This window comes from Melozone crissalis, unplaced genomic scaffold (assembly GCF_028551555.1).
Source record: "Melozone crissalis strain CALT ecotype California unplaced genomic scaffold, PUWL_Pcris_2 ptg000107l_1, whole genome shotgun sequence".
NCBI lineage: Eukaryota > Metazoa > Chordata > Aves > Passeriformes > Passerellidae > Melozone > Melozone crissalis.
In genome coordinates, this window is record NW_026535884.1 from 5,805,297 (window position 1) to 5,927,192 (window position 121,896).

At 54.9% G+C, this 121,896-nt stretch overlaps 4 protein-coding genes across 5 annotated transcripts; 2 read left to right on the top strand and 2 right to left on the bottom strand.

Annotated features, from left to right (window-relative positions):
* Positions 1-14,353: 14,353 nt before the first annotated feature.
* LOC128947566 (uncharacterized) lies at positions 14,354-15,991 on the bottom strand. Its single transcript, XM_054291867.1, has one exon. It carries the CDS (start codon positions 15,989-15,991, stop codon positions 14,354-14,356), a length of 1,638 nt encoding a protein of 545 aa, XP_054147842.1.
* A 46,179-nt stretch (positions 15,992-62,170) lies between these two features.
* On the top strand, positions 62,171-101,228 carry AGRN (agrin). 2 transcript variants are annotated; one of them, XM_054292168.1, is made up of 36 exons: positions 62,171-62,616; positions 64,657-64,704; positions 67,468-67,683; positions 68,082-68,306; positions 69,218-69,442; positions 70,208-70,414; positions 75,022-75,243; positions 76,966-77,160; positions 77,955-78,155; positions 80,362-80,507; positions 80,594-80,699; positions 81,111-81,224; positions 82,467-82,631; positions 83,049-83,192; positions 84,142-84,266; positions 84,462-84,567; positions 84,764-85,141; positions 85,393-85,527; positions 86,423-86,550; positions 87,046-87,160; positions 87,855-87,974; positions 88,337-88,660; positions 89,267-89,459; positions 90,004-90,219; positions 90,552-90,781; positions 91,144-91,278; positions 91,367-91,463; positions 91,847-92,011; positions 93,113-93,224; positions 95,186-95,197; positions 95,990-96,106; positions 96,550-96,739; positions 97,004-97,091; positions 99,607-99,831; positions 100,500-100,603; positions 101,065-101,228. In XM_054292168.1, exons 1-36 carry the CDS (start codon positions 62,448-62,450, stop codon positions 101,220-101,222), a joined length of 5,856 nt encoding a protein of 1,951 aa, XP_054148143.1. In that variant the 5' UTR covers positions 62,171-62,447; the 3' UTR covers positions 101,223-101,228. The 2 variants fall into 2 exon arrangements, with proteins under 2 accessions (XP_054148143.1, XP_054148142.1); XM_054292167.1 differs by lacking the exons at positions 62,171-62,616; positions 64,657-64,704; positions 67,468-67,683; ... (1 more) ...; positions 69,218-69,442; positions 70,208-70,414 and adding an exon at positions 72,853-73,265.
* A 3,675-nt stretch (positions 101,229-104,903) lies between these two features.
* RNF223 (ring finger protein 223) lies at positions 104,904-106,572 on the bottom strand. Its single transcript, XM_054291869.1, has 2 exons — positions 106,451-106,572; positions 104,904-105,748 (listed from the first exon to the last, which is right to left on the bottom strand). The coding sequence occupies exons 1-2, from the start codon at positions 106,503-106,505 to the stop codon at positions 104,904-104,906; spliced, it is 900 nt and encodes a 299-aa protein (XP_054147844.1). The 5' UTR covers positions 106,506-106,572.
* A 9,178-nt stretch (positions 106,573-115,750) lies between these two features.
* Positions 115,751-120,194, top strand: CUNH1orf159 (chromosome unknown C1orf159 homolog). The gene is made up of 10 exons (XM_054292169.1): positions 115,751-115,877; positions 116,262-116,352; positions 116,757-116,832; positions 117,265-117,369; positions 117,578-117,637; positions 118,136-118,270; positions 118,592-118,617; positions 118,915-118,945; positions 119,804-119,974; positions 120,150-120,194. Exons 2-9 carry the CDS (start codon positions 116,281-116,283, stop codon positions 119,881-119,883), a joined length of 585 nt encoding a protein of 194 aa, XP_054148144.1. The 5' UTR covers positions 115,751-115,877; positions 116,262-116,280; the 3' UTR covers positions 119,884-119,974; positions 120,150-120,194.
* Positions 120,195-121,896: the final 1,702 nt, after the last annotated feature.

Here is a 121,896-nt window from a genome sequence, read left to right on the forward strand (position 1 = left end):
CCCAAATGTAGCTGGGAGCGGGGCAGTGGTGGCTCCTAAGGGACACAGCAGCATGGAAAACTCACAGAAATCCTTTTATCCCTCAGGTTTCCCTGCAGAGCAGGTAAAGCCCACCCTGCTCTGCCATCCCCAGTCCCCCAGCCCCTTCCCTGCTCTGCCATCTCCAGTCCCCCAGCCCCTTCCCTGCTCTGCCATCCCCAGTCCCCCAGCCCCTTCCCTGCTCTGCCATCTCCAGTCCCCCAGCCCCTTCCCTCTGAACTCCCTCCATCCCTGTCCCCATACCTGGGCAAAAGCCACCTCTATTTGCTTTGCTTTGAGCAGATTTGTCATTTTGCCATCTGCAGGCGAGCGTGCTCCCCCACAATGGGGTTTGTTTGACTTCCCTGCTAAAAGGGTCCCTGGTTTTGGTTTTTTTGGGGTTTTTTTTGGTTTTTTTGGTTTTTTTTCCAGGCCCTGTCCAGGGCTTTCCCCGCCTCATTCCTTTCACTGGGGCTGTTGATGAGCTCGGCCTAATCAGATTAACTCAACCCAGACACAGCAGTGGCAGTTTATTCTCTTTTAAAAGGACTCCACAGCTTCCTCCAAACTTTTTGTAAACTCTTCATCTCCGGCTCAGCTCCTTTGTCAGCTCGACCCGATGGGGCCTTTGAGAGCCGGGCAGTGAGGAGCTGTTAGAATGGGTCACTAATCCAGAAGAGGGGAGAAATTCCTTTAAAGCCGCGCACTGAGGCATCGGGAGCACCCTCGGGAACAGGGATGGAGCCGGCGCATTCCATTCCAGGCCCGAAATGGAATTTTTGGGGAAACTTTTGGGGAGAGCCCAGCTTGTTTGCGCACCTGGATGCGTCCCTGGGGGCTGGGACACACTTTGGGCTCTGTCCTTTGCCCCCTCCCATCAAACAACCCTCGGGAGGAGCAAGGAGAACAAAGCAACAGCTCCAGGGGTTTGGAATTTGGGGTCTTCATTATGTTCTTCTTCTGGCAGGCACCAGGAAAAATCTGTGTGGGGCCTTCACAGAGCAGAATTCCTGATCCAATCCAGAATTCCTGATCCAATCCAGAATCCAAGCTGGGACCTTCATAGAGCAGAATTCCTGATCCAATCCAGAATTCCTGATCCAATCCAGAATTCCTGATCCAATCCAGCATCCCAACTGGGACCTTCACACACCAGAATTCCTGATCCAATGCAGAATCCCTTTTGGGACTTTCATTCCTGATCCACATCCAGAATCCCAGAATTACCAAGGCTGGAAAACCTCCCAAGGCCACGGAGTCCAAACTGGGCCCGGTTTGTCCCCACCTTGTCCCCAGCCCCAGGCAGGCGTTCCTTGGGCACCTCCAGGGATGGGGACTCCACACCTCCTTGGATGGCACATTCCGAACTCTCAGGGCCTTTCCAGGAGGAAATTCCTTCTGATGTCCAAGAGGAATTCCTCTCATCCCATCACTAGAACGAGGGTGGGGGCTCCTTGCTGGGATGTGTTTGGAGATGGATCCTGGAACAGCCTGGGGTAGTGGGACATGGAATGGGACGTGGAATGGGAAGAGCTTTAAGGTCCCTTCCAACCCAAATCATCCCATTCCCTCAGTTCCCCCTTCCTCCACAGTCATTCCTCCTTGTAAGGAAAAATCAAAATTATTAAAGTTCTTTCTCTTTGCATCATTCCACAATGGATCCAGGTGGGGCATAGCTGTCCATACAGCTCAGAACAAGACCTGAAAAGACATCTGACTGGATGCCTCTAAAGAGAGAAGAGAGTCTGATGCCTGTCTGAGCTCCCGAGTCAAAAGTTCTGTGGCCTGGGTGCCAGGCCAAGGAATGCAGAGATCACAGATGCTAACAACAATGCCAGGGTTTCTGACAGCCCCCTCAAAGGCCTAAGGTAAAAGACATGACATACCCAAACACACATAATGCACAACAGACAAATGACACGAGACACACCGGGGCTGCTCTGCCCTGCTGCACACCTCAGCACTGTGATCAAAAGTGAGACTTTGCTTTTATGGGGCCTAACGGGCCACTTCATGAACACTCCCCACCTCCAAATTGCACTTAAAACCCCCTCCCAGTAATTCCCAAACCAGCACTCTGCTTTCATCCCCTCTGTGGGTCATAGCCCTCTACTTATCTCTCAGACATCTGGGGATGCTGGTCCCTCTCAGGTGCAAAGAAAGGCCACCTCGTCAGCTGGGAAGGTCCTACTGGCACTGGGCTGGTGTCTCTGAGACAGCTGTATTAGAGAAAACCAAACATCAGTGCCTGATCTTGGCACCGCATCGGCCAAAACCCCACCACTCTGCTACTCTCTGAGCTCCCAAGAAGGCCCGGCACCTCCTAACCCTGACCCTCTGCCATGGATGCAAGGCATCTGCACCTGAAAGAAAGTTAGAACATATGTCAAACACCACCAGGATAACTCACAAGCTGCAAACACCTTATGCCAACCTAGGAATAGCATCTAGAGCCCAAGTACAGCCCACATTACTAATTTCAACTCCCCATGGTTTGTCCTATTGCAGCAGGCCATGCAGCAGGGCATAGCAGCTCCGGCACCAATGTGTGGAGACACCCGTGACACAGAACGTGACAAACAGGGGGACATGAAACACGACACGTCATGCTTGTGGTGAGGGCCTCGAGGGAAGAAGGCAAAAGGGACCCCAAAGACACACTAGGTAACACGGCACACTGGACAACATGACACAGACCAGAGCTGTTCTGCACTGCCCGCCTGAAAGCTGCCATCAAAAGAAGAGCCTCTCCCTTTAGCTGTCCTAAGAGGCCCTTGCAGAAGATTGCTTTTCCCGCTGCTATTTTTTACATCTGTCCCAACAACTCCCAACCCGCTACTCTCCCATCTCCAGGCCGTGGCCCCCGACTTATCTTTTGGATGATCGATGATGTGGATCCACGTAGCACCTGAAATGAGTCTGCCTCGGAGGGCCCCGTGATCGCCTATAAGCCTCTCGGTCAGCTGCAATAAAGAAAACCAAAACCAAAGTGTGAGTCCAGAGTTATGTGGGCCAAATCCCAGCAAGGCAGCTACTTGCCCTCTCCTGAGTGTGCCTGGCTCCTTCAGCCTCCAGCTTCATCCTGATTCTAAGGCTGTGGCCTTTATTAGGAGTGGCACCTGGGTTAGAGAAAGGCAAAGTTAAATGACATTCCTGTGAGTGCAGTGGATGACCTTGTGGGCTGTAAGACATGTGAAAACCTTGCTAGGCTTCTAAGAAGCCTTGTGTGTGGGGGTCCTGAAATAAACAAATAAACACCCTCTCTCACCCTGCTGCCTGCAAACCCCGTCCCAAGAACTCCTAACTGGATACCTGCTCACCCTCCCTCTCCTACTCACAATCCTCAACTCCCCTGAAGCCTCAATCTCAAACATCATCTTTGACACTGGGCAGATCCCTCTTGTGATATGATGAATCTGCTGAAAAAAATGTGGTGCTTGACACAGCTTGGAATTTCAGGGAGTTGCACTCCTCAATTAAAAAAAAAAACAAAACAAAAAGAACCCCCAAAACCCAAAACCAATCCCAAAAACAAACAAACAAAAAAAAGCAAACAAAAAAACCCACAAAAACAACAACAAAAAAACCCCCAAAAACACCTAAATCCCCACAAAAAAAAACAAAAAACGCAGAAACGACCAAAAAATCCAAAAAACCAACTAAAACCAACCAAAAACCCCAAATAGAACACAAAAAAAACCAACAGTTGCGCTTTACGACACCTTTTTGCGACAGTCGTGCTTTACGGCACCTTTTACGACAGTCGTGCTTTACGGCACCTTTTACGACAGTCGCGCTTTACGGCAGTATTTACGACAGTCGCGCTTTACGACACCTTTTTGCGACAGTCGTGCTTTACGGCACCTTTTACGACAGTCGCGCTTTACGGCACCTTTTACGACAGTCGCGCTTTACGGCAGTATTTACGACAGTCGCGCTTTACGGCAGTATTTACGACAGTAGTGCTTTACGGCATCTTTTACGACAGTCGCGCTTTACGGCCGGTTTTACGACAGTCGCGCTTTACGGCAGTATTTACGACAGTCGGGCTTTACGGCAGTATTTACGACAGTCGCGCTTTACGACACCTTTTACGACAGTCGCGCTTTACGGCAGTATTTACGACAGCAGTGCTTTACGGCACCCTTTACGACAGTCGCGCTTTACGGCACCGTTTACGACAGTCGCGCTTTACTGCACCTTTTACGACAGTCGCGCTTTACGGCACCTTTTACGACAGTCGCGCTTTACGGCAGTATTTACGACAGTGTTTACGACAGTCGCGCTTTACGGCACCTTTTACGACAGTAGCGCTTTACGGCACCTTTTACGACAGTAGCGCTTTACGGCGCCTTTTGCGACAGTAGCGCTTTACGGCACCTTTTACGACAGTAGCGCTTTACGGCACCTTTTACGACAGTCGCGCTTTACGGCAGTATTTACGACAGTCGCGCTTTACGGCACCTTTTACGACAGTCGCGCTTTACGGCACCCTTTACGACAGTCGTGCTTTACGGCACCCTTTACGACAGTCGCGCTTTACGGCACCGTTTACGACAGTAGCGCTTTACGGCACCTTTTACGACAGTAGTGCTTTACGGCAGCTTTTACGACAGTCGCGCTTTACGGCAGTATTTACGACAGTCGCGCTTTACGGCACCTTTTACGACAGTCGCGCTTTACGGCACCCTTTACGACAGTCGTGCTTTACGGCACCCTTTACGACAGTCGCGCTTTACGGCACCTTTTACGACAGTCGCGCTTTACGGCACCGTTTACGACAGTAGCGCTTTACGGCACCTTTTACGACAGTCGCGATTTACGGCAGTATTTACGACAGTCGCGCTTTACGGCACCGTTTACGACAGTAGCGCTTTACGGCACCTTTTACGACAGTAGTGCTTTACGGCAGCTTTTACGACAGTCGCGCTTTACGGCAGTATTTACGACAGTCGCGCTTTACGACACCTTTTTGCGACAGTCGCGATTTACGGCACCTTTTACGACAGTCGCGCTTTACGGCACCTTTTACGACAGTCGCGCTTTACGGCAGTATTTACGACAGTCGCGCTTTACGGCATCTTTTACGACAGTCGCGCTTTACGGCCTGTTTTACGACAGTCGCGCTTTACGGCAGTATTTACGACAGTCGCGCTTTACGACACCTTTTACGACAGTCGCGCTTTACGGCAGTATTTACGACAGTAGCGCTTTACGGCACCTTTTACGACAGTAGTGCTTTACGGTACCTTTTACGACAGTCGCGCTTTACGGCAGTATTTACGACAGTCGCGCTTTCCAGCACCTTTTACGACAGTCGCGCTTTACGGCAGTATTTACGACAGTAGTGCTTTACGACACCTTTTACGACAGTCGCGCTTTACGACACCTTTTACGACAGTCGCGCTTTACGGCGCCTTTTACGACAGTCGCGCTTTACGGCAGCCTTTACGACAGTCGCGCTTTACGACAGCCTTTACGACAGGTTTTTCTCGCCCATCCGGGGGTTTTTCCTGGTTTTTTTCTTGCCAGTCTTGGGGGTTTTTTTCTGAGTTTTTTACTGGTTTTTTCTTGCCCATCTTGGGGTTTTTTTTCTTGCTTATCTTGGGGGTTTTTCTTTGAGTTTTTTTCGGCTGTTTTCTTGCTTTTCTTGGGGGTTTTTTCCTTTTTTTTTTTTTCCTGTTTATTTTCCTTGGGTTTTTTCTGGTCCATCTTGGTTTTTTTCTTTTGGGGAATTTTTCTTGCCCATCTTGGTTTTTTTTTCTGTGATGTTTCTGGGTTTCTTGTTGATTTTTTCTTGCCCATCTTGGGGTTTTTTCTGTGATTTTTCTTGGTTTCTTGTTGATTTTTTCTTGTCCATCTTGGGGTTTTTTTTCTGGGTTTTTCTTGCCCATCTTGGGGTTTTTTAGTTTTTTTTTCTGGGTTTGGTCTTCCCCATCTTGAGGTTTTGTTCTCGGATGGTTCTGGGTTTTTTCTTGATTTTTTCTTGCCCATTTTGAGGTTTTTTTCTGGGTTTTTGTGGGGGGTTTTTGTTGCCCATCTTGGGGTTTTTAGGGGTCTTTTCTAGCCTATCTTGGGGTATTTTTCTGGGTTTTTTTTCCCCCCAAGATTTCCCTTCCGTGGCTGCCGTGACTCTGTGATTGGCGCCTCGGGGCAGGCTCGTTGTGGCGAGCATTTCACGGCATTGGGGCAGTTCCACCTCTTTAGAGCAGATTAACGTTCTGACTTCATCCCGCTGCCATTGTCCCCGCGCCTTTGATAAACCCTGCCCCAGCCGGAACCCGGCACAGAAAACCCCACAAAGGGCACGACAACTCCCTGAAAAATCCCCCATTGTCTTGCCGGCAAAAAGATGCTCATTTTTCATGGTATCAGCTTTATATGAAAAATTCAATGGGATGGCAAAGAGAGTTGTCTGGGCTGGGAGGGATGAACAGGACACCCAGCCTGGGCCACCTCCACGTGGTGGTGACAGCACTGTCCCCTCCCTGGCTCGGGGGCTTGGATGGGGATAATGGCACTCTTGGCTTCTCCTGGAGATTTTGCTCTCCAGGCTTGGAACCTGAATGCCCCAAATGTCCTTGGAGAAGGGAAAATGTTCATTTTTGTTCCTGTTTCTCTTCCTGAAGAAGTGAGGAGTGAAAGCTGTTGGAAAATAAAATGGGAACAAGTGAGTGAAGGGTTTGGGTTTGGATTTTGGGTTGTTCTTAAACTGAGCTTAACGTGGCTGGTGGCTCCAAGGGACGTTGTGGAGGGTGGGAGGAAGGAAAATGGGCACATCCAGAGAGAAGTGGCCAAAACCCTGGCTCAGTTTAACCCGTGAGGTCCCAAAAATCTGCCCATGGAGCAGTGACAACAACCCAGCACCCCCGCACCGTGTCCCCGGCAGGGTTGGTGATTGTAATTCCCGTGAAAATGGAATTACTCCCACTGTGGAGGGGATTTTCCAGCATGGAAAACTCAAGCAGCCCCTCTGGAGGACCCCAGGACCATTCAGCCAGCTCGAGGGGACACGGAATTCTCAATTTTCTCAATTTTCCAGGCTCTTCCCAAGTGTCCCAGCAGCTCCCTGGTCAGTCCTGGGCTGGGATGTGACCCTGGATCCACAGCCTGGTTCTTACCCCTGGGTTTGAACAACTGGAAACCTTTTGTTAAAAAAAAAATTAAAAATTAAAAATAAGAAAACAGGGAAGGAAAGGAAATTGGGGCTTGGGAAAGCCGGGATTTGTCCCTCATTATATGCTAATTGGGATTTTAACGAGGATTGCCCAGTGCCGAGCAGGTGGCCGGTGACAATCGGTGACAACGTGGCTGCGGCCGGGGAGGGAGCAGTGACATCAGGAGAGGCCGGGGATGCTCTGGGCTCCTCCCGGCCCGGCTCTGCCTGCCCGTCTGGCTCCCCATGAATAATTAATCCATTAACGAGACACCTCCGAGCTGCACACGGCAAACGGGAGCTGGGCAAAAAACGGGAGCTGGGATGGGGCCGGAGTTCGGGGGAACGTTTGGGGATTAAACACCAGAAGTGGGGTCAGAATGGATATTTGGGATGGGGATATTTGGAAGCCATGGCCATGGAGACAATCGTGGAGCTGGGAGGGAAATGCAGGAGGAGATGGGAGGGAAATGCAGCAGGAAATGGGAGGGAAATGCAGCAGGGGCTGGACTGGAAATGCAGCAGGAAATAGGAAATACAGCAGATGTATGGGAAATGCAGCAGGAAATGGGAAATGCATGAGGAACTGGAAGGGAAATGCGGAACCAGCACATGGGGAACAGAAGGAACCTCTCCTCCAGGCCCTTCCATCCCCTCCGAGCTCCCCGCAGGCTCCTCCCGGCCCAGGGCCGCCCAGCACGGAACGAATCCCGGCTCGGGCACGGAACGAATCCTGGCTCGGGCACAGAACAAATCCCGGCTCGGGCACCGAGCTCCGGCCGAGCTCCAGCACAGACCCCGGGCCCTCCCGGGATGCTCCCAGCCTCTGGAGCCGGCAGCGATCTGAGCCCCTGGAGAGGCCGCTCCGGGATGGAGAGGGCATCGGGATCTGGGAATTCCCGGCCGGAATTCGGAGCTGCGAACAGAGGCCGCAGGCTGTGTGAAATCCTCCATCCTCCCCGGCACATCAACACCCCCTCGCCGGGTCCCCGCTGCCTGGCAGGGGGAGAGAGGCTTTAATGAAAAATTTAAAGGCCGGCGTCTTAAAATAAATTCCAATCCCAGCTGAAATTTCACAGCGGCTGTTAAATGTCTCCGTCTCTCGCTCCAGGACTTGGAACAGGGGAGAGGAACAATTGCTGCCCTTGCAAGGGGGTGGAAATGGGCCGTGCTGGGCTGGGCTGGGGGACCCGGAGCCGGCTGGGCCGGAGGGCTGGGGGTGATGGATGTAATTAAAAGCCCTGGGGAGGCAGAAAGGGAGGAGGGAGAGACGGGAGAACAATAAATGGACGCCGCTTATCTGGCGGCTAGGAGCTGATCTTCCTGGACATGGAACATATGGGATTTTCAATAATGGATAAACACTTCCAGGGGGACCTGCAAATGTGGGCTTTTAACGAGCTGTGCCTGAATCGCACCCCCGAATTCACCTTTTGCCTGCTGCCCCAGCAGTGCCCAGCTCCTGGCACGGCTGCCACAGACCCCGAGGGCTCCAGAGGGAAAATGAAATTCCCCCGAGATGGATTTGGGCCAGGCCAGCAGGGCCAGCTCCCCTCCTGTGCTGGGGGGTTTCATTCCCCTGGAATTTCCAAAGCCTCCCCAGGACAGAGGCTGTGGCAGCCCAGAGCTCCGGACTGTGCCTCTTTCCAGGCGATCCCTCTGGAAAATGGATGGGATTGGGAAATGGGGTTGGGAAATGGGACTGGAAAATGGGATTATCCCCCCAGCAGGGCACGGGTTTTGCCGAGCCCAAATCGGGAGGGAATGTCCTGGAAATTGTCCTGGCAGATGTCCTGGCACGGCCCTTCCTGGGCACAGGGTGGGCACAGGGTGGGTTTGGGCACCTCCATCCCCAGCCCTGGCAGCTCTGGAGGAAAATCCACATTTTAATCATCTGGAGCAAGCAGCAGAATGGGGAGGCAGCAGTGCCCAGCTCATCTGCAGAGGGTTAAAGAAAATCCACGTTGGAGCTCAGCTTTGAGCTGGCACAAATCCCCTGGAGCCCCCACGCTCCCTTTTCATGCCCTGATCCCTCCCTGTGTGCATGTGCCTGGCATTGTTGGGCATTCGTGCCTCTCCTCCATCCCCTGGTGCCCACCAGGGCTCGCTCTGGGCTGAGTTGGGTGCTTGGGTCGGTTTTTGTGGGCTCAGCCTCATGTTTGTGGGGTCAGCCTTGTGCCTGACAGCCCCTGGGGAAGGAAAAATGAGCTGGAGTTCATCCGGGTTTTATCTGCTGGGTTTAAATCTGGAGAGCTCCTGAGCTGAGCTAGAAAAACTCTGGAGCTCATCCCATGAGGGTTTAAAGCTGGAAAGGTCCTGAGCTGGGCTTGGGGAACTCTGGAGCTGATTCCACGTGGATTTAAATTGAAGAGCTTCCAAACAGGGCTTGGGGAGCTCTGGAGCTCATCCCATGAGGGTTTAAAGCTGGAGAACTCCTGAGCTGAGCTTGGAGAACTCTGGAGTTTATTCCATGTGGATTTAAAGACAGAAAGCTCCCGAATTGAGCCTGGGGAACTGTGGAGCTCACGCCATGAGGATTTAGAGCTGGAGAGGTCCCAAACTGATATTGGGGACCCCTGGAGCTCATCCCACGAGGATTTAAACGGGAGATCTCCCAAGCAGGGCCTGGGGACCCCTGTAGCTGATCAAACCCCCCATGCCCGGCCCCTCTGTCCCCCAGGATCCCCCATCCCCACCTGGGAGCCCGGGGCCGCTTGGAGCGACCCCAAAGGTGCCCGTGGGGTTGGGGGCACCGCCCTTTGAGGCAGCCTGTGAGGGGCCATGGGCGGCCCCTGCCCATCTGTCAGCCCCGGGCACCGCGCTGGCACCGGCGCTGGGAAAGAGGCGCTGAGGAGCCTTAATCCGCTCGGCTCCGCAATAATTACAGCCCGGTGACAGAGGCACTGACTGGAAATTGATGAATGTAATTAAAATCCCAGGGGGAGAGAGCGCGGAGATGGGGAGGGAGGGAGGAGAGCGCTGAGGAGCCGGGGGAGGTGTGGGGAGGGAAACCTGGGCTGGTTTAATTAATGAAAAACAACAGAAAACCAACTTATTTTTGAGAAATTCTTTGATAAATAGGAACTCATTGTTGATAAATTCTTATATTTTATTCTCTTAAAAAATTAAAAAATCACGGCCTGAAGGACAAACAGACCCAGCAGCTCTGAGCTGATGCGGGAAGCCAGGATTGCTCCAGCCCTTCCCTCCACAGAATCTGGGGTGCACAAGGAAGGGGCTGCAAACCCATGATCCTGATCTTTGGGGTGCCTCAGGCTCCAGGGCAGCCCTGGCTGGGATCATTCCGAGCTCTCCCACAAATCCCAGAGGATCCCATGGAAATTCTGTGAGTCCTTGGCAGGGCAGAGCTCGGATTGCACTGCCCAGGCCTGGTTGTTCTCACTCTTCTTCCCTCTTTAAAATCCCCCTTTTTTACCCTTTTAAGGACCTTTCCCTTCCTGTGTAGCCCCTCTGCAGAGGTGGGGTGAGATTTTTGTGGCTTTGCTGTGGATGAGGCTGGTGATGAACAGGTTTTTCCTGGAGAGAGGCATCTCCAGGGGAAATCATCATGGAATACCCGGGAATGGGGCTGCTCTCCCGGCCCTGGAGCTGGGGTGGAATTCCGAGGGGGATAAAGGAGCTGGCACGGAGCGCTGCTGTGTCCCAAGCACCTCGTTTCAGTGCCAGGGGGGTCTGGGTTCCATAGGGAAGGAGGGAAAGGACGGGGAAGGGTTTGTGCCCTCACCTCCAGGAGAACTTTGCCGCCCCATGGATCGGGGCGGGGATCAGCTGCCCCCCGCCCCCGTGCCCCTCCAGAGGGAGATGCTGTCCCCATCCCCCGCGCTGGGGACGGACGGGAAATGCGAGGAATGCTCAGATTTGGCTCATTAGCCCGAGCTCCCGCTGGCCCCGGTTTAAAACAACCGGCAGGGGCTTCCCTTGATCGGTGATGGATGCGGGCAGGGCAGACACCGAGCCCGGGGCCGGGCGGCCTCCCCTGCCCTGGGACTGGCACCGAGGGAGCTCCGGGCATCGGGGCTGGCATTGCCGGGGCCAGCTCGGACCGTCCCGGCTGGTCCTGCTCGGGTCCCCTTTCCCTTTGCCCGGGGCTCTGGGATGGGAGGGGAGAGGCTGTGCAGAGACAGGAGCACCCGAGGGGGCAGGGAGGGCACTGGGAACTTGTTTGGGCGCCCCAAAGATTTGGGAAAGCAGTGGGATCTTTCTGAGCACCCCAAGATCAGAGAGGACACGGAGCTGGCGTTCCACGAGAGCCCCGGCGCTCGTTGTTCAGCGCCCCGGCCCTTCAGTTGGTTTCGTTGGATTCCCTGTGATGCTTTTGTTGCGGCGCGCACGGGGAGCCGCTCCGTGCTCCCCCTCTCTCAAAGCGGGGCTGCCCCGCTTTGATCTCCGAGCGCCTCCTGCCCCTGCCCGGGCGCTGCCACCGCGGCACGGCGTGCCCTGCATGCCCTGCATGCCCTGGGCATCTCCCTGCACCCCTGCATGCCCTGCATCCCCTGCATTTCTGTGGCTCTGTGCCCCCAGATATCCGGAATTTCTGCGTTTCCCTCTCCGTGCCAGCCCTTGCTGGAGCTCAGCCAGCCCTGGATGAACTCCCCCGCTCCCAGCGGGGCTGTGCGGGAGCCGCGGGAGCTCCGGAGGTGTCGCGGGGCTGCCGCGCCCTCCCTCGGTGCCCAATGTCCCCCGGGGACACGCGCGGGTGGCAGCGGCAGCGGCTGCCGGGGCGATGCGGGCCGGGGTCCGTCAGCGTCCATCGGGGAACGGCTCCGGGACCGATCTCGTTCCAGCGGGGTCGGGATCCGCCCCACAGCGGGGCTGCCGGGGCGCCGGGGCAGCGATAACGGCGCTTATCAGCTCCGGCAGCCGCTGAGGCAGCGCCGGCATCGCCCTCCGGCCCGGCCGGGGCTGCTGGGCGGGATCCGAGCCCATTCCCGCTGATCCAGCCCCCGGGAACCCCCGATTCTCCGGGAACCCCCAAATTCCCCCCAAAAACCCCGATTCCCTGGGAATTCCTCCATTCCCCATGAACCCCTCTATTCCCCTCACCGGGAACCCCCCTATTCACCCGGAACCCCCTGGAACATCTCAGTTCCCCGGGACCTCCCGATTCCCAGGGAATTTCTCCTTTCTGCCGCCCCTCCCATTCCCACGGGAGCACTGGCAGCCGGTCCAGTTGAACCCCGTTATTCCCATTGCTTTCCAATTGCTGGGAATGACCCGGGAGAGGGAGCTGGGAGGGCTCAGCGAGGCTGGGAATGCTCTGGGAGGGCTCAGGTGTCTGATTTCCCTGCAATGTTTCAATATTTACTGTCCCCACCTGGCACTGCTGGATGGGGTCAGGATGCTGCTTTCCCAGGGCCTGCAGTTCCCAAATTTCAGCTCCAGTTCCCAAATTTCAGCTCCAGTTCCCATTTAAGCTGTGACCCACGGTGCTTTGGAGCTGCAGCAGGCCTGGAAAAGGCAGAGGTTTTGGTTTTATTGCAGAGCACAAACTCGGCTCCGTTTTCTTCCTGCTCATCTTTCAACCCTCCTCAGGTTCTCCTTCCCCAGCGAGCTTTGCTGCCAGCCTCCCCTTGCAATCCATCACCATTCCCGAGTTTAGCAATGGGATGTGAGACAGATCCAGGCAGGAAAACCCCTGGAACAGAAGAACATTCTCAGTGTCTCTGCAGCTGGGGAGCAGAGAGGGTGGAAATTTCCCAGCACGAGAAAGAAAGAAAAAAACAAAAAAAGAAAGAAATTTCAAATTCCCTGCTATAAAACCCAGTGGGAAAAGCAGAAAGCAGCAGCACACAGGGTGGTGAGAGGGGCTGGGGACTCGGAGCAGCTCATTCATGCCAGGGGATCCCAGCCAGCACCTGCACATCGTTCATCTTCCTTTATTGTCCTTTTAATGCAGAGCCCGACACCCCCTTTGCGTGGAGACATTTTCCAGGCCTTGCTGAGGCTTGGGAACGCTGCTGGCCCTGTCTCCTGGCCAGACAAACAGGCCAGGAGAGGGATTTGGGGGCAGGGAGGGGATTGAAGTGTTTTCCCCATCAGAACCTCCCTTGGGTTGTGCCTTTGTGATCCAAACCCAGATTTTCTGGAATTGCACCTTGGCACTGCCCAGCCCCGAGGAACCACTGGAGTTTGGGTCTGAAAATCAGGATTTTCTCCCACTTGCAGGGTATTTTTGTCCTCACAGCCTTCACCCTGAGCTGGGAGAGGCAGTGCTGGTCCCCAGATCCCCTTCCCAGTGGGGCCCTGCTGGGATCCAGCGCCCAGCACAGGGGCAGAGCCCCATGGAGTGGAGGACTGGCTCGTCCCCGAGGCTGGGAGGGCTGGGAATGGGGATAATCTTGTCCCCAGCCCTGGGAGGGGGCAGCAGGTGTGCTGTGACACGTTTGGGGCTAATCCCTTGTCCTTATTTTCTCCTCAGCGTGGGAAAGCAAATCGCTGCTTTTAATCCCATTTTTGCAGCTCCTGCTCCAGGGGGGAGCAGCCCCAGGTGAGGAGGGGGCTCGGAGTGAACCCACAGGTGGGATTGGGGCACACAGGGGATGGTGACAACGCTGGGGACATGGGGTGACACGGCAGGGAAGGGAAGGAACAGCCCCAGGGGCTCCTCCGGGATGGGATGGGAATGGGAATGGGTTGGAAATGGATGGGAATGGATGAGAGGAATGGATAGAATGGGAATGGATGGGATTTAAGGCCCTTCCACCCCAAACCACTGCATGACTCCACGATATGGACTGTGGTGTGGATTTTCTCTCACCTGTGCGTGCCGAACCTGAATTTTAGCACCGACAGAGGCTCCTGCACCTCTCACCCCTCCCTGACCTCGATCCCAGCAGAGCCTGGATCCCCAAAATTGCCAGAACAGGGAGGGAATAAAAGGGGAGAGGAGAAAAAAGGGGAGGGGAGATAAAAGGAGAGAAGATAAAAACGGGGAGCTGCCCTTTGCCCAGCTCTGCCCTCCCGTGTCCTTGTCCCCGGTGACCCCAGAGCCTCCCCCTCCCCATCCCCGTGCCCGGGACTCCTCTCCTCCCTCCGCAGCTCCCCCCGCAGCCGCGATTTGCAGCTCCAGACGCGTCCTGCGGCCACACGCGCAGCCAGTGATCACTGTGAGTCTGCCACCAGCCTGGCTGGCTCCGGGCACGGGCGGTGCCACCGCTGTCACCCCCCCGGGGCCGGGCTGGCCCTGCCCCACCCCCGGGAGGCTCCCGGGCCGCGGGGATTGGGGAGCAGCGGGCATTGGGGAGCAGCGGGGATTGGGGAGCAGCGGGCATTGGGGAGGGAGCAGCGGGGATTGGGGAGCAGCGGGCATTGGGGAGCAGCGGGCATTGGGGAGGGAGCAGCGGGCATTGGGGAGCAGCGGGGATTGAGGAGCAGCGGGCATTGGGGAGCAGCGGGGATTGAGGAGCAGCGGGCATTGGGGAGCAGCGGGCATTGGGGAGCAGCGGGCATTGAGGAGCAGCGGGCATTGGGGAGGGAGCAGCGGGCATTGGGGAGCAGCGGGCATTGGGGAGCAGCGGGGATTGAGGAGCAGCGGGCATTGGGGAGCAGCGGGCATTGGGGAGGGAGCAGCGGGGATTGGGGAGCAGCGGGCATTGGGGAGCAGCGGGGATTGAGGAGCAGCGGGCATTGGGGAGCAGCGGGCATTGGGGAGGGAGCAGCGGGCATTGGGGAGCAGCGGGCATTGGGGAGCAGCGGGGATTGAGGAGCAGCGGGCATTGGGGAGCAGCGGGCATTGGGGAGGGAGCAGCGGGCATTGGGGAGCAGCGGGCATTGGGGAGCAGCGGGGATTGAGGAGCAGCGGGCATTGAGGAGCAGCGGGCATTGGGGAGCAGCGGGCATTGGGGAGCAGCGGGGATTGAGGAGCAGCGGGCATTGAGGAGCAGCGGGCATTGGGGAGGGAGCAGCGGGCATTGGGGAGCAGCGGGCATTGGGGAGCAGCGGGCATTGGGGAGGGAGCACATTGGGGAGCAGCGGGCATTGAGGAGCAGCGGGCATTGGGGAGCAGCGGGCATTGGGGAGCAGCGGGGATTGAGGAGCAGCGGGCATTGGGGAGCAGCGGGCATTGGGGAGCAGCGGGGATTGAGGAGCAGCGGGCATTGGGGAGCAGCGGGCATTGAGGAGCAGCGGGCATTGGGGAGGGAGCAGCGGGGATTGGGGAGCAGCGGGCATTGGGGAGGGAGCAGCGGGGATTGGGGAGCAGCGGGCATTGGGGAGCAGCGGGCATTGGGGAGCAGCGGGGATTGAGGAGCAGCGGGCATTGGGGAGGGAGCACCGGGGATTGAGGAGCAGCGGGCATTGGGGAGGGAGCAGCGGGGACTGGGGAGGGAGCAGCGGGCATTGGGGAGCAGCGGGCATTGAGGAGCAGCGGGCATTGAGGAGCAGCGGGCATTGGGGAGGGAGCAGCGGGGATTGAGGAGCAGCGGGCATTGGGGAGCAGCGGGCATTGGGGAGGGAGCAGCGGGCATTGGGGAGCAGCGGGCATTGGGGAGCAGCGGGCATTGGGGAGGGAGCAGCGGGGACTGGGGAGGGAGCAGCGGGGATTGGGGAGCAGCGGGCATTGGGGAGCAGCGGGGATTGAGGAGCAGCGGGCATTGGGGAGCAGCGGGCATTGGGGAGGGAGCAGCGGGCATTGGGGAGCAGCGGGCATTGGGGAGGGAGCAGCGGGGACTGGGGAGGGAGCAGCGGGGATTGAGGAGCAGCGGCGCTCCTGCAGCCCCACACGGGCTGGAACGTGACTGCGCAGGGTGGGTGGGATGGGAGCGGCACGACCCGGAGCCGGCGGAGCGTGGGCAGCATCCCGGGGATGATTAATGCGGGGGGAGGCGGAGAGAGCCCCAGCCCGAGGGAGGGATGGCAGAGACGGCGACAGCGACAGCGAGGACCCGCCCGCAGTCACGGCCAGAGCTCCCCCCTCGGGAGATGACAAACCGGGTTCGCCACCTGCTCCCACCTCTGCTGACTCACACATGGGGTACCTGCGCTCCCACGCCGAGATTTGCCGGGGTTTGTTTATTGGGGGACCGTAACGCACAGGAGAAAATGGAAAATCTCCTGTCGCAGCCGAGGGGGCTCTGGCTCCCGCCGGGCGGGATTCCCGGTGGGCTCATTCCCGGTGGGCTCTGCAGCCGCCCCCTCCCCAGCGCGGCTGCGTTTGGAACAGAGGAACATCGGCGGCTCCTGAGGGTCCCATCCCGGCCGGCTGAGGGGGAGCAGCGCGGGCAGGGACGGAGCTGTCCCCGAGCCATCCCCGAGCCGTCCCCGAGCCGTCCCCGAGCCGCGGCCGGGCTGCGAGTGCCCCCGCGCGGTGCCGGGACTGGGATGGAGCCGGGAAAGGGGCGGAGGTGGGAGGGATGCAAAGAAGCAAGGATGGATGGATGGATGGATGGATGGATGGATGGATGGATGGATGGAGATGGGATTTTGGAGGTGTTTTCCAGCCTTCCCTCCTCCAGGCTGTTCCAGCCAGAATTCCCAGTGGGGATCCCAGAAGCTCCTGCAGGGCAGGGGGAGCTGGGAATGCCCCATTGCCCCTTCCCTGCGGGCAAACCCAGCAGTTCCACCCAACCAGCAGGGACAGAGGGAATTCTGCAGGGAAGGGGCTGCGGTGCCTCCACCCCCGGGACTGGATTGAACCCGATCCTCATTAGCCTGAAACCCATTTCAATTCAGCCAGGCCGGGCTCCTCCTTTGTCTTTCCTTTAATTGGTCGTTCCGCTGCTAAATGGGCAGCTTGAGCACGGCCAAGGCCCTGAGAAAAGGGGTTGGGAAGTGCAGGAATAACAGAATTCCTGATAAATAAGGGGAATTAAAAGGCTCTTCCTCTTTGTGGCCACCCCTGATTCCCGGTGCTCACCCCCCATCCATTTCTCCCCCTCTGTGGGGTTTCATGGGCCCTGTCCCCATTCCTGTCCCCATTCCCAATCCCCATTCCCAATCCCAATCCTCATTCCCCATTCCCCATTCCCAATCCCCATCCCCTGCCCCTTGTCCTTCCTCTCCTCCCTTTGGCCTTTGTGCCCGCCCTGTAAATTCCTCCCTAAAAGGAGAATATTGGCAATTCTCTGTTCTTTATCTCATCCTCTGCTCCCTGGGATTTCTCTCCTTCACCCTCTCGTGTTATTTTTTAATTCAGGATTTTTAATTTAGGATTTTTCCACCTCATTTTTCCCCCCTTGTGCTCTTCACCTCCATTTTCCCTGCGCCTTTTTTTCCTCAAAAAAATCCTTTCCTGTCACCCCCTGTGTCCCTTCCAGTGACCCTTTGGAGGCCACCACGGGCCCAGCAAAACTCCTCAGTCTCAGAAGGGGAATGCGTGAAGCAACTGGGGACCCAAACATCAATTAATTAATTAATTAATTGGGCTCTCACGAACAAATTAATTGGCCGACACCAATAAATTAATTCTGCGCCCATGCATAAATTAATTGGGTGGCCATGCACGGAACAGCTGTGATGTAATTGGGCATTCATGCATTAATTAATTGGGCGCGCGTGCATGACGTCATTGGGCGCTCATGCACATGTTAATTGGGCAGCCATGCATAAATTAATTGGGCGCCCAGGTGTGATGCCAAGGTGGTCCTAAGGAGTGCGGCCTAATTAAGCAATCAGACATGAATTAATTACTGGGGCTCATCAGGTGCCATGCCTGGGCTAATTGGGCCCCCGTACATAAATTAGCGGGGGTGGAGCTTTGGAGTACAGGGGGGTGTGGGGGTGGGAAGGGCCCAAATCCCACAGGGAATGGCCCGGCTGGAGCTGCTGGAGCTGTGGTTCCCTCCCAGGAGGGGTTTGGGATACCCCAAATTCCCTTTTTGGGGTTTGGGCAGCAGGAATTCCCAAGCATTCCCTTCTCCAGGCGCGTTCCTGAGCTGTCCGTGATGGAGAGGTCAGGGCTCAGCTGCAAATTTGGGAATCTTCATTAATCAATCCATAATTCTCATTTCAGGGGTCATCCGCAGCCTCTGGAGCCTCCCCTGTTTTCAGGAATCTGAGAAAATCCCGCCCAGGCCTTCAAACCAACTCAGCGGCACTTGGGGAGGGAAAAGCTCAGTAAATTACACTTAATTAGCATTTAATTAATGCATTTGATGGCTTCCTGTGTTTCCATGCAGCGCCCTGGATCTGCCTGCAGGAGAGGCTCCAGAAATTGTGGAGGTGGAAATTGGGAACATTTCTGTGTCTTCCAGGGGGTTGGGTCCCTTTTCCACCTTTGCTATGGGCTGGGAATCCCGGGATGGTGGTGGCTGTCCCGCAAATAAATTATGAATAAAATTATGATATAATTTATAAAATAACTTATTAAAAATTCTTATAAATTTATAAAATAATTTATAAACAAAATTAATATAAAATTTATAACATAATTTATAAAAAATTATAAATACAGTTTATAAAAATTATAAATAAAATTTATAAAAGAATTTATAAATAAAAATCGGATAGAATTTATAACATAATTTATAAATAAAATTTTTATAAAATTTATTTTTAAAATATAAACAAAAAATTTAAAATAGAATTTATAAAATAATTTCTAAATAAAATTCTTGTAAAATCTATTAAATAATTTACAAATAAAATTCGTAAAAAATTTTAAAATTAAATCCTGATAGAATTTAAAAAACATTCCCGTGGGAGGTCGGCATTGCACCCCAGCCCCTCCATCCTCTCTCTCCAAACAGCTCACGACCGCCGCTCTTATTTATTTTTTTTTCCCCCCTTTTCCATATGGTGCCCAGCCCGCCTCGGGCCGGTCCCGGCTGCAGCCAGCTGGGAGCGGAGGGGGAGCAGAGGGGGAACAGAGGGGGAACGGAGGGAACAGAGCGGGAGCAGGCCCCGGGCCCGGCAGAGGCGCAGCGGGACGGGAGAGGGCTGCGGGGCCGCGAGCGTCTCCCTGGAAACCGCAGCGTGGGAGCCGCGGAGAGCGCGGGCCTGGCCCGGCCCCGGCCTCAGGCCCGGCCCCTGCCTCAGGGCCTGCCTCAGGGCCCGCCCCGGCCTCAGGCCCTGCCTCAGGGCCTGCCCCTGCCTCAGGGCCTGCCCCGGCCTCAGGCCCTGCCTCAGGCCCGGCCCCGGCCTCAGGGCCTGCCCCTGCCTCGCGCCCTGTCCCGGCCTCCTTCCCTCCCCTGCTCTGGAATTCCTCCCTCATCACCGTCCCTGCCCTGTCCCTATCCCTGCCTCCGCTGCCCTGGAATTCCTCCCTCATCCCTGTCCTGTCCCTGTCCCTGTATCCGGCTGTTTTGGAATTCCTCCCTCACCTCTGTCCCCTGTCCCTGTATCCGGCTGTTTTGGAATTCCCGCCTCGCCTCCCGCCCCAGAGCGCGGCCTTTTGTGGGTTTCTGGCTCAGCAAAGCTCGGGTTTAACTCAGCTGGAACTTGTGGGGGAGCCGAGGGGGAGAGAGGGACGGAGGTCATGGGAAGGGGAACCTCGGCAAAAGCAGAGTGGGTAAAAGGCTTTGCATCCCATTTCCTCCTCCTTGGTTCTTCCAAAAAAACCCCAACCAACCAAAAAAAAAAACCAACCAAAAAAAAACAAACACCCCACCCAACCCCTCCAAGAAGTGGGAATTCCTCTGAAGGAAGGGCATCCAGGCTTTTCCCCAGTAATGGAAGCACCCCTGGAGCTCCATGCAGCCCCATCCTTTCCCTGCTCCCTTTTTATCCTTCCCTCCTCTCTATTTTTCTCCTTTTTTTTTCTTTTTTTTCTTTTTTTTTCTTTTTTTTTCTTTTTTTTTTTCTTTTCTTTTCTTTTTTTTTTTTAGTTATTCGAGAAATTAATTTTAAAACCCGGAATCACTTCTCCCTTCTGGCGGGATTAATCCCCTCACCATTCAGAGCAGGAAACAGAGGAGGGGTTTTATTTTAATTTTCTTTTTTTTATTTTTTTAATTCCAGCTCGGAGAGCCCCCGGCTCTGAATGACCCCTGAATGAGGAGCCTCTCAATTAAAAGTTTCCCACTGACGCCGCCTCAATGCGAGCGCGCTGAGGAATTCTCCGCGCCTCAATGGCCCCGGCCCTCGGCGAGTGTTGAGGGGCCGGTGGATTTCCCACAATGTTTGTACACCTTCCTTTGTGGGGATTTTTCCCTCCGCTGAACCAGAAACCTTTAACACATCCGCTCCCGGCGTGCCGCTCGTTGGGGACAGCGGGGACAGCGGTGCCACCGCCTCGGGGTGATCGCGCCGAGCTGGGAATTCCATGGGAAAATTGAATTTTCGGGAGCGAGAGGAGCTCTGCGCCACCCCAGGGCGAACCCCTGGGTCGGGGAAGGGTTTTGGTGGCGCTTTGTGGCGCTTTGGTGGCACTTTGTCACGCTTTGGTGGCATTTCGGTGGCCCCAGGGAAAGCAGAGCCTCCCCTTCCGTTCCCGCCGCACAAAGGGGGCTCAATTCGGGGACAAAAAGCCCCCGGGACATTTCAGCACGGCCGAGGGCCCGGCTGACAGCGCTGATTGTCGCGGCCTCATTAACCATGCTAATTAGCGGGCTGCTGGGGGTGGGCCCTGCATAATTTATTCGGTTTAATCTCATTAAAGGCGGGTGAAAAGCGGGACGGGGAGTGCGGGGAGCCACGGGAGGAGCTGCTCCCGCTCCGTGGGACGCGTCCCGGTGCTCCAGGGGGGACAGGAGGGGTGGAGGAGGGAGCTGAGGATGCTCGGGGGTTATTCCCATCATAGGTGGGAAATTCAGGAGTTATTCCCATCCCAGGAGGGAAATAAAGGAGTTTTTCCCATCCTAGGAGGGGAATCCAGAGGTTATCCCCATCCTAGGAGGGAAATCATGCAGTTATTCCCATTCTGGGGGGAAAACCAGGGGTTATTCCCATCCTGGAGGGAAATACAGAGGTTATTCCCATGCTAGGGCTGAAATCCAGGGGTTATTCCCATCCTAGGAGGGAAATCATGGAGCCATTCCCATCCAGCCCAGTCTGAGGCTGCAAACCAGGGTTATAACCCCTGGATTTCCCCTCTGGGATGGGAATAACCCCTGGATTTCCCTCCTAGGATGGGAATAACCCTGGATTTCTCCTCCAGGATGGGAATAACCCTGAATTTCCCTCCTAGGACGGGAATAACCCTGAATTTCCCCCCAGACAAGCCCCTGCTCCCCACAGGCTGAGTGAGGGGTACAGGGTGTGTGCCCTGGATGAAATTTGGAGTTTAATCTGTTCCCAGAAAAATCCCAGGAAATTCAGGCACAAATCAGGGTCAGAGCAAAGCAAGGTAAGGGAGTCCTATTTAATTTTTGTTTCATCTTTTCCTTGCTCTGAGAACCTTCCCTCTATTCCGCAGGGGCATCACTCCACGAGCTCAGCACCGGCCTTGGCAGCTGGAGTGTGAAGTGGAAACGAAAAAGCTTCTCCCAAGGGCTCTGGGGAGAGAATTTCCTGCAGAAATCCCTGGAGAAAGGCAGGGAATGAAGGGCAGGAGCAGCAGCTGCTGCCTGACACCCCCGAGGTGTCTCTGCGGTGGGTGGGAGATCTCTAAGATCCATTCCAACACGAATTTCCCCATAATTTTATTATTTTCTCTATTTTTTGTGCACACTGTTTTTCACCTGCCCTCCTTTGGGGAACGTGGGAACTGAATTTTCCCATGATTTTATGATTTTCTCTATTTTTTTGGTTTTTTGGGTTTTTTTGTGCACTGCTTTACACCTGCCCTCCTGTGGGGAACGTGGGAACTGAATTTCCCCATGATTTTATGATTTTCTCTATAATTTTTTTTTTGTGCACACTGTTTTTCACCTGCCCTCCTTTGGGGAACGTGGGAACTGAATTTTCCCATGATGTTATGATTTTCTCTATATTTTTTCTTTTTTTTTTTTTTTGTGCACTGCTTTTCACCTGCCCTCCTTTGGGGAATGTGGGACCTTTGGGGAATGTGGGACCTTTCCCAGCCGGAATTTGTGCTCCCTCTCGGGGATGAGGAGCGGTCTCAGGACCGCCCAGCGCTCCCTGAATTTGCCTCCAGGGCCGTGCTGGGGGCTGGCAAAGCCACATCCTGTGGAGCAGAATTAGCAGGAAATCGGGAGCACGTTCCCGCACGCTGCTGGGCTCACCAGGCTGCTCCTTTGGGGATGATCAGCCGCCTCTCCCCTCCCTAACCCCGTGCTGATCCCGCTGTGGGCCCCACGGATGCGGGGGAATCTGGGAATCGGCTGGTTTGGAGATGGGGAAGGAGGAATCTCAGTCTGGCGTGCGGGGGCAGAGCCAGACCAGCTCCGTTCCCATCCTGAGCCAGGCTGGGATAACCGGGGGGGCTCCAGGGGGATTTTGGAACCTCTCCTGGTGCTAAAAGGAGGCTTCAAACCAGAGGGAGCCCCTTTTTCCATGGGCTGGGGGAGACAGGATGTGGGGAAGGGGTTTGAACTAAAAGAGGAGAGGTTTAGGTCGGTTTTGGGAAGGAATTCTTCCCTGGGAGGGAGGGGAGGCCTGGCACAGGAGATTCCATAGATTCCCCATCCCTGGAGGTTCAAGGAGTGTTCAAGGTCCCTTCCGACCCTTTGCCCACACACAGCTGGGTGAAGGAGTCAAACAGGAGCTGGGGATGGGAGCCAGGCACAATTCCAGGCTGGGATCCCTCCCCAGCAGCTCCTGGGGCTGTGGCCCTGCTCAGGGAGTCCAACAGAAGCCCTGGCAGAGCTCTGCAGGCCTGGGGAGCATCCATGTGGAATTCCCTGCTCCATGAGCTCTCCAGGCACTCCTGCCCTCCCTGGGGAGCATCCATGTGGAATTCCCTGCTCCATGAGCTCCGCAGATGGCTGCAGCACGTGCAGGGGGCGATTCCAAAGGCAGGGGACACAAATGGAGAGAGAAATGAATTGAATTGAATGCATGCCCGTGTTGGAAAAGCTTTAATCGGCCCTCCCTCCGCCAGGCTTTGATGCTTCCCTCGGCCTTTGGAGTTTTGAGGGATGGGGTTTGGAGCGTCCCAGGGAGGTTTTGTGGAATTGGAAATCCCGGATCCTGCTGTGGGGGGAGTTGGGAAGGATGGGGAAAACCCTGGAGTCTCCATCTCAAGGCGCTGTGGCACCCTCAGGGGTGTGCAGGTGAGACAGGGACCCACAGGGATCAATCCAACCCCTGTCAATGGCTGACATGTGGGGGAACACGGGCTGCTGCAGCTCCGGGGAACAATCCCGCTTTTTGTGGGAACACACACCCACAGCTGGAGCCAGGGGTTGCTGCAGCTCCGGGAAGGCTCCCGGGATCGGGAACAATCCCGCTTTTTGTGGGAACACACGGCTGACATCCGGGGGCCAGGGGCTGCTCCAGCTCTGGGAACAATTCCGCTTTTTGTGGGAACACACGGCTGGCAGCTGCGGGAACGGGAAACAGGAAACTTCCCGGCAACGGCGTGGCCCTGGGACATGGGAATGGCACGGGAATGTCGTGAGAATGCCACTGGGAATGCCACAGGGATGCCATTGGGAATGGCACTGAAAATGCCATGGAAATGCCATTGGGAGCACCACTGGGAATGCCACTGGGAATGCCGCGGAGCTCGGGAATTCCAAGCCCAGGGGCCCGCTGGACGGGCCGGGCTCCGTGCGGAGGATGGGGTCCCTCAGCAGGAATGGGGCGGGGGGCTCCCCGTTGGTGTCACCGCCCCGTCGGTGTCGCCTCCCGGTCCGTCCCCGCGGCTCCCCCGGGCCGCTCGTGCCCTCTGCCGGTCCCTGCCCGGATGGAGCCCCGCGGATCTGCGGCTGTGAAATCCCCGCAGCAGCCTGGGAGAGCTCGGGAGGGCAGGGATGGTCCATCCCTATCCGGGCTGGGTTGGGATGCAGGGATGCAGCAGCCTGGGAGAGCGGAGTGACAGAACCCCGGGATGGTTGGGATGGAAGGCACCTTCAATCCCACCCCATTCCCTGGGCAGGGACACCTCCCACCAGCCCGGGGTGCTCCAAGCCCCGTCCTCGGACACTCCCAGGGATGGGACATTTCTGGGCAGCCCCCTCCTGTGTCCCACCGCCCTCACAGGGCAGGATTTCCTTTCCCTGCTGTCCCCGTGCTGTCCCCACCCGCCTCTCTGCTGCTCCACAGCTTTACCCCAGTTTTCCTGCCCTTTTCCTGGAGCTGCAGCGCAGTTTCCATCCACGAGAGGCCACTTTCCTCTCGCGTTTGCTGCTGCGGCGCCAGGAAAGGCTGGAAGAGGAACCTGGCTGTTTCTCCCGGTTCCTGGGGATGTTTCTCCCAGTTCGTGGCTTTTTGGGATTTCCTGCCCAGCTCCTTCCCAACTTTTCCTCACTTCTTCTCGCCAGGAAGAGAGGAATTGGTAAGAAGCTTCTCTGGAGTTTTTCCTTGGGCCCTGCTGAGATGGGCTCTGGGGTCCCTCCCGCGATTCTGTGGATCCTGCAGGGCAGCAGAGGGAGGCTGGGCTGCTCTCACCCTCCTGGTTCCTCCTCCCCTCCTCTCCCCGTGCCAGCACCTTCCTCTCTCACCCCCAATCCCCCATTTCCCTCCGCACTGCGGGACCCATTGATTTTCCAGTCACTGGGAGCGACACCCGCTCCCATGCCGGCTGTCCCCACTTGATGGGATTTCATCCACTCAGCCCTGCTGCTGCCAGGGGCTCCAGCCAGCCCTTCCATTAAATCTCCTGTGCTGATCTCTAATTGAGCGTTCCCTGCCTGCTGCTCATCCAGCCTTGGGCGCCTTCCAGGGCTGCAGGGAGGGAAGGGAAGGGAAGGGAAGGATGGAGGTGGCACTGGCAGGAGGACCCGGCCTCAGTGGGGTGAGGAATCAGGTGGGAACTTTCCCTCTGCTGCTGCCTCTCCTGGGGGACGGATGGAGGTGTTTGCTCCTGGATGTGGCACGGGGAAATCCACCTGGATGGGATTGAAATGGAAATCCTCCTGGCTGGAGGAGGGGAGTGAAGGGGAAGGTCCTGAGGAAAACGGGATCAGGTGACAGTCCCTGATGGCACCGGACAGGTTTCCCACAAATGCTGTGGCTGCCCCTGGATGTCCCCAGGGCAGGGCAGGCTGCAGCACCCTGGGACAGGGGGAGGTGTCCCTGGAAGGCAGGGCTGGAATGGGACGATCCTGAAGCTCTTCCACAGCCCAAACCATTCCCAGATTCCATGGAAACGAGGGAGGGGTTGCTTCATGATTCCATGGAAACGAGGGAGGGGTTTCACCTGCAGAGTGCTCTGCCCACCCTGCTCTGGGGGCTCTTCCCTCAGGCCCCTCGGGCACGTCAGGCTTGGTCCCCTCTGATCCCAAACCAGCCCAGCCCTGGGATTGGGCCCATCCTGGAGCATCTCCCGGGCTCTGGCAGAACTTTGGGAGAAGGGGAAGGGGCAGAGGTGCTGCTCCCACCCCCCTGCCCAGCTCCTGCTCTGGGCTGGGGGCCTGGACCCGCCAAACTGGGACAAAACCAGTGCAGGAAGGATGAGCCCAGCTTTAGCTGGTTTCTCACTGGGGTAGAGCAGGATATCCGAGGAGGTGAGGGTTCCAGCACCAGCCAGCCTGGTTTGGCCACGTTTGCCATAAAAAGCAGAAATTTAATGAATATTTGTGCCCTGCCAGCCTTTCCCAGGCCCAGCATCCTGCAGGAGCCGCCTGCCCCTTCCCGTGGAGATTCCCGGGGCACTCCTGGTCTCCAGCAGGGCTCGATTGACTCAATTACAGAGCCAGAGGAGAGAGGGAGCTGCTCGCAGCAAATCCTGCCCGACTGGACTGGGAGCCGGCCCTGGGCAAGGCTCTGGTCCCAGGCTGAGCTTTGATTTGAGCAGCTTTCCTTCCCTTTCATCAAAGCCTCTGCATTCCACTCCTGCCTTTTCCATTTCGGGGTATTCTCCTTTGTTTGGTTCCCGTGGAGGGGATGGGATCCAAAGCTCCGCAGGGCAGGATCGTGTTCCCGATCCCAGCCCGGTTTGGGGTGGAGGGGGCTTTGAAGATCACCCCATTGCCATGGCAGGGACACCCAGCACCCCGGGGTGCTCCAGCCTGGCCGTGGGCATTCCCAGCGATGGGGCAGCCACAGCTTATCAGGAAATCTGCTCCACCCTCACCTACAGCTCCTGGAATGGGGGAAAGCAGCCATGAGCATTGTGCGGAGTGGGAGCCGGGCTGCAATCAGCTCCTGCAGCCCCAGAGCCTCCCTGCTGACCGGGTGCCACGGTGCCAGGTGCCAGGGCACTGCCAGGGTGCCCCCAGCCCCACGGGATCAGCCGTGCCACTGTCACTGCCCGAACCCCCCCTGTGCCAGGGTGCCAGGGCACTGCCAGGGTGCCCCCAGCCCCGGGGCCGGCCGTGCCACCGTCGCTGCCCGCAGGGCACACGGGCGGGGCTGCGGCCCCGCTCTCCAGCCGGGATTATGTGTCTGGACAAGCCCTCGGCAGCTGTTTGCAGCTCTTGCCTAACAAAGAGCACTTTGATGGCTCCGGGGAAGGAGCAGCAGCGGGTTTGCAGCTGAGCCAAGAGCGGAGGGGCTCAGGAACGCTCCCAAAGGGGGTGTGGGCACTCGGGGGGCACCCAGGGGCTCTGTGCCCCTGGCACTGCCCTCCCTGCCCGCCCCAAAACGCCCCCAAGCTTGGCTGGACGCTGCACCGGCCCCACTCGTGCTGCCTAAGCCAAGCCCAGCCAGCCTGGGGCTGAAAATTGGGGTTTTCCTGGTGGGCTCAGCTTGTCCCCTCTCCCCCTGCTCGTCCTTTTCTCCCCCACGGAGAGCTGCTCTGGAGTGCCTGAGTCAGAGCGGCGCTGATGGATGAGGCTGCAGCTCCCGGAGAGCACTTTGGATAATTGGGAGGCCGTGCCAGGATGCGCTGCCCTGGCGGCTCCCGGGCACTGACACAGGAGCCGGAGCCTCCTTGGCTCCCCTCCCGCTCCCTGCAGCAAACGCGCTGGCCTTGGAGGGACCCCGGTGGGTTCAGCTTAGATAAAGGCTTGGGGCAGCTCTGGGTCCTGCCAGAGCCCAGGGAGCTGCCCTTGGCTTCCCTTGTCCCCCACAGCCCAGCAAAGGAGATCTGGGGGGGGAAGGATCGGAGAATCATGGAAGGGGTTGGGTTGGAAGGGCCCTTTAAGGTCAGCCAGCCCCACTGCCCTGCGCTGAGATTTCCCCTGGATTTTCCCTTCCTCTCCTGCTGCTTCTTGTTGGGGTTCTAAAATCCAGATTCAGGGCTTTGCAGGGGATCCAAGAGGCAGATCCAGGGAAAGGAGCAGGCTGCTCTCCATCCATCCATGGATCCATGGATCCTCCTATCCATCTCTCCATGGATCCTTCTATGGATCCATCCCTCCATCCATCCATCCCTCCATCCATCTATCCATCCATCCATCCATCCATCCATCCATGGATCCTTCTATCCATCTCTCCATGGATCCTTCTATGGATCCATCCATCCATCCATCCATCATCCATCCATCCATTCCTTGGCTCTCCCTGAGGCTGTTCCCTCTTTTCCTGCCCAGCCCTGCTCCCTGCCAGGCCAGCAGGTGCCGCGCACCCCCAGCTCCCTTTTCCTGCTCCCCTGAGCTGGGCTGAGCCAGGAGTGAGGCAGGGAGTGATTCCCGGGGGTTTGGGTGTTTCAGCCTCTCTGGGGCCGCATCCCGGCGTTGTCCCGGTTCCAAACTGGGCCAAGGCGGGAGGGGAGCGCTCGGTGCCGCGGGCAGGAAGAGGTTAAACCCGCTGCCCGCTCCGCTCGGTGTGTGTGTGTGCGGAATGACGAATGCAGAGCCGAGCTCCGGGCACATTCACATCCCAGCAGCGCTGCCTCCTCTCAGCGTGGCCCCGCAGGATGAAATATTCCCCGGTCATCCCCTCTGTGTGACTCACTAACTGATTCCGGAGAGGAGAAAGCTTTTCAAACCTCACACTTTCAATGTCTTTTTTATTCTTTTCCCCCCCCACCCTTCTCTCTCTTTTATTTTTTTTTTATTTTTCTTTTGCCCACACAGCAGCTGCAGGAAGGGTTTGGGATAAAATTCCACACAAAGCCTCCATCTCCTGGAGAGCCCAGCCAATAAATCCTGCCTGGAGGATGCGATGGGCTCGGGGCAGTGTGAAAGCACGGTTTGGGTCCCTCTGTGCCCAGCCCCGGGCACTCCAGCCCTGCTGGGAGAGGCTCCAGCAGCTCCCCCGGGTTGCCAAGGGCCCTCGGAGGGACGGGGAAAATCTTGGCTCCTTCAATCCTCCAAAAACACAAGAGGGAGAAAGGGAAAAGCTGGATCCCTGCATGCTCTGAATGTTAATCTTTGCTCTTTCAGGTCGCTCTGCTTCCCAGCACCATCCGTGTTTTCCATCAGGGAAAGCCCTGGAAGCTTTGTGGGATGGGGCAGCGGCAGCCCTGGGCACCCAGGGACCCCTGGCATCCCCCCAGAGCACAGGGAACGTCACTGGAGGGAGCTGGGGCTGCCCTGGATGTGGGATTTCCCTGATTCCTGTGGGTTACAATTCACAGCAGAAGGAAATAAGTGGGGTTTGCCAGGAGGAGCTGTGGGTTCACCCCTGGAATTGTCCAAGGAGCAGCCTGGGATGGTGGGAGGTGTCCCTGGAACGCAGGGGGAGGGATGGGATCAGATTTAGGTCCCTTCCCACCCAAACCATTCCAGGATTCCCCATTTCCCCCAGACAGGGCCGGGTTCTCACTCCTGGGGATAAATCTGAGCCAAATTTGACGTTCCAGAGGTGGTGACATCCCCCAGATGTCCTTGGCACGGCGTGGCCAGCTGGGAAATCCAAACAGCTGGGGACACACTGGGACAAGGCGGGGAATCCTGGAATTTAAAGCAGGAAAGGTTTTTTGTGTTTGACTCCAGATATTCCCAATCTCTGCATCCACAGCTCCCACATCAAATCCTGGGAATTCTGGGGTGGGATGACAGGAGAGACTGGGGATGTCCAGTTCCAGCTGGACAAAATTCCCAATGCTCAGAAAATGGGCTCAGAAATTCTCTGGAATTTAGACCAGGAAAGGTTTTTGGTGTTTGATTCCAAATATTCTTCATCTCTGCATCCACAGCTCCCACACTGAATCCAGTGGGTGGGATGAGAGGAGTGATGTCCGAATCCCTGGACAGAATTCCCTTACACTGGACACAGGAATCCCTCTGGAATTCAAACCAGGAAAGGATTTTTGTGTTCCACTCCAACATTCCTCTGCCCCCCAATTCCTGCTGACATCCCGAGGCTCTCCCCCACCCCCTGATCCTGCCAGGGCTGAATTTCCCCTCGCTGGCAGTGCAGAAATGCTGCGGCTGCACTTTCCCTGCCCAGCTAATCCCATTTGTCTCCTGGCTGCTCCCAAAACGCCTTTTAAGGGTTCCCAGCAATGCAGCAGAGAAATCCATTTGCAGGCACGAGGCAGCCAGGAGGGGAATTTTGATTTCCCACTTATTAGAGGATGACAAGGTGAGGGAGCCGGGGGAAGATTGATCGCCCAGAGAAGCATTTCCACTCTCCCCAATTAATCCTGGCGTGGCTCTAATCAATCCAGGGGCGGGAGGAAGCAGGTGGGAACGCTTCCCTGCCGTGGGGGGATGGATGGAGACGCTTTCTCCTGGATGCAGCGCAGGGAAATCCACTTAGGTTGGGATTTCTGGGAGGGAAATAATGGATATCGGGGGCCAGGGCTCTGTGTTCCCCGCAGGGAGAGCAGATTGAGGCCATCAATCCACATTAGGGCGGCTCTGTGGGCAGAGAGAATTCCAGCAGGAGGAATTCCAGCAGCCCCCCGGGCCTTCCTGAGGATGGGGTTTGATGCTGGGGGATCCTTTGCCCTCAAGTTCACACTGGGTTTTCCTTCTGCTCCTCTCCCTTTTTCCCTTTTGATTGTGGTTCAAAGAACCTCTCCCTTTTTCCCTTTTGATTTTGGCTCCTTGTGGTTCACTGGGTGCTTTTGCCCCTGAGCTGGGGTTGAGTTAAACCCTAATGGATGTTCAGGACTGCTAATCCCAGCCCTAAAACACCTGCAGGGGTGTGGGGGGCTCTGATCCCCAGGATTTGGGGCTAAAATCCCAGAAATCCCAGCCCTAAAACACCTGTAGGGGTGTGGGGGGGCTCTGATCCCCAGGATTTGGGGCTAAAAATCCCAGAAATCCCAGTCTTGATCCCATTCCAGGCTGAATTCCTGCCACCCTCTCATTAGAGCTCAGAACCCGCCCTGCTTTGGGGTTTTCTCTTGGAGTCCCAGGAATTTGGGCACATTCAGCACAATTCCCTGCTTTTCTTGCCCATGGGGCAAAGACTGGATCCCAGGGGCTCCAGGAGATCAGCTGGGAATTTTTAACCCTCTTTTCACCCAGTTTTTAATCCAGTTCAAGGCTGCCGGCCGGATTTGGGGAGGAAAATGCAAAATTCTCGATTTTTTTCCTCCAGGATTTGAATTTAAACCAGGGAAGGTTTAAACTCCAGATATTCTTCATCTCTGCATCCATCCCACATCAAATCCTGGGAATTCTGAGGTGGGGTGAGAGGAGCAGCTGAGGATGTCCATTTCCATCTGGACAAAATTCCCAGTGACCTTTACACTGAACACAGGAATTCCTTGGGAATTTAGGGAGGAAAAAGCCAAATTCTTGATATTTTTTTCTCCAGGATGTGACAGCTCCCTGTGAGCTCCTTGATTTTTTTTGTGGAGGAAAGCCCAAATTTTCCTGTGAATTCCTTGATTTTTTTTGGGAAAAGCCCAAGTTTTCCTGTCCCCCAGCAGAGCGGAGGGACAGAGTGTCCCCTTTGGGGGTGAAGCTGCTGTGGGGTGAAACCCCCGAGTGTGGGGCTGCTCCCAGCCCTCAGCCCTGCTCTAATTAACAGATTTACTAATTTGGGTCTCATTATCCCGCAGCATCCCAGGGGCAGCTTGTTCCAGCTGCTCCTCAGTGACATCCAGAGGGTTTCTAACAGCACACAAAAGGAATTTGACAGTGGCAGGAAAGCACCGGCAGGGATTAAACTTGAAAGAGAAATAAGGGGGAAAAAAATCACATTAAATCATTTTAGAGGTTATGGAGATGGAGCAGGGATGGAAGCAGGGATGGAAGCTGGAAATGAGGGATGGGGACGCTGCTGTCACCTCTGGGGCTGGGTTTTCCTCACCAGGGCCTTTATTTGCTTTCCAGGCAAATATTTGGCTCCAAACCTTGAGGGGTTCCTGCCCGGACATGTGGGCAGTGCCAGGCCCTCCCTTCCCTTCTCTCTTCTCTCCTCCCCTTCCCTCCTCCGTTTATTCCCCACTCCCTCCAAAAACACCCTTGGAATTCCCACCCCAAATCAGGCAGCAGCGCGAGGAGCAAACCCTGCCCAATTCCTCATGGTTTTTCCGTGATATTTTCATTTTCCAGGGGCAGACTGAGCCACTCCCAAAGGCATTTCCAGAAGTTTTCCCGAGCCCCAGGTTCACAAGGGAGAGCTGGGACAAACCCCGGTGTTTTGTGTATTTTTGGGAGCTGCTGTTTGTTTGTTTTGGGCGCTGATTTGCCAAGGAATTCGGTTTTCCCACAGAAACATCCCAGGTTTTTTCTCCTGTTTCTCCTTTTATCAGCTTGAGGCTCAGCAATTCCCTGTGGGAACGTGCTGCTCCTGCACACTGGCCCTAAAAAAGGTGATTTTATTATTTTCCTGCCTTTTGGAAAATCCTTGTCCTTCTGAATGCCATGAAAACCCCACAAGCAGATTGAGATCCTCACATCTCACCTCCACCATAAAACCCCTCAAGGCCAAGCAATTCCACTCAAACCACACCAGATTGGGGCAAAAACATCAAAAAAAAAAGCTGTGAAATCCATTTTTCTCCTCACATCCCAGCTCTGAAAGCAGATGGAAGGGTGGGGCTAAAAGGAGACAAGTCAAACCCAGAAAATTGTCAAAATTCAGCAGAAATAATTCCTGCCCTTTTCCTCCCCTGCCAGGTTCTGGAGCAGGGAGTCCCAGCTGGTTCCTTCCACCTCAAGCTCAGCTTCTTCCTGGGATTTCCACTCCAGCAGTGCTCGAGGAATACAATAAAAATTAATTATTAAAACAGCAGGATAAAAAAAAATATCAGCTGCCAGGGCACTGAAATATTTTTAGCTGATTGTTGGAGTTTAGAACAACCACAGAAATGGAGTAATGGAGCTCCTCTGTCAGGAGTTGTGGGGCCTGGCCTTGGCTTTGAGGGATGGAGGCTTCCCAGTACCCCTCAGCCAAAATCCAGGAGTTTTGGGGACGTTTTTGGAGAGAAAGTGAGAATTTTCTTTAGGTCACTTCATCCTGGAACTTTTTTGGGGGAAGTTTTGAGTGGAAAGAGCTCTGGGATGTGAGGCCTGTGGGGCCTGGCCTTGGCTTTGAGGGATGGAGGCTTCCCAGTGCCCCTCAGCCAAAAAAAATCCAGAGTTTTAGGGGAAGTTTTGGGGTGAGAAAATTGAATTATGTGGATTTTCTTCAAGTCACTTCATCCTGGAACTTTTTGGGGAATTTTTGAGTGGAGAGAGCTCTGGGATGTGAAGTCTATGGGGCCTGGTCTTGGCTTTGAGGGATGGAGGCTTCCCAGTGCCCCTCAGTCAAAAAAAAATCCAGGGGTTTTAGGGAAGTTTTGGGGTGAGAAAATTGAATGATGTGGATTTTCTTCAGGTCACTTCATCCTGGAATTTTTTGGGGAAGTTTTGAGTGGAAAGAGCTTTGGGATGTGAGGCCTGAGGGGCTTGGCCTTGGCTTTGAGGGATGGAGGTCTCCCAGTGCCCCTCAGCCAAAATCCAGAGGTTTTGGGGAAGTTTTTTGAGAGAAAATAAGAACTTTCTTCAGGTTACTTCATCCTGCAGCTTTTTGGTGGTTTACAGCGTAGGGAAATCTGGTGGATTTGGAAATTATTTACTAAGAGGTTTCCTGCAGGCCTGAACAGGCTCTGGGCTATTTTTTTTTTGTGAGAATTATCTCCCTGAAGTCCTTTTTGATAAGGATTTTATCCCTGAGGTGATAAAACCCTGCCTGCTTTTGATCAGGCAGCCTTTCCTCAGTGCTGAGCTGGGAAATTCAGATTTTCAGGGGAGAAATGGAAGTTTTGAGTGGAAAGACAGCTGGGAGAAGCTGTGGGGTTACACTGTGGGAATGGGTTAAGATATTAAACATCCAAGGTGCTTTCCCTGCAAACCCTGCAGGATTTGGGATATTTCCAGGCAGATTTATGGGATCCCTGCTGCTCCATCCTCTTCAGGGACAAACTTTGGAACACTCAGCAAGATTAATTTATTTCTACATATTAAACAAATGAGAGAAAGGGAGGAAAAGGAATGTGGCACCCACAGGGACAAACAGCACAGAGCGCTCGGGATTTAGGGAATAAATTATTTGAGAATTTCGGGAAGGACAGGAGCACACAGGGGAGGATGCTTACGTGGTCTGAAATTTGTTCATCGCAGGAGGACAGGGGACACCTCGCTTGTCACATCCTCACTGGCAGGTGGTTAAACTTCACCCTGGGACCAGGAGCTCGCCTGGGCCACACCAGGAGATTTTTTAAGGCCATCAAGTGAAACAAGGAGATTTTTTTAGGGCCATCAAGTGAAACGAGGGGGTTTTTTAGGGCCATCAAGCGAAACGGTCTCGTAAAACGCCCCTGGGGGCCGGCTGATTTATGGAGGGCACAAACAACATCCCTCCCCCGGTGCCACTTAACTTTTCATTTTCTGTGTGCCCTAATTGCTGGGACAGGTGGGGAAATCGCCCTGCAGCCCCCGGGGAGCCGGGCCACGGGGTCAGGGGGCTTGGGACAGCCTGGGACGGGAAAGGGTGGGATGAGATCATTTTGAAGTTATTTCCCAGCCATTCCATGGCTCCACGGGCGGCTCACAGCTGGGGCACAGTGATGTCCCCCGTGCGGGTCACCCCTGGGCACAGGGATGGATCTGTGGGGTCCCAGCAAAGCAGGATCAGCCCTGCCTCAGTTTCCCTGTGGGGGAAACACGGGAGCATCTTTGGGGTGGAATTGGGGGTGGCAGGGAGGGAAATGCCGGGGTGTCACCCATCTCTGAGCATCTCGGGGGTGCAGGATGGAGCGGGGACAGCCCAGAACAGGGCTGGGGACAGCTGCCACACAGAGTGGGGGTGACAGGGAGGGACAAACCCCACTTTGGGCATCTCGGGGGTGCAGGATGGAGAGAGGACAGCCCGGAACAGGGCTGGGGACAGCTGCCACTCTCGGCGAGGGGTGGCGGGCCCGGCTGCGGTCCCTACACCTTTAAAAGTCTCCTCACGTTGCGGCGCTGATTATCCATTAACCGCGGCTCCCTTTCCTGGGGGCGGCGTTCGCACCGAGCGCTGCCAGCAGGGCGGGCGGGCGGCCGCGCTGCCTTCCTCCCTTCCTCCCTCCTCCCCTCTCCCCCCTAACCCCCGCTCCCTCCTTATCAGCAATTCAGATTGCATGCAAATCTGCGCGCTTTCTTCCAGGGCCACGGCAGCGAGCGCCGAGCGCCTTCCAGATCTCCTCCTCCTCCTCCTCCTCCTCCTCCTCCTCCTCCTCCTCCTCCTCCTGGGATTTTCCTCCTTCTCCCCTCCCCTCGCCGCCTCCCTTACCCTCCCTCCCTCCTCTTTCTTTCCTCCTTTTCACCTCCCTGGAACAAAAGTGGCCCTCTGGGCTGCGGCGCCAGCGCTGCCTGCGAGCGGGGCCGCTTTGTCTGCGGGGCCCGGGGCCCGGCGGGCGGCAGCGGCAGCGGGCGGCCATGGGTTCGCGGCTGGCACGGGCGCTGCTGGCGCTGCTGGCGCTGCTGGCACCGCTGGCGCTGCCCGCCCGGGCCGGCTGCCCCGAGCGGGAGCTGGAGCGCCGCGAGGAGGAGGCCAACGTGGTGCTGACGGGCACGGTGGAGGAGATCATGAACGTGGACCCGGTGCACCACACCTACTCGTGCAAGGTAGAACTTTCGCCCCGTGCGCGGTTCGGGCTGGGATCGGGGGTTTTTAAAGCTGTGGAGAGGTTCCGGCTGTTCTGTGTGGCCGGGGGGGTGCGGGGGGGATCTCCAGAGTTGCTTTTTATGGGCATTTCCCTCTTGGCTGTGGCGAGATGCGCAGCTGCCTCCCAACTTTCCGCGAGCCTCTGCTGTTGACTGGAGCAGCATCTCGAGTTCTGCTGCAGCCCGGGCTATTGTTTAACCACCAACCTGGCCTCGGGCTCCGGGGTTTTTATCTCCCCCCGAAGCGCAGAGAGTCCCGAGCAACCTGAAATCCCATCCGCCCGCTTGACAGAAAACGTGCCGGATGCCTTAACCCTTGCCGGGGCAGGAATCTCGCTTGCAAGGACACGCTCCTCCCTTGCCTTTCCCTCTTCTCCCCGTTCCCCTTTTCCTCCTCAAAACCTGATTTTGCTCGGTGCTGAGCGGGGCCGGGGGCGACGCTTTGGTGGCAGAGAAGAATTGGAACTTCCCCTTTGGGGAACTCTCCCTGCGGGGCTCTGGAGCATCCCCCGAGCATCCCCCAGCCCCTGCCCGCTGCCAGCGCCCCCCGACCCATCTGCAGCTCGCAGCCCCCCCGGCTCCGTCTGTTTGCGGAGTGTCTGGCACATCCTGGGTGCTCGGCCGAGCATTAATGAGCCGTGCCCGTGCTGGGGCACAGATGGATCGGATGTGGCCACCTGGGGCCGCAGCGAGGTGGCCTCGGGAGGCGGCCCAGTGGCGCTGGTGGCCAGGCAGAAACGCCAGGGTGAGAAATAAATGAATGCATTTTCTCGCAGCGAGGTGTGGGCCTGGCAGGAAAATCATCCTGCAGCAGCAGGGCAGGAGGCTGGGATGGGGGAAAGCTGGGATAAGGAAAACTGGGATAAGGAAAAGGTGGGATGGGGGAAAGCTGGGATAAGGAAAAGCCAGCACGGGAGAAGTTGGGATAAGGAAAAGGTGGGATGGGGGAGAAGTTGGGATAAGGAAAAGGTGAGATGGAGAAAAGCTGGGCTGAGAGAAGCCGCTCTGCCTTCGCAAGGTGCGATCCAGCCCCAGCTGGAGCAGCCAGCAGTGGGATGGGGCTGCCCGTGCTGCCTTTCTGGGAAGCACAATCTGAATTCCTCACACTGGGAGGGGAATCTCCTCCCTGCCTTTCCCTGAGCAGTGCCCGGGTGAGGTTTGTGCTGCCGGCTCTGGAGTTTGGGATTTTGTTCCTGCCCGTTCCTGGTCTCCAAAGAGCACAGAAGGGCCAGGACAGGCTCCTGAGAGATCACTCCAGCCTTGGAGTGGTGTGAAGGTGAAAGCAGGAAAGCTCCCATCCCATCCCGGTGTGGCAGTGCTGGGGCATTCGGGATTTTTCACAGGACAGCAGTTCCCTGTCCCCTTCCCTGCCCATCAGCCCTTCCTGTGTCGTTTTTAGTGGCACTCCGTGGTGTCTTTGCAGGGAAAAGCAGCTTTGGGCTGGGATTTGGGGTCCCAAGGAGCTGGGAGCAGATGAATCTGCTCCTGTCACTGCAGTGACTTGGGGATGTGCAGCTTTGCAGCAGCTCTTGGCTCGCTGCCCTCCTCACATCTTCCCAAGTCTTGGAACTGCGTGCATTTGCCGTGCCTGCAGTTTGTTTTGTTTATTTTGTTTTGGTTTGTTTTTAACCTAAATTCCAGCAGCAAGCTCGGGATTAAGCCTGACCCCTGGCTCCTGCTGTCCTTGCACTGCCCTCGGGGGAGCTGGGAGAAAATCCAGGATCCTGTGCTGAGGAAATTCCTGCCCCAATTCCTCCTGTCCTGCCCTCGGAGCCCCGCGCCGTTATCTCCTGTCAGCCTCTTCCTTATCTGCAGAGGAAAGGGAGCTCTCACACCCAAAATCCCGAGTTTTGCTGGAGCTCCCACACCCGAAAATCCCGAGTTTTGCTGGAGTTCCCACACCCCAAAATCCCGAGTTTTGCTGGAGTTCCCACACCCGAAAATCCCGAGTTTTGCTGGAGCTCCCACACCCGAAAATCCCGAGTTTTGTTGGAGCTCCCACACGCAAAAATCCCGAGTTTTGCTGGATCTGGGTGGTCCGGGCACGTGGGGATCCGTGAATTCCGTGCTCGGGGCATTGTTCTTCCCAAACCCTCCCAGCTGAGCGCTCCGATAGAGGCAGATAAGCCCCGGGAGGAGAAATATGAATTAATGTTAGATAAACAGCCCGAATTAGCTGCCAGCCGTGCCCGGGCTGCCAGGGGAGTGGAGGAGCAGCCTGACAGAATTCCCAAAAAGCGCTGCTGGGCCCTTTTCCCAAGGGGTTTGGCACTCCTGGGTGCAGTTTGTGACTTCTGCCCAAAGCTGCTGCTGCTGCTGGCATTGTCCCTTCCTGCCCCATGGAGTGCCTTTTTCTGGGCTGTCCCCATGGCTGGGAAGGCAGCTGCTATTTATAGGGTAAATCCAGGTTCTGTGAGTGCCCTGGGAAGTGTGGAAGAGGATGTGGATCCTGTCCGGGACAATGGAGCAAAGATTTTGGGGGGGTTTTGTGGGAATTGCTGGGGAAGGGGCAGGGAAAAGGCACAGGGAGAGAAAAAAGGGGAAGGGCTGGAAGCAGAGCTGAAACTGGCTTTTATCATCTCCCAAAATTTCATGGAAGCAGAGCTGATTCTGGCCTTTATCTCCCCAAATTCCCTGGTGACCCGTTTCGGTGCTTCCCATCCCGAGTGACAGCTCCTCCAGAGGGGACTTTGCTCCAACTTCCCACCTGGCTTTACACAGCCAATCCTGGCATTTCCCGCCGCCTTTTCCTGCCAGGAATGTTCTGTACAGGTGGTCCCCTTCCATATTACAGCACGCACCCCCCTGGCATGTTGGAAATCCCTTTTATTTTTGGGTTTTTACTTTTTCCCCCGCCTTTAAAACACCCCGCGCCTGGATAAAGTTGTGCCTCCGCGGAGCTTTAAAACCCCCTTAAACCCAGCGTTTTGTGCTCTCCCTGGGCAAACAGCGCTCCCCAGGGCAGGGTCCTCCTGCAAACACGTCCCAGCCCCATTTTCCCCGTCTCCCTTCCTTTCCTCGCTGCCGCCGGTGAGTCAGCGGTGACAAAGTCTTAATTGCGGCGCTGATGAATGGGACGATGCCCCGCAGGTGATTGCCGGGCTCCGCGCCTCGCACATCCATTCATTAGGCTGGGAGGAGGCCGCCGGACGCTGATGTTGCTGTGCCCGGCTCCGAGCGCCCCAGCACGCCAATTATCGCCAATCCCCATCTGCTGCGGAGCTGGGCGGAATTCAGCCTTTCCCCACCCAAAAACACAAAAACCCAGACCCCGAGCTGTGAAAATGCCCCGCTCGCCGGAGCCAGCCTCGGGCTGTGTTTTCTGCTGCTGGAGGAGGGGTGGGTTGGTTTCTTTTTCCCCTATTTTTCCTGCTTTGTCTGGCTGGGGTTTGCCCTGCTTTGCTGCTCACCTGCCCCGGGGCTGCGGGAGGTGCGGCTGGGGAAGGTGTCTGGGCTTGACTGCGGGGAGAGAGGCAGGAGGAGCGGCTGGGGAGGGAGCGGGGCTGGCTGGGAGCGGGGCCGGGCCCTGCGCACCTTCCCAGGGCTGGCTGAGAACGGGCTGGGCCCTGCACACCTTTCCCAGAGCCGAGAATGGGGCTGTGCCCTGCACACCTTCCCCAGAGCGGGGCTGGGCCCTGCGCACCTTCCCCAGAGCGGGGCTGGGCCCTGCACACCTTCCCAGGGCTGGCTGAGAACGGGCTGTGCCCTGCACACCTTCCCCAGAGCGGGGCTGGGCCCTGCACACCTTTCCCAGAGCCGAGAATGGGGCTGTGCCCTGCACACCTTCCCCAGAGCGGGGCTGGGCCCTGCGCACCTTCCCCAGAGCGGGGCTGGGCCCTGCACACCTTCCCAGGGCTGGCTGAGAACGGGCTGTGCCCTGCACACCTTCCCCAGAGCGGGGCTGGGCCCTGCACACCTTCCCCAGAGCGGGGCTGTGCCCTGCACACCTTCCCCAGAGCGGGGCTGGGCCCTGCACACCTTCCCAGAACCGGGCTGGGCCCTGCGCACCTTCCCCAGAGCGGGGCTGGGCCCTGCGCACCTTCCCAGGGCTGGCTGAGAACGGGCTGGGCCCTGCACACCTTCCCCAGAGCGGGGCTGTGCCCTGCACACCTTCCCCAGAGCGGGGCTGGGCCCTGCGCACCTTCCCCACGCTCACCTGGGCTGGCCCGTGGGGCTGGGGGTGCCGTGGTTCCTCTGGGGTCCCTCCTCCAGGCTCCTGCAGGGGGTCCTGGGATGGTTTTGGGGTCGGGGTAACCCACAAGGAGGAGAGTCTGACTCTTATCCATGCAAAAATCCCACCTGGGCATCCCTGGGAGCAACGGGGAAATTCCAGTGTCACAGCAGCCTCTGGGGGAAGGAAATGTCCTGCTCTTCATCCTAAACCTCTCCATCCTAAACCTCTCCATCCCAAACCTAAACCTCTTCATCCTGAACCTCTCCATCCTAAACCCAAACCTCTCCATCCTAATCCTGAACCTCACCATCCCAAACCTGAACCCCTCTCCATCCCAAACCTCTCCATCCCAGCCTCTCCTGGCACGTTCCTCCAGGTGTTCCCCCAGGTGCTGTCCCTGCTCCCAGCCAGCAGAAACCAGAGCTGTCCCTCCTGGGGGAGCTGAGCCTTTCAGGCTCCTCTCATTCCCAAATATCCGTGGAAATGCAGGTCCTGCTCCTTCCTCGCTCCGAGGGAGGATGAGTGCGAGTGGGGCTTTATTTGGGTTAAACCTCAGCAAATTTCGGGGGGATTTCTGCCCTCCCTGGTGGGATTTGGGGTTTCACCACTCCTTTCACCCTGCTGGGAGCTGGGCTTGTGCTGGGGAACCAAAGAGGAGAGAAAATCCCGTGGAGACCTCAGAGCAGCAAAACTTTGTCCCTGTTCCTTCCCATCAGCTCAGATCTGGGCTGTGCAGGGAGGGACACATCCCACGTGGGAATTTTTCCATTATAATTTATTTTTATAAAAAGACATTTTCATAAAAATATATTTTATAATAATTCTATTTTTACTAATAATTCTATTTTTATAATTACATTTTTATAATTCTGGTTTTGAAGTCTATATTTATAATTCAATTTTTTATAATAATTCTATTTTTATATAATTCTATTTTTAAATTCTATATTTATACTTCTATATTTATAATTCTATATTTATCATTCTCTTTTTAAGTTAGATTTTTATACTTCTATTTTTAAATTATATTTTTATATAATTCTGTTTTTAAATTCTATATTTAAAATTTTAAAATATATTTTAAATAGATTTAATTAAAATATATTGAAATGTATTTTAAAATATATTTTAAATTCTATATTTAAAATTCTATTTCAAAATTATATTTTTCAATTCTACTTTTATAATTCTATTTTATAATTCTATTTTTATGCTTCTATTTTTAAATTCTATATTTAAAATACTATTTTTAAATTGTATTTTTCAATTCTACTTTTATAATTCTATTTTTCCCACTCTGTATTTTCCCATATTTTTAATTTCGGAGCCTTGGGGTGGCTCAGCCCCCGGGTTACCCCCACCTTTCCTGCTGGAGCACTGGCTGAGCTCCCCATACCTGGGAGCAGCCGGGGCGTGTGCGGCTGCCGAGGAGCTGTCACAGCCCCTGCGCACCTGGGCTGCTCCTGCGGCTCAGGTATGCGGCGGGGCAGGGAGGCTGCGGGGCTGGGAGGGTAATTGGGGTAATTTATTGCTTTTTCTGGATGGCTGCGCCGCCTGGGAGGGATTTCAGACCCCCCAAGCCCGAGGTCCTGCTCCGAATATTTCACCAGCAGGAGAAAGTGTGAGGAGAGCAGGGAGAGATAAACTCCTAAACTGGGTTCCTCACCTTGATTTGTGCCCGCAGGGCACAGGCAGCGCTGAGTTTGTGCTGAATTTGTTCCTTTTCCTGCTTGGCAGGTGAGGCCGAGCAGGAGGCGCTGCCTGGTGGCCACGGGGATGTGGGAATGGCCCCAGTCCCGTCCTCCCAGCCTGCCAGGGACACTCGGGGGAGTTTGGCTCCAGCTCCGCGTGAACTTTGAGGCCTTTTTCCATCAGGCCTGAAATTCTGCAGCTCAGGCTGCAAAAAAAAAAAAGCAAACAAAAAACCCAAACAAACAAACAAACAAACCCCCCCAAAAAACCAAAAAACAAACAAAAAACCCAAAAACCAAACAAAACCAACCAAAAAAACCCCCAAAAAAACAACAAAAAAAATTTCTGAGGTTGATCAGGGATCACAGGATTTGCGTTCCCCGGGGCCCCCAGCGAGGGTTCAGCCCCTGGTTTGAACTCTGCAGCCTCAGATCCGGGAGGAATTTGGCACTGGGGAGAAATCTGTGTGTCTGAACGTTCCCTTGGATCCGAGGGGACACCTGAAGGGCCGACGGAGCACGGGCAGAAAACTGGGAATGGTTCTTTTTGCAGGGATAAAATCTGTCTGCCAGGAGCCCAGGGAGGGGGAAAACAGCTCAGGAAGGGAAAAGGGGAGCCCAGGGAAGGGAAAATGGAAAAGAGGAGTTCAAGAAGGGCAAGAGGAGCCCAGAGAGGGGGAAAACAGCTCAGGAAGGGAAAATAGGAGCCCCGAGAGGGAAAAGAGGAGTCCGGGACGGGCAAGAAGTGACCAGAGAGGGAAAAGAAGAGACCAAAGAGGGAAAAGAGGAATCCAGGGAGAGGAAATCAGAGCCCAGAGAGGGGAAAGAGGAGCCCAGAAAGGGGAGAAACAGCTCAGGAAGGGAAAAGGGGAGCCCAGGGAGGGAAAAGGGGAGCCCAGGGAGCAGAACAGGATCCCCCAAAGCCACCAGCGCGGTGACCTGTCCCCTCCCCGTGGCAGGTGCGGGTCTGGCGCTACCTGAAGGGCAAGGACATCGTCACCCACGAGATCCTGCTGGACGGGGGCAACAAGGTGGTGATCGGGGGCTTCGGGGACCCCCTGATCTGTGACAACCAGGTGGCCACGGGGGACACGCGCATCTTCTTCGTCAACCCCGCGCCGCAGGCGCTGTGGCCGGCGCACCGCAACGAGCTCATGCTCAACTCCAGCCTGATGCGCATCACCCTGCGCAACCTCGAGGAGGTGGAGCACTGCGTGGAAGGTGAGGACATTCTGGATTGGTTTTTTTGGGGTTTTTTTGAGGGTTTTTTGAGGTTTTTTTTAGGGTTTTTGGGGTTTTTTTTGAGGCTTTTTTGTGGGGTTCCCAGCCCTTGAATGGGCAGGGGTGTGTGGTTCAACTCCAGCCTGATGCACATCAACCTGTGCAACCTGGAGGAGGTGGAGCACTGTGTGGAAGGTGAGGCTGTTCTAGGGGTTTTTTTGGGTTTTTGGGGTTTGGTGGGTGTTTTTTGGTTTGTTTTTTTTTTTTTTTTTTGGTTTTTTTGTTTGTTTGGTTTTGGGGGTTTTTTTTGTGGGACTCCTAGCCCCTGAATGGGCAGGGGTGGTGGTTGAGGGGTGTCGTGCTGGTTTTTGTGTGTTTGGGGTGGTGGCATGATTTTGGGGTCGGTCGGTGATGATTTAGGATCCCTGCCCAGTCCCATCCCTGTCCCCCCCAAGCCCCAGGGTCCCTTCCCTCCCTCCCTGTGGCAGAAATGTGAAACGGCCCCGGGCTGGTGGCAGGAGCTGAGAGGCTCCGTTTGTTGAGCAAATTCCTGTGGAATTTTAATCTGGAGTGGGAGGCTGGGACATCCTGCAGCACTTCCTGCAGGATCGGCTCCCGAGGCTGCCAGGCCGTTCCTCCTGCCCGGGAGCCCTGCGCTGGTCACTCTTTGCCCATTAGCTCTGGCCTGACCAGTTTCCTCCTGCCCAGTAGCCCTGTGCTGGTCAGTCTCTGCCCAGTAGCCCTGGCCTGACCAGTTGCTCCCTGCCCAGCATCCCTGGACTGGTCACTCTTTGTCCAGTAGCCCTGGCCTGACCAGTTTCTCTTTTCCCAGTAGCCCTGACAAGTTTCTGTCTGCCCAGTAGCCCTGGACTGGCCAATCCTTTCCCAGTAACCCTGACCAGTTTCTCCCTGCCCAGGTTCCCTGGCCTGCCCAGTTTCTCTCTGTCCCGCATCCCTGTACTGGTCACTCTCTGCCCAGTAGTCCTGACCAGTCTCTGCCCAGTTTCCTCCTGCCCAGGTTCCCTGGCCTGCCCAGTTTCTCTCTGTCCAGCATCCCTGGACTGGTCACTCTCTGCCCAGTGGCTGTGACCAGTTTCTCTCTGCCCACGAGTTCTGGACTGGTCAATCTTTTCCCAGTAACCCTGACCAGTTTCTCTTTTCCCAGTAGCTCTGGACTGCCCAGCCCCTGCCCAGTCCGTGCCCAGCTCCCCCTGCCCGAGCTGTGTTCCCATGCCCTGTCCTGGCACGGCTCCTGCCCTGCCAGCCTGGAATTCCAGCAATGCCTCCCCTTGGGGCCCTGCCAGCCGCTCGGGGCGCTTCCCGGGAATCTGGGCAGTGCCAGGGCTGGCAGAAGCTCCAGGGAGCCTGGGCACTTTCCAGGGGTGACAGGGGAAAACCGGGGACCCCCACGGGCGCCTTGGTTCCAGGGAATTCGGGGAATTTCAAGGGGCGCAAAGGGAATTTTGGGGAGGTGCCGCTGCTGCCTGCTGCAGGGAATTTGGGCGCTTTCCAGGGGTGTGAGAGGATTAATAGGATTATCACTGGTGCCTCGATTCCAGGGAATTTGGGGAGTTTCCAGGGATGTGAGGGGAATATTGGGGAGCCCCACTGGTGCCTCAGTTCCAGGGAATTTGGGCATTTTCCAAGGAAGTTAGAGGATTATCAGGGGGGCACCTTTGGTACCTCCTTTCCAGGGAATTTGGGGCAGTTTCAAGGGATGCAAGAGGAATTTTGGGGAGGTGCCACTGCTGCCTGCTGCAGGGAATTTGGGCACTTTCCAGGGATGTCAGCGGAATATCAGGATTCTCAATTCCAGGGAATTTGGGCAATGTCAGAGCTCACCAAGGGGAAAAAAGAAATTATTATTATTATTATTATACATTATACTATATTGGGGTGCCTCTCCTATATGATATATAATATATAATATATAACATATAATATATAATATATTGTGGAGGCACCTGCCTGCTCAGAGCAGCTTTCCCAGCTGGTTTTTCCCACCACTCTGGGTTTGGGGCCCTGCTGCCCTGCTGGGAGAGGAGAGCAGCTGCGCTGTGGTTTTTCCAGGGCGCTGGCGCAGCCGTGCCCTCCGTGGCCATGGAATTTTTCCCAGCCCATGTCCCGGACGTGTCCCGTGGCGAGGTTTGTTTGGTGTTTTTATCTCCCGTGGCCCAGCTTTGTTCTGGAGCCGCTCAGTGGAACATCAAAGGCTGCATTTCCCACCCACTCACTCGGGAAAACACTGGGGGCTGGGCTGGATTTTAGGATCCAGAGCTGGATTTTAGGGTCCAGGGCTGTTTTTTGGGGGTCCAATGCTGTTTTTGTGGATACAGAGCTGGTTTTTTGGGTCCAGGGCTTTTTTTTTTTTGGTCCAGGGCTGTTCTTGTGGGTCCAGGACTGATTTCGTGGGTCCAAGGCTGTTTTTTGGGTCCAGATATACTTTTTTTTGGTGCAGGGCTATTTTTTTAGTCCAGAACTGCTTTAATCACATCCCAATCCTGCTGCCTTCATTTTCCTGCCTTGGACAGGCAGACCCTGACCCTGCTCTGCTTCCCCAGGATTTGCCCAGGGAAGAGAGCAGGAGCTGGAATTTCCCTGCTGCTGGAGTGGGATGGAGCCTTTTTTGGGGATGCAGCACCAGGAACCTGTCAGGCGTTCATGTCCAAATGGACACAACAGGATTCTTCCACTTGGGAGTGGTGGATAAAAACTGCTGGGAGGTTTGGGAGGGGTTTTGCTGTGCTTCACGTTGGGCATCCCTGCCAAATTCCCTTTAAACTCGGCATCCCAAAGCTTCTCCTGCCTCTGGCTGATCCTCGCTCTGTTGCTGTGGCCCATGGAAGCCCCAGTAGCCAGGCACTGAAATCCCAGCTGGAATTGTTGTTCCAATTCTCCCAGCCCTGCTCAGGCCCTGCACTTGTCCTTTCTGTGCCCAAGGGAGCCTTTTCCAGCCTTTCCTGGCAGTGCCAGGCTGCCCCCGCCGTGTCCCTGCTGTGGTTTGGGGGTTCAGGCTCTGGGATGGGCGTGGTGGGGACATTCCCAGCCCAGACCCTCCTTTTCCAAGGAGGTTTGGTCCTTCAGGCTGGGCTTTTCCAAAGGAGGAGTGGAGGGAGGGTGAGGGACATTCCTGCTGCTGCGTTCTGTGCATTATCCCTCCTCATCCTCCTCCTCAGGAGCATCCCATGGAGCCTCCCCGGGCACTGGGAGCACTGGGAGCACTGGGCTCTGGTGTTTCCATGGCCTGTGCAGTGCTGACAGCCCTGCTCCATCCCCAGGGACAGGATTTTGGCCATCCCAGGCGTGGGAACCCTTTGGAGGAGCTCTGGAATCCATCCCAGAGCAGGCCAAGAGTGGAAGGAAGGAGCAGAGGGGGCTGGAGCTGCTCCTTGGGGACCCTGGGGACCCTCTGGCCTCCACGTCTGTCCTGATAAGAGCAGGGCCCAGCTGCAGATCCAGAGTGCTGCTTTCCACACACACTCACACACACAGCCCGCGCCTTTTGCTCCATTTTCCAGCAGGGATTTTTTCCCTGGGAGCTCAGAAGGCTGACCCCGTGCCCTGGGATCTGCAGGACAGACACTTCCCAGCTGTCTGTCTGTCTGTCCGTCCGTCCGGGGGGTGGCCCTGCCAGGAAGGGGCTGGAATGTGGCCCCAGGAGCTGCGACCTGGCAATGGTGGCCTGGGGGAGCTCGGGGTGCTGAGCCAGGCTGTGGGTGGGGGAAATCACATCTCAGCTCTGGAATGGGTGGAGAATGGGTAAAACATGGATAAAAATGGATAAAAATGGATAATTGGCTCTGCTGGGTCCTTCCAGCTGCACCGTAACGAGGTCAGGCCTCAGTCCCTCACGGAGCTCCTCGTTCCCTCCAGTGGGGAAATTCAGGTTGGATGTTGGGGAAAAGTGTTTTACGGAAAGGTGATTAAAGCTTTTTACAGAAAGATGATTAAAGCTTTTTACAGAAAGGTGATGAAGTTTTTCACAGAAAGGGGACAAAGTTCTGGAATGGCTGCCCGGGGAGGTGCTGCCGTCACCATCCCTGGGTGTGTTTAACAAGGCCTGGATGTGGCACTGGGTGCCAGGGTTGAGTTGAGCTGTTGGGTCAATGGTCTTGAAGGGCTCTTCCAGCCTGGTGATTGTGAGAATTTGAGGGAATTTTGTGAATTTCGGGGTAATTTTGGGAATTCCCAGGAACCACGGAGGTGCTGGCGTCACCACTGGGTGCCAGGGTTGAGTTGAGAGTTGGACTCGATGGTGTTGAAGGGCTCTTCCAACCTGGAATTCTGTGAATTCTATGGATTTTGTGATTCTGAGAATTCTGTGGATTTTCTGGATTCTGTGAATTCTCTGATTCTGTGGATTCTGTAGATTCTGTGAGTTCTGTAAATTCTGTGATGCTGTGAATTCGTTCTGTGAGTTCTGTGAGTTCTGTGAGTTCTGTGAGTTCTGTGAGTTCTGTGAGTTCTATGAACTCTGTGATTCTGTAAATTCTGTGGATTCTGTGAGTTCTGTGCATTCTGTGTAGTCTGTGAGTTCTGTGAGTTCTATGAATTCTCTGATTCTGTGAGTTCTGTGCATTCTGTGAGTTCTGTGAATTCTGTAAATTCTGTGCACTCTGTGACTCTGTGAGCTCCTGCCGGCCGTGCTGTGTCCCTGCCCAGGGGCTGTGCCCGGGATGCTCTGGGGAGCCCCAGGTGCCTCTGGCCCTGGGGTCCCCGTGCCCCCCTCCTGGCATGGGGACATTCCTGGGCCCTGACTTCAAAGGCTGTTGCTGGATAACAGAGCCCGGCAGCCTTGGCAACCCTGGCACGGCCCTGGCACAGCTGCTGCCCCCTTGGCCTCCCTGCTGTGGGACGGGAGCGCAGGAGCCCTGCCCTGCCCCTCTGGGGTCACCCCTGCTCTGGGGCTGCAGCTTTGGGGGTGAATCTCAGCATAAGTGTGGGATTTTGGGGGGAAATTAATGATTTTTAGGGTTAATCTATGGGGCTGCAGCTTTGCAGGGGTGAATCTCTGCAAGGAATTGCAGGTTTTTTTGGGATGAATTTCTGGGGGGAAATTTAGGATTTTTGGGGCAAATCTCTCAAGGGAATTGCAGGATTTTGGGGGTGAATCTCAGGGGAAATGTAGGATTTTTGGGGGTGAATCTTTGGGGGGAATCACAGGGTTTTTTGGGTTAATGTCTGGCAGGAAATGCAGGTTTTTGGGGGTGAATCTCTGTGAGGAATTGCAAGGTTTTGGGGTGAATTTCTGGTGGGAAATTTAGGATTTTTGGGGTGAATCTATGGGGGGAATTGCAGTTTTTTAGGGGGTGAATATCTGGAGGAAGCAGCTTTTGGGGGTGAATCTCTTCCCTAAGGAGCTGCAGCTTGTTGGGGTGAATCTCTGGGGGGAAAATGCAGGATTTTTGAAGTGAATTTTTAGGGGAAAATGCAGGGCTTTTGGGGTGAATCTTTGCCCTGGGGGGCTGCAAATGTATTGGGTGACCCCTTGATCTACGACACTGTAGATTTTTGGGGTGAATCTCTTTTTGGTGCAGCTTTTTTGGGGGGGGAATTGCTGCAGGGTGGGCTGGAGCCTTTTTGGGGGGAAATCTCTTCCCTGAGGTTCTGCACCTTTTTTTGGGGAAACCTCTGCCCTAGAGGGAGGAGGGGCTGCAGCATTTTTGGGGTGAGGGTCCAGCTGTTCTCATGCCCAGGCAGGAGCAGGGCTGGGCCCTTTTCCTGAGCAGGATTTCCCCTGGTCTGATCCAGCTGTTTTCCCTGTTTTGTTTTTCTTTCCATGTGCTGCCCCGTCCCTGGTGGATTGTGGATTATTCATTAGGTAAGAACATCATTGCTCTTCTCTTTGGGATGGAAAGTGGGGCAGGAAAAGCCGCACAGGGATGGTTTGTGTGGTTCCTGAGGCTGTGAGATGGATTTCCCTGTTCCTTGGACAGGATGAAACCCTCTGTCCTCGCTACAAGGGCGTGGATATAAAACATTCCCTGGCCAAGGGAATCCCAGGGATGCTGAGGACGGAGTCCCTGTGCTGGAAAGGGAGGTGTGAGCTCCCTGGCAATTCTCTCCAGGAAAACAAACCCCACGTGGCCCTGGATTTATGGAGCCTGCTCCAAATCCTCGGGGTCACTTGGTCAAGTGGGGTGAATTGGGAGGGCTTTGCCCAGGGCTGTGACAGTTAATTAACTCCAGCTTCCCTGGGAAACCCGAGCTGCCCTGCAGCCTCTGGAGGGCTGGGAAGCAGCTGGGAGGCACAGGGTGCTCCCACAAAAGGGACTGGTGGCATTGGTGGCGTTTTAAGAGCACTGAAAGCAGCTCTGGCCTTTATTTTTTAGTGGTTTTTTTTATGCTGTATGATGGATTCCTCAGGGTGTTCCTCAGTTATTCCTGAGGTCATTCCCTAGATTATTCCTTAGTTATTCCTCCGTTATTCCTCAATTATTCCTTAGATTATTCCTTAAATTATTCCTCAGTTGTTCCTGAGGTTATTCCTCAGTTATTCCTCAGGGTCAGGGAAGAAGGGATGCACAACAGGGCTAACTGGGGATGAGGGATTTTGGGAATCCCAGCCCACAATTCCTGTGAGGAAGAGAATGAGGGGCTGCAGTCCTGGATCAGAGCAGGATCCCATCGTCCTGGGAATGCAGGGAAATGCAGGATCCATCATCCTGAGAATGCTGGGGAATGCAGGATCCTCAGTGGGCAGGAGGAGGCAGAGCTGCAGAATTGCTGCTGGGATCAGGAAGGATGGGATGAGCAGGCTGATGCTGATGGGATGCAGGATGCTGCTTTGGGGAGGGATGATGGGGAGGGATGCAGGATGCTGCTTTGGGGAGGGATGCAGGATGCTGTTTTGGGGAGGGATGCAGGATGCTGTTTTGGGGAGGGATGCAGGATGCTGCTTTGGGGAGGGATGATGGGGAGGGATGCAGGGTGCTGTTTTGGGGAGGGATGCAGGGTGCTGTTTTGGGGAGCGATGCAGGGTGCTGTTTTGGGGAGGGATGCAGGGTGCTGTTTTGGGGAGGGATGCAGGATGCTGCTTTGGGGAGGGATGCAGGATGCTGCTTTGGGGAGGGATGCAGGATGCTGCTTTGGGGAGGGATGCAGGATGCTGTTTCGAGGAGGGATGCAGGATGCTGTTTCGGGGTCTCCATGGAACAATTCTGAGGGAATTTGCTGTGGAGGTAAATCCTGGGGAGGGAGGCAGCTGCCCTACATGGGACTCTGGCAGTGGCAATTCTCCAGAGGGGAAGGGAATGAATTTTAATGGGATCTTGAAAGAGTTTAAATTTTCATGTTCCCGTCAATTATTCAGGGCGGCGGAAAAGCGGCTTTAAAGCAGCAAAGGAGAAGGAGAGGCCGGTGGGATTCCTGGAGGGAACTGGCATTTGGGGACACTGCAGGGAAATGGGGACACTGGCGAGGCTCTGCTGCTGGGGAGGGGGATTTGGGAAGCTGGGCTGCACTGCCTGGGGTGGCCAAAGGGGCTGGGTCTGTGCTGGGAGCGTGGGCTCAGAATTGCCACTGGGAGCTGATCCTGTCCAGTTTGGCATCACCGGATCTGTGCCAGCAGCAGGAGGGATTTGGGGGGTCTGTGCTGGAATGGTGGGGACAGGGATCCACCCTGGATCCATTCCCAGCTCCTGACCTGGCAAGGGAAGGGTTTTTAGGGATCCTGGAGCTGCCCATGCCCGTGGCACAGCCTTTCCTCAGCCCAGGCTGGCTCCTGTCCTCATCTGTGTGCAGGGCTGTGCCTGTCCCTGTGTCCCCATCCTGTCCCCACGTCCCCATCTGTGTGCAGGGCTGTGCCTGTCCCCATGTACCCATTCATGTGCAGGGCTATGGCTGTCCCCATGTCCCCATCCTGTCCCCATCTCTGTGCAGGGCTGTCCCCGTGTCCCCATCTGTGTGCAGGCTGTCCCCATGTCCCCACCATGTCTCCATCTGTGCGCAGGGCTGTGCCTGTCCCCATGTCCCCATCCTGTCCTCATCTGTGTGCAGGGCTGTGGCTGTCCCCATGTCCCCATCTGTGTGCAGGCTGTCCCTGTGTCCCCACCATGTCTCCATCTGTGTGCAGGGCTGTGCCTGTCCCCATGTACCCATTCATGTGCAGGGCTATGGCTGTCCCCATGTCCCCATCCTGTCCCCATCTCTGTGCAGGGCTGTCCCCGTGTCCCCATCTGTGTGCAGGCTGTCCCTGTGTCCCCACCATGTCTCCATCTGTGCGCAGGGCTGTGCCTGTCCCCATGTCCCCATCCTGTCCCCATCTCTGTGCAGGGCTGTCCCCGTGTCCCCATCTGTGTGCAGGCTGTCCCTGTGTCCCCACCATGTCTCCATCTGTGCGCAGGGCTGTGCCTGTCCCCATGTCCCCATCCTGTCCTCATCTGTGTGCAGGGCTGTGGCTGTCCCCGTGTCCCCATCTGTGTGCAGGCTGTCCCTGTGTCCCCACCATGTCTCCATCTGTGTGCAGGGCTGTGCCTGTCCCCATGTACCCATTCATGTGCAGGGCTATGGCTGTCCCCATGTCCCCATCCTGTCCCCATCTCTGTGCAGGGCTGTCCCCGTGTCCCCATCTGTGTGCAGGCTGTCCCCATGTCCCCACCATGTCTCCATCTGTGCGCAGGGCTGTGGCTGTCCCTGTGTCCCCATCCTGTCCCCACGTCCCCATCTGTGTGCAGGGCTGTGCCTGTCCCCATGTACCCATTCATGTGCAGGGCTATGGCTGTCCCCATGTCCCCACCATGTCTCCATCTGTGCGCAGGGCTGTGGCTGTCCCTGTGTCCCCATCTGTGTGCAGGCCGTCCCCGTGTCCCCACCATGTCCCCATCTGTGTGCAGGGCCGTGGCTGTCCCTGTGTCCCCATGCTGTCCCCATCTGTGCGCAGGCCGTCCCGGCAGGCTGCTGTGGCCTTGCCTCCCTGCGCGGGTGCCCCAGCCGTGCTCGGGGGCTCGGCAGCACAAGCAGGGCTTTGATTGCTGTGCCGGAGCTGCCAGCCCTGGCCGCGTGCCCAGGGAGCAGCGCCAGGCCCCAGCACAGGCGCCCTTTGTGCTGGGGACAGCGACACCCCCGAGGAGCCCCACGGCTCTGCTGCCGCCCCCTGTGCTGCCCCCGCCAAAATCAGGGGCTGCAGCTCCTGCTCTGAGCCACCAGCGCTCTGTCCCACCCGGGGCTGGGGACAGGCACGGGGTCCCAGCAAAGGGGACAACAGATGGGGACACGGGGACAAGATGGGGACACGGGGACAGGCACAGCCCTGCACACAGATGGGGACACTTCTGGTGGGGTTTGGGATTCAGGGAGCTGCTCCCTGGATTTTCCGTGATCCCCCCTCAGCAGGGCTGGGCACAGCTCAACCCCATGGAAGGGATGGAGCCAGAGCTGGGGACAGCAGGGTGGCTCTGCTCCGCTCCCTGAGGGAGGAGGGATCAAATGCAGCGCTGGTGGGGAGAGCTATGGAGAGATCCGTGCCATAGATTGGGGATTCTGGTGGTGTCATGGGGATCCGTGGGGATCCGTGCCATAGATTGGGGATTCTGGTGGTGTCATGGGGATCCGTGGGGATCCGTGCCATAGATTGGGGATTCTGGTGGTGTCATGGGGATCCGTGGGGATCCGTGCCATAGATTGGGGATTCTGGTGGTGTCATGGGGATCCGTGCCATAGATTGGGGATTCTGGTGGTGTCATGGGGATCCGTGGGGATCCGTGCCATAGACTGGGGATTCTGGTGGTGTCATGGGGATCCGTGGGGATCCGTGCCATAGATTGGGGATTCTGGTGGTGTCATGGGGATCCGTGGGGATCCGTGCCATAGATTGGGGATTCTGGTGGTGTCATGGGGATCCGTGGGGATCCGTGCCATAGATTGGGGATTCTGGTGGTGTCATGGGGATCCGTGGGGATCCGTGCCATAGATTGGGGATTCTGGTGGTGTCATGGGGATCCGTGGGGATCCATGCCATAGATTGGGAATTCTGTGGTGGTTTCATGGGGATCCGTGGGGAGCTGCTGCCGCAGCCTGGAGGAGCCCTGAGCTTTGGGAAGGAGCTCCTGGCGTGCCCCAAGCTTTCAGATGGAGCTCCTGGCATGTCCCGTGCGTGTTTTCCCCCTCTGGAAGCCAGGAGAGTGCCAGGGCCTGAGCTCTGAGCCCATTTCACGGCTCATTTGGCCCTGCTGAGGCAGGAAAGTGGGATTTAGGCCGAGTTTTTCCAGCCTAAGTGGGATTTAGGCGGAGTTTTTCCAGCCTAATCTGCCGGGATGGTCTCAGATCCCTCAGCCTGCCGCCAGCCCTGGCTGAACAAACTTTCCCCAAACGTTTGTGCAGCACAAGCTCTGCCTCGAGGGGTTGTTTTTTCCCCTTGTCCCGCTCCTTCCAAGGGTTTTGGTGGTGGTGGCAGAGAGGGGAAACCTCAAATCCTCCCGAAGCAATTACAGCTAATGAGACACTTCCGACACATCTGGTTCCAATCCTGGCAGCCTTTCGGGGACTTGCGGAGCTGGGGAAGGGAGGAAGGTGGGGCAGCGCCGGCCTCTTCCTCTCCCTCTGTCCTGATGGGGCTCTGGGGATGCTCCTGAGCTCAATCCCAGCTCTGGGGATGCTCCTTCTGTCCCATCCCAGCTCTGGGATGCTCCTGAGCTCTGGGGATGCTCCCTCTGTCCCATCCCAGCCCTGGGGATGCTCCTGAGCTCCCATTCCAGCTCTCAATCCCAAAACCTCTTCTCCCAATCCCACAATCCCGGCTCTGCCGGGAGGCAGGGTCAGAGTTTGGTGCTGATGTGCTCTAACGTGCCTAATTAGTCTGTAATTAACAAAAGCGTGCCCCAGACTTCAGAAAACTCCTCAGTTCCTTGCCGCGCTCGAGGAAAACTCTCCAAGGGATTGCAGGATGAAATTGCTGGAGCTGTTTGTGCCTCTCCTGGCTTTCCCAGCCCCTTGTGCTGGCTCTGGGCACTCCCAGGTGCCCAATCCCATCCCTGCAAGGAGCAGCTCCCCTCCTGGGATAACGGCGACAGTCAGCCCTGCCCTGCCCGCGTTTGGGTTAAACCCAATCCAGATCCTCCTTTCCAGCTGGGATCCGTGCAGGCTTTGCCCAGGCAGCGTGCCCGGCTGAGCTTTGCCCCTGTCTGGGTTAAACCCCGGCGGTGACTCAGGAGCAGCTCCAGCTCCAGGGTGGCTTGGCCAGGCCACACGTGGCTTCCCAGCAGTGCCAGTGACTCACGGGCACGGCCTGGACGGGCAGGGAAGGGCTGGGTGCCACGGGGATGGCCCAGCACCATGCTGCCCTGCCCCGCTCCCCGTGCCCGGGCTGGCTGTGATGGTGTTCACGGGGGTTTTGGACTGGGGAAGAGACGAGGATCTGACTCCGTGCTTCAGAAGTTGTTTTCATGATTTGAAATCATGTTTTCATGATTTATTATTTTATTATATATATTACTTTAAAACTATACTAAAAGAATAGAAGAAGAATAGAGAATGATAGCTAAGCTAAGAATAAGAATAGCAAAGAATGATAGTAACGCTTCTGTCTTGGACAGAGAGCCCGAGCCAGCTGGGCTGTGATTGCCCATTAATTACAAACATCCAACATGAGACCAATCCCAGATGCACCTGTTGCATCCCACAGCAGCAGATAACCATTGTTTGCATTTTGTTCCTGAGGCCTCTCAGCTTCTCAGCAGGAAAAATCCCAAGGAAAGGATTTTCCATAAAAGATGTCTGCGACAGGAAACTTCCCCCTGACCTTGGCACGGAGCCTCCCTCCCTCCTTTCGGGTTTGGATTTATTTAACCTGGGCCAAAACAAACTTCTCTGCCTCTCCTCGATGCTCACAGCTGCCCCACGGAGCTGCAGCTCCAGCAACGGGAAAATCAGAAATCCGGGGGAGTTTTGGAGGGGTTGGAAGGAGAGGCAGGCTGGGCTCAATGGCACTTTTGTTCTGGAAATCAGAGGGGATGTGGGAGCCCTGCTGGGCTGGGGAGGGTCTGGATGGGAATTGTGTGGGAAGGGGCTGGGATGTCTGTCTGGAGCTGTGGCTGAGCACAGGAATTGTCTGGAGTCATCCTTGGCTTGTGGCTCCGTGGGGTCAAGTGTCCAGTGTGGCTGTGGGGTCTCCAAAGGGACAGGGAGCTGCAGGATGGACAGGAATTGTGTGGGAAGGGGCCGCAGTGTCCATCTGGAGCTCTGAGTGGATTTGGCTGAGCACAGGAATTGTCTGGAGTCATCCAGGAGTCATTCTGGCTTGTGGCTCCATGGGGTCAAGTGTCCAGTCTGGCTCGTGGTCAAGTGTCCGGTGTGGCTGTGGGGTCTCTGAAGGACAGGGGGCCGTGGAGAGGGCAGGCATTGTGTGGGATGGGGCTGCAGTGTCCATCTGGAGCTCTGGGTCGATGTGGCTGAGCACAGGAATGGTCTGGTGTCCCCATGGTGACCCTCGGCTCATGGTCAATGTCCAGCGTGGCCGAGGGCACCCAAGGCCCTTTTAACCCTTGTGGGACCACGTTCCCCACCCTGCAGCAGCCCCAGCAGCTCTCCCAGAGCCCCCTGACCCTTTTCCCCGTTTCCCCCTCTCTCCACGTGCTCTGAGGGCAGGTTTGGGGTTTGTCCCTCCCGTCCCCTCCCGATGCTCAGAGCTGCTGTTCCCATTCCCTGGGGGGATTCTGGGGGCTCCTGGCCTGGCAGCTCCATCATTTCCCTGCCCTGATTTCCCTGGATCCTGGTAAGGAACATTCCCAGTTGTCCACACCGGGAGGTGGCACTGTCACTTTGTCACCAGCCCCGAGCCCTGCGGCCACCACAGCCCAGGGAGGGGAGACATGGCTGGGGAAGGTTGGGAATGCCCAGGAATAATGGGGCCGTGTGCCTGGGCACGTGTCACCTGTCCCGTGTCATTGGCCCGTGTCACCTGTCCCGTGTCACCTGTCCCGGGCACATCCGGGCTGCCCTCAGGGGTGTGGTGGCGGGAGTGCCAGGGGACACCAGGGAGTGCCAGGGGTGGTGACAACAGCTCCTGTGCCAGGCACAGCTCCGGGAGCGTGGCCCTGATGTGGCACCGGGCGCTGTGCCACTGTCCCCAGGGTGACAGTCAGAGCTAACACCCCCCAGCAAACAGCAATGTCCCCAAAACCACAGCAGCCAGCCCTGCTGTGTCCCCCTGGTGTCCCCTGGGGCAGTTCCCTGTCAGGGTTAATGTCCCCAGAATCCCCAGAGCAGCCAGCCCTGCTGTCCCCTCCTTGTCCCCTGGTGTCCCCTGGGGCAGTTCCTCCCTGGCAGGTGGCAGAGGGGGCTTGGGGAGGAGCAAAGCTTGGGGGCTGCTCCTGATTTTCCTGCTTCTAACCTGATTTCTTCTCTCCTTTTTCTCCTCCTCTGCTTTCTAAAGAACATAGGAAGCTTCTGGCCGGTAAGTGGTGGGGCTAAAAAATAAAAACCCAAAATTGCCATTTTGTCCATCCACCATCAGCCTGGCTGGCCTCGTCCCTGTCATCCTCATCCCTCGGGACGTGCTGGAGCAATGGGAGCTCCTCACCTCGTGCTTGCCTCATCTTCCTCTCCATCCTCACTTAGTGATTCCCTCATCTTCCTCTCCATCCTCACCTAGTGATTCCCTCATCTTCCTCTCCATCCTCAGCCTCTCACCTCCACCAGTGGCCTGGGAGGGCGGGCACTGGGGCAAACTGGGAGCACTGGGCGAGGTTGGGGCATTGCTGAGATCCAGGGAATTCCTGTCCTGCTCCTGGCTGAGCTGGGGAGCTCCAGGTGTGCAGGAATTCCTTGGGAAATTTCAGGGGAGAGAGGCGGGGATGGGTTTAAGGTGGAGGAGAGATGTATTTTATTTATTCTATAGAAAAAATAGAATAAATTTTAACAGTGAGGGTGGTAAACGCTGGCACTGGTGCCCAGAGGAGCTGGCACATCCCTGGAAGTGCCCAGGGCCAGGTTGGACAAGGTTTGGTTGCCAGAGGAGCTGAGGAGAAGGGATTGAACCAGGAGTGCCCCAGATTTGGGGCTGGAGCTGCCCCTCTTCCCTTCTCTGCTCACCCCAGGACTTTTGGGACCATTTTTTGGAGTGGTGTGGGACAAAGCTGTGCCAGCTCTGCCCTCGGGTGCCAGAGGAGCTGAGGAGAAGGGATTGAACCAGGAGTGCCCCAAATTTGGGGTTGGAGCTGCTCCTCCTCCCTTCTCTGCTCACCCCAGGAATTTGGGCTCACTGCCAGCCCAAAGCAGCTTTTTGGGGTGGGACGGGGCTGTGCCAGCCCAGCTGCCCCTCGTTCCAGAGGAGCTGAGGGGGTTGCAGCAGCCCCAGCTGTGGAGGGAGCTGATAGAGCCGGATTTCCTCGCTGATCCTGGGGGGAGTGATGTGCTGGGAATGAGCCCCGCTGCCCGGGGGGACGCGGGACACCGAGCCCGGGGACACCGAGCCCGGGGAGGAGCACAGGGACGTTTCCCGAGCCCACAGCATCCTCTGCTGGCTGCTGCTTCCCGATCCCCGCGGGTCCCGGGAATCCCGGGTGCTTCCCGTGCCATTCCCGTGCCATTCCCGGTGCCAGCGGTGCCACCGCGGTGGGAGCAGGGCAGCAGCCGGGGCTGGCTGTCCCAAGCTGGGGCTGGCTGCTCATGGCTCTCCCGAGCCGCTGGAAAAGGGGCTGGAGTGCTGGGGATGCCGTGCTGTGCCCCGTGCAGCCCCTCCGGGTGCGGTGGGCAAGGGCTGGAAGGGTCCCCTGTGTCCCCTGCGTGTCCCCCCGGATGTCCCCTCCTCTGTGCGGGTCTCTGGAGCTGCTCCGGGCTCTGCCCCGCTCCTTCTGGAGCTCCTGGCGGCAGGAAAGGCTCGGTAAGGGCAGGACAGGCTCGCTAAGGGCGGCAGGTGGCGGTGCGAGCCCGCCGAGCAGCGCGGCTTCCCCTGCGGGCGGCGCCGGGCTGCGCTCTCCGAGCATCGCGGGGGGACGGGGGACAGCACCGGGGGTGTCACGGTCACTGCCCTGTCCTGTCCTGGCTGCTTCTGGGGACAGGGGACAGCACCGGGGGATTGTCCCCATCCCCACCCCACTGTGTTTCTGTCCTGGCTGCTGTTCTGGAGAGGGGACAGCATCGGGGGAGTGTCACGGTCACTGTTGTGCTCTCTCCTGGCTGCGGTGGCGCACTGTTGGATCTGCTTGGATGAAGTTCTTCAGTGGGGGAAAAATCCTTTTTCAGAGGCAGCGCTCACCCGGCACTCCGGGTGTGGCAGCGTTTATTTGGAACGCGTTTTGGGCATGTTTCATGGGGGAAATCCCATTTTTCTGAAGAGGCAGCGCTTATCCAGCCCTCCAGGAGTGGCAGCGTTTATTGGGAATGTTTCCTGGGAATGGTGTGAATTACAATCCCCCCCCTCCCCGCACACGCCAGCCCCGCTCCCTCCTCTCCCGCCGAGAGCCTCTGAAAGCTCTTTATTCCTTTAAAAGCTCTTTATTCCTTTAAAAGCTCTTTATTCCTTTAAAAGCTCTCTATTTCCAGGCGCTGCTCAGCGGGGAGTCAAGCTGGGTCCTGCCAAGTGTTAAATGAAATAATTAAAATCCCCGCTTTCCCCCCCTTTCCCCGCTCCTCTCTCCGGTAATTAGCCGGGAAAAGCTGCGGGCGGGGATGGGCACAGGGAGAAGGAGCGAGCGCCTTTCGCAGGCTCCCTCCTCCTCCTCCTCCTCCTCCTCCTGCCTCGGGGAGGAAGCACGGAGCGCTCGGCAGGCCCTGGGCGCTGCCAGATAAATCCCAATTAGCTCCCTGCCAAACAGGATTAGCGGGAAGGCAGCCAGGTGGGGAATCAGCCCGGCAACAGCAGGAGCCGCGCCTCGGAGGGCGTGACTGACAGCTGTCAATCATCCCCCCGAGCAGCAGATCGGGGTTTTGGGAGCTGGGAGAAGCGGGAGGGAATTTAAGCTCAAGCTCAGGCTGCTGCTCCCATGGAGCAGCATATATATTCTATATATAATATATATAGTCTCTCTATATATTCTATATATAATAGACTATATATATTCTATTATATATAGAATATACATATATGATATATAGTATTTTATATTATATATATCAATTATATCATAGATATTTATAGATAATATATACATTATAGATATATATTACTACATATATAATATTATAGATATATAATAATATATATCTATAATATTCTATATATTATATAGAATATATAATATTCTATATATTCTATTATATATTCTATATATAATAGAATATATATTATGTATATTCCTGACAGCTTAGGAATATATAGAATATATATTCTATTATATATATAGATAAATATAGAATCTATATAGAATCTATATATCTGTATTTCAGGAATTTTGGGATAACCCCTCCCTGCTGTCCCCAGCCCCCCCATCACCCTCCTGTCACCCTCTGGCCTGGCTGTGACACCTGGATTGGCTCTCCCAGCTGCCCCTTCTGGAGCCAAAGGTGACTTTTACGCCTTTTTTTTTTTTTTTTTTTTTTTCTTTTATGGCCTTTTTTTGCTTCTATGCCTATTTTGACTTTTATGGCCATTTTGGCTTTTATGGCCATTTTGGCTTTTTTTTCTTTTTTGCCTTTTTTCTCTCTTTATTTTTTTACTTTCTGGCCTTTTTTGCTCGGCCATCTCTTGCTGGGTTCTCCTTCCTGGCCGAGGGGACAGGCCAGGAGCACACCTGGCTGGGTGTCCCTGGCTGGCCGAGGGGGCAGGTGACACTGTCCCATCCCTGCTGTCAGTGTCACCAGAGAGGTGGCAGCTCTGGGGACAGGGACATTGATGGGGACCCAAAGTGACCCCACTGGGGTCCGAGCAGGGCAAAGGGACCCCGAGAGTGTCAGATCCCATCCCAAATCCCACAGGGGCACAGTGTTTGGGTTTCCCAGGAGGATGAGGAGCCAGCGTGTCCCTGCTGGGGCTGGGGACACAAAAGCTGCCCCTCAAAGTGGCCCCGCAGGGGACAGGGAGGGACGTGGCTGATTTGCATGTGAAAGCAGCGCAGGGAGGAGGCAAAGCTCGGTTCCCTGTGGGAATTGTTCACAGCCAGGGCTGGGCCCTACCCTGGATTGCTGGGCTGGCTCTGGAGCCCTGCCCTGGGGCTGTGGAGGGGACAGGGAGGGGACAGAGTGGTGACAGCAGGGCAGGAATTGGGCACCTGTGGCACAGGAAGGGTGGAGGGGCTGGGACGGGAAGGATGGAAGGGAAAACACGGGAAGGATGCAGGAACAGCAGAAGGATGCAGGAGCTGGGATGGGAAGGACTGGGGAGCTGGGACAGCAATGATGGATGAACTGGGATGGGAAGGATGCAGGAACAGCAGAAGGGTGTAGGAAGAGCAGAAGAATGGGGGAGCTGGGATGGGAAGGATGCAGGAATGGGAAAAGGATGCAGGAGAAGGCACTGAAGGATGCAGGAGCAGCAGAAGGATGCAGGGAGCGAGGCAGGTTTAAAGAGGAGCAATCTCTGGGATGTGACTTCGTTTTTTTCCCCCTTTTTTCTCTGATTTTTTTCTTGGATTTGCACCTCAGGATGCTCCCAGCCCTCGGAGAGGAGCAGGGGGGTTTGTGGAGGTGGCTGGGGGTCAATTTGTGCCCATCCCACAGGGAGCTCCTGCAGGGGTGCCCTGCCCTGCTGGGGACCACCCAGTGTCCCCACGTGTCCTTGTGGGAGGGGAGGATTCTTTAATCTCTGTGTCCCTCAGGCTGCAGGTGCATTGCCAAGGTGAGGAGGGAAGGATTCTTGGGAGGGCTGGGAGCAGAACCTGCCCCTGGCAAGGATTTTGTCCCGAGTTGTTGCTTTTGGGAGGAGCGGGGAGCAGGAATCCAGTGGGGGAGCTGGAATCCAGTGGGGAGCAGGAATCCAGTGGGGAGCAGGAATCCAGTGGGGAGCAGGAATTGTGAGCAGCCCCCAGAGCTGCCCCGATGGAGCCACAGCCCCCAGACCCGCAGAGGGAGAGGGGGAGGGAATGTTTGTGTTCTGCCATCCTGGCAGAGCCTCCACCCGAGGCAGGGCAGGGCGAGCTCCTGGGTTTGTGTTGGGGCAGCAGCAATCCCTGCCCATTGTTGGACCTTCACCTTCCTCTGGCTTCCACCCAGCCCTGCTGGTGGCACCGTCCCCATCCCAGAGGGATGCAGGAACAGCCCGCAGGGATGGAGCAGTTCCATCCCTGCTCCTTTTTCCCGGCTGGTTTCGGGGAGCCTGTGCCGGTAACACCCTAAAAACAATAACCGGGTTTTCTCCTGCTGCTCTTTCAGGCTGGTTTCGGGGAGCCTGTGCCGGTAACACCCTAAAAACAATAACCGGGTTTTCTCCTGCTGCTCTTTCAGGCTGGTTTCGGGGAGCCTGTGCCGGTAACACCCTAAAAACAATAACCGGGTTTTCTCCTGCTGCTCTGCCGTGCCCGGGGGTCTCTCGGGGGGCGATGCCGGCAGAGCTGCGAGCAGCCGGGGGGGCTGAGCCCCCTCTCGCCCATCGCACCCCTCCGTGCTGATCCCGAGGGTCCTGGGGAGGTTCCCCCGCCCCTCTCTCGCCGTGCCCGGGTGGGGAGCGGCTCCCGCGCGACCCCCGCCGCCCCCGCCCTTTGTGCGCGCCGCGCCCCTGCGCCCCCGCGCCCCTTTGTTGGCTCGCCGGGGTCGGGCCGAGGGGCGGGCGGAGGGAGGGAGAGGAGGGTGGGGAGGGAAGGAGGGAGGGATGCGGGGCGGGGGCAGCTCCGGGCTCGCTCCGCGCTGCCGCTCCCTTGTCTGATGCTGCGCGGCCCCTTCCCCGCGCGGGGGGCGCACGGAGACCACCGGGAATAGGATCCACCTCCCACCCATCCATCCCACCCACCCACCCATCCATCCTCCCACCCATCCATCCCTCCCTCGCAGCCGCTCCATGCCGCCGAGCCGCGCTCCGCCCGGGAGGCACCGGCATGTCCGAGCGGCGCCAGCCGGGCACTGAGCCGAGCCGAACCGAGCCGGGCCCCCGCCCGCCGGGCCGAGCCTCGGCTGGGTCCTGCAGAGCCGGGCTGGCCTGGGGAGGCAGCGGGGATGGAGCTGAGAGGAGCCTCGGAGGGAGAGAGGGAGCGTCTGCCTCGGGCTGAGCGCGGCGCGGCTGAGCCGCAGCCCTGAATGCTCGGGCTGAGCCCGAATCCTTGGGCTGAGCCCGGAATCCTCGGGCTGCTCCCAGAATCCTTGGGCTGATCCTGAATCCTTGGGCTGCTCCCGGAATCCTTGGACTGATCCTGGAATTTTGAGATTCTCCCGGAATCCTTGGGCTGTTCCTGCAATCCTTGGGCTGCTCCTGGAATTTTGGGCTTCTCTGAGAATCCTTGTGCTGCTCCTGGAATCCCTGGGCTGCTCCCGAATCTTGGCTGCTCCTGGAATTTTGGATTTTCTCTGGGAATCCTTTGGGCTGCTCCTGGAAATTTGGCCACTCCCAGAATTTTGGGGTTCTCCCAGAATTTTGGCTGCTCCCGGCTGTGGGGACCTGCAGAGGGTCAGAGGCTGCCGGACGTGTCCTGGAGGAGCCGCTGGACAGCGGAGGGAGCTCCGTGTGCCCCGAGTGAGACTGGCGAGGATCTGAGAGGTGATCCTGGGGGATCCCAGAGATTATCCTGAAGGATCTGAGAGGATATCCCAGAGAATCTAAGAGGTGATCCTGGAGGACCTGAGAGGACATCGTGGAGGATCTCAGCAGTTATCCTTGAGGAGCCTAGAAGATATCCCAGAGGATCTCAGCAGTTATCCCAGAAGATATAGCAGAGGATCTCAGAGGTTATCCTGGAGGATCCCAAAAGAAATCCCAGAGGATCTGAGAGGTTATCCTGGAGGATCTCAGCCATTATCCCAGAGAACAGCAATATTCCCAAGCCTGGGAGCGCTCCTGAACTGGCACTGTCCCTGTCCCAGCTCTGCTCCCGCTGTGACATTCCCACCGTTCTCAGCCCGGCGCGTCCTTTTCCTGCTGGGCTCAGCCACGGATTTGGTGCCCTCTGCACCAGGATTTTGATTTCCTTTCTGAGCATTTTGGTTTGCTTTCCAGGCATTTTGGTTTGCTTTCTGGGTATTTTGGTTTCCTTTCTGAGCATTTTGGTTTGCTCTCTGCAAGCACCCATGGATTGACACCTCGAGGGCTGGCTGAGTGTCCCTGTGCCGCCGGAGCTGTCCCCAAGCTGTCCCCAAGGCCACGCCTCTGCCATGGCACCGCCAGGCACAGAGTCCTGAAGGTGCCCCCACCCTGCTGCCAGCCGAGATGGGAACCTCTGGGAAAACCTAAACTGCCAAAAGCACGTGGGGCAAGGACAGGGATCCCCGAGAGCCTGGGGGTGCCCAGCATGACAGCGTGCCAGTACCCCATGGCGCCAGGGGCCCTGGAGCGGGACCGGCTCTACCAGCACAAGGTGTCCCTGGTGGTGAGGTATTTCATGATCCCCTGCAACATCTGCCTCATCCTGCTGGCCACCTCCACGCTGGGATTCGCCGTGCTGCTCTTCCTCAATAACTGTACGTGTCCCTGAGCGGGCAGGATGGCCACCAGGGCCACCAGATGGGCTCCTCCCGGAGCTCCCGGCTGCCCTGGGGACAGTCCCGGCATTGGGGCTGCCCTGGGGACAGTCCCGGCATTGGGGCTGCCCTGGGGACAATTGCGGCATTGGGGCTGCCCTGGGTTCAATCCTGGCATTGGGGCTGCCCTGGGGACAATTCCAGCATTGGGGCTGCCCTGGGTTCAATCCTGGCATTGGGGCTGCCCTGGGGACAATTCCAGCATTGGGGCTGCCCTGGGGACAGTCCCGGCATTGGGGCTGCCCTGGGGACAGTCCTGGCATTGGGGCTGCCCTGGGGACAATTCCAGCATTGGGGCTGCCCTGGGGACAGTCCCGGCATTGGGGCTGCCCTGGGGACAATCCCGGCATTGGGGCTGCCCTGGGGACAATTCCAGCATTGGGGCTGCCCTGGGGACAGTCCCGGCATTGGGGCTGCCCTGGGGACAGTCCCGGCATTGGGGCTGCCCTGGGGACAGTCCTGGCATTGGGGCTGCCCTGGGGACAATTCCAGCATTGGGGCTGCCCTGGGGACAGTCCCGGCATTGGGGCTGCCCTGGGGACAATCCCGGCATTGGGGCTGCCCTGGGGACAGTCCTGGCATTGGGGCTGCCCTGGGGACAGTCCTGGCATTGGGGCTGCCCTGGGGACAATTCCAGCATTGGGGCTGCCCTGGGGACAGTCCCGGCATTGGGGCTGCCCTGGGGACAATTCCAGCATTGGGGCTGCCCTGGGGACAATTCCAGCATTGGGGCTGCCCTGGGGACAGTCCCGGCATTGGGGCTGCCTTGGGGACAATCCCGGATTGCAGCTCCCTGTCCCACTTTTCCCTGGCAGGGAAGAGGGAGCAGAGCTGTGAGGGCGGCTCTGCGTGGGCCAGGACAGCTCCCACCTGCTGCTGCTGCTGCTGCTGCTCCTGGCAGCTCCATCCCTAATCCGGGTGGGGAGCTGGGGATGGGGGGTTTCGGAAGGGCTGGTGATGATCCAGGGGATGTGAGGATTTGGGAAGGGCTGCTGCAGGTGATGATTTGGGGGATGTGAGGGTTTGGGAAGGGCTGGAAATGATTGGGAGATGTGAGGATCTGGAAGGGCTGGTGCAAATGATGATATGGGGGATGTGAGAATTTGGGAAGGGCTAGAGATGACTTGGGGGGATGTGAGGATTTGGAAAGGCTGGTGCAAGTGATGATTGTGGGATGTGAGGATTTGGAAAGGGCAGGAGATGATCCAGGGCAGGATTTGAGAAGGTCTGGTGATGATCAAGGAGATCTGAGGATTTGGAAGGGCTGGTGCAGGTGATGGTTGTGGGATGTGAGGATTTGGGAAGGGCAGGTGATGACTGGGGGAATGTGAAGATTTGGGAAGGGCAGGTGCAGGTGAGGATCCAGGGGGATCTGAGAATTTGGGAAGGGCTGGAGATGATGGGAGATGTGAGGATCTGGAAGGGCTGGTGTAAATGATGACTGTGGGATGTGAGGATCTGGAAGGGCAGGAGATGATGCAGGGGGCCGCAGCATTCCTGCTCTGGGCTGAGCTGCTGGCTGCGTGCCCGGGTGTGTGTGTGGGGTGATCCACAGCAGGATTGGCCCCAGAGCCCCCAGGAGATGGGGCAGGACAGGCTGGGGCAGGTCCAGCCCTGCCAGGACCGGGGGCTGCTCCCAGGGATGCTCCCCTGGTACCTGGGGCTGCCCCAAACTGGCTTTGGGGGATCCTGGGACCTCCTGGGAGCCAAACCTGCTCAAGGAGGGCTAAACACCGTCCCAAAAATGGCTGGGGGCAGGGTTGTGCCTGAGGAACCCATGACAGCTCCATCAGTACCTGGGGCTATCCCAAACCGGGTTTGGGTGATCCTGCCTCCCCTTCCTGCTGTTCCCTCCTGCCTGCAGGAGCTCCTGGGAGCCAAATCTCCTCATGGAGGGGTGAAACTCCATCCCAAAAAGGGCTGGGGCAGGGTTGTGCCCGAGGAACCCGTGACAGCTCCCTGGTTTTTGTTTCCTTGCAGACAAACCCAACAGTTACTTCACGCAGACGCCGCCGCCGCCACGGGATGGTGAGTGCAGAGTGTCCCCAGTGTCCCCAAAGCCCTGGGGCTGAGTGTCCCCAAAGTCCTGGGGCTGAGTGCAGAGTGTCCCCAAACCTCTCAGTGCCCCCATTTTCCAGGGATTTTTTTGGGATGCAGGATTTGTGTGAGGAAGGAAAGCAGGTGCCTCTCAGTGCTGCCTTTTCCCAGGGGTTTTCCTGGGAATTCAGGATTTTGGTGAGCAGGGAATGCAGGAGCCCCTCAGGGCTCCCTTTTCCCAGATATTTTCCTGGCTGGAAGCAGGGAAGGGCTGCAAAAGGTGAATTTCTGCAGCCTTGCATTTTTTCCCACCTTTCCTCTGGTTTCACAGAGAACTTTGGGTTTGGTTTTTTGTTTGTTTTTTTTTTTCTTTGTGAGGCTCTTATCAGCTTCAGGAGCTGCTGGATGCAGGGCAGGCAAGCCCAGGCTGAGATAAAACCATCACAGGAGCTTTGTTCCCTTTTTAAAACCAGGCTTAAACCCCCTGCCTTTGCTGGCAGCTCTTCCCCCACCTCCACGTGCACAGATAAGAGCCCAGCAAACAGAAAACAGCAGCCAATTAATAACCTGCTTGTTGCTTTTTTTTTTTATTATTTTTTTTTCCCCTCATTTTTGCCTCCCCTGCTGGGGGTGGGGGAGAAAAGGATGTGAGATAAAATGTGATTAATCTATAATTGGCCCGGGGAAAGGCATCTCGAGCGAAAAATAAACCCCCACGTGGGTGGAACTCCTTGCTCAGGGCTCCAAAACATGAACAGCCCGGCCCAGGCAGATGCCAGACCTCCAGAAGATCCCACACGAGATGGAGAAGGGCCCGTTCTGGGGGGTGCCGGGGTGTAGGAGGGGTTTGGGGGTCAGGGGACACAGGGAGGGTTTGGGTTTGTGCTGGTTGTGTGCCTGGGGTGGGCTTGGTGTGGTTTGGGACGGGGTTTGGGCTGGGAGAATGCTGGGATTTGGATGAGGTTGGCTCAGGAGCTGGGGGATCAAGGGTTGGATGGACCTGGGGGTTTGGGGAGGTCCCTTCCCTTCCCAAAGCTGGGCAGGGTCATTGTCCAGCCTAACAAAGCCAGGGCTCAGGTTTGGGGTGCAGGAAAGGGGCTTCTCCTGGCTCCCCACTCCGGGTGATGCGATGAATATTTGAATATCGATGGGGCAGGGCTGAATATTTGAATATTGATTGGGTGGGGCTGAATATTTGAATATTGATGAGCAGGACTGGGCTGGGGCACAGGAGCACCAGCCCAGCTGCTCTCCATGGCAACGGGCGCCTCACCCAGCCCAAATTAATTAATACTCACCCCAAATTAATTAATTAATGCCCAGAATTCTCACCCCAAATTAATGCCCTTCCCAAATTAATTAATGCCCAGCCCTTCCATTCCCACTGCCCCTTTTGGGCACAAGGGTTTTTTTGCCAATATAAGGTTTTTCTTGAGCACAGTAAATTTAACAGATTAACCAGGTTAAAACAACATATTCCATTATGTGAGTAAACTGCAAACTAAATAATTTAAACCATTCATTCAGATGAATGGGAATAATCCCATTTTCCAATTAAGAATTAATTCTGTGTCTCAGGGCATGGCCATGGCCAAGCCAGCCCCAGCTCCATTCCCACACCCCATTCCCTTCCCTTGGGATGAACCCCACAATTCCCATCCCCTGGAATTCTTACACCTCATCTGCATTTAAAAAAACCCCAAAGGGAGGGAAAGAGCAGCTCTGGGAAGTGCAGGAGAGACTCAGACTCTTCAGAAAATGATGAATCCCTTTAGATACCACTGGGAGAGGAGGAGAATCCTTTTCCTTTTGATTTCCCGGGATTTATGGGATTTATCTCGTGCTGGGGCAGGAGAGGAGGAGAATCCTTTTCCTTTTGATTTCCTGGGATTTATCTCTGGGTTTGCAGCTCCAGAATCTCCAGGCAGTCAAAGGCAGACGCCTGGGAATTGAAGTGTAAATGAGGAGTTTGATTTTAGGATTCCTCCTTTCCCTTTTATGTAGGTCAGGCTCTGGTTCTGACGTCTGGGGGGCACTGGGGTACCCTGGGAGGGGGTACTGGGGAAACTGGGGGGCACTGGTGCAGGGAACACCTCCAGGAATGGATGGAGCTGTTGCAGAATGAGCTGTTTGTCAGAGATGAGCCATTTGTTGGGTGCAGGGAAGACTTGGGACTCTCAATATGAGATCAGCAAGCTCTGTTTATTGAAGAGAGCATCAGACGCTTATACAGCAAGTAATAAGCTCATGAATATTCTGTAATTTACACTGTCCATTGGCCACACTAAAACATCAGCTCTTCCCCATTCCTTAAGAGTTACATCTCTCTTTTCTCATGTCTCTAGTCTCTCAACCACAGCACTTTGTTATGGTAACACAGCTATGCTCAAGGACAGTGTCCTTGCAGGTGCAAGACTTGGAATTAGCCACGGCCTTGAACTTTTCCCATTCTTACCTACTCTCCCAACATGGAGCTGTCCCAGGGAAGGGGGAAATTGGATTTTAGGGAAAGGTTTGGGGTCCCCTGTGTGTGTGTGTCCCTGTGCCCCCTGGATGTCCCCATGCCCATTGGGATGTCCCTGTGCCCTCAGGATGCCGGGGGATGCTCTGCGGGTTCGGGGCCGTGTGCGAGCGCAGCCCCTCGGAGCCGGGCCAGGCCTCGTGCGTGTGCAGGAAGGGTCCCTGTGCTCTGTGTGTGTGTCCCTGTGCCCATGGGATGTCCCCATGCCCATGTGTGTGTCCCTGTGCCCTCAGGATGCCGGGGGATGCTCTGCGGGTTCGGGGCCGTGTGCGAGCGCAGCCCCTCGGAGCCAGGCCAGGCCTCGTGCGTGTGCAGGAAGGGTCCCTGTGCCCCCGTGGTGGCCCCGGTGTGCGGCTCCGACCACTCCACCTACAGCAACGAGTGCGAGCTGGACAGGGCCCAGTGCAACCAGCAGAGGAGGATCAAGGTGGTCAGCAAGGGACCCTGCGGTGAGTGAGGGACCCTGGCTGTCCCCAGGGCGGGCAGGGACACCTCGGGGTGTGGCTGGAGGGGTCGCACAGGGCTGGGGGCATCAGAGCTGCTTTGGGGGTCAGCAGAGTGTGGTAAGGAGAGGAAATGGTGGGGAAATGATGGAGAAATCATGGCCACAGGCTGGGCCAGGGACACCAAAGGCCGGGAAGGGAAGCTGAGGAATCCCCAGCTCTGCTTTGTGGGCCAGCAAACTGTGATCAGGAGGAAAAGTGATGGAAAATTATCCATTGCTGCTGGATTGGGGCATTTAGAGGGATGGATTTGGGGGATATTGGGATATATTGGGGTTATTCCGTGAGAGGAGCAGGACATCCCATGCCATGCCCTCACCCGTGTCCCCTCCCTTGTCCCCCAGGCTCCAAGGACCCCTGTGCCGAGGTGACGTGCAGCTTTGGCAGCACGTGTGTCCCCTCCCCTGACGGCCAGGGCGCCAAGTGCGTGTGCCCCTCGTCGTGCAGCGGCGTCCCCGAGAGCCCTGTGTGCGGCAGCGACGGCCGCGACTACCGCAGCCAGTGCCACCTCAACAAGCACGCCTGCGACAAGCAGGAGAACGTCTTCAAGAAGTTCGATGGCCCCTGTGGTGAGCAGGGGTTCCAATGTCTCGGGGAGGAGGGGGTTAAAAAATGTGCCCACCTGGGGTGAGGGTGTGGGGGGAAGGAGAGGTGGGAGAGGAGAGGAGGAGGAGGGTGGAGGGTCAGGGGGTAGGAAAGGGGTGGTTTGAGCAGGGAAAGGGCAGAAAAGAGGTGGTTTGGGCAGGAACAGAGGTGGTTTGGGCAGGAAAAGGTCAGTTTGGACAAGAGAAGGTCACTGTGGGCAGTAAAAAGTCGCTCTGGACAGTGAAAGGTCACTTTGGACAGGAGAAGGTCACTGTGGGCAGTGAAAGGTCGCTTTGGTGACAGCTGCTGAGCCGAGAGCCAGGCAGTGCCTCCTTCCCTCGGGTGTTTGTGCTCCAGCCCCGCTGACTCCAGCACCGGGGTCAGCTCCTCCTGCTGCTGCCCTGGCCCTGCTTCGGGCAGGGAAATGCTGCTGCTGCTGCTGCCCAGCTTCCCAAAGAGATCCTGGAGCCGGAGCATTCCAAACTGCTCCTGGAATAAAAACATCCTGGAATTGGAGCATCCCAAACAGCTCCTGGAACTAAAATATCCTGGAATTAGAGCATCCTGAACAACTTCTGGAATTAGAGCATCCTGGAGTTGCAGCATCCCAAAAGCAGCTCAGGATGGGGGAAAAGTCGGAGTTTATCCCAGTGCTGTTCCCTTTGGAAATGGGCTCAGTAAGGACTGAGTCCTTAGCAGCACAAAGGAAGATTCTGGGGGCTCTTGGGGCCATGTAGGGAAGGAGCAGAGCCTGGGAAGCTCCAGTTTGGGCAGGGAGTGACTCCCTGGGGCACAAGGAAGATTTGGGGGTTCTTGGGGAAGGAGCAGAGCCTGGGAAGCCGCGGTTTGGGCAGGGTTTGGGCAGGGAGTGACCCCCGCCTCCCGCCCGTGCCAGACCCGTGCCAGGCCGTGCCGAGCGAGCCGGGCCGCGTGTGCCGGGTGAACCCGCGGACGCGTCGGGCGGAGCTGCTGCCCCGGCCCGAGGGCTGTCCCCCGGGCAGGGACCCCGTGTGCGGCGACGACGGCGTCACCTACGAGAGCGAGTGCGCCATGGCCCGCTCGGGCGCCATCCGCGGCATGGACATCCAGAAGGTGCGCTCGGGGCAGTGCCAGCCGCAGGGTGAGTGCCCGCCCTCCTCATCCTCCTCCTCCTCTTCCCAAAGAGACTGTCTAGAACAGAGGCTAGAGGCTCTATTCCTTTTAAAATAGTAGTAGTTCTTTGCTAAATGTATTAATATGTTCTTTTTAATATATTCTTTAATTTATCAATATAAAAATATATATTGATATAGATTATATTATTAGGCTATTATTAGATTAAATTAGGTACTTCATATAATATAGAATATTGAATATAGAAAAATACAATTGTATTATAATATATAAATATAAGAATATATAAATGCACATTATACAATACATTAATTATATAATATAATATATGAAATAAATATATAGAAATATATATAGAAATAATAGTATTAAAAATATAGAAATAAAAGATATATGGTACATTATATATTATATTATGCATTATATAGATACACATAATAAATATACTATATATATTACATATATTTAATATAATGCATAATTGTATAATGTATAATTATTATGCAGTTACATATATTATGTATAATTAGTATAATTTATCATAACACACTATATATTAATCTAAAAGCCTAAACTTAAGGCTTTTATATTAATATAAGAAAAACATAAAAAAAGTTTAAACTTGAAGCATCAGTACAGAACCTTCAATACTTTTAAGAAACAATACTTAAGCATCAGTATGGAACCTGAAAAATATATTAAAAAAATCAGTAGTGAACCTGAAAAATATTTTTAAAACCCCCACTAACTCCCCCCATGCCCTGTCGCGCAGACCAGTGCCCGGAGCCGTGCCGGCTGGGCGCGGTGTGCCTGAACCGGCGCGGGGCCGCGCGCTGCTCCTGCGAGCGCATCGCCTGCGACGGCGCCTTCCGGCCCCTGTGCGCCCGCGACGGCCGCACCTACGGCAGCGACTGCCAGCGGCGCCGCGCCGAGTGCCTGCAGCAGCAGCACATCCCCACGCGCCACAGCGGGCCCTGCGGTGAGCACCGGGCACGGCGGCTGGGGGGAACGGGGCGCGTGGGCACCAAGCTGGCCCCCGGGGGTGGTGTCCTGCAGGGATGGTGGGCCCCAAGTTGTCCCCCAGAGGTAATGTCACGTAGGAGTGGTGGGCCCCCAGTTGTCTTGCAGGGATGGTGGTCCCCAAGTTGTCCCACAGGGATCGTGGGCCCCAAGTTGTCCACTAGGGGTGATGTCATGTGGGGATGATGGTCCCCAGATTGTCCTGTGGGGGTGGTGGGCCCCATGTTGTCCCATAGGGATGGTGGTCTCCAAGTTGTCCTGTAGGGTGTCAGACCCCAAATTGTCCAATGGGGATGCTGTTCCCTCCTGTCCTATAGGGATGCTGGTCCCCAAATCATCCCGCAGGAATTCTGGTTCCCCCCGTCCCACAGGGATGCTGTCCCATGGGGATGCTGCTCCCCCTCTCCTGTGGGAATGCTGATCCCCCCCACCCCTGCCCCTCCAGCCCTCTCCAGGCAGGGTGGCACGCTCAGGGCTGCGGTGGGTGCCCACTGAGCGGTCCCTGGGCTCAGCCTGGCCCGTCCCTGGCCCGTGTTTCTGTCCTCCCAGCAGCCCTGCTGTGTGCACGTCTCCTGTCTCTGTGTGCTGTGTGACACTGGGGACACCCGTCCGTGTCTGAGCCACGTGTCTGTGACCTCCTGCTGGTTTCTGTTCTCCTCAACCCATGCCATCCATTGCTCCTCCCGGGGTAGTGCCAGTCTCAACTCCATCCATGCTCTCCCTTCCATGCCTGCCTGCCTCTCTCCACCAGGAGCTCTTCCCTCTGTGCCCTCTGTGCCCTCTGTGCCGCTCTCACCGTGTCTTTGTCTCGTCTCTAGGAGAAGCTCCCCGTGGACCTTTCTCAGCAGGATGGGATAGGATGGGATCCTTAGGAGTGTCCAGGTGTGAGGTTCTCCCCCAGGAAGTGCAGGAGGTTGAAGCAGCCCCTGCACTCATTGGATGAGTTACAGGTTGTTCATTCCGGCTCAGTTTGGGTTTCTCCCACCTCTGGAACTGCGTCCTGTTCTTTTAAGCTGATGTTTGATCAGGTATCAGCTGGGCTGAGCCTCCTGAAGTGCTTGGCAATCAGGATCCCACGCTGGGGATGTGTTTTGTTGGCTTTGTGCTCCTGCTGGAGGATTTCGAGGCTGCCAGACCCAGCTGCTGGAAAAGAATTTGTCAGGCTCCCAAAATCCCACTCAGAATAATCACAGCTGTTATTTTTAAGCCTCCATTTCTCTGTGTTCCTGGTGGGGGAATGGCTGGGAGTCAATCCCCCAGTATTTCCCTGTGGGAAGGGCTGTGATCCCATCAGGGGGGATTTTTTGCAGCCCTGGCTAGAGGGTTGTATTCTAGAGGCTAGAATATTAATATGTTAATATTAACATCTAGAACATTAATATGGTCCTTTTAATAGATTATTTAATATATCAATATTAAAAGATATATTAATATAGATTATATTATTATAAATTATGCATTTTATACAATGCATAATATATATAGAAAAATATAATTGTATTCTAATATATAAATATAAGAATATATAAATACATGTTATACAAGATATTAATTATATTATATTATGTATTATATGAATCAAATATATAGAATCTGGAAAATATAAAAAAAAAATTCCACTGAAGCCTCCCCCTCCCCTGTGCCTCCTTGAGAGGCTGAAAATTCCCAAATTTCTGGGATGAGCAGGGAATTCACGCTGCTCTGAGCATCAGCCACGCATCATTTCCACCGTGTTCCATGGAAAAGGGCCAGGAGCAGCAGGGTGAGCTCCTGGTGCACCTGCCATTCCTCCCTCTCCTTGATTTCAGCTCCCCTCCCTGCTGCCCAGCGCACATCTGCTTCCAGGAGCTGCATCCTGGTGGGGCAGGAGCAGAAAATGGGGGAATGGATCAAACCCGGGGCTCTGTCTGCCGTGCTGGGGCTGCAGAGCGCCCGTGACAGCCCCAGGCAGCCCTGGAGCCCAGCCCCAGGAGGTGTGAGCGGATTTTTTTAGCCCTGTCAGCTCTGGAAAGGAACAGGAGAAGCTCAGAGCTCAGGGCTGGGGAGCTGTGGGAATGCAGAGCTGGGAAGGGCTTGGCAGAGCTTTAACCCCTCTTTAACAAGCACCTGCCTGACAAACCCTGAGCTCTCCCGCCTTTTCCAGCAGCCAGGCCAGGGAGGCAAAGCCAAACAAAACCATCCAAGCCATTAAAAGGGAGGAAAGTGATTGGGAGAACAATTGGAAAACACATCACACAGGAATTTCTATTTTGTAGCTAGCTGTTTAGAGCTCGCTTGTTTGTTTGTTTTCAGCTCAGGTCTTCATTCAAAAACAGGTTTTGCAATTTCAGTTGGTAAAATAATAATTCTTGATAAGCATTCACCATGAAATGTATTGGTTTGAATCCCTCTGGGTGCTGCAGCTGAGAAGGAAGGGATGGGGTGAGGCTGACGTGGCCAGGAGTGAAGGGAAGAAGGAAGGAAGGTGTCTGTAGTTGCATCTGTCTTTTCCTCTCTCTGCTGTCCTCTCTTTCTCTCTCTCTCTTTCCCCTTTTGTCTGTCTTGTGTTTTACAGTGTTGCCTGTGTGGAGGAAGGAATTCTGTCCTGGCACCACCCTCCTGCTCCCTGCCCGGACACCTCAGCTGGGAGCTGCCCCTGCTCCGTGGCCCCCTCACTGCTCCCACCTGGCTCTAGCTGGGCCTGAGAGCCCCCAGGATGGAGAGCTTGCCCTGGGCTCTGTCCCACCCCTGGCCCCAAACCCTGCTGCAGTGGAAATTGCTCTTGCCCGGTGCCCGCTGTGCCCTCCAGGCAAAGGAGAGTGGGAGCAGAGGTGGGTGCTGGGAGCCCCCCACTCCTCAGCCAGCCCCCCCAGGGCTGCTGCATCACCCTGGATGCTCCTGGTTGATTTTCCCTCTCCTTCTGCTCCCAACTGACCCCCATGGCTTCCCCAGATCCTCCTGCCTGGAGCTGTGCCTGCCCAGGGCCGCCCCAGCTGTGCCGCCCCAGCTGTGCCGCCCCAGCTGTGCTGTGTGTCCCGCTTGTCCCCTGTCCCAGCCCAGGGCTCCCTCCCAGCTCCCTCTGCCAGGCTCACAGGAGCTGGTTCTGCTCGGAATTGGCTCCTCCCTGGGAATGTTCCCTGTGGAATTGGCGACTCTGTATGGGGGACATGGTTAGGGGACAAAAAAGGGACACAAACGTGGAACAGCAGCCCAGGGAGTAACTCCTGGTGCTTGGGAAGAGCTCAGAGCTGCAGGGAAGTTGGGGACAGAGCTGGAGCCGTGTCCTTGTGCCTGAATTTGGGCACAGAGCTGTGTCCATGCCTGAGCTGGGGACAGAGCTGTGTCCTTGTGCCTGAGCTGAATTTGGGCACAGAGCTGTGTCCATGCCTGAGCTGGGGACAGAGCTGTGTCCCTGTGCCTGAGCTGAATTTGGGCACAGAGCTGTGTCCTTGTGCCTGAGCTGAATTTGGGCACAGAGCTGTGTCCCTGTGCCTGAGCTGAATTTGGGCACAGAGCTGTGTCCTTGTGCCTGAGCTGAATTTGGGCACAGAGCTGTGTCCCTGTGCCTGAGCTGTCCCCTGTCCCTGTTCCTTTGCAGACCCTGGCCCTAGGCTGGGTTAGGTGGGCAGATCCTGCTCCAGGCCCTTCCTGCCTGGCACGGGGTGCCGCAGAGGTGCCACCGCCGTGCTGGTGCAGGGGAGGTGCCCAGGGCATGCAGAGGGACCTTGCCCAGCTCTCTGCCTGCTGCCAGGGCTGTGCTGTGTCTGCTGTCGCTCCATCTCCTCCAGGCTGTGTTGTCTGTCCCCACCTGTGTCCTTGTCCTGTGTCCTTGTCACTGTCCAGCCCAGGTGAACCCCGTGGTGTCCTTTCCTTGTCCCAGAGGGTCACAGGGCAGTGCTGGCTCTGTCCCCAGCAGCACGGCCACCCCTTCCTCAGCTCTGGGTGCTGGGGGGATTCCTGGCTGGGAGCTGGGGTGAGCCCCTGGGCTGTCCCTGCCTGCAGGGAGCGGGACACGGCCTCTGCTGGCACTTTGCCACCACTGGGGAGGTGGCACTGCTGGGCTGGGGCTGTGCGTCCAGGGGGAATCTGGGCTGGGGGAAGGACACGGGATGTGCCCATCCTGCCCCACAGCAGCTCCCAGGGAGGAGGAGGGAAGAGGATGGGGTGAGGGATGAGCAGCAGGGTGGAACCAGGGGTGTCCTCCCCAGCCAGCTCCTCTTTGCTGGGAGCAGTGGGATCCCAGGGATGGGAGCTTTTCAGGGGGCAGTGTGATCCCAGGGAAGGGAGCTGATTTGCAGTGGATCCCAGCAGTGAGCCGTCCCTGTGGGAGCTCTCTGGAAGGTTCTGCCAGTGCTGTTTCTCGCATTTCTGGCCAGGGGACGCAGTGCCCATCCTGTCCCTGTCCCCGTGCCCATCCCTCACCTGTGCCAGGCACGGGGGCCGTGCTGAGCCGGGCATGGCAGGGTGACAGGAGGGCGCAGAGCCCAGCAGCCCTGCACACCCGCCACGGCTCGGGGCGGGCAGGTGCCCCATGGGGCACTGTGACATCCCGCCCCGTGCCAGCCGTGCCATCCCTGTCCCCTGCAGACCTGGGTGCTCCCAGCCCCTGCCTGAGCGTGGAGTGCTCCTTCGGGGCCACGTGCGTGGTGAAGAACCAGGAGGCCGTGTGCGAGTGCCAGCAGCAGTGCCAGGGCCGCTACGACCCCGTGTGCGGCACCGACCAGCGTAGCTACGGCAGCGCCTGCGAGCTGCAGGCCATGGCCTGCCTGCTGCAGAGGGACATCGGCGTCAGGCACAAGGGGCCCTGCGGTGAGACACGGCCGGGTGGGACTGGGGTGGGTGTGTCATCAAAGGGGACATCAGGGTCAGGGACAAGGGGCCCTGCGGTGAGACACGGCCAGGTGGGACTGGGGTGGGTGTGTCATCAAAGGGGACATCAGGGTCAGGGACAAGGGGCCCTGCGGTGAGACACGGCCGGGTGGGATTGGGGGGACATTGGTGTCAGGGACAAGGGGCCTTGTGGTGAAATTTGGGCTGGGATTGTGGTGATGGTGGTGGTGGCTGTGTCCTCAGAAGGGACATTGAAGCGAAGGACAAGGGGCTCTGATGTGAGATTTGGGCTGGGATTGTGCTGGTGGTGGTGGTGGTGGCTGTGTCCTCAAAGGGACATCAGCATCAAGGACAAGGAGCCCTGTGGTGAGATTTGGGCTGGGATTGTTGTGGTGGTGTTGTTGTTGTTATTGTTGGCCTGTGTGTGTCGTCAAGAGGAACACCAGGGTGAAGGACAAAGGATGTGATGAGATTTGGGTAGGGAGATTATTTTGTGGTGGTTAAAAGAAAAACCTCCAGGGCGGGATAAAACCCTCCAGGCCAGGATGAAAATATCCAGGCTGGGATGAAAATGACCAGGCCAAGATGAAAACCTCCTGGTTGTGATAAAAACCTTCAGGCCAGAATAAAAACCTCTAGACCAGGATAAAAAACACCAGTCCAGGATAAAAACCAGAACAAAAACCTCCAGGCCAGGATAAAAACCACCAGGCTAGGACAAAAACCAGGACAAAAAGCGCCAGTCCAGGATAAAAACCAGAATAAAAACCTCCAGACCAGAATAAAAGCCTCCAGGCCAACAGCAGGAGCTGAGCAGGGGGCTGGTGCCTCCTCCTCCCCCATGCCAAGGCAGCAGCTGCTGTGTGCAGGAGCAAAGCAGGAAAAGCACCTTGGAGCCAAATTCCTGGTGAAATGACTGGCAGGGAGGGAGGGAGGTGTTGGGAGGGGAGGATGAATCAGTGAATCCCCAGGAGTCAGGGGATGTGCTTGCTGCTGTCTCCTGCAAGGAGGGAGAGCTGCTCAGAGAGGGTTTTTCTTTTTGATACAAAATCAAGGGTTTTTGTGCCCCCAGTAAAAAACCAAATGTGAACCTTAATGTGAAGCTCAGAACTACACACGAAAGCAGCACGGAATCTGAAAATTAGAAAAGCTGAAACCTGAGGCATCTGTGCAGAATCTGAAAAATAGAAAAGCCAAAACCTGAGGCGTCATTTCCCTGCTTTAGAAGCTTGACAAGGCCTTTACCTTGTTGAGTCTCTATTCTAAAAATTTCCTAGAAATAGGAAAAATATAATAATTTTATATAAATAATAATATATAAAAACACAATATTTCCTAATACTAGCTAATGATAGGTATTTAATAACAGATAAGTGGGGAGGTTGCCAGAGAATCTGTGCCTGCCTCATCCCTGGGAGCATCTGGGCTGAAGAGCAGAAGCTGTCCCTCAAAAATGAACTTTAACTCCAAAACAGACAATTTATATAAAAATATATACAAATAGAATAGTATTTCCTAACAATACCTAATAATAGGTATTTAGTAACAGATTGTGGGGAGGTTGCCAGAGAACCTATTGCGGCCTTATCCCTGGGAGCATCTGGGTTGAATCACACTCAAAACGAGCTTTACCTCCGCCCCACAATGACCAGCCCGGCCTCCGGAGCCGCTCTAACTGTGTTTCTGCCCTGCCGTGCCCAGAGCCCTGCGGGAAGTGCCAGTTCGGTGCCATCTGCGAGGCGGAGACGGGGCGCTGCGTGTGCCCCACCGAGTGCGTGCCCTCGGCGCAGCCCGTGTGCGGCACCGACGGCAACACCTACGGCAGCGAGTGCGAGCTGCACGTCAGGGCCTGCACCCAGCAGAAGGACATCCTGGTGGCTGCCCAGGGCCCCTGCAGTGAGTGTCACCACGGCCCCTTTGTCCCCCTCTTTGTCCCCCTCTTTGTCCCCCGTGTCACCGATGCTCGGCCCTGCGCGGATTTGGTCGCTCTCACGCCCTGCCTGGGTGGTTTTGCCTTTTACCTGGGGGATAATTTGATATTTCCAGGCTCTCCAGCAGCTTTGGTTTGGTTTCCCCCCATCACTGGAAGTGCCCCCCATGTTATTTGTCTGAGCCAAGCAGAGAAATTGGATTAATGTCCGTGGGGCCAGGGTAGGAATTAGGATAAAAATGTGTTAACAGCCAGCAGCAGAAGTGAGAGCAGAGCTGTGTTTGATCCCCTCCCTCCGCTCCATCCCCTGGGGTCAATTCCTCTTTGTTCCTGCTTTCCTCCCCACTCCCCAGCCCGGGGAGCTGTCTGGGCTAATTTCTTAATGAATTAAAAGCCCTGCTCAGCTCCTTCGTTATCACAAAAGCTGCGATGATGATTTCAGCCTCGCACAAACCTGTCCTCAGCTGGGCTGAGATTCCCCAACAATTCGGGGGAGGACGGCTGAGGGTGGCAGAGTAAATGATGAAATGGGATTTATTTCCCTCCAGAAAGAGCTGCTGGGAATCCAAAATACTTGGGGTGGGCACCCAGTTTGCAGGGTGCCTAATTTAATATTTCCTATTAAATCAGGAATAACAAATTAAATTAATAATGAATTAACAACAAGCTAATAACGATAATGGTGCCAGCTCTGCGCCAACGCCCCGGCGGCCGCGGGAGCCGCTCGGGGTGCCTGAGGGTGTCCCTCCCTGTGCCCCAGAGTCGTGTGGCAGCTCGGTGTGCTCCTTCGGCAGCCGCTGCGTGGCCGGGCAGTGCCTGTGCCCGCGCTGCCAGCGCCAGCCCCCGGCGCCCGTCTGCGGCACCGACGGCGTCACCTACGGCAGCCCCTGCCAGCTGCAGGAGGCCTCGTGCCAGCTGCAGAGGAGCATCGAGGTGGCCAGGATGGGACCCTGCGAGGACGGTACGTTGGTGCTGGTTCTGCAGGGGTGGGGCAAAGGGAGGGAGGAGGGAGGGGAGCTTCACCTGCTGTGCCCTGAGACCCCAAACCCCTTAGAGCATGTCCCTCTATGCCCTGAGACCCCAAACCCCTTAGAGCATGTCCCTCTGTGCCCTGAGACCCCAAACCCCTTAGAGCATGTCCCTCTATGCCCTGAGACCCCAAACCCCTTAGAGCATGTCCCTCTGTGCCCTGAGACCCCAAACCCCTTAGAGCATGTCCCTCTATGCCCTGAGACCCCAAACCCCTTAGAGCATGTCCCTCTATGCCCTGAGACCCCAAACCCCTTAGAGCATGTCCCTCTGTGCCCTGTGAGACCCCAAACCCCTTAGAGCATGTCCCTCTGTGCCCTGAGACCCCAAACCCCTTAGAGCATGTCCCTCTGTGCCCTGAGACCCCAAACCCCTTAGAGCATGTCCCTCTGTGCCCTGAGACCCCAAACCCCTTAGAGCATGTTCCTCTATGCCCTGAGACCCCAAACCCCTTAGAGCATGTCCCTCTGTGCCCTGTGAGACCCCAAACCCCTTAGAGCATGTCCCTCTGTGCCCTGAGACCCCAAACCCCTTAGAGCATGTCCCTCTGTGCCCTGTGAGACCCCAAACCCCTTAGAGCAGCAGGTCCTGTGCCAGCCATGCTTCCCTCACTGCCCAAAGGACCCCCAGCACCCCCAGTCCTGTTCCAGCCCCCTTCTAATTCCAACCCCCATTCCAAAATCCCAGTTTTTTCCAATTCCAGCCAAACTACAGGGAGGAGTCTTTTCCCTATTTCCCACCTAAATTTCCCAGTTTTCAGTTGGAATCCATTCCCCCTTGTCCTCTCTCTGCATCCCATGTAAATTTTCCCTCTTTTTTCCCCATATCCCACCTAAATTTCCTGGTTTTCAGTTTGAAGCCAATCTCCCCTGCCCTGTCTCTGCATCCCATGTAAATTTTCCCCCTTTTTTCCCTATTTCCTCCCCAAACCTTAGGGTTTTCAGTGGAAATCCATTCCCCCTTGTCCTGTCTCTGCATCCTGTGTAAATTCTCCCTCTCCAGTGCCATCCCTGGGCCCTGGCAGGAGTTTGGTCCTGGATGATTTTTAAGCTCCCTTCCGTCCCATCCCACGGCTCTGTTGCCTCAGCAGAGCTCCAGGGAAGGTTTTGGGGTCGGCTCGGTGAGCCTAAAAATAAAAACGCGCCGAGTTTTCCCACTCGGGGGAAGCTGTGGGCTCTGCTGGCACAGGAGGGAGCCGAGGGTGCCGGGCACACATGGGGAGGACGTCAGAGCAGGGCACAGGGAGAACACAGAGCAGGGTGTTAGATCACAGCCCTGCTCGGGGGATTTCAGGTTGCTGTCCCTCCTCAGGCAGAGCCTGAATAATTCTGTGTGTAATGCCAAAGCCCAGCCTTTGATCACGCCAGAAAAAGGGCCAGGTTCCCCTTCCCCCATCCCTTTTCCCCTTCCAGCAGCCTTTGAAATCAGCCACATCTCTGCCGCTGCTGCTGCTGCTGCTGCTCATCCTGCAGAGCTCCAGGGGCTTCGGTCCTCTCCCACCCCAAATCCCAGCCCCAAATCCCAGCCCCAAATCCCAGCCCTTCCCCAGCTCCACGTCACCCACAATCTCCCTGTGCACACTTTGGGGTGTTTATTTGGGATTTAGGTTTCTGAATCACTGGGATTTAGGTACCTGTTTAGCTGGGATTTTGGTTTCTGTTTATTTGGGATTTTGGGTCCTGCGCAATTGGGATTTAGTTTCCTGTATAACTGGGATTTTGGTTCCTGTCTATTTGGTGTTTTAGTTCCCGTTTATCTGGGATTTTGGGTCCTGCACAGTTGGGATTTAGGTTCCTGGATCAAGGCATGGAGTAGAACAAAAGAAATAATTACTTTTGTAGAGTGTTTTAGCAAGAGGAAGAACCTCTTCCTCCAACTCACGTTTTTCTCTGTAAAATTTTTGTTACTTTACCTTTTATTAAACCTTTTCCTATTTCCAACACCACCTCCAATAATTCTACACCATCCCAAGCAGCAGAACTGTCTCCAGTGTAACAAATTCACCTTAAATCTCAATAAACCAAGCTCAGGGATTAACCCTTCCTTCCCTCCCTGTTCCCAGAGTGTGGCTGAGGGGATGGCAGTGACTGTGAGCAGGATCCAAGCTCAGGGATTAACCCTTCCCTCCCTGTTCCCAGAGTGTGGCTCGGGGGGCTCGGGCTCGGGGGATGGCAGTGACTGCGAGCAGGAGCGCTGCCGCCACTTTGGGGGCTGGTGGGACGAGGACGCCGAGGACGAGCCCTGCGTCTGTGACTTCACCTGCGCGGCCGTGCCCCGCAGCCCGGTGAGCCCTGCCCTCCTGTCCCCTCCCCGGCTGGCACAGCCCTGCCAGGGCTGCCCTGAGCTGTGCCCTGGCCCTGCTGCTGGCAGGTGTGTGGCTCTGACGGCGTCACCTACGCAAACGAGTGCGAGCTGAAGAAGACGCGGTGTGAGAAGCGCCAGGAGCTCTTTGTCAGCAGCCAGGGAGCCTGCCGGGGTGAGTCCCCTCCTGCTCCTGGGTGTGTCCCCTGGGGAGGCCATCCCCCCTCTGGGTGTGTCCCTGGGCGTGTCCCTTTTTGTGTCCCTTGAGAGAAGCCATGCTTACCTGGCTGGGTGTGTCCCCGGGTGTGTCCCTGGGTGTGTCCCCTAAAGGAAGCCATGCCCTCCCTGCTGGGTGTGTCCCCTGAGGCCAGCCACCCCTCCCTGCTGGCTCTGTCCCCAGCTCTGTCCCCACCTGTGTCCCTGCTGTCCTTTCCCTGTGCATAAGCAGGAATTGCTGTCAGGGGCCACCCCCTGTCCCTGTCCCGGCCTCCCCTGCAGTTCCCAGCGCCTCCAGGAGCATTTATGGGAACGCTGCCACATCCCGGGTGCTGAGGTGACCCTTGTGTCCCTGTCCCCTCCCCTGCAGCCCTGGCCACCACCCCGCCACCCCTGCTGGTCGTGCACTGCAGCCAGAGCGTCTACGGCTGCTGCCCCGACAACGTCACCCTGGCGCTGGGCGTGGGAGCTGCTGGATGTCCCAGTGAGTGCCACCCCCGGGGACCCTCGGGGGGCTGCAGGGAGGGTCTGGGGTGCTGCCCCCGGGAGATGAGGCTGGACTCTCCCCAGATGTGGGATTGTGGGGTATTCAAGGTGGAAAACCCTCCCGAGCTGCAGCACCGCTGTGGTCACCACAAAATCCTGTCCCCAAGTGCCACATGCCAGCCGTGAGCCACATGCTCAGGGTTCTGAGCATTTCCAGGGATGGTGATTCCAGTGCTTCCCTGAACAGCCCATTCCAAACCTGACCACGCTTCCAGTGAACAAATCTTCCCAAATATCCCACCTGAACCTCCCCTGGTGCAGTTTTTCCTCTGGTCCTGTCCCTTGTCTCTGAGAGAAGGGACTGACCCCTCCTGCCCCACAACCTGCCACTGCTGGTGATCCTCCAAAATCCCTGAGCCACCTCCCAGGCCTCAATCCCACTTTGGGTGTCCCCAGAGGTGCCTCCAGGGCCTTGGTTCCACTGGGCTCAGGCATTTCCACCTGCCAGAGTGACAGAATATTCCATGGAGGGGAACGTGTCACCTGGGACCTTCCAGAGGCCCAGTGACAGCTGGGTGACCCCCTGAGCAGGAAGCTGAGCCGGCCAGGGGCTCATTAATATTTATTCACTAATTATCCGAGCCAGCAGGAGCGTTTTAAAGGCTCTGAACAGCTGAGGCTGTGGCTGCCTGATGGGGGAAACATCAGCCCGTGGAGACACAGCTCCAGGGTGGGGTAATGCTGAGCAGGCAGAGCTGGATAATGTGGGAAAAACAGCTGGATAATGGGAAAAAATCAGGTGGATAATGGGGGAAAAAGCAGCTTGGATAATGGGGGAAAAAACAACTGGATAATGGGGGGAAAGCACCGCTGGATAATAGGGGAAAGGCAGCTGAAAAATGGGGGGAAAGCAGCTGGAGAATGAGGGGGAAAGCAGCTGGATAATGGGGGGAAAGTCAGCTGGATAATGGGGGAAAATCAGCTGGATGATGTCCCTTTCTGTCTCCTCCCCGCTGGGACAAGGACAGCGCCTGGCTGTCTATCTTTCGTTGCCTCCCCTCCATCAAGCTGCTCGTTAATGAATTAATAATCACCCTCTAATAGCTTCCTTCCCCTTTGATGTTAATGAGAGACGAGCTCTTGATGGCATCGAGCTCCTGGTGGCAGCCTGGGGGCCGATGGCGAGAGCAGCTGGTGGCGCAGGGCGGTGACACGGGTGTCCCTGCGTCCCTGCCCTCAGGCACGTGCCAGTGCAACCCCTACGGCTCCTACGGCGGCTCCTGTGACCCGGGCACGGGGCAGTGCTCCTGCAAGCCCGGCGTGGGCGGCCTCAAGTGCGACCGCTGCGAGCCCGGCTTCTGGAACTTCCGCGGCATCGTCACCGACGGACGCAGCGGCTGCACCCGTGAGTGACGGGACAGGGACAGTGCCCGAGGGGGTCAGGGTGTCACCCATGAGTGACAGTGAGGAGACACCCCTGAGTGACAGGCATGAGGCACCCCATGACTGGGACAAGGGTGTCACCCCCTGAGTGACAGTGAGGGGACACTGCCCAGGGGTGGGACAGGGGTGGGACAATGCCCTGACAGGGATGGGACACTTCCCTGAGTGACAGGGATGTCCCATCACTATCCCCCTTCCCCTATGGCTGCCAGGCCCCCCTTTCCCACCCTATAACTGCATTTTCCTCTTTCTCACCCCATACCTGTGTTTTTCCCACCCCATGCCTGTTCTCCCTCCATCCCCACACCGTGCCCCATGTCCCTGTTCCCACCCCATACCCGTTCTCCCCGCCCCACGCCGTGCCCTGTCCCCGCTGCAGCGTGCCACTGTGACCCCGTGGGCTCGGTGCGGGATGACTGCGAGCAGATGTCGGGGCTGTGCTCCTGCAGGACGGGCATCACGGGCATGAAGTGCACCCAGTGCCCCGACGGCAGCACCCTGGGCACCGCCGGCTGCCACAAGGGTGAGGGGCTCTGGGCTTTGGGGTTTGGGTCCTGCTTGTTTGGGGTTTGGGTCCTGCTTATTTGGGGGTTTGGGTCCTGCAGCACTGAGGGTTTCTGTCCTGTTTATTTAGGGGTTGGGATCTTGTTTATTTGGAATTTGGGACCCTGTTTATTTGGGGTTTTGGGTCCTGCATAACTGGGATTTCGGCACCTGTCTATTTGGGATTTTGGCTCCTGGTTAACTGGAATTTTGGCTCCTGCCAATTTGGGATTTTGGGACCTGTCTATTTGGGATTTTAGCTCCTGTCTGTTTGAGATTTTGGCTCCTGTCTGTTTGGGATTTTGGGACCTGTCTATTTGGGATTTTGGCCCCTGTCTGTTTGGGATTTTGGCTCCTGTCTGTTTGGGATTTTGGGACCTGTCTATTTGTGATTTTGGCTCCTGTCTGTTTGGGATTTTGGCTCCTGTCTGTTTGGGATTTTGGGACCTGTCTATTTGGGATTTTGGCCCCTGTCTGTTTGGGATTTTGGCTCCTGTCTGTTTGGGATTTTGGGACCTGTCTATTTGTGATTTTGGCTCCTGTCTGTTTGGGATTTTGGCTCCTGTCTGTTTGGGATTTTGGGACCTGTCTATTTGGGATTTTGGCTCCTGTCTATTTGGGATTTTGGCTCCTGTCTGTTTGGGATTTTAGGACCTGTCTATTTGGGATTTTGGTTCCTGTCTGTTTGGGATTTTGGCTCCTGTCTATTTGGGATTTTGGCTCCTCTCTATTTGGGATTTTGGCTCCTGTCTATTTGTGATTTTGGCTCCTGTCTATTTGGGATTTTGGCTCCTATCTGTTTGGGATTTTGGCTCCTGTCTGTTTGGGATTTTGGCTCCTGTCTGTTTGGGATTTTGGCTCCTGTCTGTTTGGGATTTTGGCTCCTGACTAACTGGGATGTTTCCCGGCTCCCCTCTCGCCCTGCCCAGACCCCTCAGCCCCCAGGTCGTGCGAGGAGCTGAGCTGTGACTTCGGGGCCTCGTGCGTGGAGCTCAACGGCTTCGCCCACTGCGAGTGCCCGTCCCCGCTGTGCCCTGAGGCCAACACCACCAAGGTTTGGGGACGCTCCTCTGGGGGCTTTCGGGTGGGACACAGAGTCCTGCAGGAGCTGTTCCCTGCTGGGCAAGGGGGACACACGGGTCACAGATGTCCCCTGGCACCCCTGAGCCACCCTGGGTCCCTCTGTGCCCCAGAGGAGCCCCCAGAAACACTGCCAGCATTCAGCTCTGGTGTCCCCTGATGTCCCCAGGTGTGTGGCTCTGATGGTGTCACCTACGGGGACCAGTGCCAGCTGCGGACCATCGCCTGCAGGCAGGGCCAGCACATCACGGTCAAGCACGTGGGGCAGTGCCACGGTGAGTGTCCCCTGGGGGCAGTGCCATGCCCAGTGCCCCCAGGACAGTACCACACTCAGTGTCCCCTGGGCAGTGCCAGCCCCGTGCCCTCAGGTTCCACCCCACGGGACATCCCCTCGCACAGCAGCTGCCCTTCCCAAGCTTTGTCCCCCCTCCCCAGTGCCACCCCCTCACCTCCGTGTCTGTGTCCCTGCAGAGTCCATCGCGCACACGATCTCCCCGGCGTCCCCCACGCCGCTGCCCACGGTGCCCCCGGAGCTGCCCGCGCCCCCTCGGGCCACCCCGCGCTCCCCCCTGCCCACCGGGGCGGCCACCGGCCCGTCACCGCCGCCAGCCAGGCCCACGGAGCGAGGCCACCCCACCACCAGGCGTGTGACAACGGCCAGGCCGGCCACCACCACGGCCTGGGTCACCCACGGCGTGCACAAGGCCACCGTCCGCCCGCTGGCCACCGTGCCCGTGGTGGCGGCCACCAGCCAGCCCGGCTACGGCGAGTCCGGCAGCGCCGAGGGCAGCGGGGACCAGGACATGGGCGCCAGCGGGGACCAGGAGGCCAGCGGGGCGGGATCTGCCGGTGAGTGCCACCCCCGGGCTCTGGGGGAGCTCCGAGTGTCCCCTGGGCACTGGGTGTCCCCAGGGTAATGCCACTGAATGTCCCCAGGGCAGTGCCACGCTCAGTGTCCCCTGGGCAGTGCCACACTTGAGTGTCCCCAGGCCACTGGGGGCTGCCCCCTGGTGTCTTCAGCCCTGCCCTGGGTGTCACCATGAGCAGGGCAGGTGCCATGCAGAGGTGTCACTGCTGGGTGTCCCCCGTGTGTCCCCCAGGTGAGGAGGAGCCTGACGAGGGCCAGGTGACAGCCACGCCTGCCATCGAGAGGGCCACATGCTACAACAGCGCCCTGGGCTGCTGCTCCGACGGCAAAACCGCAGCCGCCGACGCCGAGGGCACCAACTGCCCCGGTGAGACTGGGAATGGGGTCTGGGGTCCCTTGGGGTCCCTTTGGGGTCAGGAGTTTGGGATCTCTCAGGGTGGGAGGACACAGAACTGCCCAGCTGGATTTGGGGCTGAAGGAAAGGTTTGGGATCACTCTGGGGTCAGGAATCAGGGGCCACATCACAGATTTTTCCTCACTCAAGTTCTTCCTTGTTCCTTGGGGTTTCCAGTGGAACGTCCCATTTGCCTCTGGAAAAAAAACCAACACTTTCCCTTTTAACCCATAAAGGATTAAAAGTTCTGTGTGGAGGGAAAGAGAGAGGGAAAAGGGAAAGGGAAAGGAAAAGGAAGAGGGAAAGTGAAAATGGAAAGGGAAAACGGAAAGGGAGAGAGAAGGGGGAAAGGAAAAGGGAGAGGGAGAGGAGAAAGGGAAAGGGAAAATGGAAAGGAAAAGGAACCTCCTGAGTGGTTCCCACAGCAGGATCTCTCCATCCTCTGCATCCCCAGGGCAGGATCCAACCCTGGCACTCTGCTGCAGCTCCAGGCTGGTTTGGCAGGGCTGTGGCTGCCCTGTGCCAGGTGTCCCCCTGGCCCCCAGCCCCGGGTGGCCCCGCTGTGCCCCGTGGGTGCCCCCGGGCCCTGTCGTGTCCTCTGTCCTCTAACGTGTTTCTCTTGTCACCCAGCGGTGCAGGGGGGCTGCTCTCCGGGCCGGAGCTCGCAGGAACCCGTCTGGTAAAAGCTGCCATCTCCAGCCTGGTCCTTGCCATCTGCTCCAGCACTAATCCTCCATGGCTGTGCCCGCCCCATCCCGACTAACCCGGCACTGGCACTACCCCCACACTGCCATCCCCCCTGCCAGGGACGCTCCCTCGCCGCCCCTGCCCAGCTCAAGGGCTTGTCTTGTGTTCCCTCCTCCCCCAGCCACCAAGGTGTTCCAGGGAGTGCTGATCCTGGAGGAGGTGGAGGGCCAGGAGCTGTTCTACACCCCGGAGATGGCCGACCCCAAATCCGAGCTCTTCGGGGAGACGGCGCGCAGCATCGAGAGCGCGGTGAGCACCGTGCCCCTCGTGGGGGCACAGCTGGCACCTGGCACCGAGGGGAGGGACACCCTGCTGGTGCCCCGAGAGGCTGCCCCAGAGCAGAGTCACAGAGAAAAGCAGGGGTTTTTAAAAGGGCCTCCTCAATGGATACCCTTGGGCCCACACCCAAGGTGAACCCAAAATGGTCACAAAATGGACGATGGTTCCCTGTCCCACTTGATTTATGGATCCTGTTCTTCCCTTGGCTCTAAAGAACAGCTGGAATTGTCACAGAAGATCCCTGTTCCATTTTATGGACCCTGTTCTTCCCTTGGCTCTAAGAACAGCTGGAATTGTTTATGGATCCTGTTGTTCCCTTGGCCCTAAAGAGCAGCAGGAATTGTCCCCTGTCCCCTCCCTGTCACCGGGCTGCCTTGCAAAGGCTGGGAAGCAAATCCAAGCCTGGATCTTTCCCTGGCAGGGTCCCCGTGTCAGGATCTCCCCATTAACCCTTTCCTTCCCCAGCTGGACGAGCTGTTCCGGGGTTCTGATGTCAGGAAGGATTTCAGGAGCATCCGAGTGCGGGACCTGGGCCAGAGCAGCGCCGTCAGGGTCATCGTGGAGGCCCACTTTGACCCAGGTGGGGCCATTCCCTGGCCATTCCCTGAGGGAATTCTGGCTGGGAAATCTGCCTGGGGAGGAGAAGGAAAGAACCATCCTAAAATTCACTGGGGTTGGGTCTTCTATCCTGCAAAATTTCTGTGTGAGCAGAGATGGGAGGAGATGCACACTAAGGAAGCTGGAAGGCTTTTCCTTGGGAAGGAAGGATTATTTTCCTTGGGAATGAAGGGATTATTTTCCTTGGAAAAGGAAGATTATTTCCATGGGAAAGGAGGGTTGTTTTCCTTGGGAATTGAGAGATTATTTTCTTTGGGAAGGAGGATTATTTTCCTTGGGAAAGGAGAGTTATTTTCCTTGGGAAAGGTGGTTTATTTTTCTTGAGAATGGAGGTTATTTTCCTTGGAAAAGGAGGGTTATTTCCATAGGAAAGGAGGTTTATTTTCCTTGGAAAGAAGGATTATTTTCCTTGAGAAAGGGTTTATTTTCCTTGGGAAAGGTGGTTTATTTTCTTTGTGATGGAGTATTATTTTCCTTGGGAAAGGAGAGTTAGTTTCATTGGGAAAGGATTATTTTCCTTGGGAAGGAGAATTATTTTCCTTGGAAAAGAGGATTATTTCCTTGGGAAAGGAGGGATTTGGGGAGGTCAAGGGAAGGAAATTCCCATTGGAATGCTCACTGTTGCCTCCCTCCTTTGCCCTCCTGGCTGGGCTCAGCCACGTCCTACACGGCCGCCGATGTGCAGGGGGCCCTGCTGAAGCAGCTCCGGGCTGCCAAGAGGAAAACCATCCTGGTGAAGAGGCCCCAGCAGGAGCACATCAAATTCATGGATTTTGGTGAGTGCCCCTCGCTTGCTTTGGGGTTTCACAATGCCTGGGGGGCTCTGCTGGTCTTGCCAACCCCTCAAAAGCTTCTCCAGAATGTTTGGGTTTGGGAGGGATCTTAGAGGGGTCTGGGCATGGGCAGAGATCTTTCAGAGTGTGCTTGGACACTTCCAAACCCACACCTGACCCTAAAACTAATACCTGACACTAAACCTAACGCACACTTGTCCCTAAAACAAACCCATACCTGACCCCAGCCCAAACCCACATCTGACCCTAAAACCAACCCTCAGCTGCCCCAAACCCCCAGCTGACCCCAAACCCACACCTGCCCCCAGTCAAGCCCAGCTGACCCCATCCCTGCTGTGTTCCAGACTGGATCCCCCGGCTCTTCACCACCACGGTCACCACCACCACGGCCACCACCATGGCCCCTGGCACCACGCGCAGGGTGCCCGCGGCCACCGCGGCCCTGGGGCAGCACGGGGAGCCCGCAGGCAGCCCCGGCCCCGTGGGCACCACCCGCAGCCCTGGCGGCAGCAGCAGGAGGGGGAAGCCCACCCAGCTGCCCCCTGGCACCCCCCTGGCACGGCCCTGCGAGTCCCAGCCCTGCCTGCACGGTGGCACCTGCCAGGAGGACGGGCATCACTTCACCTGCAGCTGCCCCGCGGGCACAGGAGGGGATCTCTGTGAGAAAGGTAGATGGTGATGTGAGAAATCACAAATTTGGGGGCTTAAAAGTCACTTCTCACCCTGTGATGTGGGTAGGATGCCACCCTCCCTGTGCCAGGTTGTGCCAGGCTGGATTTGGGCATTTCCAGAGATGGGAAACCAGCTAAAACCCCGCTCACCTGGAGCTCTGCAAGCTGTGGGTGTCCAGCCCTGCTGGTTTAATGGGATTTGACCTCCTAAATCCCATGGAAAATGACAGTGGGTGTCCAGCCCTGTTGGTTTTATGGGATTTGGAGTCCCAGATCATCCCAAGGGAGGCACAGACAAGTTGCCCTTTTCATGAACCCAGCTCAATAAAAGTTGCCTTTTTCCCCCCTTTTTCCCCTGCTTTCCCCCACCTTTTTTCCCCCCACTTTCTTTCTTCTCCCTTTCTTTCTTCCCCCATTTCTTCCCCTGGTCTTCACCCTTTCCCCCCCTTTCCCCCCCTTTTTCCCCCCGTTCTTCCCCCCTTTTCCCCCTCTCTTCCTCCTCCTGTTTTCCCCATTTTCCCCCCATTTCCTCCCTTTTTTCCCCTGTTCTCTCCCCGTTCTCCCCCCATTTCCCCCCCCCCTTCCCCCCTGTTTTCCCCCTAGCCCCGAGCGGGTCCATCCCCAGTTTCGGGGGCAGCTCGGTGCTGGCGTTCCGGACCATGCGCGCGTACCACACCGTCAGGATCTCCATGGAGTTCCGCGCGCTCGAGCCCCGCGGGCTGCTGCTCTACAACGCCCAGCGCCACGGCAAGGACTTCATCTCCCTGGCGCTGCTCGGGGGCTTCGTGGAGCTCAGGTCAGCCTGGGATGGGGATTGTGTCCTCAAAGGGGGAATCTGTATCCCAGCGGGGGAATTGGCATCCTAAAAGGCCTCCAAGTGGGCAAAAATCCGGATTTTTTGGGGTGTGTGTCACTGGAATACTGAGGGAGCTCATTCCCTCTTTTCAGTGAAGTGAACTAACTTTGAGTGAGTTCAGAAAGCTCTGCAGTGTAGGAGGCTGGGTTTTTTGGCAGGTTGGTTTTTTGGCAGGTTTGGGGTTTTTTTGGCAGGTTGGGTTTTTTTGAGAGATCTTTTTTTGGTAGAGTTTTTTTTAACTGGGATGAGAAATGTGGAGAGGGGGGGAAAAAAGGGAAGGGAGAAAAGAGCCAGAGTGGCTTTTTTTGTATTCCAGAATCCAACGGGGATGAGGGAAGGGAAGGGAAGGGAAGGGAAGGGAAGGGAAGGGAAGGGAAGGGAAGGGAAGGGAAGGGAAGGGAAGGTCCCCAAGAGCTCCCAGTGCCAGTCGCGCCTGGCACAGCCCAGCTGGCACCTTGAAGAACCCCAAGCCGTGTTTTGTCAGGTTTGACACGGGCTCTGGCACAGGCACGGTCGCCAGCCGGGTGCCGGTGGAGCCGGGGCGCTGGCACCGGCTGCTGGTGACGCGGAACCGGCGCACGGGCACGCTGGCCGTGGACGGGGAGCCCCCAGTGAGCGGGCACAGCCCCCCGGGCACCGACGGGCTCAACCTGGACACCGAGCTCTTCATCGGGGGAGTGCCCCACGAGCATATGGCGCTGTGAGTGTGGCACGGGGACAGGGAGGGTGGCACTCGGCCTGCAAGGGTGGCACTGCTACTGTGAGGGTGACACTGGGGCTGGGAGGATGCTGCCCCTTGAGGGGGGCACTGGGCCTGGCGGGTGGCACTGTGAGTGTGGCGTTGGGCCTGCAAGGGTGGCACTGCCCTGTGAATGTGCCGCTGCCCCCGAGTGGGGCCCTGCCACCCCCTGGCTACAAACCCTGTGCCCATGTCCCCTCAGGGTGGTGGAGCACAGGGGGGCTGTTCTAGAGCCCCCTGCCACCCCCTGTGCCACCCCTGGGCACAAACCCTGTGTCACCGTGTCCCCTCAGGGTGGCGGAGCGCACGGGTGTCACCGGCGGCCTGCGGGGCTGCGTGCGGGCCCTGGCCATCAACAACCGCGGGCACGAGCTGCACCCGGGCTCTGCCGACGTGCTGTACGCCACGGCCGTGGGCCAGTGTGGCACCGACCCCTGCCAGCCCAGCCCCTGCCACCACGGCGGCACCTGCCATGCCAGGGAGGCCGACATGTTCCACTGCCAGTGCCCCGAGGCCTACACAGGTACGGCGTGGGCACCGAGGGGGTTTGGGGTGTGGGGATTGTGGGGTCTGAGGGGGGTTTGCGTGTGGAGTGGGCACTGAGGGGAGTGCTGAGGGGGTTTTGGGGGTACAGGGATGGGCATTGTAGGGTTTTTACTCCTCTGCAGGGTCTGAGGGAGCTTTTAGGGTACCGGGATGGATATTGTGGTTTTCACCATTTCTGGGGGGTTCTGAGGGAGTTTTTGGGGCTGTTGTGCCAGTGCCTTGATGTCTGCATGCCCATGAGGGACATTGAGGACATGAGGGACACTGGGGACATTTGATACTGGGGATATATGGGACACTGGGGCAGTGGGGATTGGTGACAATGTCCCTGTCTCGCAGGCCCCACGTGTGCCTTCGAGAGGAACCCGTGCGAGCCCTCTCCGTGCCACGCCTCTGCCACCTGCCTGGTGCTGCCCACCGGGGGAGCCCTGTGTGCCTGTCCCATGGGCCGTGAGGGGGACCTGTGCGAGCGAGGTGGGATGGCAGGGCTGTCCCCAGCCCGGTGTGACCCCTGGGACACCTGCCGTGCCCCTGTCCCTCACGCTGCCCGCTTTGTGCCCAGTGACAGAGCAGGACCAGTCCGTGCCCTTCCTGCCCGAGTTCAACGGCTTCTCCTACCTGGAGCTCAACGGGCTGCAGAGCTTCGTGCCCGACCTGCAGTGAGTGCAGGGACAGGGGGGGACAAACCCCTGCCCCACAGCTGGCAGGGCTGGCATGGCTGGCATGGCTGCCACACCCACAGCCTCGGGGTTATCCTGAGCAGCTGGATGGGAGGGAAACCATAATCCACAATCTATAATCCATAACCCATAATCCTTAATCAATAACCTGTAGTCCATAACCCACAGTCCATAATCTATAACCCATAATCAATAATCCATAACCCACAGTCTACAATCCATAATCCATAACCCACAATCAAAAATCCATAATCAATTATCCATAAACCATAATCAATAATCCATAACCCACAATCCAAAACCCAGAGTCCACAATCCCTAACCCACAATCAATAATCAATAAACCCCCCCTGCTCTCCCAGGGACAAGATGTCCATGGAGGTGGTGTTCCTGGCCAAGAAGCCCAGCGGGATGATCTTCTACAACGGCCAGAAGACCGATGGCAAGGGGGACTTTGTGTCCCTGGCACTGCACGAGGGACACCTGGAGTACAGATATGACCTGGGCAAAGGGCCAGCCCTGCTCAGGTGAGGGCACTGGGGGCACTGGTGAGCCCTGGCTGATGCCTTGAGAGGCTGCCTTAGAACAGAGCTAAAGAATAAAGCAGGGATTTATGAAAAGTTTCTCCTCAATGGATCCACCGTGGGCAGCACAGGAGCCCAGCCAGGGCTGCACCCAAGATCAACCAAAATGGGCCCAAAATGATCCCAAGATGAACCAAAATGGTCCCAAAATGCACAGCCACTCACGAGGTCTGTCACTTTTACAAGTTCTGCTCCATTTGCATCTTGGAGTGAATTGTCCCATTCCAGCTTTAGCCCCTGCAGTCCCATCCTTGTTTTTCTCTCTCCAGCCCACGGTCTTTGTGCTCCTGGGCTGGGATTTGGATCATTTGTCCTTGGTGCCCAGCTGGAGCAGGAATTGCTTTGTCTCCCTGCTCTGTGCACAGAGCTCACCATCCCACAGCATGAAGCCCAGACCCACTGACTAAAGCAGCACAGAATGTGAAAAATAGAAAAGCCAAAACCTGAGACATCAGTGCAGAATGTGAAAAATAGAAAAGCCAAAACTTAAAGCATCCCCTGCTCAGGGCACCTTTCCAGGCAGGGTTTGTAGGTTCTGAGGGCAAAATTTATAACTTTGGCAGCAAATAATGACATTATTCAAAGTTTCAGCAGCAAAAGCCTCACTTTGCTGTTACAGCCTGTTTGTATCCAGTTTTCCAAGTTATTATGTTTAATTTCTAATTTCAGTTATTGTGTTTTTTCTAATTTCAACTTGCTTGCTGCTCAGTTCTTTGCTTAGGAGGTTCTTGTTTGTGTATGTGCTGAGACTTCTTTACACAGAGAGATATTATATTTTTTATATTATTTTTTAATTTTTATATTATTTTTATATTTTTAATACTATTTTTCTACGTTTTTAATATTTACTTCACGGATCCTCACAGACTTTTTATTTCCCACAGTTGCAAGCCTGCTTTTCTTACCAGAACAGATCGTTCTGCAAACTGATTTTCATTCTTGCGATTCTTTCTCGTGGGAACGTCACATGTTCACACATTCAGCTGAGCAAGGCCTGATTTTAGAAGGTTTTTTTAAGCTTTATTTTCCCTTTTTCGCCCCCAGGAGCAAGGAGCCCGTGCCCCTGGACACGTGGGTCAGTGTCCTGCTGGAGAGGAGCGGCCGCAAGGGCGTCCTGAGGGTCAACAACGGCCAGAGGGTCACGGGGGAGTCCCCGGTGAGTGGGGGGACCCCAGCCCTGCCCTGCTCACCTGGGGAGGAGTTTCTGAGGCTCCTGGGCTTTAAATCGTGGGTTTGAGTGGAATTCCTCAGGCTCCTGGGCTTTAAATTGTGGGTTTGAGGGTGGAAAAGTGGAATTTCTCAGGTTCCTGGGCTTTAAATTCTGGATTTGAGTGGAGTTTCTCAGGCTGCTGGGCTTTAAATCATGGCTCGGGTTCCTGAGCTTTAATTTGTGGATTTGAAGGTGGCGAAGTGGAATTTCTCAGGTTCTTGGGTTTTAAATTCTGGATTTGAGGGTGGAAGAGTGGAATTCTCAGGCTCCTGGCTTTAAACCATGGATTTGAAGGTGGAAAAGTGGAATGAAGGTGGAAAAAGTGGAATTTCTCAGGTTCCTGGGCTTTAGATCATGGATTTGAGGGTGGAGAAGCAGGCAGGGAGGGATCCCTGCATCCCTTGCAGCCCCTGTCCCTCCCTGTCCCCCCATCCCTGCCCGGGATCTCAGCCAGGTTTCGGGGATGCCTTGGATGAGCCCCCCACCCTCTCCTGGATCCCCCATCCCTTATTCCAGGTGCTCACCTGTCCCCTGTTGGCACAGCCACATGAGGCACCCCTGGGTCAGTAATTAATGGTTAATTAAGAGCCCCCCAGCAGTGAGAGGAGCTCAGGGAGCAGGAAAGCCCCAGGCCCCGCTGCTGCTGCTGCATCCCTTGGTGCTTGCTCTGCTCTCCTCCCAGCTGGGAATTCTGCAGTTCCAGCCTCTCCCTGTCCCTCCCTGTGCTGTGCCTGCATCCCTGGGGTCCCTTCCCTTCATTCCTGGGGTCCCTTCCCTGCATTCCTGGGGTCCCTGTGCTGTCCCTGCATCCCTGGGGTCCCTTCCTTCCCTGCATCCCTGGGGTCCCTTCCCTGCATCCCTGGGGTCCCTTCCTTCCCTGCATCCCTGGGGTCCCTGTGCTGTCCCTGCATCCCTGGGGTCCCTTCCTTCCCTGCATCCCTGGGGTCCCTTCCCTGCATCCCTGGGGTCCCTTCCTTCCCTGCATCCCTGGGGTCCCTGTGCTGTCCCTGCATCCCTGGGGTCCCTTCCCTGCATTCCTGGGGTCCCTGTGCTGTCCCTGCATCCCTGGGGTCCCTTCGCTGCATCCCTGGGGTCCCTGTGCTGTCCCTGCATCCCTGGGGTCCCTTCGCTGCATCCCTGGGGTCCCTGTGCTGTCCCTGCATCCCTGGGGTCCCTTCCCTGCATCCCTGGGGTCCCTTCCCTGCATCCCTGGGGTCCCTGTGTTGTCCCTGCATCCCTGGGGTCCCTGTGTTGTCCCTGCATCACTGGGGTCCCTTCGCTGCATCCCTGGGGTCCCTGTGCTGTCCCTGCATCCCTGGGGTCCCTTCCCTGCATCCCTGGGGTCCCTGTGCTGTCCCTGCATCCCTGGGGTCCCTTCCCTGCATTCCTGGGGTCCCTGTGCTGTCCCTGCATCCCTGGGGTCCCTTCCCTGCATCACTGGGGTCCCTGTGCTGTCCCTGCATCCCTGGGGTCCCTTCCCTGCATCCCTGGGGTCCCTGTGCTGTCCCTGCATCCCTGGGGTCCCTTCCCTGCATCCCTGGGGTCCCTGTGTTGTCCCTGCATCCCTGGGGTCCCTTCCCTCCCTCTCCAGGAGAAGGCAGGAAAATCCCTGCTGGCTGCAGAGCTGATCCCCAACCCCACAGAGCCCAAGCTGGCATTTCCCTGTCCTCCCTCTCCTCTCTCCAAGCTCCTCTGAGCAGAGCAGGGCCCAGGGTGGCAGTGACCCTCCTGCCACCTCCTGCCGCCCCCAGAGCCACCCAGCGCTGGTGGCAGCGGGGCTGTGGCAGCCCTGCCCGTTGCAATGGCACCCCACTGATGGCCCTTTTCTCTCTTTTTTTGTTTTTGTTTCTTCTCTCTCCCTTTGATTTTCCTTTGTATTCTCCCCTCCCCTGCTGTCTGGATCCCAGAAATCCCGTAAGGTACAGATAAGTATGACCCCCCACGCCTCCATCTCATCTGCCATTGGCACCTCCTCCCTTCCTTCCTTCCTATTTTTGTGTTTTTCATCTTCCCCATCTGGTTTAGGATCCCTGTAGTTTAGTCGTTCATTCCCAGCCAGTTGTCACCTTTTGTTTTTGGGACCATTTCAATTAATTAATCTGGTCATTTATTTTGTGTTAATCCCACACAGCATTAGTTAGTGCTCCATGTCACCCCGTCCTTGCTGTGGCCCTGCCGCCATCCCAGAGAATTCCCAGCAATCCTGGGGCTGGTGACAGCAAGGAGGGGATTTTCTCCTCCAGAACCACCTCGTGGGGTGCAGGAGAACCTCCTCAAGCCATGGGGTGCAGGAGAAAACCTGAAGCTGCTCCCCAAACCTTGGGGCAGCCAGGCTGGATCCCTCTGGAAGGGGCTGGGATTGAGCAGCAGCCCTGCAGGGCTCTGAGTGATGTCTGGGGACCCCAATTTTGGGGGGCACACCAAAGCAGAGCCCCCCTCCAGAGCCTCTCCCCAAAAATTAAATCCAGGGGAAACCTTTCCCAGGTGCCTGCTGGGGGTGGGACCTGGCAGTCCTTGGCATGAGGAGGTTTCCTGGAGGCTCCATCCGTGGAATCATAAATAAAATATCATCAATAAATTACCATAAGATAAATTACCATCCAATCTCCCAAACGGAGAGAGCCACGGGGACCATCAAGGCCAGCTCCTGGCCCTGCTTGGGACACCAGGGACAAGCTGACCCCTTGTCCTTGCTGTCCCTGTTCCCCCAGGTGCCTCACATGGTGCTGAACCTGAAGGAGCCCTTCTACGTGGGGGGAGCCCCCGACTTCTCCAAGCTGGCTCGAGCAGCTGCCATCTCCAGCGGCTTCGAGGGAGCTGTGCAGAAGGTGAGGTCCTGCTGGGACAGCCCGGTGTACTCTGGGACAGCCCCATGTCCTGCTGGCCAGCCCAGTGTCCCACCTGTCCTGGGATGGACCTGGGAGCTGTCCTGGTGGTGGAAAAGTGGCACCAGTGGGGAACAGAAGGGGAGTTTGGGAACACTTGGATGGGTTCCCATCATCTTAGGGATGGGTTCCCACCTCAGGGATGGGTTCGCATCTGCTCTTGTCCCCACTGCCTGGTGTCCCCGGATCACCAGAGGTGGATGGCCATGGACCTTCAGAAGATCCATGTTGGAGGAACCTTCAGGCTCTGTGTGCCATGGGCAGGGACACCTTCCACCATCCCAGCCCCATCCAGCCCAGCCTGGGATGCTGCCAGGGATGGGAATTCCGCGTTTTCGGGTTTTTGGCCCTGAGCAGCTCCTGGCTGACCCTTCCTGCCCCTGCAGATCTCCGTGGGTGGCGTGCCCGTGCTGAAGGAGGAGAACATCCGCAGTGCCAGGGAGGTGTCCCCGTTCCGGGGGCACCCCTGCACCCAGAAACCCAACCCGTGCCAGCACGGGGGCACCTGCAGCCCCAGCCTGGGCAGCTACCAGTGCTCCTGCCACAGGGGCTTCTCGGGGGCACACTGCGAGAAAGGTGGGTGCCAGGGGGCTGGGGGTGGCCATGGGGACCTGGAGATGCCACAGGGAAGGTGGAGGTGGCCACAAGGGGCTGGGAGTGGCCATGGAAAGGTGGAGATGGCCCAGGGGCTTGGAGGTGGCCATGGGAGGCTGGATGAAAAACCTGGAAAACCTGCACCAGAAGTTCAGCACACCCAGCCGGGGTTTCCTGGCCATTCCTTTCCCATCTCCCAGGAGCTCCCTGCCTTTCCTGGCCATTCTTTTCCCTGTTTCTCCCCAGTGATCATCGAGAAGGCAGCGGGGGACGCCGAGGCTGTGGCCTTCGATGGCCGCACGTACCTGGAGTACCACAACAGCATCACCAAGAGGTACCTGCCCCACCAGGGAGGAAAAGCTGGGATCCAGGAGCTCCAAACAGGGCTGGATGTTCCTGGCACTCCCCTCTTGGTTTCCCCCAAATTCCCAGCTCCAGGCCTGGCTGTGGGGCTGGCAGTGGGGTGGAGGTGGATCCTGAGTGTCCCTCGGGGATGGAACACGTGGGATTGTCCCAACCCCGTGCTGGGGAGGACCCTGGGGTGGCCATGGATGTGCTGCTCCTTGGGAATTCTCTCTGGGAATGAGCAGAGCTGCTCCAGGCTGGAAATTCCTCCTCGTCCTTGGGAATTCTCTCTGGAATTCTGGAATTCCCTCTGGGAATGAGCAGAACTCCATTTGGGCTCCTCCAGGCTGAAATTCCTCCTTCAGGAGACTCCCGTGTCCTTCTGCCTGTCCCAGTCCTGGTGTCCCCGCCCTGCTGGGGGGTGTGTCCATGTGGAGCTGCTGTCTGTCCCTCTCTGGGTGCCTGTCTGTCCCTCTCTGTCTGTCTGTCCCTTCTCAATGTCACTGTTTCTCTGTTTCCAAGCCACCTGAGCAATGAGATCCCAGCGTAAGTACGGCCCTGCCACCCTCACCCCATGTCCCCATTGTCACCCCAAACCCCGGGGCAGCTCAGGGCAGGGCTGGGGGGAGGAATCTGGGGCCTCTCCCGGGGTTTTTGCTGGAAAACTCTTCCCATTCCAGGGGGAGGAGGGCCCAGGTGCTGCCAGCAGCCCGTGGGGCTGAGCAGGAGCTGCCTCACCTGTGTCACATCCAGGTGTTGTCCCCGCCCTGCCACCCCCCAGCATGCCTCAAGGGAATTTTTAAGCATGATTTTAATAAGGATGAGCACAGGGAAGGAAAATTCCTGTGGCTTCCTGCTCCAGCAGCAGCCTGAGGTGTTGGAGATGGAAACTGGGGGTGCTGATCCTTGATTTTTCCAGTGTGGATGTGGAACCCCTCAGAACATCTCCAGTGTGGATGAGGGGTCAGAAAAAGGGTCAGGGCAGGAGGATGGGGACAAATCCCAATCCCTGGACAGCTGGGGTTTGCTCTGGGTCTGTCTTGCATGGAAGGGAAGCCCTAAAAGGGTTCCTAAAATTCCCTGCTCTGTGCGGGAGCGTTCCCTGCTGTGGGAAGGGGGGGATTTGGGGGGATCCCTGCCTGTCCCATCCCATCCCACCCCATCCCATCCCACCTCATTGTGTGGGGGCTGAGCTGTGCCTGTGCCTGCAGAGCCACCACCTGCATGTCCACACCGTTGGGAGGGGCTGCAAAGGGATTTTTAGGAATTTCAGGACTATCCTGAGCATCCTCCTAGGCTGGGCAGTGCCCTGCAGCAGTGTGAGCTCAGAATTGTCCCTGTGTCCCCTCCCCGAGCCACATCCCTGCTGCCTTGTGTCCCTGCAGAGGGAATGTCACCATTCCCAGCCTTTCCCAGGCTTTTCCCAGGCAGTTTGGGCTGTGCTTCTCCCACATCCCCTGCTGGGTTTGAATGCCCATAAAAGTGGAGCTTTCCTCCTCCAGGGAAGCTCTAGGGGATAGGAAAGGAAAAGGAAAAGAAAAAGAGGAAAGAAAGGCAGGCAGGGTCTCCTCGCTGTCCCTCGCTTATGGCTCGCTCCCCTTTTCTCCCATCCGAGTCCCGAGGCGCTGGATTTCCCCTCGGAGCCCAGGTGAGTGCCCAGGTGTGCCTGTCCCCTGCTCTGCCCGTGCCTCAGCATGTCCCTGTGTCCCTGTGTGTGTCCTCTGTGTCCCTGTCCTGGCTTTTTATCCGTGAGGGATGAGCTCTGCGCAGGGGGGACGGCAAAGTGCCACCAGGCTGAGGGACCCTGCAGGGACAGCTGGGCTGTGTCCCACCTCCGGATGCAGTATCCCTCAGGAATAAAAGGCTCTCTGTGGTGTCTCTGTGTGTCCCATCCAGCTGTTGCCAGGAGCCTCGTGCCTGTTCCAGAGGCAAAAATCAAGATTCCAACCTGGGGAAAATCCCTCTTTTTGTTGCCTCCATGCCCTTCCTGTGACCGTCCCCAGGGTGCCACTGCTGCTGTGTCACAGCTGGCAGGGATTGATCCTTTTGTCCCATGAGGAGAAAAGCAAGGACTCTCCAAAGAATCTCCTTCCTATGTATCCCAACCTAGGAGTGAGATGGAGGCTATCCCAGCTGGTTTGTGGGATGGAGGTTATCCCAAAATCTGCCACCTTTAGGGCAGCAGGTGGGCACAGACCTTTCCTGTGTATCCCAGGAGTGGGATGGAGGTTATCCCAAAATCTGCCACCTTTAGGGCAGCAGGTGGGCACAGACCTTTCCTGTGTATCCCAGGAGTGGGATGGAGGCTGTCCCAGCTCTGAGCTGCTCAGTGGGGTGTAGATTATCCCAAACCCCATGACCCTCCAGGCCAGCAGGTGGGGACAGGCGGGGAGTTCATCCCCAGGGGAGGAGGATGAGGATGAGGATTAGGATGAGGATGAGGATGAGGATGAGGATGAGGATGAGGATGAGGATGAGGAGCTGCCCGTGGCGTTTCCCCGCAGTGAGAAGGCCCTGCAGTCCAACCACTTTGAGCTGAGCATCAAGACAGAGGCGACGCAGGGGCTGCTGCTGTGGAGCGGGAAGGGGCTGGAGCGCTCGGACTACATCGCCCTGGCCATCGTGGACGGGCGCGTGCAGCTCAGCTACGACCTGGGCTCCAAGGCCGTCACCCTGCGCTCCAGCGTGCCCGTCAACACCAACCAGTGGGTGCACATCAGGGCCTCCAGGTCAGACACGGCGGGGTCGGGAGCGGGATCTGGATCTGGATCGGGATTAGGGTCTGGATCTTGGATCTGGACTGGGGTCAGGATCAGAATTGGGATTGGGATGTGGATTGGGGTCAGGATGAGGATTTGGATCGAGATCTAGATTGGGATCTGCATTGGGATTGGGATCAGGCTCTGGATCAGGATTGGGATCTTGCTTGGGATTGGGATCGGGATCTGGATCTGGATTGGGATCAGGTTGGAAAAGCTGGGAATGAGGCAGCTGTGCCCCGTGATCCCCAAGGAGCTCTCTTTGGAAAAGAACTCTCAGAGCTTTGGGTCTGGAAGCCAAAGCATAGAATTAAACCCAGGATTTGATCTGAGATCTTGGAAAAGGCTTCCAGACTTAGGTGCCAGAAGTGAGGATGTGGATTTAGAGTTTAAAGCAGAGACACGTTAAGTAAAGGAAAGTTTTAGAGTTTAAGATATAGAAAAAATAAAGTAACTACAGCCCTGTAGCTGGAAAAGCACTGGTGGGGATATCCCAGGAATGGGGTGGAGATTATCCCAAAATCTGCCCCCAGTGGTTCCCAGGGTCAGGACTTGCAGGGAGCAGCTCTGGGCTGGCTCTGGGGCTGTTCCTGAACTCCTGCTGTTGCTGAACTCCTGTTGTTCCCCCTCGGGAGCAGGGTGCAGAGGGAAGGCTCCCTGCAGGTTGGGAACGAGGCCCCCATCGCCGGCTCCTCTCCCCTCGGGGCCACCCAGCTGGACACGGACGGGGCGCTGTGGCTGGGTGAGTCTGGGGGGGGACATCCCCGTGTCCCCTGGGGGGCTCAGGGCTGCAGCGGGCTGGGGATGTTGGGGGTGTCCCTCCCTCCCTCCCTTCAAAACCCTCAGGTGGCTGAAAAATGCCCTGTCCCCTGTGCTGTCACGTCTGTCTGTCCCCTGTCCCCTGCCCTGTTCCACAGCTGATGCTGTGCCATTTCTGGGGGCTGTCCCCTGTGCTGTCCCCTGTCCCTTACGCTGTCCCCAGTCCCAGCTGACCCTGTTCCATTCCAGAGAGTCAGCTGGAACGAGGTTTTGTCCTATCCCCTGTGCCGTCCCCTGCTCTGTCTCTTGTGCCCTGTGCAGTCCCAATTTGTCCTCAGTCCCAGCTGACCCTGTGCCATTCCCAGGGGTGCTGTCCCTGTCCCCTGTGCTGTCCCCTGTGCTGTCCCCTGTCCCTGTCCCAGCTGAGCCCTGCTCTGTTCCCAGGTGGGCTGGACAAGCTGAGCGTGCCCCAGCGCCTGCCCAAGGCCTTCAGCACGGGTTTCGTGGGCTGCATGCGGGACGTGCTCGTGGACCGGCGGGAGCTGCACCTGCTGGAGGACGCCCTGAACCAGCCCCGGATATTGCACTGCTCGGCCAAATAGAGCCCAGGGACCTCCCTCCCGCCTCCCTCCTCCCTCCCTCCTGCCTATTGCTGTAATTATTTTCTATTTTTGTAAACTTATTGCTTTTTATATTTTTGGGGGGGACAGGGAGGGCAGGAAACCCTTTTTGCTTTCGGGCTCTGGGCCCGAGCAGCGGAACAAAGCTCGAGAAGTGACACCAGAACTCTCCCACTGCAGCGTCGATCTTCTTCATACTTGAAGCTTCTTTTGTTTTGGGGTTGTTTTCCCCCTTTTTTCCTGCTGTTTTTGGGGGTTTGTTCCCAAAAACAACCCTGTTTTCCCGTGGGGGAAACGCTGCTGGTGCTGGCGAGGCCTTCACGGATCGGCGGGGTGGGAATTCCTGCTCTGCTCCGGGCTCTGGCTCTTCCAAACCTTCTCTGGCCCCTGTTCACCTGATTCCTGCTGCCCCCGTTCCTCTCACTGTAATTTATGTGTGTAAGGATCTCAAGTGCTTTTCTCCTCCGAGCTCTGCTCAAATCAGGGATGCCACGCACTGGAAGGGAGAGAGCCGGGCCCAAGCTTCGCTCTGCGCTCGCCTCGGGACTCTTTGCTGGACTCAGAGGTGCCGGGGAGGCAAAAATGTGGATTTTTCCAGCGGTTCTCCTCCTCCTCCTCCTCTCGGACACGTGCAGGAGCAGCTGTGAAACCTCATTGCCACATTTTGTGTTCATCCAGACGTGTCCTGACCCCTCCCCGGCCACCGAGCCTTGGCCTCCCTCGTGCTGGGGATCACTTGGAGCTCCTCTCCAAGAGCTGGGAATTCTCTCCTTCTCCCAAGAGGACCAGGAGATTCCCTGTTCCTCCTCAGAGACCTCCTGGACGTGTCCTTCCACGCCCCACAGCCTTCTCCAGCCTCTGGCTCCCAGCCTGGCAACGCAGAGCTGCCACTGGAGCCTCTCCCACCAAGAAAATTGGGAATTTTTCACCTTGGACTTGGAGTTTTTGGGTCTTCCACATCCTCTGGATGCTGCCAGCCCTGCAGGAACGGCTCCAACGGGAGCAGGAGCGGGGCTGGGGAGTATTTGGGGGGAATTTGAAGCATTTTCTTCCAGGAAAGGAAAGTTTTGGGGCCAGTTGTGAAGTTTCTGGGGTGTGGCTGCACCTCTGGCTGCAGCTCGGGGTCTCCTGGAAGTGGAGAAGAACAGAGGGATCCCAGCCCTGGAAGAAACCCCATCTTCCATTGGGATTCCTTCTCCATGGAAGGATTTCCTGCTGTTTGTGGCCTCTGTGTCCCTTTCCCACCCTCAGCTGGGATTTCTCTGTGGAAAAACAACTTTGGGGATTCATCTGCAGGATCCCACCAGGTCCTGGGTGGGAGTTCCTGCCCAAGGTGCCAGAATTTGGCGCTTTTTCCCCTAAATTTCTACCCCACCTTGCAGGGCACCCTTTGAAATGGGAGTTTTGGCACCAACTTTTGAGCCAGGAAAGGTCAAATTTCTTCTCTCAGGGTGAGCTCTGAACAAAGGTGGAACCAAGAGGGAAAAACCACTTAGATCTGCTTTGATTTCATTTATTTGATTTTTTTTTTTAAAAATAAATATTCCCAACCTGTGAGATTCCTGTGGAAAATGCAGGGTTAAACATTCCATGGGGGCTGTGCCCTGTGTGGGATGGGGGCTCTGCTGTGCCTGGGGGGTTCTGTGAGTGCCAAAATTCCCATTTTTTGGGGCTGCTGGGTCCAAACTGGGATTCCTGGTGGGAAATGCTGGGCTGGGCTGGGAGGGAGGTGTATGGGAGATTCCCCAGTCCCAATTTTGGGAATTTGGAATGGCATTCCCAGCTGGGCTGGTGTTCCAGCTCCAGAGGGATGGGGAAGCTGCTGATTTTCAGGATAAAGTCAAGAAAGAGAAAAAAAACCCCCAAGAACTGAACAAAAATAAATATAAAAACTCATTTTGCTTTTGCTGGGGCTTGGAAATGCCTTAAACCAGGATTTGTGTCCTCATGGGGGAGCATTGGGAATTTCCAGCAGCCCATTCACCTGGGCTTTATTTTTAACAACATTTCTACCACAGAACGTGCCAAAAAAAAACAACAACAACAACAAAAAAAAAAGAACATCGAGGTTGGGTTTTTTCCTGCATTTGATTTTTTTTTTGGCTTTTTTTTTAATTTAAACCCCTGAGGTGTCCATGGAGAGGGTGAATTCCTGACCTGGGGAGCTGCTGGCTGAGCTGTGGCGGGCAATGCGCAGTAGAGGAGCAGCATGATGTAACCATTACTAACTCGTGTCTTTCGTCAAATCACCCAGAAATAAAGTTTGGAAACGATTAAAGAGGTTTTTAAGGGGCCTGCTGCTTCTTTTTTTTCCTAGGATAAAGGAGAATCCTGCTTTTCTCGGTGCTGTTTGCTGGGCAGAGGGGCAAGCTCCTGCATCTCCTAAATTCAGTTGTTCCAGGAATTCCATCCCCAATCCCAGGGGTTTGCAGGATTTTTGTGTCTTTCCTTCCCCTCTGTGGTTTCAGCTTGTGGTAGTCTCCACTTTTCCTTCTTCGTCTCTTTTATCACCCTCAGCACCAGGGAACCCTCCCAGCCTCTGGAATTCTGGTATTGCACCTTCCCAGCCTCTGGAATTTGGGTTTCACCTTCCCAACCTCTGGAATTCAGGATTCGCCCTCCCAGCCTCTGGTATTCAGGTGTTTCCCCCTCCCAGCCTCTGGAATTCTGGTGTTTCCCATCTGTTCATCCAGGCCTCCCCATCCCAGCTCCTCACAGGAATAATCACGGAGCTGCTCCAGAAAAAAAAAAATCCCTTTATTCCTTCAGGAGCTGGAGGAAGGGGAGCCTGGGGAGCTCTGGGTGCATTCCCAGCCCTGGCGTCCATGGAGAGCCCGGCAGCAGGACGGATGCACGGGGACATTCCAGAGGCACAAGGACATTCCAGAGGCACGGGAGCGCGGTGAGCGGGATGTGAGATCTGCCGCAATCCCAGGAATGCAGCAGGTCCTGCTTGGCACCGGATGGAGCTGAGATCCAGGAAAGGCTTTGTCCTGTCCCTTGTCCCCATGAAGCTGAGCAGATCCAGAAGCTCTGACTCTGCTGGAATGGGGATTTTGCCCCAGATTCTGTGAGGACAACAGGTTCTGTTCCTGTTCCTCATCCCTGAGCAGATCCAGAGGCTCTGGCACTACTGGAATGGGGATTTGATCCCAAATTCTTTCAGGACATCAGGTCCCATCCTTGTCCCCATCCCTGAGCAGTCCTAGGGCCCTGTCCCTATTGGAATGGTGGCTGTGTCACCGCAGGGGCCAGGACAGAAGGTCCTGTCCCTATTGGAACGGTGGTGGTGTCACCGCAGTGGCCAGGACAGAAGGTCCTGTCCCTGTTGGAACGGTGGCGGTGTCACCGCAGTGGGCAGGATAGAAAGCCCTGTCCCTGAGCAGCCCCAGAGCCGTGTCCCTAGTGGAACGGTGGCAGTGTCACCGCAATGGTCAGTACAGAAGGTCCTGTCCCTGTTGGAACGGCGGCGGTGTCACCGCAGTGGCCAGGACAGAAGGTCCCATCCCTGAGCAGCCCCAGAGCCGTGTCCCTAGTGGAACGGTGGCAGTGTCACCGCAATGGTCAGTACAGAAAGGTCCTGTCCCTGTTGGAACGGTGGCGGTGTCACCGCAGTGGCCAGGACAGAAGGTCCCATCCCTGAGCAGCCCCAGAGCCGTGTCCCTAGTGGAACGGTGGCCGTGTCACGGCCGCGGCGGCCGCGGTGGCTTTGGGGGGCAGCAGCTCGGGCCGGCTGACGGCCGCAGTCCGCGTGAAGCAGCGCAGGTTTCCCGTCTTGAGCGCGCACTGCACGGGCCACAGGATGATGCAGAAGAGGATGATGAGCAGCGCCGAGAGCAGCACGATGCGCTTCCAGTCGTCGCACAGCTCGCAGCGCGACAGCCGCCCCGCCAGCCCTCCCGGGGCCGCCTCGGCGCTCTCGGCCTTGCTCAGGGCCACGTCGATGGACACGCACGACTCGGGGTCCTCGGGGTCGCCGTCGGAGGCGCGGCGGCAGCAGAGCTTGGTGCCGTCCATCCAGAGCTCGCGCTCGCGCTGCAGCTCGGGCGGCAGCGTGGCCAGCAGCTCCTTGCTGGTGCGCAGGCCGGGCGCGCCCTGGCTGGGCAGGTTGGTGGGCTGGCGGCAGAAGGGGCACGGCAGCAGCTCCTGGCCCGCGCCCAGCGCCGCGCTCAGCCGCGCCACGCACTCCAGGCAGAACACGTGCGAGCACTGCAGCAGCTTGGGCGTCTTGAAGGTGTTGTCGTAGGTGTTGAAGCAGATGGAGCACTCGACGGGCGAGGCCGGCTTGGGCGAGCCGGGGCTGGCGCAGCTCGGGGAGCCCGCGGGCGAGCGGCCCTTCCTGCGGGCGTCGCCCGGCGACGGCAGCACGATGGGGCTCAGCGGCACCGGCACCGAGCCCGGCGAGGCGGGCGCCGGGCTGGACGGGGACTCCGGCGCGCTCGAGTGCCACAGCTGCGGGAAGCAGGACATGATGGAGCCCCCCGAGGGGAACTGAGCCCAGGGAGACTCTGCAAGAGAACAACAGCACGGGATTCATTTCATTTCATTTCATTTCATTTCATTTTTTTAATTTTATCTCATTATTTTATTTTATTTTACTTTATTCTATTTTATTCTATTTTATTTGTATTTATTTTATTATTTTATTTTACATTATTTTATTATTTATTTTATTCTTATATTTATTTATTTATTCAGAATCACCCGCTTTTCATTTCCTTTTATTTATTTTTATTTTATTAAAATTAATTTTTTTTATTTATTCAGAATCACCTCCTTTTTATTTAATTTATCTATTTATTTACTCAGAATAATCCACTTTTTATTTCGTTTCATTTATTTCATTCTCTTTCTTTTATTCTATTTATCTCTTCAGAATCACCCACTATTTATTTTATTTATTCTATATTATTTTATTCCCTTATTTATTCAGCATCACCCACTTTCTATTTTATTTATTTTACGTTATTTTATTTTATATTATTATTTATTCAGAATCACCCACTTTTAATTTATTTTAATTTACTTTTTTTTTTCTTTTATTCTCCTACTTTTGTCTGGCCTTACTCTTAGGCAGCCCCAAAAAACCCATTAAGAAAAGCCAAGAGCCCTTAGAGATCCCCCCAGACCTTTCCCAGCAGGAAATCCGCTGGAATTGCAGGGACAGGAGCCAAATTCCCACCAAATTCCTCCTTTTGGGGCAGAAAAACCAGAACTGGACCTACCCCGGGCGCTGGGAGCTGGGAGGAGAGCAGAGGATTCCATGGGGGAATCTCTAAATCCTGGGCCTATGGAGCTGAGCCCGGCCTAAGAGACAGACAACATTTTCAGTGGGGAGATAATGGGGAAATAAAAGCTTTTTTGGGAGATTTGGGCCGTGATCCTGGCTCCTGGGAGCTGGAATTTGGGGAAAAAACGAGGGAAGGGAGGAAATCCAGGATTTTCCTGTTAAAAGTGTGGAATTCTCGGCCTGGAGCTGCAGCTGTGACAGCGAGGAGGAAACGGCTCCTGTCCCTTCATCCCCCTCATAATCCCCCAAAATTTGGGGTAGTTTAGCCAACATCAGCCTCCAGAGCCAAATTTCAGCTCCTGTCCCTTTATTCCTCTTGGAATCACCCAAAATTTGGATTATTTTAGCTCCACCTGCATCCAGACCCAAATTTTGAGCATCATCCTTCCTGAAATCCCCCAAAATTCAGATTATTTTAGGGACCACCTGCACCCAGCCCCGAATTCCATCTCCTGTCCCCGAAAGCTGCAGGAAATTCCTGGTGACGGCTCCGGGCTGGATTTCCCAGAACATTTCTCTGGGATGTGTCACCGAGATTTGCAATGCTCAGCTGGTTCCTGTAATTACAGCTCGCCCCAGCAATTAAATCTGAATTTAAATTAGGAAACACCAAATATTCCTGACATTCCACAAGGAAAAAACAAAAAAAATCTCCATTATTTATATTATTTATAATTATTACAATTTATAATTTTAAATTTGTAATAATTATATTATTTTCTCATTATTTCTATTATTATATCAATATCTATTCATTAATCAAAATTATTTATACGTTTATATAGTGTGTGTATTTATGTATTTATATTAAAGATATTTCTGTTTATTTATATGCTATATATTTATTTATAGATACATGTATTTAAATATATTTAAATCCCTATCTAAATATTTATATATTTATAATAATAAATTTATATATTTATTTATTTATTATGTAATTCCCCTCAAAACCACCCTTCAGAACTTCTCTTTTTTTGTGCTTCTCTTCATTTAAATATGGATTTTTTTTAGGGTGCAGCTTCTCCTGAGGTTAAATTTTGTGCATTTCCAACTAATTTTAATGGGGTTTAATCTATTTTTTAAATTTTTTTCCTGCTTACAGATAAATCACAAATCCAAGCCCAAACTGGCCCGAAGATGAGGAAAACCTGAGGCAGTTTTTTCCTTTCAATCTTTATTTTTTTGCTAAATATTCCCTTTTTTCCCATCCCCTAAATGCAGATTTTTGCAGTTCCTGGGTGTTTTTCAGGGATTTTCAGGAATTCTGAGCAGCTGAGAAAGGGAGAAGCCTTGGCTTGCCCAAGTTCTTATTGCACAATTATGAATTATGAAATTATTAATTATTAATTATGAATTATGACATTTCAGCTGCTCTCAGGAGCTTTTTATTGGTCTGGCCTACGTCAGCTTCAACACAGCAAAAATCCTGAATTAAACTCAAATTTACCCCAAAATTTGCTTTTAAATAAAAATTCAAACTTTGCCATTTCCTAAATGCAATCATGGCATTATAGAAACTTCTTGGTTTGATTAAATTGAGATTTTTCTTATTTTAATCCTTTTTTTCTGCTTATTTTTTGTTTGATATTTTGATTTTTGGGGTCTGCGGATCAGTTGGAATGCAGGGATTTGGATCAAGCTGAGGATGAGACATTTTAAATCCCTTAACTTTCCCCTCCTGCGTCTTTTTAACAGAATTATTTGATTTTCTGATTTTTTTCAATTCAGAGCCTCTCCTTTTGCCAAGTATTCACTGGGATTTTCCAGAAGCTTCAGAAAATAAAGAAACCATCCAGGAGAGGGACACAAAGGGAGGAATTCCATGATTTTTGTAAATTCCAGGAATCTTTTTGCACCATAAAAGCAGAGAGAGAGGGCTCCCGTTTAGGATGGGGTTTGGGATTTAGGAGTAGGATTTGTCCTGTGATCCCAGTCCCACTGATCCCAATTCCAACGATCCCAGTTCACTTCCAACAATTCCTGTACCAGTGATCCCAGTCCCAGTGATCCCAGTCCCACCGATCCCACTCCTACGATTCCAGTTCCAACAATCCCCGTTCCAGTGATTCCAGTTCCAACAATCCCAGTTCAGTTCCAACAATCCCAGTTCCACTGATCCCAGTGATCCCAGTTCCAAAAATCCCCGTCCCAGTGATCCCAGTCCCAGTGATTCCAGTTCAGTTCCAACAATCCTTATTCCAGTTCCCCAGTTCCAACAATCCCTATGCCAGTTCTCCAGTCCCAGCTCCCCAGAGGCACTGATCCCAGTGGTCTCAGTTCCAGTGATCCCAGTTCCAAAAATCCCTGTCCCACTGACCCCAGTTCTAAAAATCCCAATTCCAGTTCCCCAGTTCCGCTGATCCCAGTTCCAGCTCCCCAGTCCCAGAGACGGCTCAGTGGGATTTCGCCCCCAGCCCCATGAATACCTGTCCAGGCGCTGTTAGGGGAACCAAAGCATCTCCTGCTCCCCCGGAATCCCCCGGAATCCCCGGAATGCTGCGGGAGCCCCGGGAGTGCGGGCTGGGCTCCTCACGCCGAGCCGGGCTGTGCCGTGCCGAGCCGGGCTGTGCCGTGCCGAGCCGGGCTGTGCCGTGCCGTGGGTTTCCCGAGCAGGAAATCGCAGCGCTGCCGGCCCCGGTGAGCTTTATCCCTTCCTGCCCAGGTGAGTTTTATCCCTTCCTGCCCAGGTGACTTTTCCTGCTCCGCCTGCCCGGCCCCATCCGCTGAATCACGGCCGGGATCGCTGCTGGGATCGCGCCCGGAGTCACCCCCGGCCGGCCCGGAATGCTCGGGGCCGCGGGGAAAACACCCGGCGAGCCCTGGCTGCACCGGCAAATCCGAGCTTTGAGATGTTCGCAACATTTCCTCTCCTTTTCCATCCATCCCGTCTGTGGTCCCTCTTTTCCAGCCCGGGAAATTCGATTTTTGAGGGTTTTTTTAAATTTTCCATAATTTATCCCTTTTTTTTCTAGGGTCCCTGGAAGTGTCCAATGCTGGGTTATTCTAGTTTCCAGGAGTGTTCAAAATTTTCAGTTGTTTTCCATCATTGATCCCTCTTGGGATTGTCTGGCAGGAACGGAGCAGGGGAAAATAAAATAAAATATACAATACAATTCAATATACAATATACAATATAATAAACAATACAGTTTAAAAATATATAGAATATAATATAAAATCTAAAATAAAGTAAAATAGAAAATAATATCAATTTTTAAGTAAATGTAAAAATAAATTTAAAAATAAAATAAAATATGATTAAAATAGAATAGAAAAAAATAAAATATAGCATTAAAATAGAATTAAATAGAAAAATAAAATAAAATAAAATAAAATAAAATAAAATAAAATAAAATAAAATCCATGCCAGGGTCAGCTCCAGGTTGCTCTGTGACTCACCTGCTCCTTCCTGCCAGGAGCCAGCACAGCCTCTGGAATTCCCATTGGAATTTGTCATCCTGGGAACTGCAGAACACAGGAGGGAAAGCCTGGGAACCGCTCCCTGCTGGGGCAGCGGGAATTCCGGGAATGCTGCAGGGACAAAGAGCTGGGAATTGTTTATCTGGGGCCAGGAGCAGAACAAGGCTGGGAACCATTCCCTGGTTCCAGCCTGGAGTGGGGATTCCCGGCCTCGGATTGCTGGGAATGCTGCAGGGACAGAGCTGGAGCCCAGGGAATTCTCCTCTGGAGCCAGGAGGAGAAGAGGCTGGGAGCCATTCCCTGATGGAGCTGTGTGCGTGGGGCTGGAATTCCCGGAAAGCTGGGAATTGTTTATCTGGAGCTGGGAGGAGAAATTTTGGGAACCATTCCCCGTTCCCATTCCTGGAGCGGGAATTCCCGGCCTCGGATTTCCGGGCACGCTGCAGGGACAGAGCCGGGAATTCTTTAACTGGAGCTGGGAGGAGAACAAGGCTGGGAGCCGTTCCCTGATGGAGCTGAGCGCCTGGAATTCCCGGGAACGCTGCAGGGACAGAGCTGGGAATTGTCTCGGGAAAAGGTGCCACGAGGGAGGAGGAGAGCTCAGAGTGTTTTCCCTGGATATTTCCCGTGTGTTTTCCCTGGATATTTCCCGTGTGTTTTCCCTGGACATTTCCCGTGTCTTTTCCCTGGATATTTCCTGTGTGGTCTCCCTGGATATTTCCCGTGTGTTTTCCCTGGATATTTCCTGTGTGGTCTCCCTGGATATTTCCCGTGTCTTTTCCCTGGATATTTCCCGTGTCTTTTCCCTGGATATTTCCTGTGTGGTCTCCCTGGATTCCAGGAGCCGCGGAGCGCGGATGCAGGAACTGCTGGAAAATGAGAAATAAATCAGAAATAAATTAGAAATATTAACTATAGAATTAGTACAAAATATTTATGATACTGTTGTTTATTGACAGGACGTATCGATGATGCTTTAACTCCTCCTAACTCCGGCGTCTCCCGCTTTTCCCAGCAGGTGCTGGGAGCCCTCTCACTGTCCCGTGCCTGTCCCGTGCCTGTCCCGGCGCGGTGCCGCGGCCCTGAGTCACTTCCCTCGGCCGGGAATGGCCCGGGAATGGCTCGGGAATGACTCTGGGACGGGGAATGTGCCCGCGGTGCCCCCAGGGCCCTCCCGCTGCTCCTCTCCCGCTTTTCCTGCCCCGACCGAACCTCCGGCCCTCTGCCGGCAGAATTCCTCATTGTCCAGCCTGGATCCAGGGGATCCTCACGGCAAAAGGATTCCCCGTTCCTGCTTTTCCAGCCTGGATCCAGGAGATCCCACTTCCAGGGATTCTTTCCCCCCTTTATTCAGGGAAATAAGTCGGAAAATCCTCCATGGATTTTTTATTTTTATATTTATAATTTTTTTAGATTTAATTTTGGAGCTTCAGGGGTGATTCCCCATCTCCTTTTCTCCCTCCTTCCCTTTTATTTTAAAAAAGAATATTTACAAAGCCATGGAAATGAAGCAATATTACCTCGTTAGCTGTAATTGGGATAATTATCATATTTTATGAATATTCATGGCATTTTTCACCTCCTACCTTTACAAATATTTGCATTTTGAGGCAGTCTTGATTTAAAATAAAGAAAAATCCAATAAAACCAATCCATGTTTTGTGTATAATTTGCAACTTCCAGTACTAAAAAAGTTTAGGGAAGACATCCAAAACCTCCAGGAATGTTTTCCATGATAATTTAAGCAGAAAAACAGATTTTCCTCAAAATAAAGGTGAGGACCTCATTGTCCAAATGAGGCCTCTGAGGTTTTTTATTTATGTTTTGTCAGAAAAAAAAACCCTGAGGGAATTCAGGAGCTGGCTTGGAAATGCCAAATTTAAATGGATTTGTGCTCCAAGGAATGAGGAAAATTCTGGGATTGCGGAAGGAGCTGCTCCTCATCCGCATGCAAAATAACAAGGGGTTAAAAGGGGAAATAAACCACATGAAAGGAGATTTGTAGAGGAAATAAACCACATTAAAAGGAGATTTTTAGGGCAAATAAATCACATGAAAGGAGATTCGTAGGGGGAAATAAATCACAGAAGAAGGGGATTTGTAGGGGGAAATAAGCCACAGAAGAAGGAGATTTTTAGGGGAAATGAACCACAGAAGAAGGAGATTTTTAGGGAGAATAAACCATACGGTTTCCTTTATGGAATTGTGGAATGGTTTGGGTGGGATCCTGAATCCCATCCAGTCCCACCCCTTTCCCTGGGCAGGGACACCTCCCCCTGTCCCAGGTTGCTCCAGGCTGGGCTCGGGCACTGCCAGGGATGGGGCAGCCACATCCGGCACAGCTGTTTTTCCCGATTTTCCCGTTTTTCCCGAATTCCCGGGGTTTTGGGGCGCGCAGGCCTCGACCCCGCCGCCTCCTCCCTCCCGCCGCGTCAGCGTTGCCAGGCAACTCCTAAAATGGCGGCGCGCGCGCGGGGCACGCCGGGAGTTGTAGTGCGGATACCCTACCGCCCCCGCGCCCCGCCGGCAGCGCGGGACTCGCTTTCCTAGCAGGCACCGCGGCGCCGCGGGAAAAAGCTGAGAGAGCGTATTTACCTGCGGGGAGTGGGGTACAGGTGGGGCGCGCCGCGGGTGCTGTTGGGATTTGTAGTTTTTGGCGGAGCGGCCGCTAGGCGAAGCGGCGAGGCGGGCGTGGCCGCGGGACTACAGCTCCCAGGGTGGCGCGGGGCGCAGCGGGCTGGGCGCCGGTGGAGGGCGGGGGGTACGAACGGGAACCTCGGCGGTGGCGGGGGGATGCTCGGGGGAGCCCGCAGGTGAGGAGGAGGAGGAGGAGGAGGAGGAGGAGGAAGCGGGAGGGAGAACGGGCGGCGAGTGCCGGGGCGAGCGGCGAGCCCTGGGTGGGGCTCCATTGTTCGCGGTGGGCAGCGGTTCCTCATGGAGTCACCGAGTTCTGCAGGGAGATCGACACCAGCGGGGTCGGAAGGGTTTGGCTTTGGGATTAAAAAGCTTTAGGATTAAAAGGCTTTGGGATTAAAAGTCGCCCCTTGTTCCTGCTCCTTGTCCAGCGCTTTTGGGGCCAGCTGCGTTTGGAAAGGAATTCTCTACTTATCTCCCCCCGAAACTTTTATTTCCTAATAATTTAACTCGGTTGAAGAGGATTTTTTGCCGGTCTGAGCTTGTTGGGGTGATGGGTGTTTGGTGATATTATTTTGGTGTGTTTTGCCTGGCTGAGCTTCCCCCAAATGCTCATCCCAATAATAGGGGTTTTGGTGCACCGTTTAGGGATGAAAAACCCCAAATTTGCCATAGAAACATTGGGATTGCTGAGCCTGGAGAGGGGAAGCTTGGGGGCGACCTCGCTATGACCTTCCCGAGCTGCAGGAAGGGGAATGTTACAGGGGATGGAGTGACAGGACAAAGGGGGATTAATTCCAAGCTGCAAGGAGTGGGTTTAGGTTGGGTTTTGGGCAGAATTCCCTCGCTGTGAGGCTGCTGGGACCCTGGCACTGGTTATCCCAAGGATATCCCATCCCTGGGATGCCCCAAGCCAGGCTGGACAGGCTTGGAGCCACCGGGGGCACAGCAAGGTGACACTGAAAGCCCTTTAAATCCCTCCCAGCCCGTTCCCTTATCCCATTCCTAAAACACTTTTCCCTGTGGAGTTTTCACTTCTCCTTCCCAAAACCACTTTTCTCTGTGGAATATTCACTTTTCCCTGTGGAATATGAATTTCTTCTTCCCAAACCACTTCTCCCTGTGGAATATTTGCTTTTTCCCTGTGGAATATTCATCTCTCCTCCTGATTTTTCGTGCTGCAGCGAGTGCTGTAAGAGCAGGAGGTGTCCCGGCAGTGAATATGAATGAATGTTTGCTCAAGGCAGGCGTGGAGCAGCTTTTGCAGCAAGGCCTGGCTTAAGGTGGCTCTGATTAAACCCGGCTTTTAATTGCCGAGCGCTGTTACAAAACCGCAGCCGTGGAAAGGGCAGGACTGAGCTCGGCCCCGAGCTGGAAAAACGAGTCCTGCTGCAGCTGGGATTGATGAAAGATCGTTTTGTGAAACCTCTGCAGGTCCCTGGTGCGATGAGCAGCACGGCAGCAGCCCCGGGGCTCTGCTGGCAGCTGGGCAAGGTGCGCGGGGCTCCCGGGAGCCTGCAGGTGAGTGGCACTTGCAGCTCTTAACCCTTCCATTGCCTTCTGGTTTATCATTTCAGTGTTTGTAACCCTTCCATTGCCTTCTGGTTTATCATTTCAGTGTTTATAGCCCTTCCATTCCCTTCTGGTTTATCATTTCAGTGTTTGTAGCCCTTCCATGCTTCTCTGGTTTATCATTTCAGTGTTTAAAACCCTTCCGTTCTTCTCTCAGTTTTATAATTTCATCTTTTAAAACCCTTCTGTTCTTCTCTGGTTTATCATTTCAGTGTTTAAAACCCTTCCGTTCTTCTCTCAGTTTTATAATTTCATCTTTTAAAACCCTTCCGTTCTTCTCTCAGTTTTATCATTTCATTGGGATTTTACCATGGCCAACTTTTCTCCTCAGTTTTTTAATTTCAACTTTTAAAACTCTTCCATTCTTCCCTCAATTTTATAATTTCAATGTCTAAAACCCTTTTATTTTTCTCCTCAGTTTTATCATTTCAGTGTTTAAAACCTGCTTTTCCAACCCTAGTTCCTCTCTCAGCTTTATAATTACAACTTTTCTCATCAGTCTTATAATTTCAACTTTTAAAACCTCTCTGATTCTGCTCTATTTTATCATTTCAGCCTTTCCAACCCTTGATTCTTCTCTCAGCTTTATAATTTCAATGTTTAAAACCCTTTAATTCTTCTCTCAGTTTTATAGTTTCAGCTTTTCTCCTCAGTTTTACCATTTCAGCTTTTCCAGCTGAACCTCTCTGCTCGTGCTCCAGCTTTATTATCCCTTCAGAATCAAGCAGCTTTTGGGTGTGATGTGGTTTCAACCCCAGGGAATTGTGAAACCACCTGGATTTCAGGCACACTTTCTCTGCACTTCCATCCTTTCCCAGCTGCTGAATAATTCCCAAGCTCCAGCAAGAAAAACGCTGATAATGCAGCAGAAAAAGTGGAAACTGTGGAGATAACGCAAACATTTTGCTGGCAGGAGTGGGAGGGAAGCCCTCGGTGTTCCTGAGTTGTTTGTGTTGCTTTTGAGGCACAGCAAGAGGCAGAATTCCCTGTGGGATTCACTCCCATGGATCCGAGCTGGCAGAGGTTTGGGATTTGTTCCAGGCCTGACACCCGGGCTGTGAAATCCGTGTTGGAATCCTGAAATCTGCCTGCCCCAAACTGAGCTGGCAGGGAAATCCTGAGCGAAAAAGATCTTCTAATTCAGGCAGAGGCTTCATATTTATATTTATATATATATATAATTTATTTTTTTCCAAATCCACATAGAAAATGCTGCCAAACATGGAACAGGTTTTTGGGCAAATTTATTTTGCAGTGGGTGTTTGATCCTGAGGAAATTTGTCAGTTTTGGGATGGCTTGGAAGGAAATAAGTAGGAATAAAGTCATTTTTAAGATTAAGTGAAAATCAAGTTAAAAATACCAAATATGTTAAGTGTTTAGAAGCTCTGAAGCAGATTTTGAGCTCGGCTTTCCTTCCAAACTGGTTCAATAAAAAAGCCCAGCAGCTCCAGATCCATCGAATGTTTCCAGATTCTCTCTGGCCGATGGAAATAAAAATTACTGGCTGATGGAAATAAAAATGATCGATCAGAGGCTGGGATGGCTGCGGGGCTGGGTCAGAATCCTCGGTGTCCCGATGTGTTCCAGGGATGGGAATCCCGGCAGGACTGAGCTGAGGGAGCTGCGGCCTTCAGCTCCAGGACCCAGCGCTTCCCAGTGGCTTTTCCACCCAAACTTCCCCTTTGTTATGACCTGTTCCTCACGGCTGTTCTTCTAGGTAAGAGCAATCGATTTTTAAATAATAATTTCGTTTTAGTATGGTTTTTAAAATCAATAATCCTTCGTCAACTGTATTTTCTTACTCTTTGAATAAGCAGGTATTGACAAAAATCTAAATAATAATTTAATTTTATTATGGTTTTGTAATCAATAATCCTTTTTCATCTGTGTTTTCTTATTCTTTGAATATTCAGATATTGACAAAAATCTAAATAGTTTAATTTTATTATATTTTATAATAAATAATCCTTTTTTCATCTGTGTTTCCTTACTCTTCCCACCCCCTTTTTTTCTCCTCTTTTTTCCCTAAACTTCTTTAAAGGGAAGCAGACTTCCAGTGTCATTAATAAATAATTTGAATTTTTTCCCAAATTTTCTCCAGATCTGTGTTTTCCCTGGGAATGGAGGTGCCCTTCGTGCTGCTCCTGACCAGGCTCATGGCAGAAGTTGCAGGAAAATCCACGGAAAACTCAGTGGGTGCTCCAGGAATTTGATTTAATTTTTGTTATTATTAATTTTTTTTATTTTATTTTTTATCCCAAATTTTCTATATTTTTATTTAGAAACTAAAAATCAAATGGATTTAGAAAAAAAAATAAAATTGATTTCTAACAGCAAAATAAAATAGATTTTTAAAAATAAAATTTATATCTAAAATAAAAATAAAATGGATTTAGAAAAATAAAATTGATTCATAAAATAAAAATAAAATTAAAAATAAACCAAGTTTTCTCCTTCTTGCTGGAAAAAAAAAAAATCCAGTGGGTTTTAGGTGTATTATCCCTTAATTTCTGTGGAGATTTTAAATTTAGTTTTTATATTTATTATCATTTCCTCGGTGGAAAAGTGGGAATTCCTTGGGAATTTCTCTCCTCAGGTGCCAGACCCAGAATGTTGCGTGGAAATGTTGGATTCCAACAGCTCCTGCCCAGTCACCCAGCAGTGCAGCCCAGGTAGGAATTATTTGGGATCAGTCCGAGGAATTTGGGTTGGAAAAGCCCTCAAAGGTCATTTATGCCATGGGCAGAGACCCAGCTGGCCTTGGGAACTGCAGGGAACAAAAATTCCCAGATTTTCTGCACTTTAATACCGAAATCCAGCAGCTGGGGAGTGCTAATTCATTCATTAATTAAGTAATATTATTTCCTCATAATTCCTCCTCCTTTTTCCCTTTGGGAAATTTTTGGTTTTCCTGGGATAAAAACGGAGTAACAATTAGGAATAAAATTTGAGGACAAAACCTCTTTATTGTGGGCAAAGGGGAATCAGGTGCTGTTTGTAACCCCCAAAAAAGGGAATTTCTGCTTTTTTCCCCTCTAAACCCTGGGAATTGCCCGAAGATTGGGAATTTTGTTGGTTTATCCATTTTCCATGGTTTTTGGCAGGATGCTACAGGAGGTGGAATGAGGACGGGAGCAGCAGCTGCATCAAGTGCAGGAACGAGACCCTGCCCAGCCCCTCTGGGCACAACCTCAGCGAGTGCAGGAACTGTGAGTTTTTCACCCATTTTTGTCAAATGTATTTAATTACATTCATTGGAATTAATTGGAATATTTTTTCGAAATCAGTTGGTATCAGTGACTGCAAAAACTCCACCAAAAGGCAGCAAAAAAATGGAGATTTTTATTCCGCATCCTGGAATTAATTTGAATTTAATGTAATTAATTTTTGGTGTAAATTTTCTGGTTTTTTCCCCAGCTGGGAGCAGAGGGATGAACTCCCACGTGAACATGAGCTCTCCTTTCATCCAGAATTTTGGTGAGAACCTGGAATTTTGGGAGGATTTGGGGTCCGAAAGAAGGGATTTGATGAGTTAAATCTGTTAAAATTAGCTTTAAAAGGGATTTGAGGAGTTTAAAAGGGAATTTAATGAGTCTAAAAGCAATTGAATTTGTTAAAATTATTTTAAAAAGTGATTTATTGAGTTTAAAAAGGGATTTAATGAATTAAAAGGGATTAAATTTGTTAAAATGAGTTTCTAAAGGGATTTTATGAGTTAAAAGTGTTTGAATTTGTTAAAATTAGTTTTAAAAGTGATTTAATGTCAAAACTGATTTAATTGATTAAAATTTGTTCAAACTGATTGAATCCCTGGCAGCTGCCATTGAAACGGAAACTCAATTTCAGGCACTGGGATGATCCAACAGCACCTAAAAATCAGAATTTGCTCTTTATTTGGATTTAATCCTTTGATAAAAAGAGATTTTTGGTTAAAACCAGATTTTCTCTCTTTTTTGATCATTTTTTCATTTCCAGGGGGCCCCGAAGTCGCCGCCTCTCTGATTCTGGGGACGTTTTTCCTCAGTTTATTCCTGATCCTTTCTGTGGCTTCTTTCTTCTACCTCAAACGAGCCAACAAACTCCCAAAGATTTTCTACAGAAGGAACAAAGGTAAAAAATCCCTTTAATTGTCCATTAATTAATGAATTTCGCTCTGTTAATTGACCGAAATGGAGATTTTTCCTTGAAAATTCCCCATTCTGTGGAGAAAATCCCCATTTTGTGCCAATAAATTCTCCAGTCTTGAGAGTCCTATACCAAATAAATTCTCCAAATGGGATTTTTGAATATTTTGGTTGGATTTTGAGGCAAAATTCCTTTTTTTAACATGAAATTATTCCCTTCATGGCTGTATTTTTGGAAAATGAACAATTCCAGCCTCCACATTAATTAAAATAATGTTAATTAATCTTTTTTTTCCTTCTTTTTTAGCATCTGTTCTCCAGCCCAGTGAAACAGTGAGTGAATTCTGCTTTTATAAGAACATTAAACAAATGATAATTTCCATTTTAATTAACTAAATTGGGACTTTATTAAGCAACTCCTTAATTGATGAATGAGGCTGAAATAAAATTAAAGATATTTTGGCGTTCTTTGAATCCAAACTGGGACAAAAATGGAAAAACAGAGTTATTTTTCCAAGAAAAAACTCTGTACACAGTGAAAATTATAGTAATCCTAAAAAATTCCTATATTTTTTTAAAGAAGAACTGTTAAAATTTGGGGTTTTTTGACATTGTCCTTCTGTTCCACAGGCATCCATGATCTCTCCTCCAGCTTCTTCAGGTGAGGAAGTTTCCCCTGGAATGTGCTAAAAATAAAGGGAAAATCCCAAAAATTCCCAGGATAAGGAACAGAAATCAGTGGGATTTGATTTTTCTAATGGGATTTGTTGCTTTAATTCATGCAGGGCAAAATATTGATGGGATTTCTGGTGGGAAATCCATTTTTGGGGTTCTGGTTGGGTTTTGTGGGGTTGGGATTGGGTTTTGTGGGTTTTGGTTGGGTTTTGGGACTGGGTTTTGTGGGTTTGGGGTTGGGTTTTGTGGGTCCAGCTTTGGGTTGGGAGTTGAGTTTTGTGGGCTTAGTTTGGGGAGTGGGTTTTGGGGATTTAGGCTTGGTTTTGTGGTTGGGTTTTGTGGGATTAAAAACCACAAAACACAACACCAACCCCAAACCCTCCCACAACTCAATCCCCACATCCCACCCCCTCCTCCCTTTGGGATTTCCCTCCCCAATCCCATTCCCAGGGGTGTTTTTGTGCTGTTTTGTCCCGGCAGTGCGGAAGCTGCGCTCAAACCCAACCCAGCACCCAACCCCATACCCAAATCACAACCCCAAAACCCAGCCCAGACCCCAAACCCCACTGCACTTCAATCCCCACATCCCACCCCTCTCCTCCTTTGGGAATTCCCTGTGGGACCCCATTCCCAGGGGTGTTTTTGGGCCGTTTTGTCCCGGCAGTGCGGAAGCCGCGCTAAAACGCAAACCTACAAAACCCAACCCCAAACTCAAATCCCAAACCAGAACCCAGCCCCAAACCCCACTGCACTTCAATCCCCACATCCCACCCCTCTCTCCCTTTGGGAATTCCCTGTGGGACCCCATTCCCAGGGGTGTTTTTGGGCCGTTTTGTCCCGGCAGTGCGGAAGCCGCGCTACGTCCGCCGCGAGCGCGCCCCGGTCCCGCCCGGCGCCGCCGACAGCCGGGTCAGCAACGTGTGAGCCCGAGCCCGGAGCGTCCCCAGGCCACCCCTGGGAGCTGCTGATCCCAAGGAGCCCCAGAGGGTTTGTGCTGAATCCCTGGGAGCTGCTGGTCCCAAGGAGCCCCAGAGGGTTTGTGCTGAATCCCTGGGAGCTGCTGGTCCCAAGGAGCCCCAGAGGGTTTGTGCTGAATCCCTGGGAGCTGCTGGTCCCAAGGAGCCCCAGAGGGTTTGTGCTGAATCCCTGGGAGCTGCTGGTCCCAAGGAGCCCCAGAGGGTTTGTGCCAGATCCCACAGGAACCCCAAAGGGTTTGTGCCAGATCTCACCCCCAGCTCACGGCAGTGCCGGCCCGGGGACATTTGGGGGCTTTGGAGGGTCCTGGTGCTGCTCCGGGGTTCCTGTCCTAGGATGGGGGAGTTCCTGAAGGATTTGGCGGATTTTTGGTGTTTGGGGAGAATTCCTGAGGGATCTGGGGACTTGTGGACAGAATCCTTCAGGAATTTGGTGACTTCCCTTGGGATGTGACCCCAGAACTGGAGCTGGGATTTGGGATGTGGATCCATTCCGGGCTGGACACTTGGCAAAGGGATCCTCTCAAGTGCCACTGCTTTAACCTGGGACAGCAATTAATTATGCTAATTAATTATGCTAACTAACCATGCTAATTAATTATGACAATAATTAAGATGCAGAATCCTTCGGAAGCAAATCCCAGATCCCACTGGGAGCTCTCCTGGTGCTCAATCCAGGCCTGATCCCAAATCTTGGGATTTTTTGAGGAATTTTTCCAGCTCAGTCCTTGGATTAAATGTTCTCCAAGGGATAACCCATTCCTGGAATTGGGAATTCCTGCTTTTGGGGCACTCAGGGATTTTTGGGATGAGCCACAGGGATTGGGACAACTCCTGCCAGTGGAAAAATGGGATTTTGGTGTGGGAAATCCCTGGAATTTGAGCTCCAGAGGCATTCCCCAATTCCAGGCAGCCTCAGCTTCTCCCATGGATCTCATTCCTGCCTGAGGAATTTTGGGAAGCTCAACGAGCTGGAAAAGGATTTTTTTTCCTGGCTGGGACTCCCTCCTGCAGCTTTTCCATGCAGGCCTGAGGGTCCTAAATCTGTCCTAAATCCATGGGAAAGTCCTAAATCCATCCTAAATCCATGGAGAAGTCCTAAATCCGTCCTAAATCCATAGAATTTCACTGTCACCCCCTGGAATTCCAACTATTTTCCTCCTGGCTGGGCTGGTTCTGGGATCCATCCCAAACCCATCCCAAATCTATCCCAAATATCTGGAATTTCTCTGTCAGCCCTGAATTCCAACTCTTTTCCTCCTGGTTCCGGGATCCATCCCAAACCCATCCCAAATCCCTGGAATTTCTCTGTCAGCCCTGGACTCCAGCTCTGAGCATTCCCACAGAAATCCTTTGGCTCCTCAGCATTCCCTGCCAGGGATGGGAATGGGAACTTTGCTTCTCCCCTTTTTTCCCAAAATTTTTAATGGGAAAATGAGACCAGAACTCTTGGATCTGCCTCCCACCTGGAGAATCCACATTTCCCTGGGGTTCCAACCTTACAAGAGGACAATTTGGGATGGGAAGAAATCCATTTATCCCATGGAATAATCCCATTTTTTCTGGAAATTTTGGGGCAGATGGATTTGCTTTTATCTCCTTAAAAAACAATGAGGTTTTGGTGGAATTTTTATGGATAAAACCCAAACAATGGAGAGGCTCCTGTGCCAAAAAATTCCAAATTTTTCCTCTTTATTATGAGAAATAAAATTCTTTTCCTCCTGGCCAAGGAATTCCAGTTGAAATTCCCTTTTTTTGGGGTATTTGGGAAATTCCAACTTGGAATTTTGATAATTTCCATTTTTTTGTGCTGCTGAGATTTTTTTCCCTTCCCAAGTAGGAAGGTTTTATCCTGGAATTCAGAATTCCTGAGGATTTTCCAAATTCCTGAGGATTTTCTGGATTCCAAAGGGGGAAAAAAAAGGAGGAACTATGCAAATAATTCCAAGGAATTGCAACTCTG

What these genes read in the sequence shown, in the direction of transcription:
- LOC128947566 (XM_054291867.1), bottom strand. Translation starts at nt 15,991, where the DNA reads ATGCTGCCCACGCTCCGCCGGCTCCGGGTCGTGCCGCTCCCATCCCAC.
- AGRN (XM_054292168.1), top strand. Translation starts at nt 62,448, where the DNA reads ATGACAGCGTGCCAGTACCCCATGGCGCCAGGGGCCCTGGAGCGGGAC. An exon ending in GGGGCAGTGCCAGCCGCAGG is followed by an intron (nt 69,443 to 70,207) that starts GTGAGTGCCCGC and finishes CCTGTCGCGCAG; the next exon opens with ACCAGTGCCCGGAGCCGTGC. An exon ending in GGCTGCCCAGGGCCCCTGCA is followed by an intron (nt 77,161 to 77,954) that starts GTGAGTGTCACC and finishes CCTGTGCCCCAG; the next exon opens with AGTCGTGTGGCAGCTCGGTG.
- RNF223 (XM_054291869.1), bottom strand. Translation starts at nt 106,505, where the DNA reads ATGGAATCCTCTGCTCTCCTCCCAGCTCCCAGCGCCCGGGGTAGGTCC. An exon ending in CCGGGGTAGGTCCAGTTCTG is followed by an intron (nt 105,749 to 106,450) that starts GTTTTTCTGCCC and finishes GTTCTCTTGCAG; the next exon opens with AGTCTCCCTGGGCTCAGTTC.
- CUNH1orf159 (XM_054292169.1), top strand. Translation starts at nt 116,281, where the DNA reads ATGGAGGTGCCCTTCGTGCTGCTCCTGACCAGGCTCATGGCAGAAGTT. An exon ending in CCTCAGCGAGTGCAGGAACT is followed by an intron (nt 117,370 to 117,577) that starts GTGAGTTTTTCA and finishes TTTTTTCCCCAG; the next exon opens with CTGGGAGCAGAGGGATGAAC. An exon ending in TTTCTACAGAAGGAACAAAG is followed by an intron (nt 118,271 to 118,591) that starts GTAAAAAATCCC and finishes CTTCTTTTTTAG; the next exon opens with CATCTGTTCTCCAGCCCAGT.